This window comes from Chelonia mydas, chromosome 1 (assembly GCF_015237465.2).
Source record: "Chelonia mydas isolate rCheMyd1 chromosome 1, rCheMyd1.pri.v2, whole genome shotgun sequence".
Classification (NCBI taxonomy): domain Eukaryota; kingdom Metazoa; phylum Chordata; order Testudines; family Cheloniidae; genus Chelonia; species Chelonia mydas.
Window position 1 is genome coordinate 331,413,184 of NC_057849.1, and position 114,503 is coordinate 331,527,686.

The 114,503-nt window shown below is 42.8% G+C and overlaps 2 protein-coding genes and 1 long non-coding RNA gene across 8 annotated transcripts; 1 reads left to right on the forward strand and 2 right to left on the reverse strand.

The window, feature by feature from the left end:
* Nucleotides 1–30,172: 30,172 nt before the first annotated feature.
* DMTF1 (cyclin D binding myb like transcription factor 1) lies at nt 30,173–86,255 on the forward strand. Of its 4 annotated transcripts, none has more exons than XM_037889267.2 (17): nt 30,173–30,330; nt 41,263–41,379; nt 42,401–42,523; nt 43,631–43,725; nt 45,818–45,932; nt 49,334–49,410; nt 50,962–51,119; nt 53,210–53,242; nt 54,455–54,564; nt 58,042–58,270; nt 59,846–59,997; nt 65,543–65,758; nt 74,997–75,082; nt 77,635–77,793; nt 79,488–79,871; nt 83,833–83,980; nt 84,882–86,255. In XM_037889267.2, the coding sequence occupies exons 2-17, from the start codon at nt 41,271–41,273 to the stop codon at nt 84,989–84,991; spliced, it is 2,304 nt and encodes a 767-aa protein (XP_037745195.1). In that variant the 5' UTR covers nt 30,173–30,330; nt 41,263–41,270; the 3' UTR covers nt 84,992–86,255. The 4 variants fall into 4 exon arrangements, with proteins under 4 accessions (XP_037745195.1, XP_043408521.1, XP_043408527.1 ...); XM_043552586.1 differs by having other exon boundaries at nt 30,181–30,333; nt 41,261–41,379; XM_043552592.1 differs by lacking the exon at nt 30,173–30,330 and adding an exon at nt 30,351–30,799.
* A 95-nt stretch (nt 86,256–86,350) lies between these two features.
* Nucleotides 86,351–113,353, reverse strand: TMEM243 (transmembrane protein 243). Of its 3 annotated transcripts, none has more exons than XM_007060918.4 (5): nt 113,235–113,353; nt 111,917–112,227; nt 90,194–90,244; nt 88,372–88,476; nt 86,351–86,713 (listed from the first exon to the last, which is right to left on the reverse strand). In XM_007060918.4, exons 2-5 carry the CDS (start codon nt 111,992–111,994, stop codon nt 86,591–86,593), a joined length of 357 nt encoding a protein of 118 aa, XP_007060980.1. In that variant the 5' UTR covers nt 111,995–112,227; nt 113,235–113,353; the 3' UTR covers nt 86,351–86,590. The 3 variants fall into 3 exon arrangements, with proteins under 3 accessions (XP_007060980.1, XP_043408539.1, XP_043408534.1); XM_043552604.1 differs by lacking the exon at nt 113,235–113,353 and adding an exon at nt 112,465–112,815; XM_043552599.1 differs by lacking the exon at nt 113,235–113,353 and adding an exon at nt 112,433–112,815.
* On the reverse strand, nt 91,220–102,831 carry LOC122466786. Its single transcript, XR_006292603.1, has 4 exons — nt 102,818–102,831; nt 99,098–99,104; nt 91,988–91,996; nt 91,220–91,455 (listed from the first exon to the last, which is right to left on the reverse strand). It is a non-coding gene; the product is annotated as an uncharacterized LOC122466786 (long non-coding RNA).
* Nucleotides 113,354–114,503: the final 1,150 nt, after the last annotated feature.

Below are 114,503 nucleotides of genomic sequence, written 5' to 3' on the forward strand. Positions count from 1 at the left end.
CAGCCTCTGGCCACACAAGCACTGCCTTCCAGGCCTCTCTCTGCACAGGCTAGTAATAGGCATATACCAACACACCACCCCTTCCCTCCGAGTCCTTGGAGCGCTCCCTGCAGTGCCCAGCCCTTAACATCTGGACACTCACAGATCTTACCTTGTTTGCTATCCCCAAGGGGACAGTGTATACACTAACTTGTTTGAGTCAACAAAGATCAACTCCTCTATAACATCACAGCACTAAGATATATTGTCAGAGAAAACAATCATAAGTTTATTATCAAAGATTAAGATTCAAGAGATAGTGAGTAAGGATAATTAGAAACAAAATGGTTATGTATAAAACAAAATCATAAAATGCAAACCTGGGTCTATGCTTATCAATGGTTACTTTTCCTTTATAATAAAGTAGGTTTTTCAGTCTTTTGCAGAGCTAGCTGGTTTCAGACAAAACAGGATCCAAGCCTTCATGAAGCACCCCCTTCCACCATGGATTTTTCTTAGTGAATGGATAACAAAATGTCTTTATATTCCCTGTTCTGTTAAGGAGGATGAAAGTCTCGGGGCAGGAGAGTATCGAGCTGGAGCGGAGGGAAACGATCCCACAATTGGAACCAACCTTCCAGATGATGTCATGATCTCTTGCATTGAGGATATCCCTTCTGGCACAGGGAGACCAGTTATTAGGAAGAGACAGGCAATAGTAGCTGAGGGATTCAATTATTAGAAATATAGATAGTTGGTTTGTTATGATCGAGAGAACCATACGATGAATTGCCTGCTGGGTGCGACGAAGCGGCTCTCACAAGACGTCTAGATAGCCTTATAGGTAGTGCTGGGGAGGAGCATTGGTCACGGTACAAGTAGGCACCAGTGACACAAAGAAAAGTAGGAAAGAGGTCCTGGAGACCACATTTAGGCTGCTAAGTAAGAGATTAAAGTCTAGGACTTCCTTGTTAGCATTCTCTGAAACGGTTCTAGTTCCATGTGCAGGGCCAGTAAGACCGGCAGAACTGCAAGGTCTCAATGCGTGGATGAGACGATGCTGTAGAGACCAGGGATTTAAGTTGATTAGAAACTGGGGAACCTTTTGGGGAAGAAGTGCCCTATACATACGGCTCCATCTAAACCAAATGGAACCCGATTGCTGGCATATAAAATTAAAAAGATTGTAGAGGGTTTTTTTAAACTAAGGACTAGGGGGAAGCTGACAGGTGTGGAGAACCACATGGTTTGGACAGAGACATCCCTAAGGGATGAATTATTAAAGGGGGATCTCTATATCCTAGTATGAAGGATAGGAAAGAAGTTGGTAAAGTAGAAGCTAGCGAAGAACGGTTAAGTGACATAGAGTGAGTCCCATTTAAATACAATACATGGAGGCAAGCAACTGAATACTGACAAAATGTACCAGTGCTTATATACAAATGCTAGAAGTCTAAATACAAAGATGGGTGAACTAGAGTGCCTGGTATTAAATGAGGGTATTGATATAGTAGGCAACATGGAAGCTTGGTGGAAAGAGGATAATCAATGGGACAGAGTAATACAAGGATACAAAATATATAGAAATGACAGAGTAGTTTGCCCTGGTGTGGGAGTGGCATTATATGTGAAAAAAGCATAGACTCAAATAAGGTAAAAATCTTACATGAAACAAACTGTACCATGGAATCGCTATGGACAGAAATTCCATGCTTGAATAATAAGAGTATAGTACTAGGTATATACTATTGACCACCTGACGAGAATGGTGATGGAGATTGTGAAATGCTCAGGGAGATTAGAGAGGCTACAAAAAAACCTCAGTAATAATGGGGGATTTCAACTATCCCCATATTGACTGGGTACATGTCACCTCAGGAAGGGATGCAGAGATAAAATTTCTAGACACCACAAATGACTGCTTTTTATGGAACCCACAAGAGTAGAGACAATTCCTGATTTAGTCCTAAGTGGAGCACAGGATCTGGTGCAAGAGATGATTATAGCTGAACCATTCAGTAATAGTGACCATAATGTAATTAAATTAAACATCCTTGAAGGGGGAGGAATATAAAAAAGCCATCACAGTAACATTTAACTTTAAAAAGGAGAACTACACAAAAATGAGGATGCTTGTTAGATGGAAATTAAAAGGAGCTGTCGCAAGGGTTAAATGCCTGCAAGCAGCATGAGGACTATTTAAAAACACCATAATAGAGGCTCACACAAAAGGTGTATGCCAAATCAGAGAAGAATGCCACGTTGGCTAAATAGTAGAGTCAGGGAGGCCGGTAGAGGCAAAAAGACATGCTTTAAAATTTAAAGTCAAATCTTAATGAGGCTAATAGGAAGGTGCACAAACTCTGGCAGTTAAGTGTAATAAGACAGGCCAAGAAAAAATTTGCTAAGGATGCAAAAACAAACAAAAATATTATTTTTTAAAAACATCAGAAGCAGGACATCTGCCAAACCAGCAATGGAGCCATTAAATGACCGTGGTATTAAAGGACCACTCAAGGAAGACAAGACCATTGCAGAGAAGGTAAATTAATTCTTTGCATTGGTCTTCACTGCAGAGAATGTGGGGAGATCCCCACATAAGAGCTAACCTTTTTGGGTGATAAATCTGAACTACTGTCCCACACTGAAGTGTCAATAGAAGAGGTTTTGGAACAAACTGATCAATTAAACAGTAATAAGTTACCAGGACCAGATGGAATTCACCCAAGAATTCTGAAGAAACTCAGATATGAAATTGAAGAACTACTAACTGTAGTATATAACCATAACTCTGAAACAAACCTCTGTATCAGACGACTGGAGGTTAGCTAATGTAACACTGATTTTTTAAAAAGGCTTCAGAGGAGATCCTGGCAATCACAGGCCAGTGAAACTAACTTCACGGAATACCATGAAAATTGGTCAAAACTATAGTAAGCAGAATTATTAAACACAGATAAACACGATTTTTCATAGATTCATAGATATTTAGGTCAGAAGGGACCATTATGATCATCTAGTCTGACCTCCTGCACAACGCAGGCCACAGAATTTCACCCACCACTCCCACAAAAAAACCTCACACCTATATCTGTGCTATTGAAGTCCTCAAATTGTAGTTTAAAGACCTCAAGGAGCAGAGAATCCTCCAGCAAGTGATCCGTGCCCCATGCTACAGAGGAAGGCGAAAAACCTCCAGGGCCTTCCAATCTGCCCAGGAGGAAAATTCCTTCCCGACCCCAAATATGGCGATCAGCTAAACCCTGAGCATATGGGCAAGATTCATCAGCCAGATACTACAGAAAATTCTTTCCCGGGTAACTTGGATCTTACCCCATCTAAAACCCATCACAGGCCATTGGGCCTATTTACCATGAATATTTAATTACCAAAGCCATGTTATCCCATCATACCATCTCCTCCATAAACTTATCGAGTTTAATCTTAAAGCAAGATAGATCTTTTGCCCCCACTACTTCCCTCGGAAGGCTATTCCAAAACTTCACTCCTCTGATGGTTAGAAACCTTCGTCTAATTTCTAATCTAAATTTCCTAGCGGCCAGTTTATATCCATTTGTTCTTGTGTCCACATTGGTACTGAGTTTAAATAATTCCTCTCCCTCTCTGGTATTTATCCCTCTGATATATTTATAGAGAGCAATCATATCTCCCCTCAACCTTCTTTTAGTTAGGCTAAACAAGCCAAGCTCCCTGAGTCTCCTTTCATAAGACAAGTTTTCCATTCCTCGGATCATCCTAGTAGCCCTTCTCTGTACCTGTTCCAGTTTGAATTCATCCTTCTTAAACATGGGAGACCAGAACTGCACACAGTACTCCAGGTGAGGTCTCACCAGTGCCTTATATAACGGTACTAAGACCTCCTTATCCCTACTGGAAATACCTCTCCTGATGCATCCCAAGACGACATTAGCTTTTTTCACAGCCATATCACATTGGCAGCTCATAGTCATCCTATGATCAACCAATACTCCAAGGTCCTTTTCCTCCTCCGTTACTTCTAGTTGATGCGTCCCTAGCTTATAACTAAAATTCTTGTTATTAATCCCTAAATGCATGACCTTACACTTCTCACTATTAAATTTCATCCTATTCCTATTACTCCAGTTTACAAGGTCATCCAGATCCTCCTGTATGGTATCCCTATCCTTCTCTAAATTAGCAATACCTCCCAGCTTTGTATCATCTGCAAACTTTATTAGCACACTCCCACTTTTTGTGCCCAGGTCAGTAATAAAAAGATTAAATAAGATTGGTCCCAAAACCGATCCCTGAGGAACTCCACTGGTAACCTCCCTCCAACTTGACAGTTCACCTTTCAGTAGGACCCGTTGTAGTCTCCCCTTTAACCAATTCCCTATCCACCTTTCAATTTTCCTATTGATGCCCATCTTATCCAATTTAACTAATAATTCCCCATGTGGCACCGTATCAAACGCCTTACTAAAATCTAAGTAAATTAGATCCACTGCGTTTCCTTTATCTAAAAAATCTGTTACTTTCTCAAAGAAGGAGATCAGGTTGGTTTGGCACGATCTACCTTTTGTAAAACCATGTTGTATTTTGTCCCATTTACCATTGACTTCAATGTCCTTAACTACCTTCTCCTTCAAAATTTTTTCCAAGACCTTGCATACTACAGATGTCAAACTAACAGGCCTATAATTACTTGGATCACTTTTTTTCCCTTTCTTAAAAATAGGAACTATGTTAGCAATTCTCCAATCATACGGTACAACCCCTGACTTTACAGATTCATTAAAAATTCTTGCTAATGGGCTTGCAATTTCTTGTGCCAATTCCTTTAATATTCTTGGATGAAGATTATCTGGGCCCCCCGATTTAGTCCCATTAAGCTGTTTGAGTTTCGCTTCTACCTCAGATATGGTGATGTCTACCTCCATATCCTCATTCCCATTTATCATGCTACCATTATCCCTAAGATCCTCTTTAGTCTTATTAAAGACTGAGGCAAAGTATTTGTTTAGATATTGGGCCATGCCTAGATTATCCTTGACCTCCACTCCATCCTCAGTTTTTAGCGGTCCCACTTCCTCTTTCTTTGTTTTCTTCCTATTTATATGACTATAGAACCTTTTACTATTGGTTTTAATTCCCTTTGCAAGGTCCAACTCTACTTGACTTTTAGCCTGTCTCACTTTATCCCTACATATTCTGACCTCAATAAGGTAGCTTGCCTTACTGATCCCTCCCTTCTTCCACTCCCTATATGCTTTCTGCTTTTTCTTAATTACCTCTCTAAGATGCTTGCTCATCCAGCTTGGTCTACAACTCCTGCCTATGAATTTTTTCCCCTTTCTTGGGATGCAGGCTTCCGATAGCTTCTGCAGCTTTAATTTAAAATAATCCCAGGCCTGCTCTACCTTTAAACCCATAAATTCTTCAGTCCAATCCACTTCCCTAACTAATTTCCTTAATTTTTGAAAGTCAGCCCTTTTGAAATCAAAAACCCTAGTCGCAGATTTATTTTTGTTAATCCTTCCATTCAGTTTGAACTGAATTAGCTCATGATCACTTGAGCCAAGATTATCCCCTACAACCATTTCCTCTATGAGGTCCTCATTACTCACCAAGACCAAATCTAAAATGGCATCCCCTCTAGTCGGTTCAGCAACTACTTGCTGAAGGAATCCATCAGCTATCGCATCTAGGAAAATCTGAGCCCTATTATTATTACTAGCACTCGTCCTCCAGTCTATATCTGGGAAGTTAAAGTCTCCCATGATCACACAGTTTCCATTAGTATTTACTTTATTAAAAACATTAAAAAGGGCTCTATCCATATCCAAATTAGATCCCGGCGGTCTATAGCACACCCCAAGCACTATCCCAGGGGAGGCTCTAATAGTTTTCTTCCCCAATTTAATTTTTGCCCAGACAGACTCAGTCATACCCATTTCATCGCTTCTTATTTCTTTACATTCTATCTTATCATTGATATACAGTGCTACTCCACCACCTTTACCTTTATTTCGGTCTTTCCTAAACAGCACATACCCTTCAATACCTGTAGCCCAGTCATGACTACTATTCCACCAGGTCTCTGTTATACCTATGATATCTGGTTTCACTTCCTGCACCAGTAACTCTAGTTCCTCCATTTTGTTACCTAGGCTCCTTGCATTAGTGTACAAACATCTTAATTTTTGCTGTTTAGCCTCACTCACATTCTGTACCCTATTAGGCACGGTTATTTTACTACCAGTATAACCTATTAGACTTGTATCTACACTGCCCTTCCTCCTACCTACAGCTGTATCCACTCTTACTTCATTTTCTTTCCACTCTATGCTGAATTCTGGCGTGGAGATTACCTGGACATCTCCCAACCATCTCCCCCAAATTCCTAGTTTAAAGCTCTCTTAATCAGTTGTGCCAGCCTCCATCCTAGAAGTCTATTTCCTTCCCTACTCAGATGAAGTCCATCCCGAGAGAACTGTCCTCTATCCATGAATGCCTCCCAATGGCCATACATCCCAAAGCCCTCCTTATAGCACCACTGCCTAAGCCATCTATTGATAGTCATAATCTTGTCACACCTTTGTTGCCCTTCTCTAGGAACAGGCAGAATCCCACTAAAGATCACCTGAGCCTCAATTTCCTTAAGCGTCCTCCCCAGCCTAGCATAGTCTCCCTTAATACTTTCCAGCGAGAATCTAGCCGTATCATTTGTTCCCACATGAAGGATAATTAATTTGTTGGGGAAGAGTCATTACAACTTTTGTAAAGGGAAGTTATGCCTCACTAATCTATTAGAATTCTTTGTGGGTGTCAAGAAGCATGTGGATAAGGATGATCCAGTGAATATAGTGTATTTGGATTTTCAAAAAGCCTTTGACAAGGTCGCTCACAAAAGACTCTTCAGCAAAGTAAGGACCATGGGATAAAAGGGAAGTTCCTCTCATGGATCAATAACTGGTTAAAAGATAGGAAACAAGGGGTAGGAATAAATGGTCAGTTTTCAGAAAGGAAAGAGATAAACAGTGGAGTCTCCCAAGGTTCTATACTGGGACCTGTGCTGTTCAACATATTCATTAACGATCTGGAAAAGGGAATGAACAGTGAAATGGCCAAATTTGCAGATGATGCAAAATTATTCAAGATAATTAAGTTTAAAATTGACTCTGAAGGATCTCACAATACTGGGTGACTGGGCCACAAACTGGCAGATGAAATTCAACATTATAATTGCAAAGTAATACCAACTACACATACCTAATTTAGAACTCATCATTATATATAACCACTCAAGAAAGAGATCTTGGAGTCACCTTGGACGGTTCTCTGGAAACTTCAAGTCAATGCGCAGCAGTGATCAAAAAGGCTAACAGAATGTTAGGAACTATTTGGAAAAAGGTCAAAAATAAGACAGAAAATATCATAATGCCACTATATAAATCCGCAGTGCACCCACACTTTGCATACTGTGTCCAGTTCTGGACACCCCATCTCAAAAAGGATATAGTGTAACTGAAAAATGAGTTCAGAGAAGGGCAACAAAGATGATGAAGAATATGGAATGCCTTCCACAGGAGGAGAGAATGAAAAGATTAGGGCTGTTGAGCTTAGAAAAGAGACAACGAAGGGGGGATATGACAGGGTCTATAAATTCATGAATGGTGTAGAAAAAGTGAATAAAGAAGTATTATTTACTAATTCCCACAATACAAAAATCAAGGGTCCAATGCCATAAATAGGCAGAAGATTTAATACAACAAGAGGAAGTATTTTTTCAACTAATCTGTAGAACTCATTACCATGGGATATTGTGATGGCTGAAAGTGCAACTGGTTTCAAAAAAGAGCTAGATAAATTCATGAAGGATAGGTCCAACAATAGCTATTAGCTGAGATGGTCATAGGGCAAAGCTTAACCTCTGGCTGCCAGAAGCCAGGAGGGGAAGACAGTGATGGATCACTCCAACTGCCCTGTTCTGTACACTCCACCTGAAGTTCTGGTACCAGCCACTGTCGGAGATAGAATACTGGGTAGATGGACCATTGGTCTGACCACGTATGGCAGTTCCTATGGTCTTCAAAGTTCATTTTTTGTCCCCAAAGACAGGACAACCCTCTGTGGTTTAGTCTCTGGTGCCTTCCCATCCCCCTTTGACTTCATATGTAAATTGGGCTCCCATTGTGTTGGCTTACACTGCTTAACTTACTTGTAAACTGAGATAGACAAGTGAATATACATCCCAACTCCTTTCTGGAAGAAATGTGTTTTTCTCTTCAGTTGGCAACAGACTTTAAAGCATATTTTCAGTGCATATACACAGCCCCTTAAATATCATCCCAACATATATTGTGCAATGATTATGAGAATCACTCTGACATAAGCTTTTATTAGGGACCTTACATTGCATTCTACTATGAAAGCTGTGTGCTAGGTGTAGTGAGTTTGTCAGGACTCTTAGGAGTTACTGTTTCGGAACAGTGAAGCCTTTGCCAGCTGGTACCAGTGGGACTCTGTGTTTTTGGCAACTGAAAAATTTTTGGTTTTAAACTAAAAAAAAATAGTTTTTAGCTTTTGCAATGAAAGCCTGAATATTTTCATCCAAAATTATTTTTCCACAAATTGTCTTGTTTTCAGTTAAACTTCATTTTTTATTAAAAACTTTTAATTGAAAAATTTCAACCAGCTCTAATTTTGAGTAAAGATGGGGCCTAAATAACTTCCCAAGGGTGATTCAGTATCTCAGTGGCAGAGCAAGAATTAATACTTGGAAGATCTTGATTCCTCCTTCATGCTCACTCCACTAGACTATGCTTCCTCCTAAGATGTAAACTGTTCATATTGGTGAGGGGGTTCTACTAAATATTAGGAATAAGTAATGAATTCAGGCAGAACTATTTCACTCAAAGTGTACTAAGCATATGGAATAAACTACCTGGGAAAGTAACTGAAGCAAAGAACATAAATGAAGTTGCAAAAAAGGGGATTGAGAGACATAGCAATAAAATAAAAAGTGGATTTACGATCAGTCAGAAAAACAGACGGTTGCAATTGGATTGAATGGATGGCTTCTATTTTCCTATCCTGAAAATTCCTATGCTCCTATGTTCCAATTTAGGTTCTCACCCTGCTCCTAGTTAATGGTTTTGATATTCCATTGACAAGTTCAAATTCATACACTTTGCTGTTACACCACTCAAAGACACAGTCTTCCACCAATAGGTTGGGTGGTTAGTATAAGTCTGGTGGGGTAATAGTGAATGAGAGTGGATTATAGCAGTAGAAATGTACATAGTTCCCTGATATGCTGATTTTTAGGCTTAACTTTTGGGTTTTCTAGAGGTATAGAATGTTTGTTGACAAATTGCATTGTTCTGCGGGGAATCTGTTGGACTCTAGCTAAAACACACTTACAAACTTAATTCTTATAACGAAGTTTGATGTCTGGAGTTTCAAGATTATACTCTTAAGTGTTAACAAGTCACAAGTTCCTTTGCTGTTCTTTTAGATACTTGCTGGCACATTATCTTGCATCATTCTCCTTTCCCAAGGGTCCCAAATGCTCTGTCCCACTTGAATATCTTGATTTCCCAACAACAAACATTACCGTCCTCACTGTTCTAGCAGCCACACATCAATCTCTCTGTGTTTTGCAAGATCTTCTCATTATCAACTATCTTTAAGCTGTTTTTTAAAATCCACAGAGAACAGCAATTCTCTCTTCAACCATCTTTCTAGTGCTGGTGAAGAATAAATACTGTAATAAAGTGGCAAGGAAAGAACTAATATGAAAGGATATGTAGTGCCTTTGTCACTTTTTCAGGGCTGTGATTTTTTTATTCATGTTGTGGAATATAAAAATCCCTTTATTCACATGTCTATCTCAGCTATTCATGAATGCGTAATGCCACTACTGTATACTGCATACTGTCAGGTTAAACAATGGCTGTCTAGAAAGAAGGCAGCTGCATTCAAAAAATCCATGCAGGCGGTGGAACCAGTTACTTCCTTTCACAGTCTCACACAGTGGTTCATGTAAATATTTAACAGACTGATCTTAGAGATCGGCCCAAACTAAATGCCCTGATCTGGACACTGCCACATTTGAGGGAAGTTTGGATTTCAGTGTGAACTTCACACCTGGTCCTTACTATGGCTGAACCAAAACCTCAGATATGAATATCCTCCAACTTTGGGATGGATCCCAGATTGGATCTGGATTTGAACTCTGTACCCTAAACCTATCTCTAAGGATCAGATTCCAATACCCTTACTCCAGATTATCAACATCTTACCCCAAAGGTAGTTCCATCAACATAAAGACCAGAACATAAAAGGGCTAGATCCTCAGATGTTGATGTAAATTGGCATAATTTTTTACTTCAAAGTCTCTATATGAGAGAGAGAGAGAGAGAGAAAGAAAGATTCCCGGTGTAACATTTTGCATCAGACCTGAAATATTACATGGCCATTGACTCACAAATGCTCCTGCAGCAAGCAACAAAACAACTCTACATTTAAAGGTGCAGTACACAAAAAAACATCATAAAAGCTTCTTCGTTTTAGTCACATGGCTATGTACACCTCAGTGATATTTATTATTATCTGTATTGATTATACAACTTCAATAGTGATTTATTTTTACACAAATCCTGTTTGTTTTGACTTTGTTTCCATACATTTCAGTTTATTTCTCCCTTGTTTCTGTTATTTCTAATTTATGCTACAAGTGAATGTGGCAAATTTAATTTTTAAAACCCATCTTGGCAAAAAATAAAAGCATTGGGGAACTGCATGATACACGCAATGGCTTCTATTAAAAACTAGACTCCTTTTCCTGAGGTGGGGTTTTTCTGTGTATTTTTAAAGTATAACAAACATTCAGATTTCTTTTAAAAAGAACAAGAATTTACCAGCCATTCTAATCCCATGGCTAAAGAGACTGTTGAGTGCTCCCTGCTGTTTGATACACCTTGGACAGGACTGTAAGGCTGCAGCTTTCAAAGGAACCTGAAGGGAACTGTGTACCTAAATCCCTTAGAATTCTTTAATAATCCCAGCCCAAGAACTCGATACAACACCCATTAAAATCAGTGGAGATCCTGACGTTAGTGGGTTTAGGATCAGGTCCTAAATATCCAAATGTCAGTTAAAACAGAGAGTGTGTTTAGGCCCTGATTCTGCAAACATACATGTGCTTCACTATAAGCACACGAGTAGCTCCACTGAACTCATGAGACTAATGTTTAAAGTTAAACATGTGCTTAAGTGTTTGCAAATAGGGGACCCTAAATATGCTTATTTTTAACCTCTTACCGGAGATTATTTTGATCAGTTTGCCCCCGCTCCTGCAGAGATTTACACACGTGCTTAATTTTGCTCACCTGAGGCTTAACATGGGCAAAATTAAGCAAGTGCATAAATCTTGGCTGGATTGGGGCCTTAAAACATGGAATAAATTCCACTTCATTTCCAAATCAGATGAACATTTTCATTGGATTACTTTTCATTTAAAAAACCTATTTCATTTCTTTTCTTTTCTTCTTGTCGGTCCTGTAACCAGAGATGCCTTTTTGCCTTGAATACAGATTGTCTGATCCTTGGTGACATTCCTCATCATCTATGGGGATGAAAAAGAATTTCCTGAACAGATAGTTCAAAATCACCTGTTAAAGGTAAGCTAGATATGCTTTCACTGTGCATCAGCTTGATGGGTAATGCTGTTTTTTTCAGGATTTAATGACTTCATTTTCTGCTGGTTCCTTTTCCATTTTATCATCAATGTTTGATAAATCAGCGGTTTTTAGATTTCCGGTACATTTTGGATTTAATAAGGAGAGAAGTTACAACTATCGGGGGAAATTCTAGATCTACATGAAAGACTCCATTCCTCCCTTTTATGGGCAAACTTATAGGCAACCAAAGCAGTGTTAGGCCCTGATATTGCAAACACTTAAGCATGTACTTAACTTTATGTATGTAAGTCGTTCCATTGACCTCATTAAAGGCAATGGGACTATTCATGTGCATAGTTAAGTACATGCTTAACTGCCGAATCAGGGCCTTAATGTGTCTGGCTGTCACCAAAATATTCTTAGGGCCTGATCCAAAACCCACTGAAGTCAATGGGAGTTGGATCCAGGCCTAAAAACAGCTGTTTTTTAATAGAATAACTACAAATGGCTAATGCTTTCAAAAAAATTAAAATGCAATAAAATAAATGATTTATGTTTGGGCTGAGACTGTGGGAAATTTCATTCAAAAATTAATTTGTTTCAGAAACTTGTGAGCAGCTGAAAAAAGCAATTAGAATAGGAGCTGGAACTCACAGATGACTGTAGCTGTCTGCTGCTGACTGCTACAATACAGGAAATGTGATCTCATATTTCAGTCATATAGACTGATAAAAAAACTTGATTATTATAATAATATTAATAGAGAAAATCATAATATAATGAATAATTTGCAAATTTAAAGCAAAGTTTTCTGCTGGGATATGATCTGATTTACCTTACAGGCAGTGTGGATATTTAATGGTCCTCAATGAATTAGGATATAATTAAGGCCCTACTTAATTTGCGATATTGTGGAAATTGCAGATCCTGCAATATTAGGCTTCCACTGCCATTTTGATTTTAATTAGCTTACTTTGCACAGTCCACAATTTTGCATACATTTTGAGGTTTGCAACACACACTTTTTCCCCATTACTACAGTAGAACCCCATTTATCTGAGCTGATAGCAGCTGGGGCTCAGGCTGTCAGCCCCGCACACTGCAATGCACTCGCTGTCAGCCCCACGCTTTAATGACTGTAAAATAGTTGCAGCAAAATATCTGGTTATCAAAAAAATTAGCAAGCAAAACTTAATGCTTGAGTGTTCATATTGTTCCAGCAAATTTTTCTTAAACAAATAGGTCTTCCCTGGCCTTTCCAAATTAGCACAATTAATAAAGGTCCATTATTAGTTTTCCACAATTTTCCATGTCTTGTTCGCAACTTAGCCACAATTGACAATCATCCCGCAATTCAAATAGGGCCTTAGATATCATTCTTTAATGTACCGCAAAAGTACTATCGTGTAGTCCCTATGCACACATAATATCCATTGAAATAAATGTTCTGTGTACAAAATCTGCAGCAGAATCTAGTCCTAAGGTGAACTGAAATGCTTTTTTAAGATCTATATCTACTACATCATAACCTGGTTGCTGGTCCTGTCCAACACTGACAAGTCACCTTGCAGATGCTGCTCCTTAAGGTTCAAGAAGTGCAATATTTACCCCTGTTTAAAGATGTGTCTAATCCACCAATCTACTGTTTTAGTTCAAGACACCCTGTCTGGACAATTCCTTTAAAGAATCTCAATGTCACCTCCAGATGGCATGCTAAGTAGTAAGGACAAGCTGCAAACATAGCCAATGCCTGTCTCATGACAAATCCGACAGTCCAGCCCCTGGTTTTGCCCTTCCATGCCATCTGCAGGTGAAACTCAATCACTTCAGATGCAGTGTGATCAGATGTGCAGCAAAATGGCTATAAGTGGGACCTTCATGACTCTCCCTTTTCCCACTGTGACCAATTAGAAGATGTAGGTCGGGGTTCTCAAACTGGGGGGTCAGGACCCCTCAAGGCATTGCGAGGTTACTACATGGGGGGTCGCGAGCTGTCAGCATCCATCCCCAAACCCTGTTTTGCCTCCAGCATTTATAATAGTGTTAAATGTAAAAAAAAGTGTTTTTAATTTATAAGGGGGGTTGCACACAGAGTGTGAAAGGGGTCACCAATACAAAAGTTTGAGAACAGCTGATGTAGATTATATACTTGCTGGCTGGTAGCCATTGGCAAAAGTTGCCTGATTCCCTCATGGACTTGCACAATGTCTTCCTCCCTCCCTCTCCCCCTCTCCCCCCAACCCCTCGGCTATTGAATGGTTAAGACATTTAGAGTGGCAAGCTTGACTTGAATGTTTGTGTAAATGCAATCACAATAAATAAATAAAAAACCCTCCCATATAAATGTGTGAATTCAAAAATAAAAAATACAGGGTCAGTTTTGTTCTGCATTGACGCAGTTTTACGCCACACTGTAGATGTAAACCCAACCTAGCCAAACCTTGGAGCTAACCCATGTGTAGGACGACCCTTGGGTGGTGTATCTCTGTGGACATGGTACAGGACATGATTAGGGAATGTGGTTGGGATGTCCCTGTGCCCTGGTGATCCCCAGCTGAATAGCCCCTTAGAGCTATTGGCAGGTGAAACAAATCAGAGCAGCCCAAGGACTGCTCTAATTTAGGCTGAGGGACCAGACTGCTGCAAAAACAGCCTCAGGATCAGCGGAGTGCAATTGTGGTTTAAAGCCACCTGTGTGCCCTTTTTCCTGAGCTGAGTGATCACTCCTGAGCTACAACCAAGGATCAGAGTTATAGTATATTGATGCGTTGAAAGGCTTTTTATTTCCGAGAGCTGAGTTCAGGACTCTTTTTCTCCTTAAATAGCTGATAACTTATTTATCATCTACGGATGCTTCAGTGTAGCATCATTGCACAAAGAATTACACACCAAACCCTGGACTCCAGTCTTGGCAATTAGGTAAATGAGGAATTGATTGTCAGCTCATTTGTATGAAGTGTCTCTATTTGTTAATTTTAAGTATAAGCTCATATTCTGTTAGGCCCATATCCTGTCCCTCCTGCCCCTGTTTCTGCAGGCAAATAGTATCCAAGAGCAGCAGGTCTTGTGTGGCTCCACTGTAATGTAATTGCCACAAAGTGAGGATGGGACATGATTACAGAGAGCTAGTTCAGAGCAGTCCATCAGCTGGTGGATCTCCATCCGTGCAGCTCAGAGCTGAGTTCCGGGGCGGACGAGGAGACAGGATGTGGTCAGTGGTTCTAAGCCTATCCGGACAGAACAACTTCCTCACCACAACCTCAAATACACATGTGGCTAGGTCCTTTGCTGCTGTAAATCAGCATAGCTCTACTGATTTCAATGGAGCTGAACTGATTGACACCAGCTGAAGATTTGGCCCAGGAGGAGTAAAGGCTATTGGAACCATGAAGCAGAGCTGTTACTAACCCACAGCTCGGGAAATAGGATCTATCCTTCCAACTCCCTGTCACAGGGTGATTGGCCCCTTTTAAGAGGAGATAGGGCAAGGTCCACCTGTGCCATAATTAACTGCTTCTCAGGCTTGAAGAGGCGGGGCGGGAGACTAAGGAGGGTCAGGTGATAACTTAATGGATGCCTGGGACTTATAAAAGGGCTGAGTGAGCTTTCTCTGGAAACTAGAACCACAGGGGTTGGCTCCTGTGGAAGGACCGAAGCAAAGGTCTGTAGGAGGCTGGGTACTCCAGGACAACCAGACTAGGGGCTGAGCGCTCTACCCCATAGCCAGAAAGGGGCTGGGAATGGAGCCCAGCAGGCAGGCTGAAGAGAAGCCCTGAAGGGCAGAAGAAACTTTTTGTTTGTTGGAACTTTTTAGCTGGACTTTTGATACCCCAGAAGGGGATGTTGTTTGTGATGTGGCTGGATGGCTAAGCCACGTCTCCAGCACAGTTCAATGACTGGAGAGCTGATGAGATCCACCTTGGGGGAAGGAAACTAAGGCAGGGTGTGCTGGCAGTGCTAGGCTCAGCCAGCACAAGAGTGCTTCAAGGCAGCCGAGCCCTATGCCACTTCTGCAGAAAAACTCAAAGCAAAACCCATTTTCTTGGGCTTGATAAAAAGAGAGAGAACTTAGGCATGGATAATTGAACTAAGATCTGAGAAAAGAATTATTAGCACATCTAGTTCATCCCCCTGCCAGGGTAGGATGAGTTTGCGATCTGAAGCAGTAACCTGTATTTCTCTTTCATAGAGCATTACATTTCACCTTTAATTCAGTGGCAAAAGTGGAGTGCAAACTATACAACAGAGCTGTTTACAAATGCTAGTGAAGCAGTTAGATGTGATAGACACGATGAAACATTCTTTAAATGAGCTGGAACACACACTTAGCTGGGTGATTTCAGAGATGCTAAAACTTTCTCAGAGGCAAGCACGGCACTACTGAAAGATAGGTGCTCAGGGACATGTTCTACACTCATTACATGCTTAGGGCTCCCTGTGATGATTGAATCCATTCATGCCAATGGCAGTTCTGCTTATGGAACAGATTCAGAAGCTCACCCCGAATAAGCAGATTTACATTAACCTGATTATTTCATCCCAACTCTTCTGCAAATGAGTCAGATGTAGTTAACTCATTGGAAACAAGCTTATTTCAATAAAGCTATTAATATGACCACTTCAGTTTTGGCCCCTGGTGCTATTAATCAGCTTACAAACTGTCCAAAGAGCATAATGCATGATCACATTTATAACTTTAAAATCTTTCTATTTCATTCACCTCTAAACAGTACATATTCAGAATATGTAACCAGGTCCCTACCAAATTCATGGTCCATTCTGGTCAATTTCACAGCCAGGGAGTTTTAAAAATAATCAATTTCACGTTTTCAGACCTGTACATCTGAAATTTCACTGCCTTGTAACCGTGGGGGTCCCGACCCAAAAGGTGGTCAGTTTTGGGGGGTCCCATGGCTATTGTAAGGGGTTTGTGGGATTGCCACCTTTACATCTGCCCTGCTGCTGGCAGGGGCATGGCCTTCAGAGCTAGGCAGCCAGAGATGAAGGCTGCTGGTCAGACACCCAACTCTAAAGCCAGCACCCCTGCCAGCAACAGCACAGAAGTGAGGGTTGCAGAGTATTGGGGGGGGGGGGGGTAACCATGTGTCCGGTTTTCCGGGCAGTGTCCCGCCCAAGTGGGGGGCTGACAGCTGGAGCCACAGCCTCACTGTGCCGGGAGGTAACAGCTGAAGCCGTGGCCTCCCCCTGCTCGGGGGGTGACAGCTGGAGCTGCGGCCTTCCTGCACAGGGTGGGAGACAGCCAGATCCGCAGCCTCCCACCCTGGTCAGGGGACTGACAGCTGGAGCCACAGAGCTTCCTGCAGCCAGGAGAGGTTCCCGGAGGTGGGTCTGACCTGCCCTGGGAGTGGCTCCTGCAGGAGAAGAGAAAGTCCCGTCCCTCCCCAACCCCAGCCAGGACTAGCAGCTGGAGCGCTGTGCAGAGTAGAAGCCCCCCGCTGGGCACCAGATTTCTTGGGGGAGATCAGATTTCTATGACACGCTTTTCAAGGCCATGAATTTGGTGGGGCCCTATACATAACATGTTCTTCAGCCAATCTTATCTCTCGGCAGCAAATAGTTACTAATTTGATAGCTGTCATGTAGCATTATTGATTCAGTTAACCACTTTTTCCTTGGTCTAGGACTAAAACTGAAGTATAAAATATTTTCTGTTAAACCTCATGGAAATACAGACCTGCATAAAGTATAAATGTGTCACTTATGCAGACAGATGTTATCCTGGCTGCACTAGATAGTGTTTTATTTGCTTTTTCTTATTTGCTTAGTTCTGAAGCTCTTTCTCTCCAACTTTGCCACACCTCCATCTGAGCACAATAGATTGGAAGCTCAGTTTTCAAACTCTGGGTGCTTGAATTTTCCATTTGGGCAGACCCCTGCACCTGCACAAAGCCCCACTGAAGTGAATGGAGCACCTTGTGGGCACAGGGGTCTATCCTCATAGAGCTCATTGAAGAATAAGAGCCTAAAGTGAAGTACATGAATCCATCAGAGCACCCAAAACAGGGGATTGGAGCACTCGAATTTAGCAACCAGGTTAGAAAATTGGCACTGGGCACAATCTTGTGTTAAGTACCCTCAACTCCCATTGTGTTAATAGGGGTTGGAATCAATGGAAGAGGTGCTCAGAACTTTGCAGAACTGGGTCCCAAGTGTCTGGTTAATTTTATTCAGGCATTCAAATTGAGTTTTCTCCAAGATTTACTTTAATTATTTACAATAACTTTCTCCCCAGAAAAAAATCCATCAAGATGTTTCTCTTACCCCACCATGTCTTGTGGCAAAAACAAGTGAGAAGTAGCAAATCCACAGTATCACAACAAGTAAGATAGATACTGTTATACACACTGAAAACAATTCCAAACAGTTACTAAAGGAACATTCTCAGGTCAGCTTAGGCCCAAAGTACTGGTTTCGTGAAAACAAAGGGAAATCTAGTATCAGTAGAAATAATGCCATGAATATGTTTCCTTCCAATTAAAAATGTGGGTTTAGATTTAAACATTCTCTGGCAATGACTGCAACTCCAACACTGCAGCATTGTGCTAATGCATCAGAGCCAGAAATAAAACTGACCTCTCTATTTTAATTGTAAAAGCTGAAAGCAGAACAAAAAACAAGCCAGGAATATTAATGCTGACAATAGAATCATAGAATATCAGGGTTGGAAGGGACCTAAGGAGGTCATCTAGTCCAACCCCCTGCTCAAAGCAGGACCAATCCCCAACTAAATCATCCCAGCCAGGGCTTTGTCAAGCCTGACCTTAAAAACATCTAAGGAAGGAGATTCCACCACCTCCCTAGGTCAAATTAGATTATTAAAAATGATTAGATTATTAAAAATGATTTAAAAAAACAAACAAAAAACTAAGATTTTATTAATAAGATTTTTTAATGTATTATTCTAATCCTGCCAACGTCCCTTCATTTCTTCTGAATGCTTGACTGTAAATCCTGAACGCATAGCAGCACCACCTGCTGACAGAGGACAACAATTCCACGATAAATGAAACTAAAGGATAAATCCTGGTCCCTTTAAAATCAGTGGGAGATTTGCCATTGATTTCACTGGATGCAATATTTGTCACTGAACGACAAAGGGCCAAGCCTACACTTAGGCTGAGCGAATCTTTAACAGTTGTCAGCGTGTAGCTCTAAAGCAGGTGTTATCAAAGTTTTTTCACAATGTGGAGCACATCTTATTATAGATACAAGGCCAGCTCCTCAGTTGGTGTAAATCACTGTTGTTCCATTGGAACTATGCTGAATTACACCAGCTGAGGATCCAGCCCCATTCCCATGGTCTAACTCCCCTCCCACACACAGCTGCACATACAGCTTCCCCTTCCATTCACAATTACGCAATATCCCAGGGATGATTACAGGGGAAAGTACTGATGTATTTTTCTGTCTTTATTGCAATAAGAGCCAGATTTTGCCACCCTTTATTCACACTGAGCACTGCTTTACTCTGCAATTATGCCCTGTGCTTTCAGTGTCAATAGTAAATTACTTCCCAACATGATTAAGGGTGGCAGAGTCTCTTTTTTTAAATAATATTGATCACGCTGGCTGCCTTTTGCTCTTTATTCCATCTGCCGCTCCCATCTGTTCTGTTCCTTTCTCTCCTTTCTCCTCTCTATACGTTTCTCTGCCGTCTGGTCCCTCCTCCGTCTCTCCCACTGCGCGTGTTCACTGATCCCTCTTTTCCCTCTGCTCATGCTGTTCTGCAACTTGGTTGTCTCCTCCTGCTCACCTGGACGTTCTATCCAGCCATCCTTTCCATTTGCTACTTTGGATGTACTACCCAGCAGCCTGGTTCCCTTCTTGCTGTGTCCCCTGGACGTTCTTCTCCCACTGGCAGATTCTGTCCAGCTGGCAGCACCTCTGAGGCCCTCTTGTTGATGGCTCTGACTGGTGCTTGGCAGCTGCAGTCCTTATGGGCAGCCCCTGTTTTCTCTCCTCCTACTCCTTATTTAGATGTATGAATACAGACAGCCTCTATGCAGGCACCCCAAGGATCTAGGTGCCCTTAACAATCATTTCAAAGCACTGTTAAACTTGAGGGTAAAACCGGAAGCAGCTTCCGCTATCTATATACAGCTGTGCTCAATTAGACTTTCAGCAAAAAATTACCCTTCCCCCAGCTCCACAGACTACAGTGGGAGAGTTCCTAAGCGTGCTGAAATATGGAAATGTTTTCCCAGAGAACTGGCCTTCCAGACTGGAAGGAAAACCAGTTTGCTCCATGGTATAAATTACAACAAGGAGCATTAGAAGGGCAGTGCAGAAGGCATTGCTGACCACATCAATCCTTTTAGGGTAGCACTGAGAGGCAGTTGAGGGAACATGTGTGAAACTGACTGTCCGTGGTTGGGGGCAAAGTCTGTGAGACCATCTCCTAATGGGATTGAAAATGACCCACAACTTTCTCCAGGCTCCTTCTCTGCCTGGCTCCCATGCAGCCAAGTTAAATTGGCTCTATTTGCCAGTCACAGTTCCTTGAACCCCCCTTAAAGAGAGGTTCCATTCTGCAGAGGAGAGGTCATACAACTTCACTATCCACTACTGCCCTTCCCCTTTAAACCATGAGCTCCTCAGAGCATGAACTATCTTTAAAGTGTTTGCACAGCACCTACCACCAATGAGCGCTGTTGCAAATAGATAATAATAAAAATACCCTAATACTGAGCAGATTCTCTACAGGACTGGGTGGAAGGGAGGATGTGTTTTCCCCCCAGTCCTGTCCTTTGCCTTCCATCTCCTGCCACCTGCTTGCTCCATCCTAGTTCCCCACTCATGGATCCCCAGCCGTAGGGGATGGCCTCCACAGGTATGGGGAAGGGCGGCACTGTTCCTCAGAGACAGCTAATCCATAGCTCCCACTCAAGAAAATGGGTATGACCCCACACAAAAGATCACTCGTAGGTGCGAATCCACAGGGCACAATCTGTGCCTTGTATAGTAACTTGCATTTTGCCTGGAGCAAATTGTTATCACTGACATAAAAACAAGTTTTTATCATGCAAAACCTGAAAGCCCCTAGACCAGTGGTTCTCAAACTGGGGGCGCCGCTTGTTCAGGGAAAGCCCCTGGTGGGCTGGTTTGTTTACCTGCTGCGTCTGCAGGTTCAGCCGATCACGGCTCCCACTGGCTGCGGTTCGCCGCTCCAGACCAATGGGGGCTGCCGGAAGGACGGCCAGCATAGCCCTAGGCCCGCGCTGCTTCCCGCAGCCCCCATTGGCCTGGAGCGGCGAACCGCGGCCACTGGGAGCCGTGATCGGCTGAACCTGCAGACGCGGCAGGTAAACAAACCAGCCCACCAGGGGCTTTCCCCAAACAAGCGGCACCCCTAGTTTGAGAACCACTGACCTAGGTGAAAGGAGGCAAACACAAGTGATGGGCTGCAACCAGTGGGTGAAGGATATGACTGAACTTTATAAAAGGATATGACTGAACTTCTGATGGCTGTTATGGAAAAGCCATCAGAAGAAAAATTGCTGTGTACTTAAGGGAAAAACAAAACAAAAAACAACCCTGCAAAGGTAATATTGGGAGCCTGGTTCTCCCAACACCTATGGTAGCTTTATACTGATGTAACTCTGTTTATTCAGCGTTAGAGGAGAATCAGGCTCTCAGAATTGAATATAAATCCATAGAACTAAGAAAGAAATGTAAGACTATAAGGTTCCATCACTCTCACTGAGCCCTGGTGGACCTAAAGATTCTCCTTATAATCCAAACCTTATTAGCCAACTTTTTTATTGGAAATCTTTCTTTCTTTGAATCAATCTGGATGTGCAATATACAATTATAAACTCGGAATATATAGATCTAAAAAGTGGTTCTGATTTTTCATATCAATGAACTGGTGACCAACTGGCATCACCCACATGGGGATTTCTTTACTTATTCTTTCTGTTGGATCAACCACTACAGAGTGACCTGATCACACAGAGAGAGGCACGCACAAAGACAGTCCAGTTCATTACACAAGGGCCAAACCATCCCCTATGTGGATTATTCTCACATAAGGAACAAGAAAGCCCACTCATAGAATTTCCACCTGATCCTTCTGTCAGGCCATGAGGGACACCCCTGGGGAATAGACAAGGGCCTCTGGCCCATCCAGAAGCAAAAGGGAATATTTGGCCGCAAATCTCAGTACTTAAAAATGAATCAACACAAAACAACAGCAACATAACCCAAGACATTTCTGGTCAAAGAACAGCAAAGTGCTAAAACACCATGGCAACCCTAGTGGTGGACTGGGACTCAGGAAACCTGGGTTGTTTTTCTTGCTTGGCCACTGGCCTGCTGAGTAATCTTGAGAAAGTCATGTCACCACTCTGTGCCTCAATTTCCCCATTTATGAAATGGGAATAATATGCTGATCTCCTTCGTAAGGAGCTTTGAGATCTACTGATGAAACATGCTGTATAACACATGCTGTGTTACCCTAACCCTAACCTCCGGAAATATACAGATCTGTTAACCTGAGCTTCATCTACAATGGAGTTTTGGTGACAATCTCCCACTGTTGCTGCAGTGCCAGAGCTAGGGTAGATCAGCAGCCAATTACTGAGTCACCTACACCCTCTCTGAAGAGAGTTCGACAGCATGGTGGTTAAAATGCTGTTCATGGGTACACACTAACGCTCGCCAGTTGCAAGCCCTAGTGTTACAGTGTGGGTGGGAGATTTTCACAGAAGCTTCAGTGTAGACACAGCCTCAGTGATGATAAGCATCTGATATTGATGGTACCCATAAAAAAGTCATTGATTGTTACAAAGCTAAATCTATTGTTTTCCCAAGATTCAGCTGTACTCTAGAACAGTGGTTCTCAAACTAGGGGCGCCACTTGTTCGGAAATAGCCCCTGGTGGGCCAGGCTGGTTTGTTTACCTGCCGCGTCCACAGGTTTGGCCAATCGCGGCTCCCACTGCTGCGGTTCGCCGCTCCAGGCCAATGGGGGCTGTGGGAAGCAGCCCTTCCCGCAGCCCCCATTGGTTTGGAGTAGCGAACCGCAGCCCTTGGGAGCTGCGATCGGCCAAACCTGTGGACGCGGCAGGTAAACAAACCAGCCTGGCCCGCCAGGGGCTTTCCCCGAATGAGCGGCACCCCTAGTTTGAGAACCACTGCTCTAGAAGCCTCAGCAAAATAAATAAATACATATATACTTAAAGTCCATCCTTGACTCCAATGCTTCTCTCCTGTACTGATACTCTCAACTGAAACAGGTCCTGTCTATAATATTGATACTAACATGTCCTGCTTTTAGGTCAGGATTACTTGCCATCCAAATATTCACAGGTCAATTTGGATCAATACTGAGCTCTTCTGGCCTAGGGTCTAGGCTATTCTCAAGATCAGGTCCCTTAGACAGTTCAAAATTAATTTTGGGCTTCATCATGTTGCAAAATTCACCTTCATAATCATCACTTTTTCCACGCGTACCTTGATGCTGTAACAGCATTTTAAAAGCATTAATGAATTAGGTCTTGCAACACTCCTGTGAGGTAGGTGGTATCATCCCTATTTTAGACTCGGAGACTGAGACACAGAACAGTGAAGTGGCTCGCCCAAGGTCATGCAGAAAGTCTTTTGCAGAGCTAGGAATAAGACCCAAGAGTCTTGACACTCAGTTCCCGATACTACACATCAGAAAATGCCGCCACATAATACTGGCATTGTGGCACTGTCACGCACTGGTATGCCGGCATTACCAGCAGGTGCACATTTTGCAATGGAGTTGTTTCTCACAGGGTAAATACAGATACATGAACATGGGGTGATAACAGCCAAAAAAGGGGGAAACACTGGAGTAAAACCACAATTTTAAAACGCTCACAAAGCAGGAGTTAAAATGTAGGAAAGATAAGTATGCTATTCAATTAGTCCTTCTCTTTGTGCTAGATTGTTGTCACTTCCCACACAGCAGCTTTCTCACCCAGATAAATTTTGACACAATGAAGAGCAGAGTACTAACTTGTGATTCCATGGTAAATTTCGCTTTTTTCTCATTCCCTACAAATATTACTGCTTAATTTATTTGAAATATTATTATGTTATATTATCATGGAAATCCTCTTCTATATCTGTTCTGTATACTGGGAAATTTTTAAAATTAAGATCCAAGATCAATCCTACTGAAGACAATGGCATTACTCACATGCTTGAAGTTAAGCACATAAGTTTCTGCAGGATTGGGCCCTAAGGGTAAAATTCACTTCTCAGATCCACTCTACTTTGATATTCTGCTCTTCCTCTATGAGTGGATCTTGCACTGACAGAGTATGGAGAACATGACAGGTACAGAGAGGAGAAGTTTTGCTCTCTGTACCTGGGGCTTGAATCTGTGTTTCTTGTGCACTCAAAACTCCCACTGACTTCCTTGGAAGTTATGAGTCTATAGGACTGCAGGTGCAGGCTCTTCATAATATTACTTCCAAAAAACTATATAAAGAAAATATTAAATTGCAAAGTATAGCACTGAAAAATGAGGAAATGCCAGAATTAACGTGGTCTATACAACCTGAATTTGCCTCTCTTTATGCTCATGCATTCTTATACAGCCTCCCTGTTCTCAGTTCCTGTGCATGGTGCCACACCAGCTCCTGGCTCTTGGGAGGAACAAAGCAGGAAAACTCCAGCTGAGCCCCTGCAGCCTGGGCTGGAGCATGTTCGATGTAGGTGGAATCTTTGGAGAATTTAGCTGCTGAACGCTAAAAAGTATCTACTGAAAATGTGCAAGCTGAGGTGTTTCAGGGGCTCATAACTTGGCTAACTTTGGGCATGTGTTCACGGGAATGGCAAAAGGACATCCCTGTCACTTGGGAAATTTCAAGTCCCTACTCCAAATGATGGAGGCACTAAAGCTTCTCAATAAAACTGTCGTAAGAACTTTTTAACATGCGTAAAACAATGTGTTTCCCCCTAACCTCATTCTGAGAAACAGCTGAATCACTTTTGCTGAAATTTCCCCAAAGTATTCAGCCTGAGGCAGACACCAGGCAAGGAAAACTTCAGCTTGAAAAGCTAAATCTGGCAAAGTTATAAGGAGCCGCCAATAGGTTCTTATAATGGGACAGATTATAAGATTATATTATACGTGGCTCTGGGAAGAAGGATAAAGGAGTTTGAGGCGCAAGTGGTGTTCTCGTCCATCCTCCCCGTGGAAGGAAAAGGACGGGGCAGGGACCGTCGGATCGTGGAAGTCAACGAATGGCTACGCAGGTGGTGTCGGAGAGAAGGCTTTGGATTCTTTGACCATGGGATGGTGTTCCATGAAGGAGGAGTGCTGGGCAGAGACGGGCTCCATTTTACGAAGAGAGGGAAGAGCATCTTTGCGAGCAGGCTGGCTAACCTAGTGAGGAGGGCTTTAAACTAGGTTCACCGGGGGAAGGAGACCAAAGCCCTGAGGTAAGTGGGAAAGCGGGATACTGGGAGGAAACACAGGCAGGAACGTCTGTGAGGGGCGGGCTCCTGCCTCATACTGAGAAGGAGGGGCGATCAGCAGGTTATCTCAAGTGCTTATATACAAATGCACAAAGCCTTGGAAACAAGCAGGGAGAACTGGAGGTCCTGGTGATGTCAAGGAATTATGACGTGACTGGAATAACAGAGACTTGGTGGGATAACTCACATGACTGGAGTACTGTCATGGATGGTTATAAACTGTTCAGGAAGGACAGGCAGGGCAGAAAAGGTGGTGGAGTAGCACTGTACATAAGGGAGCAGTATGACTGCTCAGAGCTCCAGTACGAAACTGCAGAAAAACCTGAGTGTCTATGGATTAAGTTTAGAAGTGTGAGCAACAAGAGTGATGTAGTGGTGGGAGTCTGCTATAGACCACCGGACCAGGGGGATGAGGTGGATGAGGCTTTCTTCCGGCAACTCGCAGAAGCTACTAGATCGCACGCCCTGGTTCTCATGGGTGACTTTAATTTTCCTGATATTTGCTGGGAGAGCAATACAGCGGTGCATAGACAATCCAGGAAGTTTTTGGAAAGCGTAGGGGACAATTTCCTGGTGCAAGTGCTAGACGAGCCAACTAGGGGGGGAGCTTTTCTTCACCTGCTGCTCACAAACAGGGAAGAATTAGTGGGGGAAGCAAAAGTGGACGGGAATCTGGGAGGCAGTGACCATGAGTTGGTTGAGTTCAGGATCCTGACGCAGGGAAGAAAGGTAAGCAGCAGGATACGGACCCTGGACTTCAGGAAAGCAGACTTCGACTCCCTCAGGGAGCGGATGGGTAGGATCCCCTGGGGGACTAACATGAAGGGGAAAGGAGTCCAGGAGAGCTGGCTGTATTTCAAGGAATCCCTGTTGAGGTTACAGGGACAAACCATCCCGATGAGTCGAAAGAATAGTAAATATGGCAGGCGACCAGCTTGGCTTAACGGTGAAATCCTAGCGGATCTTAAACATAAAAAAGAAGCTTACAAGAAGTGGAAGGTTGGACATATGACCAGGGAAGAGTATAAAAATATTGCTCGGGCATGTAGGAATGAAATCAGGAGGGCCAAATCACACCTGGAACTGCAGCTAGCAAGAGATGTCAAGAGTAACAAGAAGGGTTTCTTCAGGTATGTTGGCAACAAGAAGAAAGCCAAGGAAAGTGTGGGCCCCTTACTGAATGAGGGAGGCAACCTAGTGACAGACGATGTGGAAAAAGCTAATGTGCTCAATGCTTTTTTTGCCTCTGTCTTCACTAACAAGGAAAGCTCCCAGACTGCTGCGCTGGGCATCACAACATGGGGAGTAGATGGCCAGCCCTCTGTGGAGAAAGAGGTGGTTAGGGACTATTTAGAAAAGCTGGACGTGCACAAGTCCATGGGGCCAGACGAGTTGCATCCGAGAGTGCTAAAGGAATTGGCGGATGTGATTGCAGAGCCATTGGCCATTATCTTTGAAAACTCGTGGCGAACGGGGGAAGTCCCAGATGACTGGAAAAAGGCTAATGTAGTGCCAATCTTTAAAAAAGGGAAGAAGGAGGATCCTGGGAACTACAGGCCAGTCAGCCTCACCTCAGTCCCCGGAAAAATCATGGAGCAGGTCCTCAAGGAATCAATCCTGAAGCACTTACACGAGAGGAAAGTGATCAGGAACAGTCAGCATGGATTCACCAAGGGTAGGTCATGCCTGACTAATCTAATAGCCTTCTATGATGAGATTACTGATTCTGTGGATGAAGGGAAAGCAGTGGATGTATTGTTTCTTGACTTTAGCAAAGCTTTTGACACGGTCTCCCATAGTATTCTTGTCAGCAAGTTAAAGAAGTATGGGCTGAATGAATGCACTATAAGGTGGGTAGAAAGTTGGCTAGATTGTCGGGCTCAACGGGTAGTGATCAATGGCTCCATGTCTAGTTGGCAGCCGGTGTCAAGTGGAGTGCCCCAGGGGTCGGTCCTGGGGCCGGTTTTGTTCAATATCTTCATAAATGATCTGGAGGATGGTGTGGATTGCACTCTCAGCAAATTTGCAGATGATACTAAACTGGGAGGAGTGGTAGATACGCTGGAGGGCAGGGATAGGATACAGAGGGACCTAGACAAATTGGAGGATTGGGCCAAAAGAAACCTGATGCGGTTCAATAAGGATAAGTGCAGGGTCCTGCACTTAGGACGGAAGAACCCAATGCGCAGCTACAGACTAGGGACCGAATGGCTAGGCAGCAGTTCTGCGGAAAAGGACCTAGGGTTTACAGTGGACAAGAAGCTGGATATGGGTCAGCAGTGTGCCCTGGTTGCCAAGAAGGCCAATGGCATTTTGGGATGTATAAGTAGGGGCATAGCGAGCAGATCGAGGGATGTGATCATTCCCCTCTATTCGACATTGGTGAGGCCTCATCTGGAGTACTGTGTCCAGTTTTGGGCCCCACACTACAAGAAGGATGTGGATAAACTGGAGAGAGTCCAGCGAAGGGCAACAAAAATGATTAGGGGTCTGGAACACATGACTTATGAGGAGAGGCTGAGGGAACTGGGATTGTTTAGTCTGCAAAAGAGAAGAATGAGGGGGGATTTGATAGCTGCTTTCAACTACCTGAGAGGTGGTTCCAGAGAGGATGGATCTAGACTATTCTCAGTGGTAGAAGAGGACAGGACAAGGAGCAATGGTCTCAAGTTGCAGTGGGGGAGGTTTAGGTTGGATATTAGGAAAAACTTTTTCACTAGGAGGGTGGTGAAACACTGGAATGCGTTACCTAGGGAGGTGGTAGAATCTCCTTCCTTGGAAGTTTTTAAGGTCAGGCTTGACAAAGCCTTGGCTGGGATGATTTGATTGGGGATTGGTCCTGCTTTGAGCAGGGGGTTGGACTAGATGACCTCCTGAGGTCCCTTCCAACCCTGATATTCTATGATTCTATGATTCTATGAGATCAGGCACCCTTAAACTGTACCTATTGCTACCTCTGCTACCATAACCACAAAATATTTACAGAGAAAAAAATTTACTGAAGCAGAGAATGACTGCGGAAATTTGGTAAGCCTAACAATTATAAACTAGATCTTCCCTTCTGAATTAGCAGACACCTCTAGTTCTTGACTGCTGGATCCAGATAACAATATATCCAGTGCATAGCCCTTCCCCTGATCCTCTTCTTGCCAAGCTATGTGAAGCTTAACAAACATTAATGAAGCTTTGTAACACCCTTACAAGACATAGTGTGATATTATCTCCATCTTACAATTCACTAAATGGAGACAAAGAGAATTCTCTTTGACAAGTAAAAATGCTTAGTTTTAAAGCCCCTCTGAGACACAGTGAGAAGAGCAGAATCTAGCTAGTTTGCACATTTTATAATTCACACAAAACAAATGTGATCTCTCCCCCGTTCTCTGCAAAGATTTAATAGCGCCATAGTGAAGTCTCATTTCCCTTTTACTGATTACAGGATACTTAGTACAATGTGGCAGATCCTGCAGCCCATTTTCATGGGTCCTTATTCATACAAGTAGTCCCCTGTCCTCAAAGGAACTACACAGTAAGTAAGAGTTGCAGGAATGAGCCCATTATGAAGTACTATACAGTATTCTCCTAAATAATTAAGCTACATAGATAAAAAATAAATGAACAAAACACTTTTTGTGAACCAGTCCCTTGGCTGGTTTTGTGTTGTGTCTGTTTCATTACTAATTTGCAAAATTCACTCATTCATGATAAGTCCTCCAGTCATTAAAGCCAAATAGCGAGGTTCTACTGTATTAGATAAGTAACCCCATGCACCAGCACAGTGTAAGTGTGAAGAGGGAAATGCATGAGTCTATGAAATGGGAAGGCACTGACAGAAAATGGATATACATCACTTTTTTCACTAGCATATTCACATGAATTTCAATGGAGTTAGTCCTGAGATTATGCAAGTCCATGTGAGGGAAGAATCAGGCTCTATGACAACTTCCTGGAGAGCTGAATTTCCATTATTCTAGTTTACACAGCATCAGGAAAAAAAGCTTCCTCTGGAAAGAGATGAGAATTTATCTGAAATGTTCCCCTTCCCTTATTGATCAAGGGCAAATTTTAAGGGCTATATTCTGAGCTCAGTTAAACAAGGAGAAATGCAGTGACTTTTGCCAAGAATCAAGGCACTTAAAAGCACCATCTTGCCAACGGGCAACTTCATAAGTGCTGGAACTAGAGATGCAGCACCCCCAGGCTTGAAGTCGTTTCCATTATATACAGGGTTCACAGTTTGGTTCAATGCCACTCAGCACCCCCACTAGAAAAACTGCTCCAGCACCTCTGTGCATAGGAAGTGCTGAGGGAACAATTTGTACAGTGGGGGTGCCGAGAGCTATTGAACCAAACTGTAAACTCTGTATATGATAAAAAGAAAAGGAGGATTTGTGGCACCTTAGAGACTAACAAATTTATTTGAGCATAAGCTTTCGTGAGCTTGAAGTGAGCTGTAGCTCACGAAAGCTTATGCTCAAATAAATTTGTTAGTTTCTAAGGTGCCACAAGTCCTCCTTTTCTTTTTGCAGATACAAACTAACACGGCTGCTACTCTGAAATCTGAAAAGGAGTACTTGTAGCACCTTAGAGACTAGCAAATTTATTTGAGCATAAGCTTTCGTGAGCTACATCCGATGAAGTGAGCTGTAGCTCACGAAAGCTTATGCTCAAATAAATTTGTTAGTTTCTAAGGTGCCACAAGTACTCCTTTTCTTTTTGCGAATACTGACTAACACAGCTGCTACTCTGAAATCTGTATATGATGGAAACCACAGCGGCACCCCTAGTTCCAGCACCTATGCACTCAGGGGTGGGATGGGGAGGTATCTCCTCTCAGCAGAGCCCACAGAGGAGTGGAATAGAGTCTCCCTTTAGCAGGGGTTGGGAGTGGGGGTGTTTCTCCTCTCAGCAGGGCACACACAGAGGAGTGGGATGAGATAGAATCTCCCCTCAGCGGGCACACAGATGAGGATGGTGTGACCTTTCTCGCGCTCTCCCCCAGCCCGCCCAGCTCCGTGAGCTTTGTGGCGCCGCGCCGCGGCGGAAGCCGGTGGGCGGGGCGGCGGCGGCTCTTCCGGCGGCTCGCTGGCTGCCCGCGCCCCGGCCCCGCTGCTGCCTCCCCCGCTCGCTGCCGCTCTCGGCGCCTCCATCCTGGTACTTCAGAGTCTCCATCCTGGTTTCTCAAGTGCCCGGACCCAAAACAGGAAGTAAGTGCGAGGGGACCCGCGGGCTGCTGGGGCCGGGAGCAGCCGGCCGCAGGGCGCGGCGGGAGAGCCCGGTGGCGGGGCGGCAGCGGGGGGCGGCGCAGCCCCTTCCTCTCACCGACGGCTGGCGGGGATAGGGAGCGGGGCTCGCCGCGGCCTCAGCTGCTGCCGCCGCCGCCGCCGGGCGAGAAGAAGCCGCGGAGACAGGAAAATGGCGTCGGAGCTCGAATGGGACCAAATGGCGGCGCTGCCGGGCGGGGAGCAGCGGGAGCTTGGCCGGGGGGCAGAGGCGGCTTCTTCCCCCACAGCGCCCCCCCCCCGAAGCTGGGGGTGTGGGGGAGCAGCCCCCCCCCCCGCCCCCGGGGGCTGTAACTCCTCGGCAGGAGGGCGGAGCTGGTGCACGTGTGGGCGTGATTGTCACCGGGCGTGGGGGCGTTATTATTGCAACAAAACAGTGAAAATGGCAAAGCAGGTGAAATATAAAATGAAAAATGCGAAGTGGTTTTTTAGAACGTATGGTAGTGAAAGCGCCCCAGAGGAGACTCGTGGTGCGGGGGAGAAGGCGCTTACGGATTATTGTTTGCGCTTTCGGAAAAAATTTTTTTTTTTTTTTTTTTTTTGCCTTTTTCCCAGATTTTTAAACTCGTGTCTTTAAATGTTAAAAGCCCGGCTGCAAAGCATGAGTAACATTTCTTCTTTCCTGGGTCTGGTGGTTTGTTTTATTCTGGTAGGTGACATGATTGGGTTTTGTTTTTTTTTGGCAGTAGGTGTTATAGTAGGTTTCTGAAAGAGGAAATCTATAAAGAGTGAGGATTTTCACTTAAATATGGAAAATTGCCAGAACTTATTTTTTCAACTAAGTTGATAATTATGCTTTAGCCATGCAACCGAATGCATCCTGTTAGGAGAACATATGTATCCCTGTTTTATGGAAATTATTGTGCTTTGTTTTAGTTGTGTAATGAGTTCCGGCTATGATGATGCATAATCAATACGTTTATGGTAAATGCAAATATATCCCTCACACCACGTCTCATTAAGCAATTCAAAGAAAGTACAGCAAAGTATATGTGTACACTGACTGAGAGAGTTACTGAAATTTTAGTTCCCAGTTAGAAGTAGATAAGGGCATTCACATAACCTGACAATTATTTTGTTATTTGTTGACAAACATACAGACAGTGTAATGTGTAGTTTGATACATTGACAATATTCAGGTAATAAGCATCTTACAAACATGAAAGATGTAGTGAAATAAAAAGATACAGCTTGACAATGACTTTGCCATGTAGATGAAGACAACTGTAAGGAAAACAAAACACTGGAGTTTGGATGATATGTGCTAGGGGTCGGCAACCTTTCAGAACTGAATGCATCCAATGAAGTGAGCTGTAGCTCACGAAAGCTTATGCTCAAATAAATTGGTTAGTCTCTAAGGTCCCACTAGTACTCCTTTTCTTTTTGCGAATACAGACTAACATGGCTGCTACTCGGAAACCTTTCAGAATTGGTGTGCCAAGTCCTCATTTATTCACTCTTATTTAAGGTTTCGCGTGCCAGTAATACATTTCAACGTTTTTAGAAGGTCTCTTTCTATAAGTCCATAATATATAACTAAACTATTGTTGTATGTCAAGTAAATAAGGTTTTTAAAATGTTTAAGAAACTTCATTTAAAATTAAATTAAAATGCAGAGCCCCCCGGACCGGTGGCCAGGACCCGGGCAGCGTGAGTGCCACTGAAAATCAGCTTGCATGCCGCCTTCGGCACACGTGCCATAGGTTGCCTACCCCTGGTATATGCCATCTGAACGTTGACTGAACTTTATAAATATAGGTTTCAGAGTAGCACCGTGTTAGTCTGTATTCGCAAAATGAACAGAGTACTTGTGGCACCTTAGAGACTAACAAATTTGATTTCTCTAAGGTGCCACAAGTACTCTGTTCTTTTTATACAAAGAAGAAAGGGTTTTTATATTTAAACATTTGTGTAGTCAAATAAAATCAAATTCTTTAGAGTGGTACTGTAAATAATAGGAGTATCGGCTGAATCAATAATATCCCACAGAGGTGTGGATCTTGCAACAGTTATCAGGGCTGGAACCTGAAACTGGCTCCTTGCAGAGACAGTTGTAGGATCGGAGCTGAAATATTAACCATTTGTGTCAATACTTCAACATAGGTCACAGCACTCTTCTTATTTATAGAAGTTAATTCGTATGTTCAGCTATGCCTCTCAAAGCATCAGAGCTATGGCTTTCCATTATCATAATTACAGTAGGTATAATACTGAACAACTTTTCATATTTGCCAGTGTATTATGAAATATTAATGTATCTAAAGGTGAAGAGACAATTTTGAACATTAATAAAGAGTTGTAATTGAAATACTTTTTCTTTAGTGTTTGTTAGTGTATACCAATCTATCAAGCTTTTCTTCACACCTATCCCGGTAGTATTTGAGAGCCTCAGAAATGGCCAGTGGTCCAATTTTCCATTGTTCTATATGATGGATGAAGGCATGCTCTCTGCTTCATATTGCAATCGTTGGCTAAAACTGTGTACTAGCACACCAGTATATCTGGAATACCTCATAAACTATTGGTCTGACCCAATATGGTCACTCTTATCTAGCCCAGTATCCTGTCTTTCGACAGCAGCCAATGCTTTAGTTGGGGATTGGTCCTGCTTTGCGCAGGGGTTTGGACTAGATGACCTCCTGAGGTCCCTTCCAAACCTGATATTCTATGATTTTGTGAATACCAGGTGCTTTAGAGGGAATGAATGGAACAGGTAATCATCAAGTGATATGTTCCCTGTCACCCATTTCCCAGCTTTTGGCACCATCCCTGCCATCCTGGCTAATAGCCATTAATGGACCTTTTTTGAACCCTATTATAGTCTTGGCCTTCACAACATCCTCAGGCAAAGAGATCCACAGGTTGACTGTGTGTTGTCTGAAGAAATATTTCCTTTTTTTTGTTTGAAACCTGCTGCCTATTAATTTCATTTGGTGACCCCTAGTTTTTGTGTTAGGAAAAGGAGTAAATAACACTCTTATTTACTTTCTCCACACCAGTCATGATTGTGTAGACCTCTACTATATCCCCCTTAGTTATCTCTTTTCCAAGCTGAAAAGTCCCAGTCTTGTTAATCTCTCCTCATATTGATAATTAATCTCTCCTTGTTCCTCCTTTGACTTCATGAAGTTGTCAATTTTATGCTGGTGTAAATGAGAACAATTTGTCTCAACATCTGTCTACTATACCTTCTATCTCTGTGATAACCCATCTGTATAAATGTTTGTTATAAATGCTGCTTTTGAACTCAGTCGACTTCATTTCAAATCATTTAAAATAAATCATGACGTATAGAGTGAATTTCCATAGAAAACCTCTTACATGGAATCTCTGTGTTTGGGCTGACGACACTCCCCCCACTTTTGCAGCTATTTAAGAAGATTTCTTTGTGACAGATTTTTTTGAATCTGAAATACTTAACTGCTGGGTCTAATTTTGCTGTTACTGCACCATATGCTATTTGGACAGCCAGAAGCAGCCATTGTGAGCAAGAAGTCATCTTGTTTATGTAGTAGTTTTTACAAATGTGTGCCAGGTGACCAGTGAAAACTGCTGATTATGATTGCATATGTATTTATTAACTTACTGACTTTTTAATGAGAATACATTCAGAACACATCAAAAGAGTTGATATAGCTTAAAAGTACAAGGTGTTGTAGGTTGTGTTATAATTAGGGCTGTCGATTAATCGCAGTTAACCCATGCAATTAAAAAATTAATCATGATTAATCGCAGTTTTAATTGAAATGCTAAACAATAAAATACCAATTAAAATGTGTTAAATATTTTTGGATGTTTTTCTACATGTTCAAATATATCGATTTCAGTTAAACACAGAATGCAAAGTGTATGGTGCTCACTTTCTATTTTTATTACAAATATTTGCACTGTTAAAATGATAAACAAAAGAAATAGTATTTTTCAGTTCACCTCAGACAAGTACTGTAATGCGCTCTCTAGCGTGAAAGTGCAACTTATAAATGTAAATTTATTTTGTTACATAACTCCACTCAAAAACAAAACAATGTAAAACTGTAGAGCCTATAAGTCCAGTCAGTCATACTTCTTATTTAGCGAATCACTAAGAGAAACAAGTTTGTTTATGTTTACAGGAAATAATGCTGCCCGCTTCTTATTTACAATATCACCTGAAAGTGAGAACAGGTGTTCACACGGCACTGTTGTAGCTGGCATTGCAAGGTATTTATGTGCCAGATATGCTAAACATTCGTATGCCTCTTCATGCTTTGGCTACCGTTCCAGAGGACGTGCTTCCATACTGATGATGCACGTTAAAAAAATAATGCATTAATTAAATTTGTGGAGAATTGTATGTCTCCTAGTCTGTTTTACCCCCATTCTGCCATATATTTCATGTTAAAGCAGTCTCAGATGACAACCCAGCACATCTTTGTTTTAGGAACACTTTCGCTGCAGATTTGACAAAACACAAAGAAGGAACCAATGTGAGATTTCTAAAGATAGCTACAGCATTCAGCCTAAGGTTTAAGAAGCTGAAGTGGCTTCCAAAATCTGAGAGGGATAAGGTGTGGAGCATGCTTTCAAAAGTTTTAAAAGAGCAACCCTTTGATGTGGAAACTACAGAACCCAAACCACCAATAAAGAATATCAACCAATTCAAATCACCAATAAAGAATATTCTGCTTGTGGCATCTCACTCAGACAATGAAAATGAACATGCATCTGTCCGCTCTGGATCGTTATCAAGCAGAAATCATCATCAGCATGGACGCATGTCCTCTGGAATGGTGGTTGAAGCATGAGGGGACATCTGAATCTTTAGCACTTCTGGCACGAAAAATATCTTGCGATACCGGCTACAACAACACCATGGGAATGCTTGTGACATTGTAAACGAAGCACACAGCATTATCTCCTGCAAATGTAAACAAACTTGTTTGTCTGAGCTATTGACTGAACAAGAAGTAGGACTGAGTGGACTTGTAGGCTATAAACTTTTACATTAATGCAGTTTTTTTTACATGATTCAACATTTGTAAGTTCAACTTTAATGAGAGAGATTGCACTACAGTACTTGTATTAGGTGAATTGAAAAATACTATTTTTTTTAAGAGTGCAGATATTTGTAGTAAAAAATAAAGTGGGCACTGTACACTTAGTATTCTGTATTGTAATTGAAATCAATATATTTGAAAATGTACAGAACATCCAAAAATATTTAAATAAATGGTATTATATTATTGTTTAACAATGTGATTAATCGCATGATTAATTTTTTTTAATCTCTTGACAGCCCTAGTTAAATGTCGGTTACAATGGTGATAGCCTTGAATAACTACACTAATGTCCTATCAATTCGAATGTAGTTGCTCCAGTTTAGTTTTACTGTATCTAATAGCATCTTGTAGCAAGAAATCAAACTTTAAAAAGAAATACATTTTTTACCCGGTGAAATTAGCAGTGTGGATCCATTGAAAAAGGACCCATTTGTGGCACTTGACGGGAGGACTAGATCTGAAATCAAGTTAGTAGGTAGAAGGCTATTGCCACTGCTTTGTTAATTTCCTGATGATTAAAAGGTCATATTTCTTCTTAAATTAGTTCAGAGTAAGCATTAGATCCAATAATGAGTGTATAAAAACAGTTTCCGTGGAACTTGCTGTTGTCCCAGTACAGTTACATAGTGAAATCTCATGACTAAGAGCACTATAGAACTTTTGTTACTGAAAATCACAATTCTCAATTTTGATGACTTAATGTAAAATCAGCTTTGTCAGAGATTAGGTGAACCTACTGTACACCCCATAATTTTCTGAAACAGGTTAACATTACTGCACTATGTAGTTTCAGTGGACTAGCTGCTATGAACAATAATCCCTGAATCTTTACTATCCATATTAAGAAAAAAAACATTAAAACAGTCTGCCCATAAGCATTGTTTAACCCACACAATATGTTCGGTTTCATAGAGAACTGTTTAAATCCCGTATGGTTTTTAATTTGCAGCTAAGATTGTTCGGGTGCACTTCTTAACAAAGCAATCTGTAAAATCTAGAAAATCACTTATTTAGGTAAGATTAGGATCCAAACCATTCACATGCTATCTATCTTCACAACCACTCATAATAAATATTCGTACTATTCCCCTTTATCCACCCAACATTATATTATCTTCTAGTACAAACCTACACCCTTCCACATAGCACACAAAATCAAACACAGTATGTACTCACATTTCTTAAGTTTGTTTATGGAAGATGCATAAAAGGATGAGCAGGGTAGCAAACTGTATGAGAGACTTAAAAAGATGATGTTTTGGAGATGGAGAAATTGTATGTTGGTAATATCAAAATTGTTGATTATCAGAAATAATTATAGGGCCATGACTGTTTGTGCGTTTGACTTTTTTGAGTAAATGGATTGTGGATGGAAGTAGTTTTTGTGTTGGAAGAGATTTATGTTGTGTCTGCGCTGAAGGAACCTTAACTGTGGTGTAGTGCCAATGATAAGATTCAGCAGTCATCGTGATAAATTGAAGACCTCCAGGAAGAATGTTTTCCCTGCAGTCAGTATCAAGGAAGTCTTCATTAGAATGCATTGTCTCCTGCAACATCACTCTGCACTCTGCTGTGTTCTGTATAAGAATGGTAGTCTATCAGTGAATTGTCTGTCGGGGTCAGTATTCAATTATAGTGTACCCATTCCTATAGTATCTGAGAATATCAAACAGAAGAACTTAGCCTAGGGTTAAAAAAGTAGCCATTAAAGTTCTGAAAGCTGTTTATTTAATAAACACTTTTTCAGAATTGTTTGATCTTGAATTTCTGTTAGATTAGCTACCCCATACCTGTGGTATGTATACACTTGCACTCTATTGTCTGTCTAAATTTACATATCTCGAAAGAGTTTCCCTTACTTTCCCTTCACCTTTTAATCCACAATTTAAAAGAGTGCACTGATTAGAAGTGTTTCATGATATTCAGATTTGATTTTCCTTTTCACGTTGCTTCACAATAATAGTTTTGCTGTTGGGCCCTCATCCAAACCCTATTGAAGTCAATGGGAGTCTTTCCATTGACTTCAATGCTCTTTAAATCAGGCCCTCGTTTAGCATGGTTTGGTTATAAATCATGGTTACCTAAGATCAGAAATTATGATTTCATATGTGCTAAACCTCAAATAGGGATGAAAGTGAAAGTAAAAAACCAAAACACTATCACCAACATAATTTTCTCTAGAAGATCTGTGCCTCAAGTCAGTATGTCCCCATCTCTTCTCTTTAGCCTTGACTTTGGCATACATCATTCTCAGGGGTAAGACGTTTAACAACAAGCATGGTATTCTGCTGGGTCTTGGGTTTATGTTGGGGAGTGCTACCTTCATTGCATAATCCCATCTTGTCAGGTGACTCCATGGGGATTGGGCTCCGTGGGGGTTTTGTGGTAGACAGGGAGTAGCTGGGAACTCTGATGGTTACTGTAGCATCATCTTTAGCTGACTCTAAAGGTACCCATGCAGATATTTCAGTGGGAGGAGGTGCTGCCCCAGGCGTCATTAACTTCTCATGGTTGCTGCTGCATAGCCATGAAAGATAAAGCAACAGTGGAGAGAGAGTTGCTGTCTCCTGTCTCTGCTTACCTTGGGGAAACTCCATTTCTTGAGGACTGTTGCACTGGAAGGCTGTACCCCACTCCCAAGATATTTCTTTCTCCTCCCCCACCTTCCAGACCTTCAGTTTGCTGGATTCTCAGACACCTTCTCTACAATTTTTCAGCAGCTTTACAGGGACAATAATGCTAACTGCTCTGCATTCTCAACAATTACTCTACTCTCAAAGTTATATTGCCAATTTAGGAGCCTACCCCCATGCCAAAATGTCTCAGAGAGATCTTTCCACTGCTTTCCAACCAGTCCTAAATGCCCATGGGAAAGGAAAGGTGGCAGGACGGAGGAAACCTCAGCTGTCAGATCTCTTTATTCGGTTTTCATTGTGGATGCCTACGATAAAAACCCTCTTCTATATTTCCCAGCATTTATAGCGCTAGAACTTCCTCCCTCTCCAAGATCAATAAAAATGAGCCTTTAGCGAAACACGTGGTTGAAATTTGCTTTTACATACAAGTTGGTCTCGTCTGTCTTCCACACTGTAGTGGGATCCATTGAAGTCCTGGAAGGAAAAACAGCTGACTTCAGAGAGAGAGAGAGAGAGAGAGAGAGAGTGTGTGTGTGTGTGTGTGCGCACACGTGATGGGGGGGAAATAATCATACGCTAATGGCTGCTAAATAAGGATGCTTCATTTCAAGAAACTTTGCCGTGAGGATTGTAACTACAACACTCCCATGTGATCCCATTCCTGTTGAAAACTGTCTAGAAAGTACAAATGTGCTGTGGCAATAAAGAGTCCTATTCTTCCATCAAAAGAACAAGTGAGGAATTTTCCTGTTTGCCAACCTCTCAAACATTAAACTAAAGAATCAAGGTTCAAGTCTAAAGAAGGTATAGTCCACCCATTAGTAAAACATGTTGAATATTTCTCAGTCTCCATGTGGGCTAAGGATGCATGTTCCAGTCCCTTAAAATCAACAACATAACTTTTTCAACAAATACTGCTTGCAGTTTAGTTTGCTCTAGGTTATCAACAGCATTCAGAATTCTCACCATAATGAAGAGCTAATACAATTTCATCCTAGGAAGCAACCATTATTACCCATATTTTAAATGGCTCGTTGTTTTAAAGTGGAATCCTTCCAACAAGCACCAGAATGGACTTGCATGATTTGTGACGCTTTCTAAGATGATGTTCATTCTAAATGCCAACAATGGTCTTATCCTCTCTAGTAATTACAGCAGTTGCTGACAGTCTTCAGTAACTGATTAGACAAAGTGATTCTATCTAAAATAATAGTAGTTTCTTGCCAAAGCAATACCACTCAAGGAACTCTATCAATTTAAAATGTAGATTGTAAATGCCTTATGGCAGGGGCTGTCTGTATAAACCCTAGCACAGTGGGACCCTGGTCTGGTTGGGATCATCTGTAGGAGTTACTGTCAATAATAACCACTTATAAAACATGAGTTAAAAATTGTTGCCGGTACTATACCGCCCCTCTGACCCTTTTTCAGTGTTTTGGTTTTAGAATAACATTTTTCTAGGTTTTAAAAAAGTATTTTTCTGTCTACTGTTGCTGTGTGGAAGAGCCACTCACAAAAAAGAAGGGTGGGGGCTGGATGGGAAACGGTGGCATCCTCCTTCCAGTGACAGGTGTGGTCTTATTTAACATCCTAACTAGAGATCGGGAAGCTAAAGTAAACAACCCATTAATAAAGTTCTCAAATGAAAAATTTCACAAGTAGTAGAGAGGGCAAAGAAATAATATAAAGAAGACTTGAAGACCTTAGAAACATGGGCAGAGAGAGTACATGAGATTTGAAAAAAATGAAAGGTAATACATCTAGTGAAGAAGAATCCAAAACATTGGTATTCAGTGGGATAGAGAAACCTGAGAAGCACCTGCAAGAGACCAGGAGCTGTTAATGGACAGCAAATTCATCCTTCAGTATTCTATAGTAACCAAAGAGGCCAGTGCATCTTTGGCTGCATATGCAGATCTATATTGTAGATAAGAGAGGTAATTGTCCTTCCTAGTACTGGTCTGGTATGACCACAGCTGAAATACTGCATTCGTTTTTGGGCACCCTGTTACCAGAAAGATATGGACAAACTGGAAGGAGTTCCGAGAAGAGCAACAGAAAGAAATGATCAGAGGCCTAAAGGAGTTTGCTTATGAGGAAAGATTAAGGGTTCAGTCCTTCAAAGATTTGCACACACAACTAACTTTAAGCATGTGAATACATCTTTGTAGTACTGAGGCCTTGAAAAGAGCCAATTGCATATAGCTTGGCTAAGCAGTGGCTAAGGAGGATAATGTGGTAGTCTATGCATGATTGAAGGGTGTAAACATTAAGGAAGAAGAGGAATTATTATTATTATATGGCAGATTGGGATATGAATAAGAGTAATGGGATGAAATTAGGAAAGTGAAAATCTGTACTTGCTGACAGTGAGATGTATTGTGGAATAGTCCCATAAAGGAAGTATCATAGAGTCATAGAATATCAGGGTTGGAAGGGACCTCAGGAGATCATCTAGTCCAACCTCCTGCTCAAAACAGGACCAATCCCCAATTTTTGCCCCAGATCCCTAAATGGCACCCCTCAAGGATTGAGCTCACAACCCTGGGTTTAGCAGGCCAATGCTCAAACCACTGAGCTATCCCTCTCCCCCTGGAAGCCCCATTAGTTGAGACTTCTTAAATTCAAGGGGATGAAGCAGTAGCAAAAGCACTGTAGGGAACAGTCATGCACTGGCAGGAAGATGGACTAAATGATCTGTTAGGTCCTTTTATTTCTAATACTTATGATTCTTCTGAAGTTTCAAATGAAATACTTTCTATTTAAATTAATAAAAAAGTCACTTAGGGAGCTTATGCAGAACCTGACTTCCCTTCTGAAAATGGCAAATGCACCTAAATTGTGAAGTTGGGCTCCTGTGTGCATATTTTAGGCACCTAGATAGCTTTGAAATAATCTTATAATTTATAGAACTGTATATGACAAAGGTACAGGAAAGCAGTTCTGTTGTGGAATAGTGTTTAAGCATGGATGAAAAGTCAAGTCAGGTATACTTTTCAAGCCTCAACTTGCTGAAGCCATACAATGAGTCAGTGTCAGAGCAAGGATAGAACCCAGGTCTCCTGACTCCCAGGTCTCTAGAGGAGTTTTGCACTACTCATTAAATGCAAGAGAAAGAATATGTCGTATATTGAAAGTAGAGCCTGCTCAAAGAAGACTTTAATTTTTTTTCTTCTGTTCAGGTTTGAGTATGAGCACAGTTGAAGAAGAGTCTGACACAGTGACAGTAGAAACCGTGAACTCTGTGACTTTGACCCAGGACACCGAAGGGAACCTTATACTTCATTGCCCTCAGAATGGTATAGAGAATTATACCAGTGTTTGTATTCTCTCTGTTTTATTGGTTCTATTTATTTTGAAACCCTTTTCAACCTCCCTCTTCACCTGTGTCCCTCCAAGTGAGATGTTATCAGTTGGATTGTCTTTGCTGTCCATGCTGAGGTTCTGTCTGCTTTGGGCTAGGGCAGGATATTTTGTGTTCTAGGGCCTCCCTTTCTCAGGATTTCCCTTTAGCTCTCTTTAAAGCTCTGTGTAAGACCTTTCCTTTCAGATAACATTTTTCTTGGGTATGTTGTCCTGCTTGTTGTCAAGTTTTCCTTTCAGCTGACTTGAATTTTTTTAAGTGGCTGGTTCCTGGGCCATTGACTCTGTTTTTAGTTATTTCCTGAAACTAGTACAGCATCTCTTGTACCTTTAACTGGTGCATTATAAAAGCAACATTTTAAAAATACAGATCTTGACTTCTTTTGGTCACACTGGATTATTAACACCTTTTATTTTATAATTTTACAAATCTACCAGTATATACTTTAATCCTACAGAGAATTTACAAACTTGCTTAACTTTAAGCACATGAGTAGCCGGTTGACTTCAGTGGGACTACTCACATTCTTGGAGTTGAGCACCAGCATGGATATTCGCGGGCTCAGGGGCTTGCTTTGCTTCTGAGAGCGATTCAAATGTTGAGACCAGAAGGGACCATTGTGATCTTCTAATCTGGCCTCCTGAACCACACAGGCTTTAGGACCTCCCTGGATTAATTGCTGTTTGAACTAGAGTATATCTTTTAAAAAAACATCCAGTCTTGATTTTAAAATTTCCAGTGACAAAGAATCCTCTGGTAAGCTGTTCCAATGGTTAATCACCCACACTATTAACATGGTTTAGCAAGAGTGAGGTTCAGTTTAAATAAGAAAGAAAAAACTTGAATGAGAGCACTGAGCAAGCTTTCACATGTTTGTTTTTAGCTTCAACAATGTTTGGTCAACACAAGGTTCATTATGTTAATAGAAAGGGCTCTGGATGTGTTTTTGTTACTAGAAGCTGATGAAGTAGACTCAGAAGACAGCACTGAACCTCCACACAAGAGACTTTGCTTATCATCAGAGGATGATCAGAGTATTGATGATTCTACTCCATGCATTTCTGTTGTTGCAGTTCCAAGTAAGTCACTGAACACTAATCAAAGTGCACATTATATTTATGTTCTGGCACTCTTGAAGCATTGAAAGACTTGCCAGAAACAGACAGGAGTGGAGGAGCTTCGTCACTGCCCTAAACGCCAGAGGCGTAACAGGAACATGATGATGACCCGTGGAGCAAAAAAAAAAATTAGGAATATTTTAGAACACTTTATTTTGTCAGTGTTTCTATCAATGTTTTACACTTTAACCCCCATAAGTCATAGACCACTTTACAACAAGCTGTATACATACAGTATCAATGAAGTAAACCCAGTGGTTGGATAGAGAGCAGCTACCAACTAGCGTACTGTACGACTCGGGGAGGCAGAGTTGGGAGGACACCAACGCAAACACTCTGTTCTTACTAAAAGAGTACAGGATCTTTATGTCCAAACAGAACAGTTGGGCTTTCCATGTTTGAGGCCATATCTGAAAGATCCACACATATGTAGAGAACTATGTGGTGCTTGAGTTATTTACCACAGTATGATAGAGAATTGAATCAAGCTTGTCAGGGTTTGAACCTGTGGTTCTAGTGAGTCTGAGTATTCCAAAACACTAAACTCTCTACTCTTTGGCTCTACTTTCTGTCCTGTTTATATGAAGTATAGTATCTAGAACTTTGATAGGACTTTATTAATTGTTATTTTTACAAATGCAAACACTGTAATGTTGGAGTTACACGAAAAATAAGCTTTAAAAGTTGCTGCCAACTGGTTTGAAAGTTATACACTAATAGTCATTGGAGAGTAATGAAAACAAAATATAGAACAGGAAAAGAAACCTTCGCATTGTGCTGTTTGCACCCAGTTATTTAAAACTAATTATATTTTTTGTTTTACAACATGAATCTACCAAAAGGTGGTAGATGTCCTAGTTGTACATGTCCTAGTTTTAAAATCCTTATTTGAACTTCATAAAGCGAAGTATTAGCAAGCATCTTCGTGTTTTTACTAGACCAAAAAATCAGTGTCAGAGCACAGCTTTATTCAGATTTGCAGACCAGGTACTGTGTTGTGTAAATCCTGTACTCTACATATCAAATATTCTAGAAATAAACTACGCTACTAATTTACATGTTTTGAAGTTTCAGAAAATGATCAGAGCTTTGAGGTGACTATGACTGCTACCACTGAGGTAGCCGATGATGAGATTAATGAAGGAACTGTTACTCAGATCCAGGTATGATAAAGCTTCAGGCTTGGTCCAAGGGCTTTTAATTAACTTGCCTCTGCATATTCATATTAAGAAGCAAAAAGTTTTGATTAAATAGTCACTGTGTGTTGTGTTTGTGAAACTGACCTACAGTGACACTGGTCTTGTTTAGAAGATTCTGTCCAATAAAAATACATTTTAATTTTTCAAAGGAAAACATGATTTGGTGAAATTTTCTGTACACTGATTGGTGCAGTAAGTTATGACAGGTGTAGCACACATGCTTTGGTTTGTTTTAGAGAGAGCCATATAGAAAGATAAGATGGCTGGGCTTTTAAATTTACCACTACTGCAGGTGTGGTGTTCAGGGGAAAATAAGTTTTACAATCCTTCTGGTAAAACCTTTCAGGTAGTACCATTGTCAAGAAAAAGAAATGTTTAAGCCTAAAAATACTCAGCTCTCATACAGCGCACTTCACATTAAAAAGCAACTTAGATGTTGGGCCCAGCCCTTTTTCCACTGAAGTCAGAGTTTTAACTTCAGTTGGAGTAGGACTGAGCCCATTATCTAATTAATCCTCACAACACCTTTGAGAGTTAGGATAGTAAGTATTCTTACCCCTATGGGGTGTGGAGTTTACAGCTCCCATCTCTCCAGAGAAGTTCCAGCAAGGATAGTTAGGGCCAAATGGACCTATTTGCGATCACTCTGCTCTCATCTGGCCACTGCCAGCCCTTTGGGGGCAGAGTTTTAAAATTCCTAGCTTCCCTGGAGGCTACAGCAATGCTCTCTGAGGCCTGGTGTGTACCTAAAACTTTGGTCGACCTAGCTACATTGCTCAGGGCTGTGAAAAATTTCATGCATTTTGTGATGTAGTTAGGTTGACTGAAGCCTCACTGTAGATGCAGCTAGGTTGACAGAAGATTATTCCATTTACCTAGCTATTGCCTCTCAGAGAGGTGACATACCTGCATTGACAGAAAAACACCTTCTACGCTACAGTTACACAGTTGCAGGGCAGTAGTTGTGCTTCTGTAGCTGCTGTAATGTGTACATACCCTAAATCTCTGAATGTTTTTCTTTACTTTTCTCTTCCTGCTGTTGTAGCCTCTATTTAAGTTGCATATCACCTGCCTCCACTCACTACAAGTACAGTTCTGCCATATCCAGTGTCTTCAAAACTACCAGTTATATTTTCCACCACACCATCTCACCTGTCTTCAATCTTCTGGTCCTTGCTAGTACTTTCCCCCTCTTATGTCTGCACTGTTTATACCCCATGCATGTCCTAACAAATTACAATTTTAAGGTGGAGGTTACAGTTGGGTTCTAAACTATTTGAGTGTCCAGTTTTAATTGGATACTTTATAAGTTGTGTTAACTAGGTTTTTTTTTACAAATATTTAACAAATTGAATAATAAAATATACTAAAAATTAATAATGCAATGCTAAATGACAAATGTAATTGTAATAAAATTAATACATCAGCTGGACATAAATAGCGACTGATTTAAGCCAATATCTGAATAAAGAATAAACTTTTTAAAAGAAAATATTTTCTTTACAGGGCACAAAAGCTGTGTTGTTAGAGATTGTATGTATTCTGTTCATTTGTGAAGCTTCTTGTAAATATCAGTCATTTCTGATGATGGTGTGTAAAGTAGGCCCACTGCAAGGAGAGAAAGACAAGGGAAAACACAGATCTGAGTTTGTAAGCCTTCACATTATGCAGAATATAGAGTAGTGGTGGAGGAGTGTAGATTACAGCAGATAAGGAAATGATTCGATATAGCCTACAATTAACAAAAAATAGAGTTTATATCAGTGCCATTACTGTGAGAAAATTGGTGTGCATTTTGTAAAGAATGATGGGGAAGAGATATTAGTTTAAGCTGGCCATGAGTATGATGGGTAAAAGTGTTGTTTAAAAAGGGAAAATATCCTGGTAGTGCCCCACCTAAAACAAATACACTTTCTTAGCAGCCAGCAAAGTGAACTAGTATGACATAGCCATCTTTTTTTCCACTTTTACTTGCCAGGTATTGCATATTAAATTCAAGGTCGGGGAATGAATGTTAAATCGGTTAACAAGGTACTCTTCAATTCTTCTTTTCAAGATTCTTCAGAATGAACAACTGGATGAAAACTCTCCTCTAGGCAGTGAAGAAGTGTCAGCTGTTAGTCAAGCCTGGTTTACAACCAAAGAGGATAAGGATTCTCTAACAAACAAAGGTAGGATATTTAGGCCCAAATTCTCCCATTGGTTGCAAAAAGGTGAGCTGATCTGTATGATATGTGTGTGAGGGTCCTTTTAAGGCTGCATAAAATACCCTGTATTTTGGCGCAAGATGCCTGCATTCTTGTTAGCGGGGTGAAGTCTAAAGCTAGAAATACAGACGCTTTCCTTACTGGGCAATAGTAAGTCTTCCATTGTCCCAGACAAAAGACAAAATAAAAAGTGAAAGGGGATCCAGAGGGATAGAGAGAATGACGACTAGGAGTAAAAATGTTTCACTGTATGTTACCAGTAATTTCAAATTAAGTTACAAAGGAGAGTAAAAATAAGGAGGCTATTTATTTAACAAAATGAAAAATAATGCCCTATAGAATCTACTGGAGCTTGTGTATGTGGCCTCCTTATTCTCACTCTCCTTTAATTTTCCAGAATGTTACTTGAAACACAATGCTAAATTAATCCTGCACTTGATGTTGATGTACAACAAAAACATGTGATCAGTTTCTACTCCTCTTGTTCCCATCTTGATGTAGAGGGATAGAGTGGTGCCCCACCCCGATGTAGCTATAGTAAGGGAGGGAACAGGTGCTATAATGCTCTCACGAGTGGCAGTGTTTTAGTAGCAGTAGTAATTATTTAAGGAGATCCTGCTTAGGGGCTTGGTAGTGTCTCAAGTCCTTTAAAAGCTTCACATGATTTAAACTTAGTGCTGCAGAGTGCTTCAGAACTTAGTTGTTCCACATTAGAGCTGGTTGAAATTTTTCATCAGTGTTTTTTTCAACAAAATTTGGCCTTTTAAGAAATATGAATATGTTTGTGATGCATTTTGAAACAATTTTTTGTTAGCTTTTTTTATTCCCTCCTCCTCCCCTCCCCCCACAATTTTTTCCCTCCTTCTTTCAGTGGGGAGGAAAGGGGTGAATGAAAATTAGTTTCTTTTTTTTCTTTTTTTTTTTTCCAAATAAAATTGAAACAAACTTTTGTGGAAAAATTTTGAACAAAATAAATATTGTATTGTTTCCTTTTAATTTTTCACAGAAACCCCATAGGTCTGAAGTTTACTGCAGAGAGAGGATGGCGGCTTGTAGGGAGGGAGCAATGACTGGGAAGCATTGGGAATGGGAACCTCAGAGCTGGGAGAAGGAAGAAGCACCCATCATATTATCTGTTCCTGTCTATCACTTTCATTCACTGTCCTGATTGGATGCATGGTTGCTTTTAAGAGCCACTAGTTTCTAATCTCCACGGTGCTCAATTCAAGAACTGAAGTGGGCAGGGGCAGAGTAGCAAAGAGACTGCTTTCCGTTTCTGGAGGCTGGGGGTAAAGTAGTTGAGACACCCCATGACAGTAGCTGGTAGACTCTAGTGTGAGGAAGAAGAGAGAATATGCACCTCCTTTCCAGCAGCCAGTGGGGAGGAATATGGACTTCACATTTATCAAAGTCAACTAGCCTAGAGCAGTGTTCTCCAAACTGTGGCCAAAGGAGTTCTTGCTGATGATTTGGTGAAGAGCTGACTGGTCACATGCTGCTGGGTCTTCTCGTTTCCAGCTGTTCAGAGTGAAAACACACTAAATATTTTCCTCATGTTCCTTTCCCCTGTAAGTAATTGTCATGGTTCCCACAGGCATGCTATATGGTCATGAATTGCAGGTGGCCTGTGCAATTGTCAATGGAGTGGAGGATTGTCTGTGTGATTGTGAATGGCAGAAGTGATGCTGGAACAATCTTTCCATTAAATTATAGCCCATATTATGAAAAAGTTTGGGAACCCCTGAGATAGTGGCAGAAACCTGTTGACAGGTGCCACCTTTCTCAGAGAAAATATGCTTATAGGAATCCCAGGAATTCCCCCATCACGGCAGTTTGGAGGTGGAACCTGAGCTTCTCACCTGGGCAGTGTGTACCACCAACTTTTATGCCCCCGGCTAACAGGTGTCTAAATAGGTTTTTCAAGTCCTGTGTCAGATTATATTAAACTTGGCTTAAGTTGGCTAAAAGTAGGCAAACATAGCAAAGGTATAATACAAGGTTTCCTTTCCTCAATTTAGATGATATTCCATGTAAAGTGCAGCCCTGTCTCCTCTTCATGATGATTTATATGCTCAGATGGTCATGTAAATGACAAAGAATTGTAACTATAAACTATAGATGTAATTTACCTCTGGAACCTCATCTAGGTCTCTGTACGTAGCTTGGAAGGAAGAGAAAGATTGGGGACATGTTGTAAGAACATTTTCCTACCCTGCAGGAACAGAATTAGCTATAATGACGATACTTTTGATTTATAATTAGATTTCAGTAAGCAAAAGCTCTTTGTCAATTTTCTCCAAATTGTTTTGCTTGTAATTATCAGGCTGAGAGGGAAACACTTGGTTTTTCTGAGCAGAGATGGGCATGTAGCCAGCATTCAGTACCTGAAGTGGGTCAGGAGCGTATCCTTAATTACGTGTGATTTGTCACTAGTAAAGATGTTATGAGCACAAAAGAGAGAAAATATCTGTAGGCAAGAGTAAAGAGGCAGTTATTTTTAATGCCACTTGGCTATTATATCATGGTATTTAAGGTTTGCATTCTTATCTCTGAATAAAATTGAATTGGTTTTGCTTTTTAAAAAAAGCCAAAAGCTTAGATGGTATTGAACTTACTGCTTAATGTTTGTTTGTATTGATTTGCATTTTTATTCAGGAAATACAACACATGCAACGAGGCCTCAGTTCTGATTGTGACCACTAGGTACTAGTCCCAATACAGATAATAATGACACTGGGCCCAATTCTGCAAACTCTATTAGGCATAGAGCTTATTACCATTGACTGCATGGGGAGCACCAACAGCAGTTAGCACTACACAGGCATGGTTGGAAGTGATAAGGTCCATAACATAGGGCTGCAGTGTTGCCAAGTGTCACAATTTTATTGTGAGTCTCGTGATATTTGTTTTTCTTTAGGCCCTGGCTCATTTAGTCATGTAAATACGTGAGAATCTCAGCTTTCATTCTTATTTAAAAAAAAAAAAAAAAAAAAAAGCTTCCAGTCCTCATGGTTGCAGAGAAAAGCCTAAACACGTGACTTGAATGCACTCTAAAGATTAAAAAACCAGACACCAAATAGAAACAACCCCAATTTTATTTTTAGGTGGCTTAAAATCATCAGAATCTTGTGATCCTTTTTTTTTTTTTTTTTTGAACTCTTGGGGTTGGTGATACTGAAGCCATCAAACATGAAAACTAGTTGCTGAGCAAATAGAGTAATTTCTGCTATATAATGGTTCTAATTAGTTTGTAACTACTACATGTTTTTCTTTGTTAATTACTTCAGTAAGGAAATAATGTATTCTGATTTCCCCCACCTTGCTGGCCTCCAGCATTGTGATTAGTTTGTCTTGTCCATTTTAAGGCCATAAATGGAAGCAGGGAATGTGGTCGAAGGAAGAAATCGACATTTTGATGAGTAACATTGAACGTTATTTAAAGGTAGGAATTAAAGTACATTAGTCTGCTAGTTTAGCTGGTTATGCTGTTTCTACTATATCCTATTTGAAACTAACTTTCTGTAGAACTTCCAAAGAGCATGCAGATGGGCTTATTTTGATCATTTTGTAGTAGAACTGATTATTGCCTGTCTGAAATACACAAAAATGTTTCTAATGCATAAAATCAGTAAATATAATTTTTATTGTAATCATACTTAGGGTTTAAGGCTCTGCCAGATCGTCTCACAACACTTCCAGTTTGCATGCTCAGAATAATTCATTGTAAAATTTTACATCAGTGTGCTCGAGTGGTGTGATCTTCCCTTGAACATGTGTAACTCCCATGGAAATCATGGCCACATCAAGAGAAGAATCTACACCTACAGAAGGGGCTAGATCCAGTCTTCACTAGGGCATGTGCAAAAACCTCTGTGTACCTTTTCCAGTACTAACACCTACCTGCACAGGTATTAGAATTTATACTCACAAAATTGTGCACATGTACATGCCTTTTTTATTTAGCTTGGTCAAATTAAAGTCTCAATTCTTTCTTGGGTTAATAATAACCCTCTGAATTAACATTGAAATGGTTTGTGAAATATAATTTACCATACCTTATCCCCATTTCTGATGTTTGCTTGTCTTTTTTACTTCACTTAAACTAAATTGGTCAGTTTTGTTTTTCTTTTATAATCAAGTTCACTTTCTAGTTCTCATTTGCTATCACAATTAAGCTTTGTTTGGGTTTCCATCAATGTAAAGAAATATCTTACCTTAAAACAGGGGTGCCCAAATACGGCCCATGGGCCGTACATGGCCCACCAGAGCGTTTCAGGCGGCTTGCTTCAACACAATAATGTTTGATCAGCATATTGTCATCATGTTTACATCATTTTAGTTTACACAGTGTGTAAATAGACAATACTGTATATAGAAACAACCTATCTAAATACATACTAAACAAGCTGAACTTAAAATATAAATCAGTACAGGTGACTTTAAATCTAATTAAAATATGTAGAATCTGTACACAAGGTTGTGCTTAGATTTATGTGGCCCTCCTGTGTAATAAGGTTGGGCACCACTGCCTTAAAATTAGCTTTACATTGATTGATTTTTTTTTATGAAAGCATTTCTTCAGATTGTTTGTGAAACTTCTTTCTCCTTACAAAAACCCCAGTGCATGAACTAAACAGTGTCAGTTTAGATTTATTTTGTGTGATATTCTCAGATTTGACATTGATTTTTTTTTTTACCACAAAATATACATTTACTAGAATTTTCAAACTTGTATGGAAATTAGGCACTTAAATGCATGTTTGGGCCTCTGAATAAATGATCTGTTTTTCAGTGATGTTCTGCACTTATTTGGGCAAATATAGATTCAGTTGTCTAATTTAGGAATCTAAGTTTACAATTTTGACCTATAGTTTTATGAAATATCTCTCATGAATTTCAGAATAATGTACCAACCTTCTCATTTTTAAAAGTTCTGTTTGTCAATGATACACAGTTTTGTCTAAAATCTCTTTTTAAAATGTGATCTGTCTAGGCCCGTGGAATAAAAGATGCCACTGAAATTATCTTTGAGATGTCAAAAGATGAACGAAAAGATTTCTACAGGACCATAGCATGGGGTCTGAACCGGCCTCTCTTTGCAGTTTACAGAAGAGTTCTTCGCATGTATGATGACAGAAACCATGTTGGAAAGTATGAAAATCTATAATGATGCATGGCTTGATTGGTATCATTAGGGTCATGTGTTTTGTTTTGGGTTTTTTGTTTTTTATTTTACATGCACTTCAAGTAATGAAAATGACATTTTGGGGGGGAAAAAGGTAAATTCCTTTCAACTGAGAGGTAGTTGAGAAGCAAGACTAGAGGCTGTAGCCATGAGATTTATTAGGCCTAGGGGGAAAAAAAGTCAAGCTCCCTCCCTTTTTGGTTCTGTTGATATAAAGTCTTGTCAGAACTTGTATAAGAGCTTCCATTGATCTCTAGTGTAGCCTTTGTACATGCACAGAGATGAATTACTGGCCATGCAGCCCATTGCTGTTGCTCCATGTTATTGCTTCAGCTATTTTTGTGAATTTATGGAATTAATTTATTGTATATTGAACACACAAGCAACCATGCTTGTTGTATTTGATAACACTGATAGCACATTTGTTAGCAAACACTATTTTACTTTTCTAAACATTGCTTTAACAAAGGTTAACTATTCTCTAAACACTCCTGCATTTTAACAAGTAGATAAACAGAAAGCGTAGATGACTTGCCCAAGATGTCACACAAGTGAATGTTGAGTCAGCTTTAGAAATCAGTAGTTCCTGGCTCCTGGTACTGAGCTCAGTCTGTTAGAGAAGGCTGTTTCTCTAAATGGGAGGGAGATGGGGAATTAAAAGCAAACAAAAAAAAATCATGGTTGGCTGATTTAATTTTGATGGTATAGCTCAAGAAGTGGACTCTAAAAGAAGCAATCTACAAACTTTTTTTTTTTTTAAAGAGTGCATAGCATTTTTTTTAATGCTTTTTCGCATTAACCATTAAGTTATTGAAGAACTTTCACAGTGGTGAAAACTTAGAAACATAAAACATTCAGATGAAAAGCCATTTCTCCTGCATCCTGCAGGTCAGTCCAGGCAGTGGATGCTAATGTCTCCTGCCAGTAGTTCAGTACCTTTCCTTGTGTCCTTTTCCATCAGGTGGGATGATTCTCTTTGACCTAAGCTTTGCAATCTTTTTAGATTTCTTTTTCTGGTACTTTGTTTAAATCAGTGGGATTAGTTAGCTAGGTGCTAATAAGGGACTCATCTTGTTTTTCCTTCCTTTCTGTAACTTCCCAGAACTTTCTCTGAAACGTGATCCCATTGCTTGTCCACTACTGTAGGGAGATGTATGTTCAAGATAAAAACAACATCCCATTAGAGGCAGGGATTTGTTGGCCAGTTATCTTTTCTGTGTCCTTTGCAGACACCTCGGATTTATATAAGACCTTCTCTTTCCTTCTTAATTCTTAGTCCCTTCCTTTCCATAATTTTGTATAAGAGCTTCCAAAGGACTGATCCTGCATCAGGATATGCTAGCACACTGTTCCATTGACTCCAGTGGAATTTCACATCGGTGCATGGGACTGCATTGGTGCAGCCTACTGTAGGATTGGAGCCTAATGCATCTGTGATCGTATTCACTATAAAAGGATTACCAGGATGTGGAGAGCATTGTGAAGTGGGCACAGAACTAAAAGCCAGGCCATGAACTGCTGAGTACTAATCTTGTCTCTGACGTGATTTAGAGGGCAATTCATTTAATCCCCCTGCCTTGGATTCCCTAACTGTAAAGTAATGGAGATACTTATCCCCCTGGGGTGATGGATAGGATTTTAGTTAAAGTTTATAAAGGTCTTTGAAGAGGAAAAGTACGATTTGAGTGCTAAGTGTTAGTGGTGTTTATTGCCACAAATGTATCATTACGACAGTCACCGAATTAAGTAGAAGATGTGCTGTGAAGAACTAGCCCTTCTTAAAGGCATAAGTGGGCCTAATTCTGATTTCTTATACCTGAGAAGTAAATCCATTGAAATTGAAGGAGTTACACCAGTGTGAAACTAAATGTGAAGAGATCCAAACGTGTTTAGAAATGAACAAAGATAAATAATTTACCTTTAATGTGCTTTTAAATATTCAGATTGTTTCCCTCAGTTAGAAATTTTCTTTTTGTTAACCATGCACAATGTACTACTAACAACACAAAAGTGAATGTTTCTGTTCTAAGTAATGTTCTTCTTATTTATTGCATAGGTATACTCCTGAAGAAATTGAAAAGCTCAAGGAGTAAGTTTTGCATTCACAAGATCTTATCTAATTTATTTATAACAACAGTTTTTTAAAAAAGAATTTTATAAAGGTTTTACTATGAACATTTCAGTTCAGTGATCATAGGTAAATTGACTGCAATAACTCTTTTCTACAAAGTCGTAGTGCACCAAAGTAGTTTGAAGAGCAATGAAAGCCACTTTCTGGCCAATTCCTACTCGGATGTATTTACAGATGTAAATAGAGCACTTAGCCAAACTAAGATTGATGTATTCTATTGAAACCAATGATACTTCAGATTGTCATAAGTATAACTGAGAGTAGTTTGGTCTTCTTTCTTTAGAGAGCTTGAGCAGTGGTTAGCTGTAAGGATGGTTGAATGGTCAAGCATAAGATTCCCCTTATGAAAACAGATGTTGGGATACTTCACCAAGACATCAGTGAGGGTCCTTGAATCTGGAATACACACCCTTGGTGTGACAGAACCAAGGATATTCTTCAGGCTTATCTGTTTTCCCAGGCTTTTCCTTAAGGATTGATTGGGTTGATTAGGATACAGCTTGCATTGATGGGAAGAATGGAGGATTTAAGGTGGGAGTTACTTTGTTTGGATATAGATCCAGTTGAAGTTTCTATGCGTTTTGTAAGGCACCTAGAGTTCCAGATGGGTTCATAATAAATTGAAATGAATAAGTAACCATGGTTAATATTTTAAGCCACTCTGAGAAGTGGTGAAGGAAGGGGAATGCATAAGCTTTAGAAATAGGAAAGTAGTGAGGCAAGATGCAGTGTAAACTGGCTTCCTGGGGAGGTGAGTTATAGAATTCCCAGTTTTTCAGCACCTATTATACCAGGCTTCATGAATATTCTCTGTACTAAATGCAAAGTCTCCCCATGGGAATAGATAAGAATTTGGAATGGGAGTCGGACCTTTCATCTGAAAATCTCAAAACATGTTTCAAACAATAATTAGTTAAGCCTCACAACATTCCTGTGAGGCAGGTAAATTTTACAGATGGATAAACTGAGGCATGGTCAGGCTAAATCGCTTCCAGCATAATGTGACAAATAAGCAGCAAGAATTAGGAATAAAACTTTGCCATTCTGACCAGTCCCATCTACTGTGTGACAGTGCTCACACTCCAGTAATATAACATTTATTATTGCCTACCACGCAATATAGGTGTGTCAGTCATTTGAACAAAATGCTAACAGACTGTATTCACTTAGGTTAAGAATAAAGCATGGTAATGATTGGGCAACAATAGGCGCTGCACTGGGAAGAAGTGCTTCATCTGTAAAAGATCGATGTAGGCTGATGAAGGACACCTGCAACACAGGTATGGTATTATAACACACAGGTATGGTAGTATAGTGGTGTCAGTAAAGGATATTCTAGTTAAGGCTGTGTCAACTTCTCCATTGTTATCTCTTTCTGTTGTTTTTAGAGATTTCCTGTGCTCTAGGAAATTCACTTCAGGCTGAGGCTTAGCATAAAATTTGGTAATTTTTTTATTTTAAGTCTTTTTATTTCTAATTTCAGGTCACAAAGGGCAATAAAAATTACAATGTATATGTAACTTTTTTTGTAGGCCTTTAATAACAATCTTGAGCTGTGATGTTCCTATGGTACTTTTCATCAAGATGAATTACAAAGTATTTGATACATTTTAATCATAGGATTTTTACAAACTTTCTCTCTATATATATGTGTGTCATTTCACTCAGTGCTAAATTGTAGTTATTGCTGAATTAAAATGAAGAAACTATTAAACAGCATATATCAACACTGCACAATATTGTAGGACAGGAAATGAAATATACTTTATTTAAAATGAAGGGGAAAATTAGGTAGCCAGTATATAATTACCCACTTGAAATTTGGCCAGGACTCTGGATTTAATACCCATGTAATTTTCCCATGGGATTGTTAATGACACTCAAGGGGCCTGGAACTGTGGTTTTATGTCTCATCTGAAAGTCAGCATTTTTAGCAGAAGTACTTTGCATCATGCTGGAGCATCGTTTCAGTACTGACCCAGAGTGAATGTGGCACACAGACTGAATCACCAGCATTACTTCCTGTCGCACTGAGGCTTTTCCTTACATGTTTCGCATCCAAACACTGACAGCTGGACTGCTCAGTTTGTGAGATTTTATGATCTTGTACCATGAGGCGTTTTGACGGCAAGAGGTTAATCCATAATGTTGACTCAAAATCATAAGGATATTTTACTGCAGATGCAATGTACATGCTTGGATGCTATCCTGATGTGTGCTGTAGAAAGCCCTAAAATAGGTTGATAACTTAACCACCACTTAATGTTAGGAACCAGTGACCCAAAACTGAATACACTGTTCCATAACAAACCCTAAATATAGATTGAGGTGCTCTTCAATGTGTTGTGATTTTTCTCCCCAGGGATCTGTCCCCTTATTTTCAGTGATGTCTCAGTTTTTTACTCAGTTTTACAGACAGGTTGACTTGCCTGAGATCACAAAGTGAGTCAGTGGCTACACTGAGATGAGAGCCTAATAATCATCTCATGGCTGGGTTTCTTTGCTTCACCACTGTCACTCTTCCAAGGAAATTATATTTTTGCCAGAGAGACTTGTGGAATTAAAGTTGTAAAAACATTTGTGAATCAGAATTCAAACCTTTACAACTTGGCTAATCTCCAGGTGTGTAACTCCTGACTGAGGTAGCTAACTGGTGACCTAAGTTCTAGGTTTGAAGTCCCCGCCGGGAGGGGAGCTCAGTGGGGCTCCTGGATGTACCAAAAGAGGGTTTTTGGCCACTAGGACATGAGGCTGGGAAAGACTCTTGGAAGGGAGTCTCTCCTGACCTGTCTGCTGGTATCTGCTTATCTGCTCAGTCTCGCATTCTTGACGTGACTTATTGTCACAGTCTCTGCCAATTCCTGATTCTTGTTTCAGGACAGAAACAGCTTTGGCCAGACCAGACGCACTGGAAGATAAGGCTGTGTGTGCAGAAAAATTAGCATTGAGCTAGAAGTGGCTTGATGCAGGGGTGTAAAGATTCATAGTGGGAGATAGTGAGGCTTCCCGTCTGTTAGTTGGGATATGGTGTGTGTCTCCTTCTGGTATTTCTGAGGAAGCAGTATCTTGTTTGATTGAGGAGAGCATTAACATACTATGCTGATGGGCATACAAATAAATAGGTAGTTGAGGGAGGAGCTTGAATGAGGAGGATGATAACTAGAACAGAGTATGCTTGGTTTTCGCAGTATAACTCCTGAATATTCCCATTTTTACTGCTGACAGGGGCAAAGATGTTGCCTTTAAACAATTAAACAATTCCCTGCTGCAGTGGACCAACAAGCATTTGAATGAGTTAATGATGTACTGTTGGAACATCTGACCGTCAAAGCGATGTATCTAGTACATGGGGCAACTCCTATATTAGTCTAGGACACTAGGACTGTTTAATGTTATTGTGATGTTCCATTCTGGTGTCATCCAGACCAGTAATCTGCTAGATCACTCCAATCCTTGACTCTGGGAACCAGCCTTACCCTGCTCTGCTGTGAGAACCCCCACTCTTGAGCTGTTCACGCACAGCCTCTGGCATGTAGGCTTCTCCTTGGATTGTGCAACCGAATGACACTAGCCAGTATCTCCAGTCCCAGACACAACCCTAGGAACCTCCGTCTTGCAGTGTCCAGTTATGCCCGCTGGACGCTGCAAGCTTATATGAGTTCTTCAACTTAGCAAAGAAATTGATATGTACCAGGCTTGTTATCCCAAGGGGAGCCTCTGACACACTTCAAACCAAATGCACTGCTTCAGGTAGAATAAACAAACAAATTTATTAACTATAAAGATAGATTTTTAGTGATTATAAGTCAGATTTGGTCAAATGAAATAAAAGCAAAACACATTCTAAGCTGATCTTAACACTTTCAATGCCCTTACAAACTTAGATCATATAATATCGGGGTTGGAAGGGACCTCAGGAGGTCATCTAGTCCAACCCCCTGCTCAAAGCAGGGCCAATCCCCAATTTTTGCTCCAGATCCCTGAATGGCCCCCTCAAGGATTGAACTCACAACCCTGGGTTTAGCAGGCCAATGCTCAAACCAGTGAGCTATCCCCACCACAGGCTGGCTGGTTGCTTGCTCTTTAGCCAGGCTCTGCCCTTTGATCAGCCCTTCAGTCGCTTGGTGTGGTGTCTGTAGATGTTGGTGGAAGAGAGAAGAAGAGCATGGCAAATGTCTCTACCTTTTCTCATGTCTTTTCTTCCCTATTGGCTTTGCCCCACCCCCTTCAGAATCAGGTGAGTATTACCTCACTGCAGTCCCAAACTGACCAAAAGAAGGGGGCTGACTCACTCGAGAATCTAACAGATCCTTTTGTTGTTACCTAGGCCTGCATCCTATGTTCATGTGAGGCCCTGATGAGGTGTGAACTGCCTTTCTGTTCTTGGAGAGTTTTTGCCTGGGCTTGCTTTAAGCCATGAGGATACATTTTCAGCCTCATAACTATATACATGAAATTATATAACCTATAACATTACTGTAACAGCAATGCTCAGTGGATCATGAGCCTTCCGAAGACACCCAACATGACAGACTTTTCATTGAATACCACACAATCATTTTACAAGGATGAACATGGGGGTGCTGGGTGTTCCCCTGAGGTACAGTGCGTTACAGTTATGCAAGTGGTTAAACTCCAGAAAACTGTGAAGTGCCGCTTCCAATCACAAAATGCCGTATGGTTCCATATCTGCTGTGCAGATTAAGATGGCTTGTATTGTTAGTTAACTTGCATGTTTTTGTCCTTTATTTTGTTAGGAAAATGGACAGAAGAAGAAGAAAAGAGGCTAGCAGAAGTGGTACATGAGCTAACCAGCACGGAGCCAGGTGACATTGTCACACAAGGGGTATCGTGGGCTGCTGTGGCAGAACGGGTCGGAACACGCTCTGAAAAGCAATGCCGCTCCAAATGGCTTAACTATCTGAACTGGAAACAGAGTGGTGGAACTGAATGGACTAAGGAGGATGAAATAAATCTAATCTTGAGGTTTGTGTTCTCAGTTTAAAAAGTTTCATAGTAAAAAAGTGACACTAGTAGAATTCCATTGGGGTCCCTTTTGCTGATTTCCCAGGCACTAAGAGATCTCAAGAACACGCCAAAAATGGCTGCTGTGTTCACACTTCCCAGAGATTTCATATTGAACATTATTTTTGTTTTTGTTTTTTTAGTGAATTTTAGTGCTCGTGAAAGGTGTCAGATTGAAAGCCCTGGAGACTGAAGTCTTCTATTATTCCACAGAACAGGTACAGCACAGGCAGCGACCGTGCAAGCTTCCCACACGCTGCCCCACCAATGCGCTTCAGCCCTGAACTGGAGGGGAGTTCAGTCTCCTTGCCCATTCAGTCCTTGGCCTCTCTGCTGAGGTTGCCAACGAGGGTCAAGTGTGGTGGTGGTTTCTGTGATGTGGACACATGTCCACAAGGAAATAAACTGAGACCACAATTTCATTTCATGTAGGCCACCAGATGGTACCACCTTTGGTCCCTACCTGAGTTAGAGTTGAACTGATAACCAAGTGGTGAAAGGCTCAATAGTCCCCTAGACACCTTCTGAGCCATTCAGTTCCTCTTCTGTTTTGAATACTTTTAACTCAGATTTTTCAGCCAGTCAATTTTTTGTTATGATTTGATCATTTTCTTGGGTGGCAATAAAAGGGGGAGATAGGCAGGGAATCCAAGCATGATTTACAGAGCACTAGTCACTTCTTTATGACATACATTCAAAATGATTAACCTGACTGATTGTAAATTACAATACATCCCGGTTATGTTTCTTAGTATTGGTGTGCAAATAGTATTGATGCATTTAGTCTCTCACAGTCTGTCCAGTCATTCATAATTCATCCCTTTAGGATTGTTCCTTTAGCTAGCAAGTGTAGTCAGTACAACTACTTGGTCTATGAAGAGGGCTTGTGCAGCTTACAGGCAAAAGCCCTTCCCCAGCATACTGTACAAATTGAAGAGAATTCAGAGATGATGATTATTCCTACAGATTGTAGTAGAGCCCAGTGTGCTAGATATTTGCTTACATATATGAAGACAATCCCTCATCTGAAGAACCTGGAGGGATCGATTTTGAGGAAAGATTTAAATAGTTAACTATGTATAGCTTACCTAAGAGAAATCTAAGGGGAGACATAAGTCCGTACTAAGGAGAGATGGATGTTATTTAGGGTAAAAGAACAGTGTAACTAGGAGTGATGGGGTGAAATTAAGAGAGTGAAAGCTTAGGCTGAATATCAGGAAGTATTTCCTGCCAATGAGATGTATTAGGGGAATAGTTTCCCAAGGGAAGCGTTGCAAGCATCATTGCTTGGGAGGTTTAAAATTAGTCTGGCAGAGCACTACAATAAGTATAGAAGGAAGAACAACCTTGCATTGGCAGGGAGATGGACTGGATGACCTAATAGGTCTAATCCATCTCTGACATCTGTGATTCGCTTGACATCTGGCAGCATGGAGCCTTGGAAGGCTAAATCCGTTCTTGAGCAAAGATGTCTAACATCCCTTAAAGGCCTGATGGCAGCTTCTGACAGATTCCTGTTTTCTATAACCCTGCCAGGATAGCAGAGCTTGAGGTGTCCGATGAAAATGAAATCAATTGGGATCTACTGGCTGAAGGATGGAGCAGTGTCCGCTCACCACAGTGGCTTCGGAGTAAATGGTGGACAATTAAAAGACAGATTGCAAACCACAAAGATGTTTCATTCCCTGGTAATGTATTAGTTACACATTTTGTTCTCTTCTTTAAAGACTTCAGAAAGTCTGCTTCACAGGTTCCTCAGGAATAGGTATTGTTAAACCTAAATGGAGTTATGACCTTAAAATATTGTGAACTTAGTAATTATGAAAGATGCCATATTGACAGCCCTGGGCTTGACTCCTGGTTGTCAACGGAGCAGGGACAGAGAATGACAGTGTAAGCTTCCCCACCACTGTCTGTCTGTCCTTTATCCTTGTGCTGGGCGGGAGGGGCGATTGCTTGAGTGAGAGGCTAGTTTAGTCTCCATGCTCATTTGTTCAGTCCTTGCTGTCCCTGTAAAAGCTTCCAGCAGGATGCCAGTTGTGGAAGGAGTTGTGCTGGTAAATGGACACCTGCCTATGACAATTATTAGTATTTATTATTTGTATTACAGGAATGCTTAGAGGCCACAACCAAGAGTGGGGCCCCACTGTGCTTGGTGCTGTACAAATATATAGTAAGAGACCGTCCCTGCCTTAGACAGTTTACAATCTAAATAGACAAAATGAATCAACAGGCTGCAGTCCCCCTTCCCATTCCCCACTCACCAGACAGAAGGCTATTTGCTCTCCAGGGTGGGGAATATCCACTGGTATCACTGAAGACTGAATTGAGTGTCAGAAAAGCAAAGGCCTGGGTCTGCAACCCTGTACATGTGAGCTGCTCCCACAGCTAGCTACACTAGGGATCACAGCTGGAACAAGAAGGGAAGATGGGTGGCTTTCTAGGAGCCATGTGCCACTTTACCTATAGATGCAGTAGAAAGTTTACAGTGGGGGATTGGAGAGTGAATCTGGTGTCTTGGAGCTTTCACCAATTGCACTGATCCTTTCTGTCCTGCAACCTCTTGAACTAGTCTGCTCCCATCTTTTGCAAGGGTGGGAGAACGTTTTATTTCTCTTTGCAATGTTATATGCAAATTGACACTAGGAATTGTTTGATTGACCTTTGAAAAATGCAGTATTTTTTTAAACAAATACTCCAAATTTGGGGTTTCTGTAGCTTGTTTATTATATACTTACTTTTCAAACATACTAAAATGTGATAGATTCCTGAGAAATTGAGTTTGCACAGAGAGTTTAATATTTATCAGTTTTTTTCTGGATATAAACTAAAAGCTGACTAATGTGTTGACCTCTCTCTAAATAGAGATACATATTGTTGCTTCACAAATTCATAGAATCATAGAAATGTAGGGTTGGGAGGGACCTCAAAGTCATCTAGTCCAGCCTTCAACTCCTAGGCAGGACCAAGTATTCCTAGACCTAGATCGTTCCTGACAGGTGTTGTCCAACCTGTTCTTAAAAATCTCCAATGACGGGGATTCCAAAACCTCCTTTGGAAGCCTGTTCCAGGGCTTAACTGTCCTTATCGTTAGAAATTTTTCCCTAATACCTAACCTAAATCTCTCTTGCTGTAGATTAAGCTGATTATTTCTTATCCTACCTTTAGTGGATGTGGAGAACCGTTGATCACAGACCTCTGTATAACAGCCCTTAACATATTTGAAGATTATCAGGTCCCCCTTCATCATTTTTTTTTTTTAAGACTAAACATACACAGCTTTTTTTAATCTTTCTTCATAGGTCAGGTTTTCTAAACCTTTTATCATTTTTGATGCTTTCTTCTGGACTCCAGTTTGTCCATGTCTTTTCTTAAAGTGTGGCACTGAGAAATGCACACAGTACTCCAGCTGAGGCCTTAGCAGTGCTGAGTTGAGTGGGACAGTTACCTCCCATATCTTATATATGACATTCCTGTTTATAAACCCCACAGTAGCCTTTTTGGTAATTGCATCATATTGTTGACTCATATTCAATATGAAATCCATTATAACCCCCAGATCCTTTTCAGCAGTACTACCACCTAGTCATTCCCCATTTTGTAGTTGTGTGTTTGATTTTTTTTTCTTCCTAAGTGTAGTACTTTGCTCTTGTCTTTACTGAATTTCATCTTGTTGATTTCAGACCAGTTCTCCAGATGAATTGAATTAGACTGAATTCTAATTCTGTCCTCCAAGGTGCTTACAACCCCTCCCAGCTTGGTGGTATCCACAAATTCTATAAGCATACTCTCTGCTCTATCCAAGTCATTAATGAAGGTATTAAATAGTACTGGACTCAGGACTGACCCCTGCACAACTCCACTAGATACACCCTCCAAGTCTGATAGCGAACCATTGCTAACTACTCTTTGAGTATGGTCTGTCAACCAGTTGTGCATCCACCTTACAGTAATTTCATCTAGAGCACATTTCCTTAGTTTGCTTATGAGAATGTCATGTGGGACTATGTCAAAATCAAGATAGATCATGTCCATAGCTTCTCCCCTATGCACTAGACCAGTAACCCTGCCAAAGAAGGAAATTAGGTTGGTTTGGCATGATTTTTTTCTTGACAAATCCATGTTGCCTATTTCTTGCTACCCTCTAGCATGTGCCAACACCCTTAAGTTCAAAATTATTTCTGCATTTAAACAATTATGTTCATCCAAAAACACACCCTCCCCATCATGTTAAAGAAAACAGCTTTTGTGGGAGGACAGGAAAACAGAAAGGAGAGAATGAAAGAGGTAGAGGAAAACATGAGTACCGGACTTTGTACTTTAAAAGGTAAACTCTGCCTGATCCTGGGACCACTCCAATGCCTGTGTTAGGCTCTGCTCTGTATCTGCACTAATGTTCTGCTTAACAATAACAGCAGCGATGAGATCACTGAGCCTTCCTCATCCCAACCACTTCAATGGGGTATTGACTCACTCTCCTGGACTCAGATCCATGCTTAGATCTGGATGTACTCTAGAAAATGAGATGGGTGAATACCATCTGATCCTGGTGACTTATTACTGTTTAGTTCGTCAATTTGTTCCAAAACCACCTTTAATGAAACCTCAATCTGGGATAGTTCCTCAGATTTGTCACCTAAAAAGAATGGCGCAAGTTTGGGAATCTCACTCACATCCTCAACCGTGAAGACCCATGCAAAGAATTCATTTAGTTTCTCCGCAATGACCTTATCGTCCTTGAGTGCTCCTTTATCATCTTGATTGTCCAGTGGCCCCACTGGTTGTTTAGCAGGCTTCCTGCTTCTGATGTACTTAAACAAAAAAATTGCTATTACTTTTTGAGTCTTTGGCTAGCTGTTCTTCAATTTCTTTTTTTTTTTACCTTCCTAATTATATTTTTAAAATTTTAATACACAAATTTTAGCATACAAATATTTTATATTTTCGCCCTTTATAACAACACAGCACTGTAACCTGTTTGTGGTGAAAACAAATATAAATTTATTAACAAAGAATACAGATTCACAGATTCAAGTGAGTACTGAGAAAGAATAATGGAAGCAAAAATGGTTACAAATAAAACAAAAGTAAAACACACTTTCTGGAGACTAAAATTTAGGCTACAGTCCTTGTCTAAAACAGTCTGTCACTTGAGCTTTTCTGAAGCACTTGCTGATTTTCTGTCATAACCAGGATCCAGATTTTCAAGAATACCCCTACACCATCAAAGGGGTTTCCTCAGTAAATAGATGATAAAGGGCTGCTTTTTCTTTCCTTGTATAAGCCAGTAAACCTTTGAAGTGTGTCCTTTTGAAGTGTACTCCCTGTTGCTTGTTCTCCTGTGTGCTGTCATGTTGAATTTACATCCCCCCAACCTCTTTTTCCTGTTGTCTTAATAGCAAATGGAGCTTCTTTTGTGTTGGTTCCACAATACTTAATTTACGTTAGAGACAGGAAGTTAGCTACCTTCCTTCCAGTCTGGAAGAAACCAGATTCTCCCTTTGTTTGGTTAAAGCATAATATCAGTAACTACCCATAATTCCTCTATAGTTTGAACACATACATTTCACAATGATAATAATGACCAGTGTGTCATCAGCTTTCATTTGATACCTCTGACAACATTTTTATAGATAAATTCTATGACAGCAGTGTTAGAGGAAGCAAGTTTGTTGGGCCTGATAGGAGTTGCTGACACAGAGTAGTGAATCACCAATGGGCCTCTTTGTCACAGTAGCCCACTTCCCAAGGCAGAGCTGGAATGGAGGCTGGTCTTTTAACGCATGCCAGCATAAAACACCCTCTAGTTCAGAAGGATTGTTGTTAGAAGGATAGAAAGAGAGCAAAGAGAGAGAGAATTTAGATTGGAGTTCGGATTTAAACAAATACTTAGATAGAGAGAAACAGACAGAGAAACAGAGAGAGAGTGAAAGAAGAACAGGGAGAAAGTCAGATGGAAAGGAAAGCAAAAGGCAGAGAAAGAGATTAATGGTTTCAGAGTAGCAGCCGTGTTAGTCTGTATTCGCAAAAAGAAAAGGAGTACTAGTGGCACCTTAGAGACTAACCAATTTATTTGAGCATAAGCTTTCATGAGCTACAGCTCACTTCATCGGATGCATCCGATGAAGTGAGCTGTAGCTCATGAAAGCTTACTCTCAAATAAATTGGTTAGTCTCTAAGGTGCCACTAGTACTCCTTTTCTTAAAGAGATGAATGAGACACAAGGAGAACAAAAGGTGGAGAACACAGACAGATAGGAATTACCAGACACTAACAAACCCATGGTTAATCTAGACCACTTTCCTGTCTGTTCTGCTGATTGATCTATCTGATGCTGGCCTCTGTCTATCCTTTGGGTTCTTTCTCCCATAAGAAGTACCAGTAATTGCACTCAAATTGTTTGTGCAAACAGTTCTGATAAGGTTCTCATCTTCAGATGACAAGTCTGCAAAGCAGATATACATCGCGTTCTTCCAGGGTACATGCTGGCTGTGATGTCTCCTTGAAAAAGCGTCATCTTGTCCGGGACTCAACTGAAAAAAGCAAAGCTGGGCTTCATATGGAAGGCTGCATAGTCTCTCACAAGATTCATGGTGTCCTGGCCTTGCAGCATTTCCAGCCTTTATTATATGCTGGAACTCCTGCTTAGTGTCTCCCTCCCAGTTCCTCTCTGGCCTTTAATCATTTGAGAGAATTGCCACATGGTCTTTGTTGCAAGTCAGTGAACAATAGCTCTGGCTTTAGCTAGGCAGATCAAAGAAGCATGAGCCTGAACTGTTCTTGAAATATGTTTATTCTGTAAATGCTCAGGAAGATCCCCATTTCATATGGACACATGCCTCACCCACAGCCGCTGAAAACATCATGGGATGGGGCTAGTAACTAGTTTTCAAAGGCAGCAGTAAGAGAAGCCATCTGGTTAAGAGTTTGTGGTCCTGTTCTCTGCTCTGGACGCTTAACGTATACCTCAACAGGGGAGCACTTACTCTTTTCCGTATTCCAGCGAGTGCTCCCTTTGGGGCGGAAAATCAGTGATGCTCTACTTGGATGGCTTTGATTACTTTCCCCACCAGCAGCACATGCTCTCTCAAACCTCAGGGGCTCTTGAAGTTACGAAGAGTCCAACGGGTGAGACCCTCAGTTTAGATCTTTCTCAGAGATCTGATGCACAGTGTTGATTCCAAATGCCCCTCTTCAGCATGTCTGAGAATGAATGTTCTTTTTCTCCCTTAGTGCTAATAAAAGGTCTTAAACAGCTGCATGAGAACCAAAAAAACAACCCAGGGCACCAGCTTTCGGAAAACAAATCTGGAAGTGGGTTATCAAACACTCATTCCAATTCAGGGGTTCAGCATGTACAGATTCGAGTGGCTCACTTGGAGGAGAATGCAGGCAACTCTCCGAGTCCTATGGCAGCTTTGCAGATTCCAGTCCAGATTACTCATGTCTGTAAGTAGTTGAAACTCATACTTGTTATGTCCTACAATAAAACTTAAAGGTTTCTTGCTTTAAGATGGTTAGGGTCCTACCAAATTCATGGCCATGAAAAACGCATCACGGACTGTGAAATCTGGTCTTTTGTGTGCTTTTACCCTATATTATGCAGACTTCACGGGGGAGACCAGCGTTTCTCAAATTGGGGGTCCTGACCCAAAAGGGAGTTGCGGGGGGGGGGTCACAAGGTTATTTTAGGGGGGTTGCAGTATTGCCACCCTTACTTCTGCGCTGCCTTCAGAGCACCCAGTTCTGAAGGCAGCGCCCCACCAGCAGCAGCACAGAAGTAATGGTGGTAATACCGTACCCTGCCTCCCTTACTTCTGCGCTGCTGCCTTCAGAGCTTGGTGGCCACAGAGTGGCAGCTGCTGACTGAGGCCCAGCTCTGCAGGAAGCAGCACAGAAGTAAGAGTGGCAATACCATACCATGCCATCCTTACTTCTGCGCTGCTGCTGGTGATGGCTCTGCCTTCAGAACTGGGCTCCTGGCCAGCAGCCACTGCCCTCCAGCTGCCCAGCTCTGAAGGCAGCACCGCTGCCAGCAGCTGTGCAGAAGTCCGGGTAGCAGTACCGCAACCCCCCCACAGTAACTTTGGGATCCCTTCACAACTTTTTGGGTCAGGATCCCCACAGTTACAACACCGTGAAACTTCAGATTTAAATAGCTGAAATCATGAAATTTACTATTTTTAAAATCCTATGACCATGAAATTGACCAAAATGGACCATGAATTTAGTAGGGCGCTAAAGATGATGAAGAAATGCAAGTATCTTACAGCATTTAGGTCTGAGTGCCACTCGGATCTTGTGGTTATAGGACAGGACTGAGAGTTGGGAAACCTGCGTTCAATTTCCAGCTGTACCTCAATTTTGATATGTGACCCTGCACAAATCATTTGTAGATGATGATTATAATTGTGTGTATCTGTATTGCAGTAGCACCCAGAGGTCCCAGTCAGGGCTCCATTGTGTTACATGCTGTACACGCACACACATCCAAGCTTACAGTCTAATAATACCTTTCTCACAGGGTCTATACAGGTTCCTATGATGGAAAATACTATGTGTGTTATTTATTATGACAACAATACACAATAATTATCATGCCCTTAGCCCCTTCTACTCTTGTTCAGAAATCAATGAGTATAATGTTACTGTACATGACCTCCCTCGCACACATCTGAGACGGTGTCTGAAATGCTAGAAAACAACCAGCACTGGATATGTTAAAGGATATGCACAACCAGTTCAGAGAGGAGAAGTCTGTACATTGCGCACACAGATAGTACAGGATTTTGCTTCTATTTTCAGTCGCATTCACCATAGGGTAATGAAAGACTCTGACCCTGTCTGTATTAAGGAAATTCACATACTTCAATATGTTTACTCTTACTGTGGATGTGCCAGGCTAACACAAAGCAGGGTTACACTGACTGCAGGAGTAAGACCCACGTTGTGTACATCTGCATTTTGGATTTGCACTAGTATGACCACTGTGCCATGGTATGCAGCAGAGCCAAATGGTTACTACAGTGCAGATTCAATACCAATTTGAAGGACAAATGAGGATAGTCAATATTGCATCTATAATTTTTTAAAATGAAAATATATATACAACTTGTATGAATGTGCTTGTATTCCTTTGCCCCTCCGTCATTGAAATACCACTTAGATTCTGAGATTGTAAATAATTCAGAGTAGGGACTGTCTTCATATTAGGGATGTACAGTGTTAACCAATAAGCATCAGTCTTAACAGTAATGTATTCAGTTAACATTTAAATGCCTAATGTGCACATTGAAAACGCCGCAGCAGTACCATTTCATAGTATATGTGGAACTAGGTTCTGCATTGTTAAGAGTCGGGACCATTGCTATGAAACTGACTTCATAGGCACAGGAACTAGGAGTGCAGAGGTGCTGCAGCTCCCCTACGTTTTACATGGGGCTCTGCTGCTGGCCCAGGGTCCAGGCTGCTGGCCCTGCACCCACCCTCAGCTGTGGCCCCAGTCTCAACCCCTTTACCCCCTGTCCAAGTCCCCCTCTCCTGGAGACACGGCCGCGCTCCTGGCCCCAGCTTGCGGGGGTGGGAGGGTTGGACAGGGGTAAGGGGGTTAGCTTTCAGCACCCCCACTATTCAAAATGTTCCAGTGCCACTGACCGACATCACACTTTGGTAGCATTAAACCTTCAAACAACATCATGTAGGTTATAGTGATTTTTGGTAACTATGGTTCCCTTAGTGAAGGTAGAGCAATCGAAAAGGAGTAATGCCTGGAAACATTTCACAAAAACAACCGAAGACACCACTAAATGTAAGCTGTGTAATATAGAGCTGGGGTGTGTAAACAGTACCATAGCAGTGCTGAACCATATGAAGCTGAAACATCCCTCTGTTTCATGTGAAAAAGAAGACAAAAATCAAGCAACGCTGACAGCGTTTGTTTCTGGTAGTTCAAGAAAATGCAACACACAACGTGATGAAAAATCACGGAATTTTTGTGCACCATGATCACTACAGATATGCTGCCTGTAAGTGTCATTGAGGGTACAGGTTTTTGTGCACTGATGAGTTTTGTAGAACCTGAATACCATGTGCCTGTGAGACAGACTGTAACCTCGTGACTAGAGAAGTGCTATGAAGACTGTGTGAAGTCTGTCTGGGAAAAATTGGAAAATGCCAGTAAAGTAGCTTTCACCATTGACTGCCGGACAGCATTAACTACAGAAAGCTATATGACTGTCACTTGCCATTATATTGAAAATTGGGAGCTTCAATCCGCCTTCTACAAACCGAAAGTATAGCAGAACGACACGTAGCGGAAAACCTTGCTGAAAAATTAAACACTACAGTGGAAAGATGGGGTCTGGCATGCCGTGTCTTGGCGTGCGTACACAATCATAGAATCATACAATATCAGGGTTGGAAGGGACCTCAGCAGGTCATCAGTCCAACCCCCTGCTCAAAGCAGGAGCAATCCCCAACTAAATCATCCAATAATGCAAGCAACATTGTGCTCACACACCAAGGTATGTTACATGGGAATCTGTCAATTGTTTTGCCCATATTTCGCAACTAGCCATAAATGATGGGTTTTCTTCAAGTAGTGTGGATCATGCTGTTGCAGCTGCAAGTAGACTAGTTGCACACTTCCACCACAGCACTGTGGCTGCAAAAGCACTTGAAAGAAAACAAACACAGCTTCAGGGTAAGCGACACCATCTGATCCAGTCATGTAAAACTTGCTGGAATTCAGTAGATGACATGTTCGAAAGACTCGGTGAGCAAAGGTGGGCTAATAACAGCTGCGCTTTCAGATAGCTCTGTAAGAAAACAATCTAATGCCCAAATGCTTCAGCTACAAGATGAGCACTGGCAATTAATAGAGAATATTTTATCAGTACTTTCGGCTTTAAAATGCGCTACAACTGCCATGTCTGCTGAACAGTCAGTGTCAATTTCAAATATTTATTCAATTTGCAACAATCTTCTCCAAACTCACCTCAGAAGCGAAGCTGCTGTCGAAAAGGGAAAAGTCGCTGATTTCAAGGCGGCTGTTCGTTGTTCTCTGGAGCATCACATGAAACCCACCAATCCTGCCAAACCTGTACTTATTGCCTCCTTGTTAGAGCTACATCATAAACACATGCGGTTTCTTTCGCCTGTTGTCCAAAAAGCAAAGCTTCTGCAACTTGCATCGATGTTAGTAATAGAAGAACCTCCAAGTGCTAGGGCTGAACCAAGAAGTGCTGAACTGGGTGAGCCAGTGCCATAAAAAATGCGTGAAACTCAGAAGAGTGCTATAGTGATGCTTTTAGGTGGTGATTATACCAAAAAGGAGAATGAGGAGAATGCAGTAGAAAATGAACTGTAAAATTAATTCAGGGAACTTTGTCCTTCATTGGAATGCAGTCCACTGGAGGGGTGGAAAGTCAATGCACAGCATTTTCCAAGGCTTGGAAAACTGGCAGAAAATTACCTGTGCATTCCAGGAATGTCTGTGCCTGCAGTACATGTGTTTTCCAACGCTGGCCTTGCTGTTAATCGGCTGCACACAAGACTGACACCAGAGTATATGAACATGTTAATTTTTCTTAACAAAAATCAGTAGTAGAGGTGAAATTCTAATCAGACTTTTTGTGGGTTTGGACGGCTAGGGATATTATGTAAAAAGTTAAACAAAAAAGTGGGTTTTACACACAAGATTGGCTGTTTATGTTGTTACTAAAGGCACTTGACAAAGATCATATATATGTGGGGTAGATTCATTGTGAACCAGTGGCACTGGAACATTTTTAATAGTGGGGGTGCTGAAAGCCAGTCCCCTTACCCCTGTCCACCCCACCCCCCCCAAAAGCTGGGGCCAGGAGCAAAGCCATGTCTCCGGGAGCAGGGGACCTGGACGGGGTAAGGGGGCTGGGCTCGGGGTCAGCAGCTGGGGCCCCGGGGACATGGGGCTGGCAGTGGAGCCCTTGGTGCAGGGCAGCAGCCAGAGCCCCACGTAAAATATGGGGGTGCTATAGCACCCCCCGCACTCCTATTTCCCATGCCTATGTTTTGAACTCGTGAACAATTAAACGTTTAACTGATACAATTTTAATAGTTTAAACAGTTACTTTTATTAAACACTACTTCATCCCTACTTCATATGTGTTTGTATCGTACCTAGCACATAGGGTTTGCAGCTTCTGGGCTCTACTGCAGTGTAAGTTTTTAATCATTCTTTCGAATTTCTGGAAATTTACTATCTTTTGTTTTCACTTAAACTCATAAACTGTAAATTAATATTTTCTACCTCTTGTTTCACTTTGCCACCACTGGGGCAAAGAGTTAAATATTGTTTACTGTGCCCTTTTTTCCTTATTCTTTACGTTAGCTGTTCATTGGGAAGATCATTCAAAAGAATTACTGGGCATTTTAGTGTTTTGAATGTCCTTTTCAGAGGCAGCTAAGGGTAGGTCTACACTACCCGCCGAATCAGCGGGTGGCAATTGCTATATCGGGGGTCAATTTATCGTGTCTAGTCTAGACGCGATAAGTCGATTCCTGAGCGCTCTCCCGTCGACTCTGGAACTCCAGCACCGCGAGAGGCGCAAGCAGAGTCGATGGGGGAGCGGTGGCAGTCGACTCACCAGTGTGAAGACGCCGTGGTAAGTCGATCTAGGTACGTTGACTTCAGCTATGCTATTCTTGTAGCTGAAGTTGCGTACCTTACATCAACCCCTCCCCCCCCCCCAAAGTGTAGACCAGGGCTAAGAGTTCTTAGTAGTTCCATCTGCAGCAGATGAAACAGCATAAGACAAAGAAAAGGGGGAAAGAATCACATTCATAAAAGTTAGATGGAAACATATCCTAAGGGACAACAAGGCTGCGAGCTTTCAGCTAGAGAAACCAGGCAGCAATAGAAACAATTTAAGGATGACCTACAAACGAAAAACCAAAAAGGAGTTGTGTCTTCCTTTGCTGCTTTTGTTGTATTAAAAAAACTGTGTACCTCACTTGAAAAAAAAAAATTCTATCTGGAAATAGCAGGAATGTCAAGTCTGGTTTTCCTGGTTCTGGTGGAGGACTTGCTGCAGGTCTCAGAGAGGTGGATTTGGAGCCAAGACATTAATTGCAGGGGAGGTGTTGATGTTCGGGTTTAAGATTCCCTTCTCTCAAACGTTCACTCAGGGCTTGTCTACACATACAGGTTATATCGCTTTAACTCTACTTCGTTAAAGTGGCACAAGCTCCCTGTATGAATACAGTGATACTGGTACAAAAGTCTGTATACAGCATAGCTTATTCCCATACAGGAAGGGGAATAAATAAGCTATACAGGTAGAATCACATTTACTTCCTGGGTACTTCTAATGTTGTTTTTCCCACCAGTTCTCCAGTCAGAGTTTTCCAAAGCAGATAAGACCTGCATTTCCAGTATAAAAAACAAACACTGGCAAGGTGCAGGGGCATTGTTTGTGCATCATAAAGAAGCCAGAAGAAGAGCGCACACCCCTTTGTTTCTTTTTGCAGGTCTCCTTTAAAGTGAGCATATTTCTTTTAGCAGAACTGTCACACGACTCAAACAAAAATGCTGAAAAATGTGTGCTGCTGTGCTTCCCTGCTGATACAGTGCCCCGAAACGGAAGGTTTAGAACGTCGCTTTTTTTTACCTGCTCCAGAGAGTGCAGGCATGAGTTCAGATTCTGTGCACTAATACTCGGGCGAATACTAATCCCAAACCAGTGGACAGCAGAAAGTGTCCATAATTCTGGAAACACAACTTGGCATAAACCATGACTCTTGCTTCTCTCTCTCCCCAGATCAGACATTCATAGATTTTAAGGCCATAGCGATTCCCTGAATTAATTACTGCTTCAAGTCCAATAGCTGTGGTTAAACTACAGCATATAGTTTAGAAAAATGTCCAATCTTGATTTTAAAATTTCCGGTGATGGAGAATCTACCATAACCCTTGGTAAATCTTTCCATTGCTTAATTATCCTCCCTGTTAAATTCAGATTAGAAATAAGGCAAATTTTTGTCCAGTTTCAACTTCCAGCCTTTGGATCTTGTTATACCTTTTTCTGCTAGATTGAAAACAACTTAACAAATTTCTGTTGCCCATGGAGGTACTTCTAGACTGTGATCAAATCACCCCTTAAATTTCACTTTAAGCTACGTAGATTGAGCTCCGTGAGCCTCCTGCTGCTAGGCATGGTTTCCAAACCTTTTAATCATCTTAAAGCTGTCCTCCGAACCCTCTACAATTTTTCAACACCTTTCTTGAAGTGTGGAAATTAGAACTGGACACAATATTCGAGTAATGTTTGCACGAGTGCCAAATGCAGAGATAACATAAACTCCATTAGCCCTTTTGGCCACAGCATCACAATGGGAGCTCGTGGTCATCATGAACCCCCAAGTCTTTGTCAGACTCATTGTGGGGTAGAGCGTCCCATCCTGTAAGTATGGCCTATATTTTTTATTCCTAGATGTTTGACCTTACATTTGGCCAAACTGAAACACACATTGTTTCCTTGTTCCGCAGCTTACCAAGCAATCCAGATCACTCTGTGTCAGTGACTTGCACTCTGCATTATTTACCACTTCTCCAATCCTTGTGTCGCCTACACACTTTATCAGTAACGATTTTATGTTTTCTTCCAGGTCACTGATAAAAGTGTTAGAGTGGAGACAAAAACTGATCCCTGCAGGATCCCACTAGAAACACACCTATTCAGTGATGATTCCATTTACAATTACATTTGAAGACCTATCAAAGTGTCACGCGGTACCAATTGCATGCCGTATAGAAGTCTAAGATACACTTACACTGCAGCTGGGAATGAGGCTCTCCCCTTAGGTAGACAGACTTGAGCTAGTGGGGTTAGCGTTAGTGCACTAAAAATAGCAGTGTGGATGTAGGGGCACTGGCAGAGGCTCAGGCTAGCCATCTGAGCTCGGACCCAGCTGTCCCACTGGGTCTGAATTCAAGTCGCTAGTCTGTGCCTCCGCCAATGCCCCAGTCTCCACGCTTATTTTTAGCACACTAGTTCGAGCCTCACCAGCACAAGTCTGTCTATTTGGGCCTGGCTCACTCCCAACAGCATTGTGGACATGGCCTAAGTGTATTACATCAACACTATTCATCTTTATCAACCAAACTTGTAATCTCATTAAAAATCTGAAGTTTGTGACAAGATCTGTTTTCCATAAACCAGTGTTGCTTGGCATTAACTATATGATTCTTTGTTCATTCTTTATTAATCGAGTGTTTTACCAGGAAATCCATCATTTTGCCCAGTGCCAGGCTAACAGGCCTATAATTAAGGCTACCATTTAGTCACAGGTATTTTTAGTAAAGGTCATGGACACGTCAAGGGCAATAAACAAAAATTCACTGCCCATGACCTGTCCATTACTTATACTATAAATACCCCTGAGAAAATCTTGGGGGGGGGGACTGCTGTGAGGGGTGCCCCAGGGAGCCACTGCTGGGGAGGTGGCCACTGCTGGTGTGGGGCCAGTGGCACCAGTTGCCGCCGAGCAGCAGCTGCTCCAGCTGCCCAGGGACCGCTATGGGGGCTGCCAACAGCGGCTGCTCCAGCCACCTGGGGTCAGTTGCTGGGGGCCAGCCGCACCAGCCACTGCTCAGGCGGTCCCTGGGGCCATCGGTGTGGCTGGCTGCGGGGCTGCCCAAGTGGCTGACTGCAAAGCCTCTCCAGCAGCAGCCAGTGTGGCTGTCCCCAGGCTACCTGAGCAGTTGGCATCGGAGCCAGCTGCTTGGGTTGCCTTGGGGTCAGCCACACTGGCCTCCGCAGAAGTCACGGAGGTCGCGGAAAGTCACAGAATCCGTGACCTCTGAGACAGACACGGAGCCCTACCTATAATTACTTGAATCATCCTGATTACCCTTTTTAAATGTTGGCATGATACTAGCTTTTATCTAGCCCTCAGAAACTTCCCCAGTTTTCCACAATATATGGAAAATCAAAATTAACAGTCTAGATTGCTCCTCAGCCAGCTCTTTTAAAACTTGTGGGAAGCAAATTATCTGGACTTGCTGATTTTATAATGTCTAACTTTAGTAGCTGCTATTTAATAGCCTCCTTCCTGTTCAAACTGCTTGCAGTAACCCAGTGAAACAGTCAAGCTCCTATAGTATTAGCATTTGTACCTTCAGTAGGTTGCAGCCATTACATACAATGTGATTAAATATACTTGAGTGCATCTTGCCCTTCATCCATTGGTGCATGTGCACATTATAGGAGGACAGAGAGGAATGCAAATATAGGGCCAATTTTCAGCTGGTGTGGATCAACACAGAACATAACTGTATTGACTTGTCACTGATTTACACCAGCTGAGGATCTGACCTATAGGGTGGTCTTATGGATACTTATTCCAGAATATTATTTCTTTTAAAATGTCATTACAAACATAAATCATGAGATCCCTTTAACGTCATTTTGTTTTTTGATCCGTATGCAGTTAATCATACTTTCTTCCCTCTATTTCCATCTCATGTAAGATGGGTTTCTTTAAAGAGTATTGTATTCTAGATACAAACTAGAGAACCTTGCCATTAGTACTGCAGTCAGTTTTCTTTCTCTCAGCACTGGGAGTAGCAATACCCTGCTTGACACCCTTCTGTGCTGACGCATTTTGGTTTACATGTGGCTTTTTGATTTTTTTCCTACTCCCATAGCCTCAACTGATTCTCCTGCTGCTGCTGTCGACTCTGAGACAATAACACTAAATAGTGGAACACTACAGACCTTTGAGATTCTCCCAGTAAGTAACACAGAACTTGCCTTGCAAATCACACTTATTCATTAAATACGGTTAAATTGTTACATTTTTGTAGTTGATTTCCAAAATGGGGAAGGGAGAAGGGAGAATTTAATGGTGATTCTAAAGTAAACTTCTGTTACAAAATCCAGAGCAAAATGTGTACCTAGTTGTAATTAGTTAGAGCTGTGAAGGTTCAATATGAAATATTAACTCTTGTGAAACCATCTTATAGCAGGTTTCAGTGGCAGCCATGTTAGTCTGTATCAGCAAAAAGTAAAGGAGGACTTGTGGCACCTTAGAGACTAACAAATTTATTTGGGCCTAAGCTTTCATGGGCTAGAACCCACTTCATCGGATGTACGAAGTAAAAGATACAGGAGCATATATAAATACATGAAGGGATGTGGGTTGCTTTACCAAGTGTTAGGTCAGTCTAATGAGATAAATCAATTAACAGCAGGATATCAAGGGAGGAGATAAACTTTTGAAGTGGTAAGAGAGTGGCCCATTACAGACAGTTGACAAGAAGGTCTGAGTAACAGTAGGGAGAAATTAGTATTGGGGAAATTAAGTTTTTGTAGGTTTCAGAGTAGCAGCCGTGTTAGTCTGTACCCGCAAAAAGAACAGGAGTACTTGTGGCACCTTAGAGACTAACAAATTTATTTGAGCATAAGCTTTCGTGGGCTACAGCCCACTTCATTGGATGCATGGCAGAGGGGCATTGCTGGCACATGATGGCATATATCACATTGGTAGATGTGTAGGTGAACAAGCCCCGGATGATGTGGCTAGGTCCTATGATGGTGTATCTTGAATAGATATGTGGACAGAGTTGGCACCGGGGTTTGTAGCAGGGTTTGGTCCCTGGGTTGGTGTTTTTGTTGTGTGGTGTGTAGTTGCTGGTGAGTATTTTCTTTAGGTTGGGGGGCTGTATGTAAGCGAGGACTGGCTATGATATACATATGCTATATATATATATATGCTATATATGCCATCATAGGGCCTAATCACATCAGCCACACTATCAGAGGCTCATTCACCTGTACATCTACCAATGTGATATGTGCCAGCAATGCCCCTCTGCCATGTACATTGGCCAAACCGGACAGTCTTTACGCATAAGAACAAATGGACCAAATCTGACATCAGGAATCATAACATTCAAAAACCAGCAGGAGAACACTTCAATCTCTCTGGTCACTCAATAACAGACCTCAAAGTGGCAATTCTTCAACAAAAAAACTTCAAAAACAGACTCCAACGTGAAGCTGCGGAACTGGAATTAATTTTCAAACTAGACGCCATCAGATTAGGCCTGAATAAAGACTGGGAGTGGTGGGTCATTACAAAAACTTAATTTCCCCAATACTAATTTCTCCCTACTGTTATTCACACCTTCTTGTCAGCTGTCTGTAATGGGCCACTCTCATACCACTTCAAAAGTTATTTCTCCTCCCTTGGTATTCTGCTGTTAATTGATGTATCTCGTTAGACTGACCTAACACTTGGTAAAGCAACCCACATCCTTTCATGTATTTGTACCTGCTCCTGTATCTTTTACTTCATACATCTGATGAAGTGGGTTCTAGCCCACGAAAGCTTACGCTCAAACAAATTTGTTAGTCTCTAAGGTGCCACATCTTATAGCAGTGTATGTTTAATATTTTTATTTTAATAAAAATCTTTCTTATAAGTGGAGTTTATAACACGAGAGACCCTTGCTGGCAAAAGATCCCCCTATGCCTGTACCATTCATCCCATTATTGGTAGGGCACGGTCTCTCTCTACTATTACTCCTGGCAGTGGCAAATGGGAGCTCTGGGAGGCCATATCCTCACTGCACAGCTGTAGCAAGAGTGGCCTGTCTCCTTGTCACTCCTCTCTGGGAGTAAGACCAGGAAGTCAAGAATCTCTCCTTATCTTTCCCCTCATGGGATACTGGCATCTTTTATCTCCCCTCTCCCCCCTCCTCCACCCCGCCGTTTTCATGTGGTCAGCCAGGGCCCAATCCAGCTCACATTGGGTCTTTCCATTGACTTCAATGGGAGTTGGATCATGTCCCAGAAGAGGGGCAGACAAGAATTAACCTATCAGTGGGTGGAAATTGCTGTATTCCAAGTGGATTTAGGATAGCAGAACTTGCTTTTACCAGAGTGAAATTTCACTATAAGATGTGTGAAAAGATTCTGCACCAACGCAGTTCAGGATTTTCACTCCAGTTTAACCATGTCCCCTTGTTAACTTTTCTATCCATAGCTGAACAGGAGAAGGGACTAAACAGAACCCTGCACTACCCTGTAGGAGAAAGTCCTTAGGGCAGAGAGACAGTTGCGAGGACCTCAGATAATTAGTTCTTCACTAATTTAGTTTATTGAAGAAAAATGAGGTTTTTACAGTTACTCCAATTAAATTGTGGTAAGTAACACAGGGAAGGAGTTATTTCAGTACTGTTTCTAGCTAGCTAAACTCCCTATAAGTGAGTGTGCTAAGAGCTTTAAACATGGTTCAGGAAGTGGGGAATTTTTGTACTGACTGTTTTTTCCCTTTCTTAGTCCTTCCATCTCCAGCCTACTGGAACTCCGGGCACTTACTTACTACAGACAAGCTCAAACCAAGGTCTTCCTTTAACACTGACTACCAGTCCGACAGTGACCCTGACAGCTGCTGCCGCTCCTGCCTCCCCAGAGCAGATCATAGTCCATGCCTTATCCGTATGTATCTTGAAGAGTTAGAATGCCGAAACATCTTGGGAAAAGGGTGGGCTAATAATTATTGCCTATCAGCTGCTGTGGTTACAGCAGGCCCCTAGTTACCTCCGTATGCTAAGGTTACAAAATAGTTCCCAGTGCATACACCTTTCTGACATGCTCATAACTTTCCATAATATTCCCTTTGGAGCTGAAATTTTCCATGCTCACTCTCTGTCTAGTCACAGGTAGAGTAAAATTCTTTTGGCCATTTTAAAATTATTGAAGAGTGAGAATTTCCCATTTAAAAAAAACCCAACTCTTCAAACCACAGGCTGCAGAAAACTTGCTGAAGTTTAAAATTTGGCATGGGCATAGTCCTTATTGGAGATTAGTTGTTTGGTTGAAGATTAAACTGGTTTGAACGTGATATCTCCCTCTAGTGGTTGACCTCAACAAAATTTAAATCTGTTACCTACAACTTTTTATTTATAGGATTTTCTAAGATCTTATCACTGAAATCTTCACATCTATGAATTAATTTATCCTCCCACAACCTTTGTAAGGTAGGGAAGTATTGTGACTGGTTAGCAGAGGGTGACAGCTGACAGATATTGGAAGTCACATAGGAAATTTGTTGCAGTTATAGAAATAGAACTCTGATCTCCTGAATCTAGGACTATTATTTTAACTGTAACCACTTAGCTCAAGTAGTATGAGCTTGTGCTTTTGGAACTGAAGGTATCTGGTTTGATCACTGCTGATGACTTTTTTGTCTCGAGTTAAATAATACTTAAGCTTATCACTATCCTCAGAATTATAGAATCATAGAATATCACGGTTGGAAGGGATCTCAGGAGGTCATCTAGTCCAACCCCCTCTCAAAGCAGGACCAGTCCCCAACTAAATCATCCCAGCCAGGCTTTGTCAAGCCTGACCTTAAAAACCACAAAGGAAGGAGATTCCCCCACCTCCCTAGGTAACCCCTTCCAGTGCTTCACCACTCTCCTAGTGAAAAAGTTTTTCCTAATATCCAACCTAGACCGCCCCCACTGCAACTTGAGACCATTACTCCTTGTTCTGTCATCTGCTTCATACATCTGAGAACAGTCTAGATCCAGACTCTTTGGAACCCCCTTTCAGGTAGTTGAAAGCATCTATCAAATCCCCACCTAATTCTTCCCTTCTGCAGACTAAATAATCCCAGTTCCCTCAGCCTCTCCTCATAAGTCATGTGCTCCAGCCCCCTAATAATTTTTGTTGCCCTCTGCTGGACTCTTTCCAATTTTTCCACATCCTTCTTGTAGTGTGGGGCCCAAAACGGGACACAGTAATCCAGATGGGGTACTCCTCCTTTGTTACAAACAGCAAGGAAGAAATGTTGTCTAATAGTGAGATCACAGGATGGAGATTCAGAACCCCCCTGGTTCTAGCTGCAATTCTGCCATTGATTCACTTTACCTTGCTATGCCCCTCTTTTTTTACTCCTCCATAAACTAGATAGAACAGTTTTAACCAGGTTGCAGATTCATAGAGTTGAAGGCCAGAAGGGACCATCAGAGCATCTAGTCTTATCTCCTATATGTCACAGACCATTAAATTTCACCCAGTTACCCATGTATTGACTGCAATAACTTGTGTTGGACTAAAGATAGGTGAAAAACCCACAAAGTGCTAAATACTATTTATTTTGTATCCTTTGTTAATACTTCTTACAGCCAGAACATTTGCTGAATGCAAGTGATAATGTCACAGTGCAGTGCCACACACCGAGTGTCATAATTCGCACTGTTGCTACTGAAGACATCTCCTCCGTAACCCAGGCAGAACTTACTGTCGATTCACACATTCAGTCAGCTGACCTGTCAGATCCTCCAAGTACCCTGGAAGCAGATACTTTTCCACATGACATCCATCAGTCCAAGCTGAGCAATGAAGAGCAGTCTGCCTACATTGACGATGACTCCTCCAAATTCAGTGGCAGAGATAGCACCGAACTGATAGATGGGGTGATGGTAAGAACTGAAGAGGAGATTTCAGATACAGACCTCAAACGTGAAGAGGATTCCCACTCCAATTTAACTGACACTTATGTCACTGAGGTAAGGAAGTGTATGATGGAAACTATCAGAATATGTGAAACTACTGCCTCTAAGGCCTTGTCTACACTACCCAGGTAAGTTGACCTAAGTTAGACTACTCCAGCTATGTGAATAACTTAACTGGACTTGACATACCTTAGGTCGACTTACCCCTTGTCTTCACTGCGCTGCGTCAACGGGAGATGCTCTCTGGTCGACTTACCGTACTCTTCTTGGAGAGCTAGAGTACCGAAGTCGACCAGAGAATGCTCTGCCGCCGATTTAGCGGGTCTTCACCAGACCTGCTAAATTGACACTTGCTGCATCGATTGCAGCAGCGTGGATCTCCCTAGTAGTGAAAACAAGCCTTCAGGGAGAGAGAAAGTGAAGGTTCAAGATAAAGGCCTGATGAGAAAATTAAGGTGTCCTTATGAATGTGTCAATAGTGCTGCTTTTTAATTCAGTCTTCTAGTGTTTTAGCTCCATGAGCATTTTGTGGAGAGGCTTTTTCTGTCTCAGAACTTCGTAAACCTTTACATATTGGGAAGTGGAGGTAGTTAGATCAAGGCTAGGGTTTGGGTTCAGATTCAGTGGCACAGAAATCTCACAAGTGGGCTAGGAATCTGGACTCCCCAAGTCCTCATCTTGAGGATTTTGCTTTAATGCAGGTAGGTAACATAACATAGTGTGACCCAGCTAGTATGGATCAAGGCAGTGAACTGATGGTTTATGGTTTTAGGCAATAAACAAGCCAGCTATTTGTCTACCAAGTCACTGTCTTTTCTTTACAAATATATTGTGTGAGCAAGGGAGAGGTGAAAGTACAGTATTTCTCACAGTCAACTTTTTACTCTACTAATCTCGCTAGTGTCCCCTTAGCTGCAGCAGACCTTTCATGAGTTTTTTGCAGGATTTGATTGGTTAAGCGGAATAGTCCAATTATTAAATGCTCAAACACTTCAGTAAAGATTCAGTTGTGAAACAAATTACAATCTCACACAGCTCAACATCTCAGATGTAGCCACGTGTTTATCTAAATAAGTATAACACTGGAGCCATTGTATAGGCTTGATCAGGGGTGGGCAAACTACGGCCCGCAGGCCACATCCGGCTGTCCAGCCGGTTTAATTCGGCCCTTGAGCTCCCGCTGGGGAGTGGGATCTGGATCTGGGGCTTGCCCTGCTCCCACGCTCCAGCCAGGGAGTGGGTTCGGAGGCTGCTCTGCGTGCATGTGCCGAGGCTCCTGGAAGCAGCAGCATGTCCCCGCTCCGGCTCCTGCGTTTAGGGGCAGGCGGGGGCTCTATGCACCACCCCCGCAGCTCCCATTGGCTGGAAACTGCAGCTAATGGGAACTGCAGGGGCAGCATCTGTGGACGGGGCAGCGCACCGAGCCGCCTGGCCGCACCTCTGCGTAGGAGCCTGAGAGGGGACATGCCGCTGCTTCCAGGAGCTGCTTGAGGTAAGTGCTGCCCAGAGCCTGCACCCCTGACACCCTCTCTTGCCCCCAATCCCCTTCCCCAGCCCGGAGCCCCCTCCCACACGCTGAACTCCTCATTTCTGGCCCCAACCCAGAGCCCGCACCCTGAGCCAGAGCCCTCTCCCCCCCGTGCCCCAACAATCTGCCCCAGCCCTGATCCCCCTCCGACCCTCTGAACCGTTGGTCCCAGCCTGGAGCACCCTCCTACACCCCAAATCCCTCATCCCCAGAGCCCGCACCTCCAGCCGGGCCCCCCCCCCCCCCGAACTCCTCATTTCTGGCCCCACCCCAGAGCCCACACTCCCAGCCAGAGTCCTCACCCCCTCCTGCACTCCAACCCCAATTTTTTGAGCATTCATGGCCCACCATACAATTTCCATACCCAGATGTGGCCCTCAGGCCAAAAAGTTTGCCCACCTCTGGGCTAGATACTACCTTTTATACCAAGCCCATACATCTTGCATGTTCTTGAATTGGAACAATTGATAGGGATTAAGTAACAAGAAATAAGATCAACTTGCATTTTATTGGGCTTGTTAGAGTTTGTTAGGTTAAGTTGCACTTCCCCTTCAACAAACTATTCTCCAAAAGGCCTAATATAACAGATGCTACAATTTTTTTTTCTCACTCAGCCAGGAATCCCACTATAATTAGACTGTTAGGTTTTGTTTCTGCAACGGTGAACAGATACGTGCATTGAACCTTCTCTCTGCTGTTCTGAGGAGCATCCTGCATACAGTCCAAGGCTTCAGACTTTCCTCAATTTGCATTCTTTTTTTTTTCCCATTAGCTGAAATGGATGCAATAATAAGCTCTACATTTTAGGCAGGTTGAGAGCTCTATTTCAGCAGTTGAATCCTTGGATTGCCACACACAAATCAAAATAAGTTAAGTTACCATGTTCAGCATATAAAGACAAAAATGCTAGCAATTCAAAATCTAAACTTTCAAGACATTAGTTATGGGTAAAGGTATGAAAAGATGTTAGATTGTTTGTTTAATTATTCTAGGAAGAAAAAGCAAATCGACTTGGTAATTCTCATTTGTTTATCCTCCTAGCTAAATGGAAGTTTGGGGTCTGTGCAGTTTCACTAGTGGAGATAGAGGGGAATATTTTAGCCAAGAGTACTCAGGAGTAGGAGTGACTCTAAAAAGGCCTGTGTAAACTTCACTTTCTGAATAAGACATTTCTCCCCGCCTGCTGCCATTACAGTTGTGTCAGTGCATGGGAGGTATGGACTCACATTGTAGGGGTTTGATAACTACAGCTGGAAAAGTGCCCAGTTGCCTTTCCCTCTATCCCCTGTACCTTGAGGGCCAGCTTTTCAGTGTGGGCCTAGTAACCACTCCTCAATGTTGTTTGGAAGGTATGCTATGCTGTGCTTTGTGCAGGCTGCTTCCTCACTGAATTAGGGACATCATACTTTGCACTAAGTAGTGCAAGCTAGGATCTGGTCTAATTTAGTGAGGGAGGACCCAGCTATGATACATGCATCACATACATGCGTTCCTTCATACACTGCTTGACAGCAGCTGATAAGGGGTAACCAGCTGGGTGGCCAGCCACAAAGGTGATACTAACAAAACTGCCGAGAGGAACAGGTTTTAGTAAAACTGGCTGGACCATCCTAGCTATCCCTCTAAACAAGGGCCTCCAGCCAGCCCCAGCAGTCTCCACGCCAGCTGTGAATCTGAACAATCCAGCTATTTTCATTCTGCCAATTCCAGTCACCCCTGCTGTTCTGCAATCAGCCTTTAGCTGACAGCAGTCAAGATCACTCTTACTTAGCTGTGCTTAGAGTAGTTAAAACTTGACAGTGAAAGCAGCAGTTGTAGTTATGACTCAAGGAGAAAAGTGTTGGTAAGGTGTTAATTTTTTTTCTAACTTCCTTATTAAATTCACAGAAAGCAATTATAGTTGTATGAATAATTCGTGATTACAAGGCCAGAAAGGACAATTGTGATTTAGTCTGACCTCTTGTGTAAACACAGGCCATAAGACTTGCTTGAGTAAAGTTGAACTAGAGAATCATTTACCCCAAAAAAGTCTTGATTTAAAAGTTTCCAGAGATCCATCCCAACCCTTGGTAAGTTTTTTCAATGGTTAAGTTACCCTCACTGTTAAGTTTGCACTTGATTTCTAGTATGAATTTGTTTAGCTTCAAGTTCCAGCCATTGGATTGTGTTATAACTGTTACATTGAAGAGCCCTCTTATCTACATGGGGACCAAAACTTGATAAGTATTGTAAATATATAATGTATGTCTTAGCACATCTAGAGAAGAGTAGCCAACATAGTGAGAAATTCAGTTTATAGCCATTGTGGTTCACTTAAAACAGTGCTTTTGAATATGTCTGTCATTTTTCGCTCCTTCTAACTACTGCTCGCTGTGAAAAAGATCTCAGCCACAGCCAGCACATAACTCAGTTTCTAGAAGCAAATGTTTCTGTATCCCATTATGGATAAACCTCTCGGATCTTATCCTTCAATCTCTCATCATGCAGGACCTAGGTTCTCCAGCCATAGAAGAACAAGTTGATCAGTCTGCAATAGACGATGAAACTGTCCTTATTGTTCCTTCACCCCATGGTTTTATCCAGACATCAGATGATATAGACAATGAATCAGTCTTACCTCTGACAACGTTAACAGGTAATATGAGACAGTTGCTTAGTGCAATTGGCCTGAAACAAGATTCTTTGGTTCAGGGGTTCTTAAACATCATTGCACCGCAACGCCCTTCTGACAACAAACATTACTACATGACCCCAGGAGGTGGGACGGAAGCCTGAGCCTGCCACTCCAGGCAGAGGGGCTGAATCCCAAGGGCTTCAGCCCCAGGCAGGGGGCCTGTAACCTGAGCCTCACCTCCCAGGGCTGAAGCCAAAGCCTTTGACTTGCCGTCAAGGGGTGAATCCCTTGGGCTTTGATTTCGTCCCTGGGTGGTGCAGGTTGGGCTTCGGTCCTGGGCCCCAGGAAGTCTAAGCCAGCCCTGGCAACCCCATTAAAACAGGGTCCCAAGCCACTGTTTGAGAACAGCTGCTTTAGTTCAATATGGTAATTGAGCTCCTCTAATCATTCTGTGCATTATAGCCTTTATCTATGGAATCTTCATATAACTTACCTTCCAAATCATTGCTGGTTTGAAACTTTAGAAATAAGCCTCTTTAGATGAAAGAAGTTGGAAGCTTTTTTAAAAACAAGGAAGTCATGCATTCATCAGTTTTCCTCCACTGCACCAATGTTAAATGCCAGCTAATTAGTTTTAGACTGCTTATACTGTAGCTGGAAGAATGGTGATGGGTGGTAGCAGTTCCAGCCCTTGTGGAAACCACTCAGTGTGAGGTTTGAGTTAGAGATTGGTTTTTGTTCAGCGTGCAATTCTGTATACCTGCTTTTTAGAGGAAATTGTTTTGGAAAAACTAGAGTAGAGAAGCTACATTTTAATAGTTTTATTTAAATTGTTTCAAAGTACTACCTATGTGCTTTTGAGGTAAGTTGTTTTTTTAGCAATACAATAAGTTTGTCCTTAACATGTTATGGCTCATTGCAGATCCTATATTGCAACACCATGGAGAGGGATCACACATTATTGGCTCATGTTTGGACAGTCCTGATTCTGAAGATTCAAAGGATGTTGAAGACTTAGTGAGTTGTCACTAAGAAGCAGTAATCATGTCTGCTTTCTAAATGAACCTGTTTGCATCATGAAATTACAGTTGCAGCCCTGTACCACCTTCCAAAGAAAGTAGTCAGTTCACACGTTTAAAACATTCTCAAGTTGAAATGGCTACAGTGCACTTTTACTGCTCATAAGACGATGTACCTCATTTGTAAAGGGGTACAGCAGCTAACTGAAGCCCCAGTTCAGCCAGGGGTTATTAAGAGTCTCAGTTGCACACTGCTAGGATCCGTCAATCATTTTGACCTGGCTGTTGCCCGTGTGTTGGACTTTATGCACCTTGAAAACTGGATGGAAACCAAGGACTGTAGCCCTTAGCTTGTTAGTGCAGCAACAAGAATTAGTTTGCACACATTTCATGGAGAGTGGATGAGGATTTCTGCACTTACTGGCTCTTCTAAAATACAGAGTTAAGACTTGTTACTTTTTCCTCCTGAAATTTAGCTGAGGATATCTCAGTGACTTGAGAGGGTGAGGGCAAGGGCAGGAGCAGGAGCAGCATTGCAGAAGGGCTCTGTTTTCCCAATCTCATTTGACGTACCAGTATTTCCAGCACATAGGACCCTAGTTACAGATGCTTATAGGGTTGTCTTTCGCTGTTCCTGTTCCTGAAGAGTCCATTGCTGGCAATGGACGGAGTTGCAGAAAGAGCAGAAGTGAAAGATTTGAACTTTTGGGGGTTTTTTAAAGTAAAAAAATAATCACTACAGCAAGTTCAATAAAAGGGAAACTGATGAGAAAGGGAAAGCTACGGAGGTCCACCAGCATCCCTCTAAAGCCTAGAGAACAAAAAAGCCTCTAACCTTCAGATGCCATTCCAAGTCGGGTAGAAAGACTGCCTAGCTATATTACACTTCCAGCCTCTCTCTGAAGGTGAGTTGCATGCAGCACATTAATATCTGGGCGATGGCAAGGAGGTGGTAGCACCCTTTGCAAGGTCTTGAAGAAGCAGCTCAGTAATAGTATGGGCCTATGTCCCTAAAGCAGTGGAAAGCAATTCTTTCGACCCTTCGGGCTCCTAGCAGACTGAGCAGCCTTCTAAGTGTGCGTGTGTGTGTATGAGGGAAAATAACTCTATAAATTATTTTATTTATTTCTGTAATTAGCTCTTCATAATCAGTTGGTCTTTCAGTCTGTGGTTTTGTTAATGTGAAATTAAGTTGTAGTTTCAACAAAAGGTTGCCTAGGGAACAGAAATAATTGTATAGTTAGTTTAAACAAAAATAAAGTATTTGTCTTCTGTAACTGTAAGATGCCATTTATTTATTCTGTTACAGATCTTTGCGATGCTGCAGTTATTTGTACAATAATTAAAAAAATGCCGTTTTTTCCAAAATGAAAAAGCTTGTGCCCTTCTGAAACATCAGTATAGTTGGAATGTGCATTAAGTGCAAAGTTAGCTCTTAAATAAAAGCAAAGTGTCATGTCCTATGGCAATAATTCTTCCCAACACGAGGGACTTTAGATATACATTTACATGAAAATCATGTACTGATTATCCCTGAACAACCCATTTCTTCATCCCTGTCCAGTTGATTATCCCCTTTGTTTCTAGGGTGGAGCTAAGAACAGTCTCGCAATCATTTACCCACTTCATGGAAGTACAGGTTGGCACATATACATAACATGACAATAGAAAATAAGATATAGTAAATTAGATTCCTAAACTTAGGTTCCAAGTCTCCTTGTCGATACCAGTAGATCTAGAAAGGAGAGAGTGATTTTGCATTAGAAATAAAGTCAGGTATTTATATGTAAGATAAACAAACCGTCTATAGTTCAGAGCAACAGTAAGTAACTGGGTGAAACTAAGAACTGCGAGGGTTTTATTTAACATCACCCCCTTTAAATTGGACTAAGGAGGAGAGAGCAGTTAATATAGGGAAACCTCACGGAAAACTAAGCACTAAGAAAAACCACCCACGTTTCTCTCTCAGCATTCTTGTGGAATGCACTTCCACATTGCAGGGAGATACTAACCACTCATGTATTGCCTGCCAGTATCACAGTCTGCTTACTTACCGTTCCTATAGACTTAAGACAGTTTAATTTTGAGAAATGTTAATTATGCAAGCGACAAGATGGGTGAGCTTGCTTTGCAAACTGTAAGGCCTGGTCCACACTAGAAAATTAGGTCAGTTTAACTATGGTGGTTGGGGTGTGAGAAATCCACACCCCTGAGCCATGTAGTTAAACAGACCTAAGTCCTTGCAAAGGCAGCAATAGGTTGACGGCAGAATTCTTCTGTCTGCCTACCTACCCCACCGCCTCTCAAGGAGGTGGAATTACCTATGCTGACAAAAGGGATTCTCCTGTCAGCATGGGTAGTGTCTATACTTAAGCACTACAGCAGTGCAGTTGTAGCATTTTAAGTGTAGACAAGCCCATAGATACAGAAGTGTCAATAGGCCATTAACATTTAAAGTGGAGTTGTTATTTCAATGGTTGTTTGAAAGCTAGGAAATTCACAGTTAAACAAATTTAAAAGAGTCAAATTTAAAAGAGAAAAATCCCAGTAATGAATGCCAGAAAGTTTTTACATACTTGAGATCACAACTTTAACTCTGCTTGCCTCGCTTTCCTGTGGCAGCTCCCACCAGTACAGAAGTTAAGTCTTGCCTGTTGTGTATGAAGACACACCATAGCTAGGGGGTCTACAAAATTCACAGACGTGAAAATAGTGTCATGGTCCATGAAATACGATCTCTGGCTGCCCAGCTCTGAAGGCAGAGCAGAGAGCAGGGGCTGCTGCCAGCAGCAGCACAGAAGTAAGGGTGGCAATCCCATGACCGCCTTTGGGTCAAGGCCCCCAGTTTGACAAACGCTATGGAGAAATCACACTCTTCAATGTAAGTCATGGCATAAATAACAAAATTTCGAGATGTGTAACACTCCATGAAATCTACTTATACTGTGACCAACCTGTGAAAAATGTGTGATTTCTCCATGATTTAAGTAAACCCCTAACCATAGCATGGTCTTTTGTTGTAGGATGTGACCTGTACACTCTATGTAGCAGGTGCATAGACAAGCCTATTGTGACTGTGTTAAATATTGGGATGTTGTGGCCTGGATGCTCAGGAGTGGACAATAGGATCACAGAAATTAGAACAGAAGATATTTGATAGAAAGTCTATCCCTCTGCACTAGCAGAATAAAGTCTGAACATAAGATATCTACCTTTGACCAATATCCAGTGCCTCACCAGATTTCAAGTGCACACATGTACTATAATCTTACAGCTGCCCTACTTAGAGGGTAGGTGTAGCTAGTTCACTACTGTATTATGGAAAACAAAGGATCTATTATTACATAAAATACAATTCTGTGTATATTTCACAATAAAAGTAGGAATACTTACAAGTATGCCAGCAGAAACACTACACAAGGAGATGCAGAAAGCAAAAAATATATTCACTGGTTTTGGAGGTAGTTGAGGAAAGATAAAAGCACTGATCAGAGTGACCTGTACAGAGAAATACAGAGAGATGAAATTTTTTCATAGTGTCAAAAAAAAAAAAAAAAAAAAAACACCACACACACATCCACACCCACTCAGGGAAGCAGAGTTATGAAGTGACCAAGGAAACAGTTTAGGATTCCACTTTGGGTGTGTCTCACCCACCCACGCTGGCAAGAGGCATGAGAGAGGTGGGGGTATGAGAGGATGGAAAGGACTAGGGACATAGTTGTTTAAAAATTAAACATTAAGTACCTCTAACCACATAGGCACAATCCTTAGTAATTGTACAATAGTTCCCTTCCAGTGGCCCAATACAATCCTCATGTCCATGTAGAAGGACAGATGGAAGTGGAAAATTCAAGGGTCACACACACAGAAACTTAAGGGAGAAAAAGCCATCTAGAACTTATGTATTAACCAGAATAGTGCTCCTTCTGGCAGTCCTGAAAGCTATCCTGCTCCCAGAGGACACTAACCATCCCTCATGGATGCTGGTCTTGCAAAATTATCTTGTACCTTGTCACCTTAAGGACCAGGTCCTACATAACTGGGTTTAATTTTGAAGGCCAGTCAAAAAGTTCCAACTAGCTATATAGCATGTGGCTAGCCAAACGGCAAGCCAACTAAACCAAAAAAGTACTGCAGCAGTGTGTCTTACTCTTTGCAGCAGCTAATTTACTTCCGAGGTTCTGGTCATAATTTACAAACATGTAAATGGTCCCCAGCTATCTTCCAACTTCCTCACCTATGCTCCATCCCAGCATTATTGCTTGGGAGGGATGTTTCAGCTACATGTCTTCTAAGGCAGGGATCGGCAACCTTTGGCATGCGGCCCGTCAGCGAAATCCACTGGCGGGCCGGGACGGTTTGTTTACCTATAGCATCCGCAGGTTCGGCCAATCGCTGGCGGGCCAGGACGGTTTGTTTACCTGCAGCGTCCGCAGGTTCGGCCGATTGCAGCCCCCATTGGCCTGGAACAGCGAACCATGGCCAGTGGGAGCTGCGATCGGCCAAACCTGCGGATGCTGCAGGTAAACAAACCGTCCTGGCCCACCAGCGGATTTCCCTGACGGGCCGCGTGCCAAAGGTTGCCGATCCCTGCTCTAAGGTGAAGCTCAAGGAGTTGTGAGGCCGGAGGTTCTCTGTGACGGGCTTGGCATTTTATCCCGGGGTTGTTCAAGGATTCTCTTTCTCTGGACTTTCCAATAACAGGCTGGATTCCCTGAATATTCAGACGCTACCCATCATGTTGGCTCTCAAAGGCAGGAGAGTCAGCAGCTACCATCACAGATCATGGAGTAGACTCCTCATTTTTGTGAAAGCATTTGGTTCTTTCAAGAGCTGGAGGAAAGCACAGTGAGATAGCACAGCAATGGGCACCTCAAACACATGTAAAAATTTCACCCAGCACTAGGCAGTGCTGCTGAAGAGTTCCTTTCTCCCGTGGATTTGGGGAAACTCTATTACTTGTTTTAAAAAGGACTCCGTTCCTGTGAAGCGGCAGCAGAAAATAAAACTGCCAAAAGAAAATGGCATTCTCCCTTCCCTAAAGGCAAAGGGTCTCAAATTACTAGCAAGCCAGTGTGCAAAGGATGGAAGCACTTGGGGCTAAAACCTGCGCCCATTCAGGTCAGTGGAAGTTTTGCCATTAAACTTCAACAGAATCAGGATTTGAAGCATAGAAAGCAAAGAAATGCAGTTTGGGAAGGTGAATACTTACTATTAGCAGCAAGGATGTTAAGCTACCAACAGCTAAGTTGATGATTCTATCCTGGAAGAAGGAAGAAAAGGAGAAAGTAACACACTTGGTTATCTGATTTATCATCCTAACATTTGATTAATGTGTTTATTACAGTAATATGTAGAGGCCCGGGTGCCATTGTACTATGCACTGTACATACACGCAGTGTTTGAGGGTCTCAGCCCCCCAGAAGCTTACAATTTAAGTAGAAAAGACAAGCCAATTTTTTTATATTCCATCCTTCATCTATATGCAGTTCTACTTTGAAATGTAACTACATCTCACTGGCAATCTTCCACTGTGTATTGAAGTCAGCAAATCTTGCTCTCAATGACAAAAACAAGCTTCTACTCCTTTCAACTCCTATAAGCCCGGCAGAGCCAACACCATTCTGAATGAGAGAGCTGGAGTCTGTTTCCTGTGCATTAACAGTGGATTTTTAATTTTTTTTAAACCACCACTTTCCTGTGTTACCGGACCCTCACACCTGAATAAACCCACTAAAATAGCGGGATTGCACAGGGCTCTCACACACGCATCATTTAACCTGCAGAAGCTTTATTACTAGCAATGATGGAGGAGAGAACCCAGATTGAGACAGGTCTTAGGTCAAGTTTGTAGGGCTCGGGGAGGACCACCTACCATCTTTGTACTTTGAAACCAAGTGAGATCTGTTCCCCAAGTTAGACACCTACATGACTTGGTGGTGTTGGGGGACTTCAACTACTCAGACATCTGTTGGGAAAATAACACAGCAGGGCACAGATTATCCAACAAGTTCTTGGAATGTATTGGAGACAATTTTTTATTTCAGAAGGTGGAGACAGCTACTAGGGGAGAGGCTGTTCTAGATTTCATTTTGACAAATTGGGAAGAACTGGTTGAGAATTTGAAAGTGGAAGGCAGCTTGGGTGAAAGTGATCATGAAATGGTAGAGTTCATGATTTTAAGGCAAAGGTTCTCAAACTGATCCGCGGACCACCAGTGGTCTGCAAGCTCTATTCAGGGGGTCCGCGGATAGTTCCCTCTAAGGTGCGTGCCTGGGTGGCCGCACATGAGAGAATGAAGGGCCACCCACCTAATTAGTGGAGCTGCACAGGCGTGGCTCCACTAATTAGGTGCCTGGGCCCTGGAGAAGAGGCACATGTAAGGTGAGTGGTGGCCTTGCGGGGAATAGGGGGTAGGTGGGAGGGGGCAGTGGGGTGAGAAGAGGGAGTGGGGGGAATTTGGTACGTGCAGGGCTGCGGTGGCCAGAGAAAGGAGGTGACTTTCCCCAGCTCCAGCGCTGCAGCTGCCAGGGAGAGACGGCCCTCCTTCCCAGCCCCAGCTCGGGGGCTGCTGCGGCAGGGGAGAGAGAGCACATCCATTGCATTAGAAAAGTAAGACTAGACTACTGATATTAAAAAAGAAGTTGTGTGCTTTTATTTGTAGAACAAAAAAACATTAATTACTAAGTCTTTTTGTTAATAGCACTTTTATCCAAAGCGCTTTACACTAGTTAGCTAACAGTAAAAACAACATTTGGAAAGATCACTAAGTGGTCCACCAAGACCCTCCGCAATTTTCAAGTGGTCAGCTGAAAAAAAAGTTTGAGAACCACTGTTCTAAGGAATGGTAGGAGGGAGAACAGCAAAAGAAAGACAGTGGATTTCAAGAAGGCAGACTTTAGCAAACTCAGGGAGTTGGTAGATAATATCTTATGGGAAGCAAGTCTAAAGGGAAAAACAATTGAAGACTGTTGGCAGTTTTTCAGAGAGACATTATTAAGGGCACAAGAGCAAACTACCCCACTGCGTAGGAAAGATAGGAAGTCTGGCAAGAGACCACCCTGGCTTAGCCAGGAGATCTTCAATGATCTAAAAATCAAGAGAGTCCTATAAAAAGTGGAAACTAGGTCAAATTACAAAGGATGAATATAAACAAACAACACAAGTATGTAGGGACAAAATTAGAAAGGCCAAGACGCCAAACGAGATCAAACTAGCTAAAGACATAAAGGGTAACAAGAAAACATTCTACAAATACATTAGAAGCAAGAGGAAAACCAAGGACAGGGTAGGCCTCAATGGGGGCGGGGGGGGGGGGGGGGGGAAGAGAACAATAACAGAAAATGTGGAAATGGCAAAGGTGCTTAATGACTTCTTTGTTTCGGTTTTCACCAAGAAGATCGGTGGTGATTGGATGCCTAACATAGTGAATGCCAGAGAAAATGAAGTAGGATCAAAGGCTAAAATAGGGAAAGAACAAGTTAAAAATTACTTAGACAAGTTAGATGTCTTCAAGTCACCAGGGCCTGATTAAATGCATCCTAGAATATTCAAGGAGCTGACTGAGGAGATATCTGAGCCATTAGGGATTATCTTTGAAAAGTCATGGAAAACGGGAGAGATTTCAGAAGACTGGGAAAGGGCAAATATAGTGCCAATCTATAGAAAGGGAAATAAGAACAACCCAGGGAATTACAGACCGGTGATCTTAATGTCTCTACCCGGAAAGATAATGGAGCAAATAATTAGGCAATCAATTTGCAAACATCTAGAAGATAATAAGGTGATAAGTAACAGTAAGCATGGATTTGTAAAGAACAAATCATGTCAAACCAACCTGATACCCTGTCAGAGAAAGCTAACAAGCCTTGTGAATGGGGGGGAAGCGGCAGACATGGTATATCGTGACTTTAGTAAAGCTTTTGATACTGTCTCCCATGACTGTCTCATAAACAAACTAAGGAAATGCAACCTAGATGGAGCTACTATAAGGTGGCTGCAAAACTGGTTGGAAAACCGCTCCCAGTGAGTAGTTATGAGTCATGCTGGAAGGGCATAATGAGTGGGTTCCCGCAGGGATCAGTTCAGGGTCCAGTTCTGTTCAATATCTTCATAAATGATTCAGATAATGGCATACATAGTACACTTATAAAGTTTGTGGACGATAGCTAGCTGGGAAGGGTTGCAAGTGCTTTGGAGAATAGGATTAAAATTCAAAATGATCTGGACAAATTGGAGAAATGGTCCGAAGTAAATAGGATTAAATTCAATAAGAACAAATGAAAAGTACTCCATTTAGGAATGAACAATCAGTTGCACACATACAAAATTGGAAATTACTATCTAGGAAGGAGTGCTGCGGAAAGGGATCTGGGGGTCATAGTGGACCACAAGCTAAATATAGTCAACAGTGTAACACTTGCAAAAAAATAAAAAAAGAAAAAGAAAAAAAAAGTGAACATCATTCTGGGATGTATTAGCAGGAGTGTTGTAAGCAAGACACAAGAAGTAATTCTTCCACTCTATTCCACTCTGATTAGACCTCAACTGGAGTATTGTGATCAGTTCTGCAAGCCACATTTCAGGAAAGATGTGGATAAATTGGAGAAAGTCCAGAGAAGAGCAACAAAAATTATTAAAGGTCTAGAAAACATGACCTATGAGGGAAGATTGAAAAAATTGGGTTTGTTTAGTCTGGAAAAGAGATGACAGAGGGGACATGACAACAATTTTCAAGTACGTAAAAGGTTGTTACAAGGAGGAGGCAGAAGAATTGTTCTTCTTAACTCTGAGGACAGGACAAGAAGCAATGGGCTTAAATTGCAGCAAGGGAGGTATAGGATGGACATTAGGAAAAAACATCCTAACTGTCAGGGTGGTTAAGCACTGGAATAAATTGTCTAGGGAAGTTGTAGAATCTCCATCATTGGAGATTTTTAAGAGCAGGTTGGAGAAACACCTGTCAGGAATGGTCTACATAATACTTAGTCCTGCCATGAGTGCAGGGGACTTTTGATGTCCTCTTGAGGTCCCTTCCAGTCCTATGATTCTATGAGAGACACATCAGATTAGAATAACACTTCAAAATGGGGTGGGGGGGAGGAGAAAGACAACATACAGAACTGCAATATGCAAATCATTAACAGGATAAATGTTTAATCTAAAGAGTTCCATAGAGGAACAGGAGGTTTGTTTGTTTTTAAATCTGCCAGGACCTGCGTCAGCTGATTCTAGAACTCAGAGCAGCACAGGGGGACAGCTCCCTGTAGTTTAAGAGGTTACAGCTCCCTTCCCTGCTGTCAGCAACATTTGAAAGGTCATTGAAACTCTGCCTTGGTCAACACTAGGAGTTGAGGTCAAATTTACCAGTATTAAATCGATTTAACCCTGCACCCGTCCACACGACGAAGCCCTTTTTTTCGACTTAAAGAGCTCTTAAAATCGATTTCCTTACTCCACTCCTGACAAGGGGATTAGCGCTGAAATCGGCCTTGCTGAGGCAAATTTGGGGTACTGTGGATGCAATTAGACAGTAAAGGCCTCTGGGAGCTATCCCAGAGTGCTCCATTGTGACCACTCTGGACAGCGCTCTCAACTCAGATGCACTGGCCAGGTAGTCAGGAAAAGGCCTGCGAACTTCTGAATTTCAATTTCCTGTTTGGCCAGCGTGGCAAGCTGCAGGCGAGTGCAGAGCTCATCAGCAGAGGTGACCATGATGGAGTCCCAGAATCGCAAAAGAGCTCCAGCATGAACTGAATGGGAGGTATGGGATCTGATCGCTGTATGGGGAGAGGAATCCGTGCTATCAGAACTCCGTTCCAGTTCTCGAAATGCCAAAACATTTGTCAAAAATCTCCCAGGGCAAGAAGGACAGAGGCCGGAACAGCAACCTGAAGCAGTGCCGCATGAAACTTAAGGAGCTGAGGCAAGCCTACCAGAAAATCAGAGAGCCAAACGGCCGCTCCGGGTCAGAGCGCCAAACATGCCATTTCTATGATGAGCTGTATGCCATTTTAGGGGGTTCAGCCACCACTACCCCAGCCATGTTGTTTGACTTCTTCAATGGAGATGGAGGCAACACGGAAGCAGGTTTTGGGGACGAGGAGGATGATGATGATGAGGTTGTAGATAGCTCACAGCAAGCAAGCGGAGAAAACGGTTTTCCCGACAGCCAGGAACTGTTTCTCATCCTGGACCTGAAGCCAGTACCCTCCGAACCCACCCAAGGCTCCCTCCCGGACCCGCCAGGTGAAGAAGGGACCTCTGGTGAGTGTACCTTTTAAAATAGTATACATGGTTTAAAAGCAAGCATGTTTAATGATTCATTTGCCCTGGCATTTGCTGCTCTCCTGGGTATACTCCCAAAGCCTTTGCAAAAGGTTTCTGGGGAGGGCAGCCTTATTCCGTCTACCATGGTAGGACACTTTACAACTCCAGGCCAGTAGCACATACTCGGGAATCATTGTAGAACAAAGCATTGCAGTGTATGTTTGCTAGCGTTCAAACAACATCCGTTCTTTATCTCTCGGTGTTTTCCTCAGAAGAGTGATATTCATGGTCACCTGGTTGAAATAGGGTGCTTTTCTTAAGGGACATTCAGAGGTGCCCGTTCCTGCTGGGTTGTTTGCCTGTGGCTGAACAGAAATGTTCCCTGCTGTTAGCCACGGGGAGGGGGGAGGGGTTAGCCACATGGTGGGGGGAAGGCAAAATGCGACCTTGGAACGAAAGCACATGTGCTATGTATGTAATGTTAACAGCAAGGTTTACCGTGAAAGAGTGTACCCATCGTTCTATAAAATGTGTCTTTTTAAATACCACTGTCCCTTTTTTTTTTCCTCCACCAGTTGCATGTGTTTCAAGGATCACAGGATTTTCTCCTTCCCAGAGGCTAGTGAAGATTAGAAGGTGGAAAAAAAATGCACTCGCGATGAAATGTTCTCCGAGCTCATGCTGTCCTCCCACACTGACAGAGCACAGACGAATGCGGGGAGGCAGACAATGTCAGAGTGCAGGAAAGCACAAAATGATCAGGAGGGGAGGTGGCGGGCTGAAGAGAGTAAGTGGCAGGCTGAGGAGAGGGCTGAAGCTGAAAGGTGGCGGCAGCGTGACGAGAGGAGGCAGGATCGATCCTCTAGCAGCCTCAGGATTGAAACTAATATGCTCCAGCGTATGGTTGAGCTGCAGGAAAGGCAGCTGGAGCACAGACCGCCGCTACAGCCCCTGTGTAATCAACCTCCCTCCTCCCCAAGTTCCATAGCCTCCTTACCCAGACGCCCAAGAACGTGGTAGGGGGGCCTCCAGCCACCCAGCCACTCCACCCCAGAGGATTGCCCAAGCAACAGAAGGCTGGCATTCAATAAGTTTTAGAGTGCTGTGTGGCCTTGTCCTTCCCTCCTCCACCACCCCTCCCGGTGCTTCTCTCCTCCACCACCCCTCCCAGGCTACCTTGGCAGTTATCCCCCTGTTTGTGTGACGAATTAATAAAGAATGCATGAATGTGAAGCAACAATGACTTTATTGCCTCTGCAAGCGCAGATCGAAGGGAGGAGAGGAGGGTGGTTAGCTGACAGGGAAGTAGAGTGAACCAAGGGGTCGGGGGTTTCATCAAGGAGAAACAAAAATAGAACTTTCACACCGTAGCCTGGCCAGTCATGAAACTGGTTTTCAAAGCTTCTCTGATGCGCACCGCGCCCTCCTGTACTCTAACCGCCCTGGTGTCTGGCTGCGCGTAACCAGCAGCCAGGCGATTTGCCTCAACCTCCTACCCCGCCATAAACATCTTTCCCCCTTACTCTCACAGATATTGTGGAGCATACAGCAAGCAGTAATAACAATGGGAATATTGGTTTTGCTGAGGTCTAACTGAGTCAGTAAACTGCGTCAGCGCGCTTTTAAACGTCCAAATGCACATTCTACCACCATTCTGCACTTGCTCAGCCTGTAGTTGAATAGCTCCTGACTACTGTCCAGGCTGCCTGTGTACGGCTTCATGAGCCATGGCATTAAGGGGTAGGCTGGGTCCCCAAGGATAACTATAGGCATTTCAACATCCCCAACAGTTATTTTCTGGTGTGGGAATAAAGTCCCTTCCTGCAGCTTTTGAAACAGACCAGAGTTCCTGGAGATGCGAGCGTCATGTACCTTTCCCAGCCATCCCACGTTGATGTTGGGGAAACGTCCCTTGTGATCCACCAGTGCTTGCAGCACTATTGAGAAGTACCCCTTGCGGTTTATGTACTTGCCGGCTTGGTCCTCCGGTGCCAAGATAGGGATATGGGTTCCTATATCGTCTATGGCCCCACCACAGTTATGGAATCCCATTGCAGCAGAGCCATCCACTATGACCTACACATTTCCCAGGGTCACTACCCTTGATATCAGCAGATCTTTGATTGCGTTGGCTACTTGCATCACAGCAGCCCCCACAGTAGATTTGCCCATTCCAAATTGATTCCCAACTGACCGGTAGCTGTCTGGCGTTGCAAGCTTCCACAGGGCTATTACCACTCGCTTCTCAGCTGTGAGGGCTGCTCTCACCTTGGTATTCATGCGCTTCAGGGCAGGGGAAAGCAAGTCACAAAGTTCCATGGAAGTGCCATTACGCATGTGAAAGTTTCGCAGCCACTGGGAATCGTCCCAGACCTGCAACACTATGCGGTCCCACCAGTCTGTGCTAGTTTCCCGGGCCCAGGATCGGCCTTCCACCACATGAACCTGCCCCATTAGCACCATGATGCCCACATTGCCAGGGCCCGTGCTTTGAGAGAAGTCTGTGTCCATGTCCTCATCACTCTCGTCACCGCGCTGATGTTGCCTACTCGCCCGGTTTCGCTTTGCCAGGTTCTGGTGCTGCATATACTGCTGGATAATGCGCGTGGTGTTTAATATGCTCCTGATTGCCAAAGTGATCTGAGCGGGCTCCATGCTTGCCGTGGTATGGCGTCTGCACAGAAAAAAGGCACAGAACGATTGTCTGCCATTGCTCTGACGGAGCGGGGGCGACTGACGACATGGCTTACAGGGTTGGCTTACAGGGAATTAAAATCAACAAAGGGGGTGGCTTTACATCAAGGAGAAACAAAAACAACTGTCACACAGAATGGCCCCCTCAAGGATTGAACTCAAAACCCTAGGTTTAGCAGGCCAATGCTCAACCCACTGAGCTATCCCTCCCTCTGGTATTTTAGGCAAGACTGAATCTCCATTAAAGTTTTCAAGGTGCCCCTGACAGATCTCACCAAAACGATTGTCGGCCGTTGATTTCATGGACGGAGGGACGGGAGAGCGAATGAATACAAAACAAATCTGGTCTATTTCTTGTTTTGATCCACTCCATCTCTCTTTTACATCTTTGCCTGGCAGCAGACGGTGAAGTAGGACTGCAAGCCATCCACATCTCCTGGCTGCCCAGCAGAAGATGGTGCAATAGGACTGCTAGCCATCCTCATCTCCTGTCTGCTCACCATAAGATGGTACAATAGGACTGCCTGCAGGACTGAAGAGAATGACCTGGTCGAGTCACTCCTAATTTAGTCCCTGCACCCACGTCTACCCAGGCGCTCCTGACTGACCTTACTGAGGCGGCCAGAAGCACCTTGGACATGATGAGGATGGTTTTCAGGCCTATTGCACCATCTGCTGCCACAAGGCAATGGGTTGCTGCTGCTGTGCAGCAATGCAGTACCACGTCTGCCAGCACCCAGGAGACATATGGGGACAGTGAGCTGAGCGGGCTCCATGCTTGCCGTAGTATGGCGTCTGCACAGGTAACTCAGGAAAAAAGGCGCGAAACGATTGTCTGCTGTTGCTTTCACAGAGGGAGGGAGGGCCTGATGACGTGTATCCAGAACCACCTGCGATAATGTTTTTGCCCCATCAGGCGTTGGGATCTCAACCCAGAATTCCAATGGGCAGCAGAGACTGCGGGAACTCTGGGATAGCTACCCACAGTGCAACACTCCGGAAGTCGATGCTAGCCTCGGTACTGTGGAAGCACTCTGCCGAGTTAATGCAGTTAGAGCATTTTGTGTGGGGACACACATAATCGACTATATAAAAACGATTTCTAAAAAAACGACTTCTATAAATTTGACCTAATTTTGTAGTGTAGACGTACCCTCTGACTTCAGGTCTTGGCTAATTGATTCCTTGTCCATTGTTTGCTTCCACATGCATTTGGCATTTCAGTCTGCGCAAAAAACAAAGAAAAATGGAGTGGTGTTCTACCCTCTCCCCTTCTGTAGAATGAGGGGATGTTAAAGTAGCCCCTACTCTAGTTAAATATAACTAAAAGAAAATAGAATGGCTGGGGGGTATTGCGGCCTTAGACCTGCTATCGCTGTATCAGGGAGTCTAGCTGAGTGTGTGTGTGAGACTGACAGGAACACTTCTGAATTAAAGCAGCACTGCCGTGAAGCATCCAGTAGAAGTTGGTCACCAGGACCTCATGCAAGTCTTAGCCAAAAAAGTTTACGTGCCTCACTAGCTGTTCAGAATATCAAATGCCAGGGTGTGAAGCAGCATAGAACCAGCTTGTGGCACTAGGTTGGTACCAGCTGAGGGAAAGCTGAGTCAATTTATAAACCAAAAACCCATCTCAATGTGACTGGAATGTAAAGTAATGCAGGATTGCCTTGGTGGCTGCAGGCTGCAGACTATCAAACTCATCACCACCACTTGCAGCAGTACCTACATTGTCCTGACATGACATATATCCAGCCACTGATCCTGCGTACAAAATCCCAGTCTAAAAAAAGGTGCTTGTTTTAGAGGAAGCTTACCATCTCTCCCTCCACTTTCCCATTAAGCACCCAGACCTCCCTCTGAGCTGCTAAGCTCTTCCACTATGTCCCAACCGGATCTTCTCTGCCAGCACCCTGACTGGTTTTCAGATCCCCCACCATTTACAACGGAACCAGGATTCTAAAGATTAACACCCACATGGACACTTTTGTAACTATGTCTATTCCATGTCCATACAGGATCGAAGTGGAGCAGTGACCTGTGGTTACACCATTACAGCTACCAGACCATACAGAAGCCGAAGGTATCTGGAACGCTCGGCTCCTAGGGGAGCACAGTGTAGAACACCAAAAGCGATGCAAAAGGCCACCTTGACTTCACAGGCTGTTGTCAGGGCCCAGAGCAGGCGTAAGCTCTACACAGCTGCTGTCACCTGTCACAGTATTAAGTGGGGATCTGTGTAGACCTAAATCAGAAGCATGCCACTTGCTTTGCACATGGGGCTATTTTGTCCCCCTTTCCCACCCGTATCTCACTCACACTCTTCATCTCTGGGCACAGGCAAAAGCATTCATCACCTACTGAAGACAGTGTTTTAAATTGATGACTGCTTTCTCCTGGTGATGATTTTTTTTTTAATATAGGTTTTTAAAGTAAAAGGTGAGAAAAAGTGAAAGCCACTATTTTTGTGGGGCTTTCAAGAAACAAAATTTTGTCCAAGAAACTATTCTCAATTCTGCCAACGTGTCATTGGGAGGGCAGGGGGAAGGGGAGGGAGGCACTAAGGAGGGGAGGGTATGGTGTATTCTGAGCTTAAGTGGTCGTCAACAAAAGGGGACAGGTGCAGCCATTTCAACCAGCTTTCAAAATAAGCTGACCCATTTGCCTAAATAGAAAAGGATGCTCCTGGTAGAATGTGCAGGAGAGTGGTTGTGGGAAGAAGGGTTGGAGAGAAAGTTAATGTTTCTACTCCCAGAAATGTACAACTGCAACTGCAACTTGTGTTACTTGAAGGTACTTTCAGCCATTCCAAGATTCACATTCATGGTGCCCCTTTATGACTAAAGGAAAAGCCCAGAAAGGATAGTCATTTGTATCAAAGCAGCACGTACAAATCCCGTAAGAGATTGGGGCCCCATTGTGCCGGGGCCATACAAAAACATTGTGAGAGACAGTCCCTGCCCCAAGGAGTTGACAATCTAAACAAACAAGACAAGACAAAGGCCGGGGGGTGGGGGGGGGGGGAAGAGAGCAACTCGCCCAACAACAACACAACAGGTCAGCAGCAGAGTCAGGAATAGAACCCAGGTCTCTCTACTCCCAGTCCAGTGTCACAGCCATGGGGCCACACTGCCTCCTGGAATTACATTTTAGGTGCTAACCCAGGATGTGTGAACACACCGTGGAGAGCAAGAGGGAGCAGGGGAATGCCCTTCATTCACTGAGCCAAGGGCACCTCGAGTTTCAGTGATGACAACCCTTTGGAAAGTTGGGGACTAGAGAAAAGAACAAGAAAAATGGCAGTTTTCCCACAAACAAGCGTTTCTGATCCAAGGCAGAATTCAGTTTAATTTACATAAGACTGGCCATACTGGGTCAGACCAAAGGTCCATCCAGCCCAGTATCCTGTCTGCCAATAGTGGCCAATGCCAGGTGCCCCAGAGGGAGTGAACCTAACAGGTAATGATCAAGTGATCTCTCTCCTGCCATCCATCTCCACCCTCTGACAAACAGAGGCTAGGGACACCATTCCTTACCCATCCTGGCTAATAGCCATTAATTGACTTAACCTCCATGAATTTATCCAGTTCTCTTTTAAACCCTGTTATAGTCCTAGCCTTCACAACCTCCTCAGGCAAGGAGTTCCACAGGTTGACTGTGCGCTGAGTGAAGAAGAACTTCCTTTTATTTGTTTTAAACCTGATGCCCATTAATTTCATTTGATGGCCTCTAGTTCTTATATTATGGGAACAAGTAAATAACTTTTCCTTATTCACTTTCTCCACACCACTCATGATTTTATAGACCTCTATCATATCCCCCTTTAGTCTCCTCTTTTCCAAGCTGAAAAGTCCAAGCCTCTTTAATCTCTCCTCATATGGGACCTGTTCCAAACCCCTAATCATTTTAGTTGCCCCTTTTCTGAACCTTTTCTAAGGCCAGTGGATATTTTTTGAGATGAGGGGACCACATCTGTACGCACTATTCAAGATGTGGGTGTACCATGAATTTATATAAGGGCAATAAGATATTCTCAGTCTTATTCTCTATCCCTTTTTTAATGATTCCTAACATCCTGTTTGCTTTTTTGACTGCCACTGCACACCGAGTGGACGTCTTCAGAGAACTATCCACGATGACTCCAACATCTTTCTCCTGATTATTGTAGCTAAATTAGCCCCCATCATATTATATGTATAGCTGAGGTTATTTTTTCCAATGTGCATTACTTTACATTTATCCACATTAAATTTCATTTGCCATTTTGTTGCCCAATCACTGAGTTTTGTGAGATCTTTTTTTCAGGGACCATAGCTGAATTTGAACCTAGATGAAAATGGAAACCCTAGACCACTGCAACTTCCCTCTTATGATAGCAGGCAGAACTTTAACTTTCATGTTGAATAGTGCACGAGAGATCAAGACTTTAGAAATTTGGCAGGCATCTACCTGCTCACCAGAGACTGATATGAAAGTCAAGCATCACTCACTTGGGAGGTCCAGAGGCAGTGCCCCAGGGAGAAGGCTAGATCCACTGTCACCCACAGCTAGGCACATTAGCCTGGCTGTCCCAAAGACCAGAGCTCTGGGATTCGCACTAGATGGAACTAACTTTCATGTAGGCCTTTGGCTAGCAGAGGTCTGAAGTGTCAAGCTCCCTCTCCTCCTAGCTGCTGAAAGGGAGAAGGAGCTTTCTGTCATCTCCCCTCCCTTCCTCCAGCATGGATCACTGTTGCCCACAGACAAGGGAACAGCAGTGGTGAAACTGACCAATCTTGTTAGTTTCATTCTGCTACTGCTGTGCAAAGCCAGGAACAGAAGCAATGAGAATGGAGCAGTCTGCAGCCACCAAGGCAATCCTGCATTACTTTACACTCCAGTCACATTGGGATGGGGTTTTGGTTTATAAATTGACTCAAATCCTGCAGCAATTGATGGTTTAGAGGACACACACACACACACACACACCCCTACCTCCTCTAGACCTGGCAAGTGGACTTTTGAAGCCCATTAGACCAGTGCCAATTTATGTTAAACCAGGTAAGACGCATTCAGTTGCTATTCTGTAGTAAAGCAGCAGCATTTCATACCAAGGTTTGAACTTTTCTCAAACCTACATTCGTTAAAAAGCAAGTTCCGACAGAATGTCTTGGCAAAAGACCAAAGGACACAAAGCGGAGGTGGGGGGACATGTTAGGATACATGTCAGTAATGTCTTTTCCTGGAAATAAGGACTCAAATCTTGCCCCTTCCATCCAGCTGAACTCAGAAATGCTTTAATAGGGACACTAAGCTTCAGAGGGGTAACCGTGTTAGTCTGGATCTGTAAAAGCGGCAAAGAGTCCTGTGGCACCTTATTGACTAACAGACGTACTGGAGCATGAGCCTTCGTGGGTGAATACATACGTGGGTGCATGCATCCGACGAAGTGGGTATTCACCCACGAAAGCTCATGCTCCAATAGGTCTGTTAGTCTATAAGGTGCCACAGGACACTTTGCTGCTTTAATAGGGACATTGTCAAGTTTAGATTTTTTTTTTTTTTTAAATAAACTGGCTAATCTAAAACTCAAGTTTCTGATACAGCCCCCTTTAAATAGTATGGACAGGGTTTTTTTGGTAGGTTTTTCCTTTTTTTTAAATTTTACATTTCCCCGCCTCCATGCTGATGTGCAAGGGTCTTTATAAAATGCCATCAGTCCTCCCCTCCACTATGTGCATGCCTGCCATCTCTTCAGTGTCAGCTTTCCTGCTCCGATCATGACTGGCGAACATCCGCTTGCATAGGGGGCCCTGCAAAGTTAAACTGCTTGGGCTTTGGCTTCAGCCCCGGGTGGTGGGGCTCGGGCTTCAGCTTTCTGCCCTGGACCCCAGTGAGTCTAATGCCGGCCCTGTTCTCAGATATATTTTGGCTGACCCCACCCCTCAAAAAACCTGCTTATGGCCCCAGGGGCCCCAACATCCCTGGTTGAGAACCACTGGTCTAGTGCAGGAGTCCTCCATCCTCCCCATATTGGGACACAACTAGGATGACCAGATGTCCCGATTTTATAGGGACAGTCCCGATATTTGGGTCTTTTTCTTATATAGGCTCCTATTACCCCCCACCCCAATTTTTTCACATTTGCTGTCTGGTCACTTTAGACACAACAATTCCTCCCCTTCAGCAAGGTGAGAGTGACTGTGACCCACTGGCGCTTGCATGTAACCTCCTAGCTACAACTCCCCAGCCTAATGCAACAATTGTCAGATCATGGTCTATGGCCTGCAGTGGTCCTTGGGGCACTTGCTGATCAGCAGAGAGCTTGCTGGCTGATAGGACAACGAGTCTCCTTGTCTCCAGCTGCTTTATGGAGAGACACTGAACTTTACTTTCCACACATAAGCAGTTACTGAAGTTGCCACAGGGAAGTTCTGTGATTGCAAATGGGAAGGGAAGTATTCTAGTGGTTAACGCACAGAACTGGGTGATGAAGATCTAGGTTCTAATCCTGCCTCTAGCACAGACATGCAGAGTGACCCTGGGCAGGTCACTTAACTTCTGTGCCATAGTGTCCACATCTATAGATCTGCCCGCACGGTAAGCTCTGCAGGGCAGCGAGAGTCTTTCACTCAGTATGTACAGTGCTATCCACACCTACGGAGCTCAGTGCTAAACGTGCAGCCACCTCTGAGGTAAAACAGCTGCTCTGTTCCAACAGTGCACAGACCTGTAGAAAGATACCCTAACCAATTGAAGCTACAGGGAGATTTTCAATAGGTAGAATAGAGGCGTAATCCAGATTTGAACCTGGCTCACCGTACTCTTGCAGAAGCATGCCAAGGGATCACTGGGGGCCACAAACAGAAACTATTTCATGTCTCTGCTTTTGAGCCACATTGAAGATACTGTTTAAAGCATGAAAAGGGAAAGCCTCTCAAAACAGCAGTAAAAGAACAAGGTCAGGCATCTCAGATTCACACAGTGGGAACTGCTATGAAGCTTTAAAAAAAGAAAACAGAACCCATGTGTCATGTTCACAGCATACACTCGAGAAGCTTGTTTCTCTCTAACAGTCTTGCAGAAAAGTTGCAATGCAACCCTGCTGTATACCTTAGGATTCCGAATGAGAGAACAGAGAGAAAGCAGGCTGCTCACTAAAATAGAAAGGCACAACTCAGCCTGCCTCTAGGCCAGCAGTTCTCAACCCGCGGCCCAATTAGCACACAGCTGCAGCTCAGCTGTGTGCTTAAAAAAAAAAAATACAAAATTTGCTGCTCTGATCTGGAAGGGGGAGGGGCGGCTCAGGGGGAGACAGGGTCTGTCCGCCTGCTGGAGCGTTCCTGCTAGCAGGGGGCTGGGCGAGTGCCACAGGGGGGCAGGATGTGGGAGAGCGGATCTCTGGCCAGGTTTATCGGGTGCGGGGGGAGGCTCTGGGAACTAGGGGTTTGCTGGGATGCTGAAGCACCTCCACGGTTCAGGTGGGGCTCCGTTCCTGGTTCGCCGCTGGGGGTCCGGGTCCCAGCTGCCAGCCCCATGTGGCGATGTCCGGCTACCAAGCCCTGCACCCAGGGCTCCACTCATGGCCCCACTCTCTGGAGGGGTCTCTGGGTGAGGGGCACTGGGCATAAGGGACTATGGGAGGGGCTTTTTGGGGGGGGTGGGGCCCTGTGGTTCTCAACCTGCAGCCCACAATGATAAATAGGTTGAGAACCACTGCTCTAGGCCGGGGGCATCAACCTTCGGCACGCGGTCCATCAGGGTAATCCGGCAGCGACCCGCGGCTTCCTGAAGCTCCCATTGGCCAGGAACAGTGAACCACAGCCACTGGGAGCTGCCGGGCGGGGCCATGCCTGCCGACGGTCAATGTAAACAAAATGTCTCGCGGCCTGCCAGCGGATTACCCTGATGGGCCCCATGCTGAAGGTTGACGCCCTCTGCTCTAGGCTGTCTGCACAACTAACTGCCACTAGATCCAGAGATCCCATGCTTCCATACAGAGTGCAAGCAGGATCAGGAAAAAAAAACCCTGAAATCTAAAGTGACGGTGACAATTTTAACACCATTTTAAACACACCACAATATTAAAATGCAAAATCACGTCATGGTCCTTTCACATGGGCTGGGCTGAAAGAATGGTCATTGGCCAAGATTTTTCAACAGCAGCTAGTAATTTTGGGTACCTAACTGGAGGCTTTACGGGGCCTCATCGTACTCACCATTTTCTTGAAGTCAGGCCCCTTTAAAAGATCTCAGGCACCCAAAATTAGCAGCTGCTTTTGAAAATAAAAATAATAAAAAAAACTTGCCCATTCTGTCTACAGCCAGGGAGTTAAGCAAAGCTTTTCCTTCTGTTTGTGTATCACAGTCTATTCAATCCTAAAATGATGAAATTGCAGGACATTTTCGTGCGTGTGTAATCCATCAGGCTCAGGCACCCATGAGACAGCTGGTCAAAGACTCCAACCCCACATCAGTAACTACAGTAAACGTGAAGTCAGACTGAAAGTTAAAGCAGCAACAAAGCAACAAACAGTCTGCCGGGAACAGTTCTCTAGCTTGTGGCCAGTTTAAGAACTAAATCTAGCTGATTAACCAATTCCATTTCAAGGTCTAAATCCTCAATTCAGGAACGGTATTGGCAATACCTCCCAACATTGTATCAGCCATAAATTTTATTCACACACTTCAACTTTTTGTGCTGTCAAAAAAAAAAAAAAAAAAAGTTCAATAAGATTGGTCCCAAAATCATTCCTGAGGAATTCCACTAGTAACCTCCCTCCGGCCTGACAGTTCACTTTTCAGTATGATCTGTTGCAGTCTCCCCTCCAAGCAGTTCCTTATCCATCTTTCAATTCTCATATTAATCCCCATCTTCTCCAATTTAACTAATAATTTCCCATGTGGAACTGTCTCAAATGCCTTACTGAACTCCAGGTAGATTAAATCTACGGCATTTCCTTGGTCTAAAAATATTAGTTACCTTCTGAAAGGAAGAGATCAGGTTGGTCTGGCACAATCTTTTGTAAAACCACGTTGCATTTTATTCCAAATACTGTTCACCTCTATGTCCTTAACTACTTTCTCTTTCAAAATTTGTTCCAAGGCCTTGCACACACTTGAGGCCAAATTTACAGGCCTGTAGTTTCCCCAATCGCTTTTCCCTCCTTTCTTCAAAATAGGAACTGTATTAGCAATTCTCCAGTCATAGGGTACAACCCCCAAGTTTACAGATTCATTAAAAATCCTTGCTATTGGGCTTGCAATTACATGTGCCAGTTTCAATATTCTTGAATGAAGATTATCTGGGCCCTCCGATTTAGTCCCATTAAGCTGTTTGAGTTTGACTTCCATCTCAGATACGGTAATTTCTACTTCCATATCCTCATTCCCATTAGTCATCCTGCCACTACCCCTAAATTCTTCATTAACCTTATGAAAAACTGAGGCAGAGCATTTGTTTAGGTGTTGGGCTATACCAAGATTATCTTTCATCTCCACCCCATACTTAGTGGTCCCACTTCTTCTTTCTTTATTTTCTTTTTATTTATATGGCCCATTTCAGCTCTGCACAATCTTCCGATGATTCTGTGCCAGAGGAGCAAAATAAATCAGAGTAGGAGAGATCCAGAAATCCAGGTCAGGATGAATCCATGCCAGAAGGGGAGGGATTGGAAAGGGTCATGGTTTTGGCATTCTCCACCAACTAAAGAAAAGGCTGCTAACTACAGGCTTTCACCCAAGAGTACCAGATGCTGTACTTTCAATTAAGAAGTCTGAAGTTATGGTGCCATAATTCAAGCTTAGCCATTTTGTCCTGTACAATGGCCAAGTCCTACCAAACTCTGTTCCAGCAAATGTCAAGGTTTTAAAGAGACACCTGTCATGCCTTGGGGATCCCACAGCATTTTAATAAAGGACTTTGGTACCAGCAGTGCAGGGATCATGTAGGCAGATCCCACAGTTATCACACAACCCATCACAAGACAACTGGTGGGGCTGGAAAGCGAGGGAATGGGAAGTGGGAGAAGAGCAGCACCCTAATTGATATATGGCAAGTAGAGCAGTAGCTAGGCCCGGTCTACCTGATGTCTGCTTGGTGGCCCCTCAGCAGCTCCTGGTGAAAGGTGATCCATTTTATTAATTTCACAGCACATCACCCATGTCGCTGTCAGACTTGAGAGAGGCTGCAGTGTACAGGAACTCCTCACTTAAAGTCGTCCGGGTTAACGTCGTTTCGTTGCTGATCAATTAGGGAACATGCTCGTTTAAAGTTGCACCATGCTCCCTCATAACATTTGGCAGCCGCCTGCTTTGTCCACTGCTTGCAGGAAGAGCAGCCCGTTGCAGCTAGCTGGGGGGGGGCTTGAAACCAGGGTGGGCCAGCAGCCCCCCCAACAGCTCCCCTAAGTTCCGTGTGCGACAGCCACCCAGCAGGCTATCCACTGCCAGCAGTTCAGCTGTCCCTCCCCCCATTGCCGTGTGCTGCTCCTGCCCTCTGCCTTGGAGCCACTCCTGGGAGCCTCCTGCTTGCTGTGTGGAGGTGAGGGGGGAGTGCTAATATCAGAGTGTCCCCCTCCCCCAGCTCCTGTACCTTATGTCCACAGAGCAGGGTGGGGGGGACACCACAGGGCTCTGGACGGAGGGAGCTTGCTGACAGCAGCTGCTGTCTCCACTTGCTGATCTACTTAAAAAGGCAATGTACTTAGAGTGGGGTCAGAGAACTTAAAGGGGCAATGCGCATCTCTCTCACTCGCAGGCACGCACAGAGTGTGTGTCTCTGTCTCTCTCTGCCATGCTGTCTCCCCTCCTTCCATTCGTGCTGCCTTGCAGAGCATGAGGCTACATTAACAACAATGGGTTAACTCTTGAGGGCTCAGACGAGTGCTAGTTCATTTAGCAGTAAGGCATCCCCTGGGAAATATCCCACCCTCTGACTTCACCACCTCAACCCAGCTTCACAATCATCATTGCTGTGTACAGTATTAAATTGTTTGTTTAAAACTTATACTGTGTATGTGTGTGTATATATGTCTTTTGTCTGGGGAAAAAAATTTCCCTGGAACCTCCCCCCCCGCAATTTACATTAATTCTTATGGGGAAATTGGATTCGCTTAACATCATTTCACTTAAAGTAGCATTTTTCAGGAACATAACTACAATGTGAAGTGAGGAGTAATTGTACAGGAATTGAGAAGTATCCCGGTCAATAGTTTGGAAGCCCACTAGTGGGCCTCCCAGGTTTCTCCTGCAGAAGCGACCAGAACACTTCATAAAGCAGCAATGTACGAAACGTAGCTAGGTTTGTAAATTTGGGTACAGTTAGTAAACACAGTTATTTGGAATATAACTATGTCTCTGTAGTTTTCTTATAATCTTAGCGTCATGTAAAGTGTAAGGCAGAGCCAGCGCCCGGAGGTATTCAAGTCTAGACATGGTCCCCCCAGATCAGATATGAGTCATAGTGGAATTTTACCCTGTTTGCTGCCCATATTATATCCATCCTAAGGGTAAAAGATGGACTTCAGTGCTAATAAAAAAAGGAGTGTCGGTGCTATATTCTCACACAGACTTAAAGCACGGGATAGGAAGTTAATGTGGTGTGAAGAGTTTTTAAAAAAAAAACAAAAAAAAAAACCCGGAGGCCCTGATCCTGCAATCGGCTCCACGTGAGCAGAGCCCTGTGCCCAGGTTGAGCTCTTCAATAGGGCTCCGCACCAGGGTTCATTGCCGTGGCCTGCAGGATCACGGCCAAAGCCGGGGAGCTGTTAAACAGCAAATTGTAATAAAAATCCTTTCATTGTCTATTACCCTCCTAGATGAGGAAAAACAGAGCTGAAAGGGACAGATATCTCCTCTTAGATATTCACTGCATATTTACCCCTTACATTTTGGGCACCTCTGAAGTTAGCTTGACTGGCACTTTTTGGTTTCTCCAGGCAATGGAGAAGGCAGAACACAACTAACGCTCTTTCTGGTGCTAAGCTCAAGAGCCCAAAGGGTTATTTTTCCAGGGCTCTCACAAAGTCAGGAGCTGTGTATAATTTTGAATAAATTCACAGCTATCTAGGAGTTCTCAGCTGTCTCTCAGCTGCATGCCATGCCCACTCAGAACTTCGTGGCAGCAACAGGGATCGAACTCAGATCCTCCTGCTCCAGAAGGCCAGGCCCTACCACTTAAGCTACGAGGATAAACCATGAAAGACTAGGTATTCGGCCAAAGTCACTGTACTATAGAGTCATTCTCATGCTCTCTCTGTGGCCCTATGACTGGGTAAGTATTTATCCCTAGTGGAACTGTCACTGGGCCAGAGAGAGAATGACTCTGTAGTCCAGTGGTTAGTACACCCACCAGGCAGAGGGAGACCTGGCATCCAGTCCCCCTACTCCATTTAGTTTCATTTTTTAATCCAGAGTGGAACAACTTCAACAGGAGGGACTGAGGGAGCCCCATATCAGAATAGCCCAGAGGTTAGAGAACTGTCCTCAGAGGATTTGAGCTGTGTTTCCCCCGCGGCTGGAAGCGGGGAAACATTACACCTGGGATGTGGGAGACCCAGGTTAATGCTCTACTCACTGGGCTAGAAGTTACGAAATGGGCACCCCACCTATTGAAGGGGACCCAATCCTGTAGGCAGCCTCTAAACCCATCAACCAGATTGGACCTGGCAAGCAATTTAGGTGTCTAAACACCTATCTTCCCCCAGTGCATGAATCACTCTGCGGCTCTGGACACCAAGAGTGAGGCAGCAGCGTGCAAGCCCAGAAGCAAAAACTTAGGCACAGAGGAAACTTTTACCCTGAAAACTTCGGCACTAAATTTAGCCACCTACAGGGTTCAGGGAGTTTTACGGATTACAGGGGAACCAAAACTGGGATTTAGGCTCCTAAGTATCTTTGCTGATCTGGGGCTTAGTTACTAGCAATATAAATAGCGTTACAAGAAGTTGTTCCTGCCACCTAGCATCCCCCAGGGGTCACGTTCAAAACATTTGACATTCTCCAATTAATCCTCACCAAATCTCTATCAAGTAGGTATCGTCACCATTTCACAGGTGATGAAACTGAGGCAGGGAGGTTGAGCGATTTGCTCAAGAATTAATGCTGCCCTGTTCCAGTCGGCTGCTCAGACCACAATTCACAAATTCATAGTTATCTCAAGAAAAAGGCAGGACGAGAAAAAGAGTCAGGGGACAAATTTCTCCCCATTCCCCCAACGCTTTGAAATAATCCCACTAAACCAGAGAATTCTAGAGTAAATTTGCCATGGCAAAGTATTTTGCCAAGTTGCCATAGCACAAAGACCCCATTATTAGAAGATCCCACAACACTGAGCAACTAACACCATGTGCTAGACATATGCAGTTGGTAGGGTTACCAGATGTCCTGATATTAGGAGCTTTGTCTTATTTACCCAACTATATCCTCCCCCCGCAAAACAAACAAACAAAAAAACAGGGTCATGATTTTTCACCCTTGCTATCTGGTCACCCTTGCAATTGGGCAAGTCACAGCCACATTATACAACACCTCCACTGCATTCACAATCACAGCATTCATTTTCAAGATGACCTTCTGCAAGGCACCCTATCGCAACTGCTGACATGGGACCCTACAAAGGCTCTGAAGAACCCTTCAAATTCTGCAAATAATCCCAGTGGCTCTGTGCCTTTAGATCAAACAACAAAATCTCTATTCAGCCGCCTGCTTTCCAGAGGCCCTAGTACATCTGTGAAGTGCCCCTGTGGGTGTGGAAATACTTCTTGCTAGAGAAAGTTAAACTTTTATTTAAAAAAAAGGGGGTGGGGGGGGTGCAATTAGTGACTACCAAGAGATTGAGTAAGCTACTTATTGCACATGAAAATGCCAAATACTGCTTTCCAACAAACTCTGAGTAGTTTTACCTCTGCTTCAGAAAGGAGCCCTTCATTAGCCAGCTCTTGGAGGGGAAAGGGGGCAGCAGAGATCTCTCCAAAGCAGAATCAGGTCTTACCCTTGCTGAAGTTTCTCCAAAGAGAGGTCTGTTGTCCAGTCCACCCGTGCCATAGGTTCTAGTTGTATAGTCTTCCATTTCCTCCCCAAAATCGGTTGTGTCACTCACAGAGAGAGAGATTATCTCAAAACAAAACCACCCCCGTCTCAAGAGGCCTTAAGCCCATGGCACAGTATGTGTGAGCAAGAGTTATTTATGGAAAATACATCTCTCCTGGCTTTGGGTGCTACATACAACACATGGCTCAGAGCCAAGGATCCAAGCCTCCCCTCCAAGCCTTCGCTTTCTTCTTCATGATCAGAAGCTGCTGCCTGCCAGAGACAAACACAAACGAGAAATATTGGACCTAGGGCAGCCTGGTTGATTTATTATCGTGTAGTTCCCCTAATGGAACTAATCAAGGCTGTTAATAGGGAGACCGTGCCAGGAGTCCTTTTCTCCCCCACCCCCAACAAAAGCTCCATTCTTTTGGAGATCAATTAAACAAAGCTGCCTTTCTGCAACTGCTGCCCCTACCCCACCATCATGGCTCCAAGTTCAAGGCTCACGAGCTGGGGGTTGGCAGAGCGGTGAGTCTTGTGGGAAAGGAAATCTTGCCCCAGCTTCTTTCCCCTCCCACCGGATTCGCTTCTGGTGCTCAACCAAGCAATCAGATTAGACTAGATGCAGGGTATTTATCAGAGAAGGGGGTGCCGAGTATATGCCAAAGGTTAAAACAGAAAATAATGCTTTTCTTCCCCTCTGCTAGAACTTGTTTGCTGGGGGGAGAAGGGGGAGTGATTATATAAAAAAAATCCAACAGAATTTTATAATAAGAGGAAATTAAGTGGTTGATCCACGATTTCTATTCCCCTTCCATTTTAAATCAGGCCGCCACAGCCCGCAATTAACTTTGATTCATGTCCCACTTGCTTCCTCTAGTCTATAGTAAGACACGAGCTCCCCCAAGAATAACCCTTCTTTTCCCGGAGATCTGCAGCGGCCTGAGCAAAAGGGGAGGGAAAAGAGCCCGGCACCAACCCCTTTCCCCACCCCATTCATCCATCCCTTGAAAGATTGATTCGTCTCTTAAGGGAAAACACACAAACGCTGAAGACCAAAAACAAAGCAACCCCGATCAGAGAAACTGAAATACCAGACCCTCCTCTCCTCCTCCTGCCCCGACAGCGAACCCCCGTACATATCCCAAGCGTGAAGCCCACCCCCTTCTACACACAGGGCTGACCCCCCTCTGGGGAACATGTGTGCAAGACGCCACAATAGCTAACGTTCGGAAACAGAACGTTGGCGTTGCTAAGATTCCATCGGTGCTACTTACCCCCGTAGTGTACCCCAGGGAAGCTACAGCAGACACAAGCACCCCCAACCCTGCCCTTCACTGGTTAATATCCTTCCAGGCGCTGTCGCAAACCAGCCCTCCCCTACCTACAATCCAGCCTCCCCCGTGATCTCACTGCCAGCTTGATCCAATCACAGGCAGGAGAGGACCTGCACTTGCTGCAATTCTTTATTTCCCAAGCTTGCAGGTTTGTTTATTTTGAAAGGGAAATAACTGTTTGGGACATTGGTACGTGAGTAGCTAATCAGTAACCGGCAACGTGAGAGTCACATTATTTTAAGATTTTTTTTTTATCCTTAAGTTCAGCTTTATTATTAATAATAATTAAATTGATCATTGCTAATAGTAACAATACAATGATTTTCTGAGTATTGGTCTTTTCAAAATACATGCTGAGATGATGGCCGTATTTAGCCCATCTGTTACAATGGGATGACCCCTCTGGCTGCAGGGTGAATTTGACCAAGGGTGCCACTCCATGCATCTGATGAAGTGGGTTCTAGTCCATGAAAGCTTATGCCCAAATAAATGTGTTAGTCTCTAAGGTGCCACAAGGACTCCTCCTTATTTTTACTAAAGTTTATGCAGCTGTCACTCCTTTAAACTCAGTGGAGTTATACTCAGCTAAAACTGGTGTAACCAATAGAGAACTTGGTCCATGGTCTCTCTCCACTGTAGATTGTTATATTATTTATTGGAGAGAGATATAATAGTCTGAGCACACATCTGGGAGCCAAGAACTTTGACCCTTGATACAGTGGTGCCTGGCAATCAAAAGAGAAAGATGATAAAATAATTTTGAGGTCTAATCTTGGCTTTGATTCTGACTGTCCCTCTGGAGCACTCAGGAAGTCACTAAGGTCCGGATCCTCAAAGGTATTTTGGTGCCTGTCTCCTGTTGAAGTCAATGGGAGTTACGTGCCTAAATACCTTTCATAATCTGGGCTTTAGGGCCTGATTCTCTACTGCCCTGCAACTTCTGTAGTCCTTCCTCTAGGAAAAATGCAGTGTTGCCAACCATTGTGGTTTTATCAAGAGTGTTGCAGTATTTGATGTTGCTGTTAAAGCCTCAGCTCTTGGAGGCATGTGATTATGTGAGACTCATTGTACAGTTTTAGTTTTTCTTTTTAATTTTTTTTCCATCATGGTTGTGAAGAAAAGCTTGAAAACATGAAACATGAAGACTCAACACCAGAAGGCAAATTAAAAGAACCCCAAATTTATTATTTTTTAAATCTGATGCTTTTA

What these genes read in the sequence shown, in the direction of transcription:
- DMTF1 (XM_037889267.2), top strand. Translation starts at nt 41,271, where the DNA reads ATGAGCACAGTTGAAGAAGAGTCTGACACAGTGACAGTAGAAACCGTG. An exon ending in GAAATTGAAAAGCTCAAGGA is followed by an intron (nt 53,243 to 54,454) that starts GTAAGTTTTGCA and finishes GTATTCACTTAG; the next exon opens with GTTAAGAATAAAGCATGGTA. An exon ending in AGTCCAGATTACTCATGTCT is followed by an intron (nt 65,759 to 74,996) that starts GTAAGTAGTTGA and finishes CTACTCCCATAG; the next exon opens with CCTCAACTGATTCTCCTGCT.
- TMEM243 (XM_007060918.4), bottom strand. Translation starts at nt 111,994, where the DNA reads ATGGAAGACTATACAACTAGAACCTATGGCACGGGTGGACTGGACAAC. An exon ending in TTGGAGAAACTTCAGCAAGG is followed by an intron (nt 90,245 to 111,916) that starts GTAAGACCTGAT and finishes TCCTTCTTCCAG; the next exon opens with GATAGAATCATCAACTTAGC. An exon ending in TAACATCCTTGCTGCTAATA is followed by an intron (nt 88,477 to 90,193) that starts GTAAGTATTCAC and finishes TTCTCTGTACAG; the next exon opens with GTCACTCTGATCAGTGCTTT.